The sequence below is a fragment of the Rhinoraja longicauda genome, chromosome 4 (genome assembly GCF_053455715.1).
Source record: "Rhinoraja longicauda isolate Sanriku21f chromosome 4, sRhiLon1.1, whole genome shotgun sequence".
Lineage (NCBI taxonomy): Eukaryota > Metazoa > Chordata > Chondrichthyes > Rajiformes > Arhynchobatidae > Rhinoraja > Rhinoraja longicauda.
Genome location: NC_135956.1, coordinates 9,865,927 through 10,003,426, shown reverse-complemented (window position 1 = coordinate 10,003,426; position 137,500 = coordinate 9,865,927). Strand labels below are relative to the sequence as shown.

General features: G+C 45.9%; 4 protein-coding genes across 7 annotated transcripts in view; 1 reads left to right on the top strand and 3 right to left on the bottom strand.

Moving 5' to 3' along the window:
• Positions 1-9,666, bottom strand: part of gdf6a (growth differentiation factor 6a) — a 22,654-nt gene extending 12,988 nt beyond the window's left edge. Inside the window, exon 1 of the mRNA XM_078398486.1 lies at positions 9,423-9,666. Within this exon, the coding sequence (XP_078254612.1) occupies positions 9,423-9,537 (115 nt within the window). The 5' untranslated portion in view covers positions 9,538-9,666. The remainder of the gene's footprint in view (positions 1-9,422) is intronic.
• A 36,103-nt stretch (positions 9,667-45,769) lies between these two features.
• On the bottom strand, positions 45,770-58,058 carry uqcrb (ubiquinol-cytochrome c reductase binding protein). 2 transcript variants are annotated; one of them, XM_078398485.1, is made up of 4 exons: positions 57,942-58,058; positions 54,190-54,261; positions 47,193-47,359; positions 45,770-46,265 (listed from the first exon to the last, which is right to left on the bottom strand). In XM_078398485.1, exons 1-4 carry the CDS (start codon positions 57,958-57,960, stop codon positions 46,188-46,190), a joined length of 336 nt encoding a protein of 111 aa, XP_078254611.1. In that variant the 5' UTR covers positions 57,961-58,058; the 3' UTR covers positions 45,770-46,187. The 2 variants fall into 2 exon arrangements, with proteins under 2 accessions (XP_078254611.1, XP_078254610.1); XM_078398484.1 differs by lacking the exon at positions 57,942-58,058 and having other exon boundaries at positions 54,190-54,283.
• A 2,172-nt stretch (positions 58,059-60,230) lies between these two features.
• mterf3 (mitochondrial transcription termination factor 3) lies at positions 60,231-83,639 on the bottom strand. 2 transcript variants are annotated; one of them, XM_078397154.1, is made up of 8 exons: positions 83,536-83,639; positions 81,813-82,160; positions 74,271-74,423; positions 71,803-71,992; positions 70,040-70,187; positions 69,211-69,282; positions 66,359-66,520; positions 60,231-63,526 (listed from the first exon to the last, which is right to left on the bottom strand). In XM_078397154.1, exons 2-8 carry the CDS (start codon positions 82,138-82,140, stop codon positions 63,332-63,334), a joined length of 1,248 nt encoding a protein of 415 aa, XP_078253280.1. In that variant the 5' UTR covers positions 82,141-82,160; positions 83,536-83,639; the 3' UTR covers positions 60,231-63,331. The 2 variants fall into 2 exon arrangements, with proteins under 2 accessions (XP_078253280.1, XP_078253279.1); XM_078397153.1 differs by having other exon boundaries at positions 83,515-83,622.
• Positions 83,640-85,805: 2,166 nt separating this feature from the next.
• Positions 85,806-125,589, top strand: LOC144592563 (phosphatidylserine synthase 1-like). 2 transcript variants are annotated; one of them, XM_078397150.1, is made up of 13 exons: positions 85,806-86,571; positions 87,315-87,406; positions 87,536-87,580; positions 92,195-92,319; positions 96,713-96,871; positions 102,659-102,810; positions 104,064-104,205; positions 109,331-109,443; positions 110,545-110,610; positions 114,112-114,211; positions 116,411-116,479; positions 121,380-121,458; positions 123,124-125,589. In XM_078397150.1, exons 1-13 carry the CDS (start codon positions 86,393-86,395, stop codon positions 123,231-123,233), a joined length of 1,431 nt encoding a protein of 476 aa, XP_078253276.1. In that variant the 5' UTR covers positions 85,806-86,392; the 3' UTR covers positions 123,234-125,589. The 2 variants fall into 2 exon arrangements, with proteins under 2 accessions (XP_078253276.1, XP_078253278.1); XM_078397152.1 differs by lacking the exon at positions 87,315-87,406 and having other exon boundaries at positions 86,441-86,571.
• Positions 125,590-137,500: the final 11,911 nt, after the last annotated feature.

Genomic DNA, 137,500 nt, shown 5'->3' with positions numbered 1-137,500 from the left:
AATGCGGTTTACTCGCATACCAACTTGGACCAAATGTGTGGGAAGGAACTGCAGATGCTGGTTTAAACCGAAGATAGACACGAAAAGCTGGAGAAACTCAGCGGGACAGGCAGCATCTCTGGAGAGAAGGAATGGGCGACGTTTCGGGACGAGACTCTTCTTTGGACCAAGTAAAACACGGCGTCGGAATGGTGAAAACGTGTTCATTGGCAGAAGATTTGGAACAAAAAGATGTCACACAATTCCACAGAATGAAACAAGTCGCCGGGTTATTGAACAAGATCAAACATTTGTGTTTTATTTTGCAAAAAATAATTAATACTAAAGCGTTTCTTTACTCCATTCCAGTAAGATATTGTTTTCAAAGTCCGAAGAAAGGTCCCGACCTGAAACATCGCCTCTGTCTATTTCCCTCCACAGATGCTGCCTGCCCCGCTGAGTTCCTCCGGCACTTTGTGCTTTCCTCGTTGTTTTGAAGTTGTTTTTTATTTTAAATTCCTGGATTTTCAGGTACTATTTGCTGGCGAATATTCCTTCGACTCATAGAAACATAGTAACATAGAAAATAGGTGCAGGAGTAGGCCATTCGGCCCTTCGAGCCTGCACCGCCATTCAATATGATCATGGCTGATCATCCAGCTCAGTATCCCGTACCTGCCTTCTCTCCATACCCCCTGATCCCTTTAGCCACAAGGGCCACATCCAACTCCCTCTTAAATATAGCCTATGAACTGGCCTCAACTACCTTCTGTGGCAGAGAATTCCACAGATTCACCACTCTCTGTGTGAAAAAAACCTTTCTCATCTCGGTCCTAAAAGACTTCCCCCTTATCCTTAAACTGTGACCCCTTGTTCTGGACTTCCCCAACATCGGGAACAATCTTCCTGCATCTAGCCTGTCCAACCCCTTAAGAATTTTGTAAGTTTCTATAAGAGTCTAAAAAAGACTCATAAGATCTTGTAGAAGTTTGAAGAAGACAATAGACAATAGGTGCAGGAGTAGGCCATTCGGCCCTTCGAGCCAGCACCGCCATTCAATGTGATCATGGCTGATCATTCTCAATCAGTACCCCGTTCCTGCTTTCTCCCCATACCCCCTGACTCCGCTATCATTAAGAGCTCTATCTAGCTCTCTCTTGAATGTATTCAGAGAATTGGCCTCCACTGCCCTCTGAGGCAGAGAATTCCACAGATTCACAACTCTCTGACTAAAAAACTTTTTCCTCATCTCTGTTCTAAATGGCCTACCCCTTATTCTTAAACTGTGGCCCCTGGTTCTAGACTCCCCCAACATTGGGAACATGTTTCCTGCCTCTAACATGTCCAACCCCTTAATAATCTTATACGTTTCGATAAGATCCCCTCTCATCCTTCTAAATTCCAGTGTATACAAGCCTAGTCGCTCCAGTCTTTCAACATATGACAGTCCCGCCATTCCGGGAATTAACCTAGTAAACCCACGCTGCACGCCCTCAATAGCAAGATCCACGGCGTTTGTGATGTGTCGACCACAATTTAATGCAGACTCAGACAAGTGTCTCGACCCGAAACGTCACCCATTCCTCCTCTCCAGAGATGCTGCCTGTCCCGCTGAGTTACTCCAGCATTTTGTATCTAAACCAGCATCTGCAGTTCCTTCCTACACATACCCTGATTACCGATTTGATTTGATTCGGTTTGCTGCTTGTTGTGTTCCTCGCTTTTTTTTAATGCTCATTCCAGCGTTATGTCAAATTTACGGGGTAGTTTAGTTTATTTAGCACGGAAACAAACCTTTCGGCCCACCGAGTCCGCACCAACCAGCGACCCCCGCACACTTACACTGTCCTGCACTCACCAGGGACAATTTACAATTATCCAAGCGTACAAACCCAAGCCAATTAACCTTTGGGGTGTGGGAGGAGACCGGAGATCTCGGAGAAAACCCGCGCGGGTCACGGAGAGAACGTACAAACTCCGTACAGACAGCGCCCGTAGAATCCGGCTCTCTGGCGCTGTAAGGCAGCAACTCCACCGCTACGCCGCATACAAAGCGTTACGTCGAGGGTATTCGAGTGTCCTGCTGCAAGATTCGCTAAAAGACAGCGTGCAGATCAGAAAACAATTGTGGAAAATGACAGAATATCGTCTCGTAATAAGAAAGGGTGGCAAAGTCTTACAAGCTCAGTTTTATGGGCTTGTATCAGCTCGAGTTTAGACTGTGGGGAGCTAACTTGACGCAAGCCTATTAGATCCTTAAAGTTCCTGGCCCAGAGGTCGTCGAGAGGAAGTTTCCTCTGGCAGGAGAATCTAGAATTAGGGTCACTGGATAAAAATAAAGAGTACCACGTTTAAAACAGTTGAGATTTTTTCTCTAATAATGATTCTTTTGAGCTGTGTTCCTCAATGGGCGGTGGAAGCAGTTTAAAAATATAACATTTGTAAAGCAGGGTTGGTGAGGTTATTGATGTAGAGGTGGCCATTACTGCGGCCGGGCGGCAACCCCGGGGCGAGGTCACCATCAGACTCGCCATCGGGAAGAAGGTACTGCAGCGTCTGGGTTCAGGAACAGCTTCTTCCCTACAGCCACCAGGCTATTAAACACCACAAGCTCCAAATAAGCTCTGAAGCACATGGAATGTTATTGTTCATATTGACTATTATTGTTTGTATGTTTTTGTATGAACCTGTGGGATTCGTTTTAAACCAGCATCTGCAGTATAAATATAAATATGTATATATTATCCAGGGGCAGATAATATATAGGAAGGAAATGCAGATGCTGGGTTAAGTGTTTATTATATATGTGTGTATGTGTGTATGTGTGTGTGTGTATGCGTGTATGTGTGTATGTGTGTGTGTATGTATGTGTGTATGTGTGTATGTGTGTGTGTATGTGTGTATGTGTGTGTATGTGTGTGTGAGAGAGAGAGAGAGAGAGAGAGAGAGAGAGAGAGAGAGAGAGAGAGAGAGAGAGAGAGAGAGAGAGAGAGAGAATATGTTTATACACATACACACATTGAACTATTTTTCTCGATTATTATATTGCTTACAGTGTACTATGTTTCCATATTCTGTTGTGTTGCTGCAAGTGAGAATTTCGATGGCCTATCTGGGGCGTATGACAATGAAACGCTCGTGACTCTCTGTCCTCTCTTGACCATTGAACAGAGGAACAGGTTCGAGGGGCCGAGTGGCCTGTTCTTGCCCCTTTGTCGCATGGTCTGGGTGAGTGTGGTCATTCTATTGCAGTGCCGCTCGATAGCACTCTCTCGCCGAGCGCGCCTGTAATTCCGATCATAAATTTCTACCCAGATGACAAATCGCTGTCCCTGGATATTTTATCCGGCCAGCCGGCGTCTTGTTTTGGAAGAATGAAAGCACCGAATTATAAATCACAGTGATACAAACGTTCTTCGCCACAAGCGCGGTACATGTCTTTATTGAGTTGATTTGCTACCGTCCTGCTGAACTGAAGGACGGCGTCGACTCTCACATTATGGGGCATTCAATTCTCTTGAAAACCCGCTGCTTTTCCCTGTAGCTAAAGCAACGACAAATGGTAAAATGATGGCGTGGGATGAACAGAACAGGAATATCTGTTTCTAATGGTTATGAGTATAACATATGATGGTGGCGTTTCACTTGGGACAACGCGAGGTTTAAACAGATATAGAAAAAAACACTGAGTTATTTCCCATAAACTCAGCTTTTACAATTGAGTCGAAAGTGTTTAGTTGTCATGTGCAACGACAACGGAACAATGAAAATTCTTGTTTGCAGCAGCACAACAGGCCTGGAAACACAACTATCCTACATGCAACATGTGACAGTCAGCACAGACCAATACCTGAACACTCTAACGCCAATACTAGTCCAGTGCACGCACAACAACAAAAACCATGTTCTCAGAGCAGTCAGAGACAAGAGAAACACACATGATATTGAATTGCAAACAGTGCGTGCAAGTTTGAAAGAAATTCAAAAGTATCAATCTTTCGCCGAGAATTAGATGCAACCAAAGCAAATCCGGCCGCATTTCCGCTCAATAAGCATAACGTGTAAAATACCTGCTGTACGTTTACAACCTTTCTTACCTAAAGTTCAAGTTTGGACTTGGTCAGGGAACGTGTCCTTCAGCGTATCCCACTAATCGTTTTGATATCCCTCTCCTTTCGCTCTCCCCTCGACAGAGTGTAATATTAAAGTTAGATTGGAACCTTCTGTTTTAGGGCAGTTACCTCCAGCGTCTGTTCCCCATTAGTGTTTTTATATGGGTCTCAAACAAATCGAATACAAGTTCACCAAATAATTAACAGTTTCCAATTCTCTCTTCATCCATTAAAATACTTCCCTGCTTATATTTCATTTCCCTTACGTCTTAGAGTGCTTAAAGACATCAGTTTCATGTTTTTTTCCGCGTGCAGTTATAAGGAGCCCAACGAGAGTCCGACAGAGAAAGAGATTCGCTCTTATGGTTAAAAGAAAGATCAGAAGTTATTAAAATGTATCCTATTTTCAACCTTCTAACCCTTCGCAACGTTGCATTTAAATTGGCATCGCTAAGTCGCACCGGAATGGAATTGCTGGCGCGGACAAAACATGGTTTAAATTGCACTAATAATTCCTTTCTTTTTTGGGTCAGGCGGGCAGGGTTCTTGAAACAAAGTTATTGCTTTTGGTTCCGAAACCCCAACGGAAGATTGTAGTCGTTAATGGTGCACATATATACAACACGGAGGTATCCGATGTAGTTGTCACGAGGTTACCACGCGTACTTGTAATGAGACTAAGTAAATCATCCATTTATTTTTAACTGTTTTTTTCTCTCTCTCTCTCTCTCCCCCCACCCCCTACTCCTCTCCCCTTTGCAGCTTTTAAACGGTGCCAGTAAAGCCGTCGCCTTTTCTTTAAATCCTCCCCCTAATTGTTATGTTTCCCTCTGCAAAAATCCTCTAATGTTCGGGGTTCCGCAGCCAATGTGCGCCATCTGCGTTTTAATGAGTTACTTCATGTGCCAAAAGTAATTTTGCTACATTCGGCTCGTTCTTGTCTGATCTTGCGACCGCAAGGAACGGCGAAACGCACATACTTTTCGCAAACTCTCTCTCGCTTTGCTGCGGGTGGTTTTTTTGGGGAGGTTTTTTTTTGGGGGGGTGGGGGTTGAAATATATAAATCCCTCTATCAATCTATCAATTGATGTTGTTTAAGAAAGACGAGCAAACGGTCGATTGGATATTGGACAGGAATTCCATCTTTTGTTGGGGGGTTTTTAAAGTAAAAACGGGCCCTTTGCTCAAAGTCTGCTAAGTTCTGAGGCAGCCGTATCGAGCAATTAATGCCTTGCAAAGTAGCGATCGCGGAGGGTGGTAAGTACTAAAAGAAACAAGCATTTCAGAAGAACGGAAGTGCTGTTGAGTTATTTTGTCGTGGTGTGCCATTGGTTTTGAACCAATTCATTACGGGAGAATTTTTGATATATTGTGACATGCACACTCAATGAGATCATTGAGTTCAAATACTCAAATCACTGTCTCTCTGCTAAACAACCCCTCAGAAGGTCCTACCCGGGTCAGAGCGGTGACACATTAAATCACATCAGCGAGTAGACTGAGCCCTGTGTGTGTGCAACCACAGGGCTGAACCGAAAACTTATTATCATCATGAACACCCCCCCTTCTGCATTAAAACAAGGCTGCTACTCTCTCCCCTTGACACGCCGACGCGGGGAACGTACTGCAAAATAAACCTGATATTTTTAAAGCTGATTACTAAATATAATTATTAACAAGCTGCCCAGCTCCGAGCGTTGCGCGAATCGTGGTTTGCAGTTCGCGGCGCATTTCTCAATATTGTCAAAACTTTTCCCCCCTGCTAGTCTATCTCCATTCCGATCAAGTTAATCGAGGTTTACTTGACCTTAATCTTTCAGCAATGTATTTAAAGAAATAAAAAAAAAAATATATATATATAAGCAACTCAGATGAGATAGAGCAAAGTTCGATTCAACTGGTGTCTTTTAAATAATACAAGACACAGAGTGGCTGAACGGGCCAGGCAGCATCTCTGGAGAACTGGGACAGGCGACGTTTCGGGTCGAGACCGCTCTTCCGTCATTTTAAAGAATTTTAAAGTAACACAGGTTTGCCTTCTAGTTTTCAAATCGCGATCATGCATCTGTTTTGATTCATTTATGGCTATATATTCGGATGCCGTTCGACCTCTGCGCAGTTTCTGGTTTTGATTAGTCAGCAGTTTAATGCACTGATCAACGTCGTTTTCGGTTCTTCGGGAGGGTTTGTTAACCAAACTGGGTTTTTTTCTTTTCCCCTGCCGCTTTTCATCACTTCTGTTAATCGCTCATTTTAATTATTGTTTTAAACCCCTCTCGGCTTGATTTGATCAAGGACGTTTGAAATTAAATCTATGGCATTAATGAAATGTGTCTTCGTAAATCTTAATAAAACTACGTTGTGATTTATGAACGGGGGATTGAAACTTCCGCTAGGTGCTCCTAGTGATCAACAAGCATTTCATTTCGAAGAGCCTGTTGTCTCGAATTGATTACCGTTACTCCCTGGTTTGGGTTTGTCTGATTGCGAAATGCTTCGTACAGCAAACCCACGCAGATACACACGCCGGTGTTCCCAAGTTCACAAGTTGACAAGTTCTAGGAGCAGAATTGGCCCGTTCGGCCCATCAAGTCTACTCCACCATTCAATCGTGGCTGATCTGTCTCTCCCTCTCAACCCCATTCTCCTGCCTTCTCCCCATAACCCCTGACTCCCGTTTCCACGCTGCATCACTCCATGACTCTAATCGGTGAACAACAGAAATTAAGTTGCAGGTAAAACCCAGGACAAATAACCCGAAGGGCCGTGTGTTTATTTCCCTCAAAACAGAGAAACAACCACCATCAATTTGAATAAGAAAATAACTGCAGATGCTGGTACAAATCGAAGGTATTTATTCACAAAATGCTGGAGTAACTCAGCAGGTCAGGCAGCATCTCAGGAGAGAAGGAATGGGTGACGTTTCGGGTCGAGACCCTTCTTCAGACCATCAATTTGAAATGTATTAAGGCCATTTTTATCATCCTCTTCAGCGACCTATCAGTTCTTACTGTTTTTTAATTACAGTTGGGAAGTTACCTGTGTGCTTGCTAGAATTTAGGTTTATTATTAAATCAGTCTTTCTTCACCAACGGGCTCTGGCTATCTTTAATCGGACTTTACCGTGCACTAAACGTTATTCACTTTATCCTCAAAGATAGATACAGAGATAGATCTCTGAGGAAGGGTCTCGACCCTAAAAGTCACCCACTCCTTCTCTCCAGAGATGCTGCCTGTCCCGCTGAGTTACTCCAGCATTTTGTCTCTATCTTCGGCGTAAACCACCATTTGCAGTTCCTCCCTACATTATATCCTTTATCCTGCATCTGTACACTGTGGCAGCTCGGTTGTAATCACGAATAGTCTTCAGGCTGACCGGACAGCGCGCAACAAAAAAAAGGCTTTTCACTGTACCTCGGCACACGTGACAATAAACTAAAGGAATTTATTCACAAAATGCTGGAGTAACTCAGCAGGTCAGGCAGCATCTCAGGAGAGAAGGAATGGGCGACGTTTCGGGTTGAGACCCTTCTTCAGACTGACAAGGGTCGAGACCCGAAACGTCGCACATTCCTTCTCTCCTGAAATGCTGCCTGGCCTGCTGAGTTACTCCAGCATTTTGTGAATAAATACCTTCAATTTGTACCAGCATCTGCAGTTCTTTTCTTACATAAACTAAAGGAAACTACACTACACACAGCGAGACTGAATTTGCAACCGTCATTAGGGCTGAATATCAATATCATGTCTTCAGTCCCAAATTAATGTCTCTGAGATTCTGTTTGATGAAACTAGTTGGGAATACATATACACTGCACAAGAAGTGTGGCTTATGGCAAAATAAGAAATACGCCGATAACTGTAACCCGGTTAAAACAAGCCAGCTCGGAATGACACCTTCCAATAGTTCTATCCAGTAATCAGCTTTGAAACGGGCGCGTTTACACACCTAGAGCTCGTACCTGTTGATTTTGATTCTGTTGATGCAAGTAGCTGTTCTCTTGGACTTCCTTGTGAAACGATCAATGTGCAGTTTTCAGATTGAAGTGGAGAATGAATGCCATTTTAACGAAAGCAGAGATCAAAGCGATCTTTCGGGGGTCACCATAATGGAAGTACATAATGTGGCCGACCGCCCGACCCGGAATCTTATGTTTTGCCAGGCATTCGCAGAATGCAGGAGGGAACCTTTCAGAAAAAGTACACCTACTTCCAGACATGGTGTAACAGGTAACACTGATAACGTAACTTCACTGATAGTCCTGGGTCCAACAAGAGTTGCGTCGAACTCCGCTTGTTTAAAGGCTCAAATATATCTCCCCAATACATTTGACACATGTTATGCGATACTAAATCAAACGTTTCATGGGCTTTTTGTGGATTGTTATTTTGGAAAACTGCTACTTTAAATTTTGCAACGTGCCCCCATCGTTTCAGAAGCAACCGCCCGACGACTTCATATTATTCTTATTAAACTTTGCAAAAATACCCCCGCCCCCCAACAAAAAAAAACGTCAGTGAATCCTTCTTTCACGAGAATAGCTATATTTGAGCACCCGTCTCAACAAGGTGACACCGATTGCTACCGGTAAAAATAATGAATAATGATTCCATCTAGACAGAACTTGGGCATCTGGAGTGGGAAAGAAATGAAGAGGGGACTCGGCAGAAAGTGTTAACATTTTACAAGGAGATACGGGGACGATGCGGATGCTGGAATCTTAAGCAGGAAACACAAAGCGCTGGAGGAACTGTAGAAAGTTGCAGAGGGACTTTAAGTTAATGGGGAGTTAAAGGGGACACGGATACACGGATCCTCGAATCTTGAGCAAAACTACACTCCAAACTGGAGAAACTATAGAAAGTTGGAGAGATAGTTGCTTGAGGAAAAAAAACACACGCGCAAAGTGCAGGAGGAACTGTGGAAAGTTGGAGATAGATGCTTGACAAAGAAATCTTGGAATCTGGAGCAAAACAATACCAAGTGCTGGAGGAACTATATGGGCAATTGGAACGATCTGAAAGACATGGAGACGCAATCTAAAAGAAAGATTTAAAAGACATGGATACGCAATCGTTGCAATCTTGAGCAAAATAAAATACCAAGTGCCGCAGGAAATATAGACAGTCGGAGAGGGATAAAAGACATTGAGACACAATTGCTGGAATGTTGAGCAAAATTACCAAGTACTGGAGGAACTCGGCGAGTCAGGCAGCATCTGCGGAGGCGAAATTCATCTTCCCGCCTTCTTTACAGCATTTTTTTTATCGGATCTTAATCTTAGCATTTTTTTTTAATATAAGGAAACGGATTTGTGGTCAGGACCAACCTTCTGCACCGTCCACGAAACTTGTGATCGTGTTGGCAGACTTGGTGGCTCGGAAGACGCTGGCGTTTAATCCCAGTTTGCCGGCTGCTGAGTAAGTCCTGTACATTGACATCATGAAGTGGTGAGGGACCGCGGCGTGGGCCCGCCGGCCCCGTCTGGCTCGCTGAGCCGCCTCTGGAGTCAGCAGTTGCCGGAGCGAGGTGGAGGGAGAGGAGGGGGAGATGGTGGAGAGGGTGGAGGTGGAAGAGACGTGGGAGAAGGTGGAGGGAGAGGTGGAGGGAGAGGTGGTGGAGAAGGTGGTTGAGAAGATGGGAGAGGAGGTGGAGGGAGAGGTGGTGGAGAAGGTGGTTGAGAAGATGGGAGAGGAGGTGGAGGAAGAGGTGGAGAAGGTGGTTGAGAAGATGGGAGATGAGGTTGAGGGGGAGGTGGAGAAGGTGGATGGGGAGATGGGGGAGATGGTGGAGGGAGAGGTGGTGGTTGAGGAGATGGGGGAGAAGGTGGAGGGAGGAGAAGAAGGAGCCGGGGACAGGGACAAGGCAGCGGGCTCCACGCACTGTAAATCCCACCAGCAGTTGACCGAGCAGAGGAGAAGGGCAGCGGCTCGGAGCGGACCCATCCCGAATGCGCCTCTGTGCAAGGGGTGCGTCCCGCTTAGGCAGCGCTCCGCCCTCCCTCCGTCCTCCCTCCGCCCGGCGTCTGACGTCACCCACCCCTCGGCTCACGTCAACGCGCCTGACCATTGGCCGAGCGCCCTGCACCCCGAGCGCCCCCCGGCGGCGAGGGAGGGGTGGCGCAGCGAGGGAGAGCACTGGAGGGTCCAGTCAAGAGAGTCTTGTTTTGTCATGTACTGAAACGAAACAATGCTATTCTTATTTGCAGCAGCATTGCAAATATGTAAACATAGTACTCTGTAAAAACCATGATCAACAAAAAAAGGCCGATTTATATATATATATATATATATATATATATATATATATATATATATATATATATATATATTTATAAGGTGGATGGGGAGATGGGGGAGATGGTGGAGGGAGAGGTGGTGGTTGAGGAGATGGGGGAGAAGGGAGAAGGAGAATATATATATAATCCGATTAATATATATATCCGATATATATATATACACATATATAAATATATATTCATATTTGTGTGTTTATATATATGTACATATTCACACATATGCATACATGTGCATACATCCGATACCTTCTCACCAGAGATGCTGCCTGTCCCGCTGAGTTACTCCAACATTTTATGTCTACCTTCAATTTAAACCAGCATCTGCAATACTTTCCTATACATCTATACACATATTTACATTAAATAAACATAAATATATAGGTATACATCCATACATATATATATATAGGGAAAAAACTGCAGATGCTGGTTTAAATCGAAGGTAGACACAAAATGCTGGAGTAACTCAGGCATCAGTCTGAAGAAGGGTCTCGACCCGAAACGTCACCATTCCTTCTCTCCTGAGATGCAGCCTGACCCGCTGATTTACTCCAGCATTTTGTGTCGACCATACATACATACAGACAGACACACACACACACATGGTGTGTGTATATATATATGTATATATGTGTGTGTGTGTGTGTGTGTGTGTGTGAGTGTGTGAGAGTGTGTGTGTGTGTGTGTGTGTGTGTGTCTGTGTGTCTGTGTCTGTGTATATATACTGTATGTATGTACATACACATATATACGTGTATTTGTGTGTGTGTGTGCTTGTGTGTATGTCTGTGTGTGTGTCTGTATGCATCTATATGTGTGTGTATGTGTGTGTGTGTGTGTGTGTGTGTGTGTGTGTGTGTGTGTGTGTGTGTGTGTGTGTATCCGTATGTGTATGTGTGTGTGTCTGTCTGTCTGTGTATATGTGTGTATGTGTGTGTGTGTGTGTGTGTGTGTCTTTGGCTGTGTGTATGTGTGTGTATGTAACAAACAGATAAACAAACAATAATAGTAACTCAGCTGGTCAGGCAGCATGCCTGGAGAACATTGATAGGCGACGTTGCGAATCGTGGCCGTTCTTCAAATTCAGATTGAGGGAGGGAGGGGTGGGCAAGCTGGAAGAGAGGTGGGGGAGGACAAAGGCTGGCTATTTGGATAAAGGTGGCAAGTCGAGCAAGGTGGTTCTGGTGGATACTGATGACAATCAAACATCCCCCTTCACCTGTATCCACCTATCACTCGCCAGAATTTGTCCTGCTCCCCACCCTCTCCAGATTTCCAACCCCCCTCCTTCATACCCACACACACGGTCAGTCGATGGAGGGCACGGATGCTGCCTGACCTGCTGAGTTACTCCAGCACTTTGTGTTTTTTTAATAAACTTTCAAGTGAAAATTAGATTTAGCTCTTAGGGCTAATCAGGGAATATGGGGGAAAAAGCAGGAAATGTGTACTGATTTTAGATGATTAGCCATGATCATATTGAATGGCAATGCTGGCTCGCAGGGCCGAATAGCCTACTCTTGCACCTATTTTTCTATGTTCCGTGTTTCTATGTTTCGACTTGGTTCCTTTTCCAGCTTTCTCTCCCATGTTGCAATCAGTCTGAAGAAACTGAAATGTTCCCTTGTTCTCCAGCGATGTTGCCTGACCCGCTGAATTGCTCCAGCACTTTGTGTGCTTGTTTGGTAAACCAGCATCTGCAGTTCCTTGCACCCACAGAATCGTTGCCTGGCCATCCCTTCCACAGATGCTGCCTCGCCCGCAGAGTTCCTCCAGCACTTTGTATTTTACTCGACCTTCCAACCTCTGCGGTTCCTTGAGTCGCCAATAAAAGTGGCTTTGCTCTTTTGTTCCCCAGGGAAATATTGTTACTACAGTAACAATAGGGTCCCTGGTGTTTAATTTTAATCAAAATTGCACTTTTAAGACACGATGGTGCAATAAATACGATGCAAAACAAAAAAAAGACGTGACTGTATCTATTTTCAAAGTAATATATATCTTTGATGTGTGGCTTAATGTGTGTGGAATCTCCAGAGGGAAATAACAAGCATGGGAAATATTCGATGACAGATTGTTCTGAAAGCAGGGCCACCGATTTAGTTTTACTTTTCCGCTCAGATGGATATTTGAGACTAATGCAAATATCAAACGATTTCTGATGCGTTAGCTTTAGAATTAAGATTTAAAGGCGCATTGTAAAATAATCCATTCGTCTTTGTCACTGAAGGATGGACACTGAATGAGGAGTGAAAATAAATTTCCCTCTGGAGGAACTCAACAGGATGAAAGGTCAGTACGACCCAAAACATCCCCCCTCCACAGATGCTGCCTGGCCCGCTGAGTTCCTCCAGCACTCTGTGATCCCCTGTTCCAGATTCCAGCATCCGCTGTTTCTTGTGTCACCGTTTTACTTTATATTTGGATGCACAACTACCGACAGTTTAAGGAAATTAAATATCCTAACTTCATACGGAGGATAGACACAGAATGCTGGAGTAACTCCGCGGGTCAGCCAGCATTTCTGGACATTTAAGGACCATCTCCTTAAGCATCTTATGCATCCGCTTAAACAGCAACTGCAGTTCCTTCCCACATATCATGTTCGTAAGTCAATAGGGGCAGAATTAGACCATTCGGCCCATCAAGCCTACTCTGCCATTCAATCATGGCTGTTCCCTCTCAATTCCATTCTCCTGCCTCCTCTCCATAACCTTTCAATATTCTATATATCCACGTCGTATATGTGTTATTAAGAGTGGTGTTTTTTTAGCTGTCATCTACCTGATTTGAAGACCCTCGGACTATATTTAATCCTATACTTTATAGGACTTTATTTTGCACTAAACGTTATTCACTTTACCGTGTATCGTCCCTTTATCGTACAGTGGTCGGCCTGATTGTAATCGTATCGCCTTTCCGCTGACTGGATAACACACAAAAAATAGGGTCTCAGTCTGACGAAGGATCCCGACCCGAAAGGTCACCTATTTGGTTACCCCAGAGATGCTGCCTGTCCCGCTGAGTTACTCAAGCATTTTGAGTCTATCGTCGGATAGCATCTGCTGTTCCTTCCTGCACAAAAAGCGTTTCACTGTACCTTGTACGTGCGATACATTAAATTAAACTAAACGTTTGAATCGTTGGCATTTCATATTAATGATTGGTTTGTGTGCGTCGGGCTAGTTGTGTTTGGAAATGTGTTTATAGAACAGTCCTAACATAAACTGTCTGTTTGGGTGGAGTTAAGGATCGCGAAGAATTATATAGACTTGGGGGCAATGGTTTTGTGTTTTTGCACTATTATTATTTATTCGTGTGTATGCGTGTGTGTGTGTGTGTGTGTGTGTGTGTGTGTGTGTGTGTGTGTGTGTGTGTGTGTGTGTGTACACAGCCACACACATACACACACAAACACACACACACAGAATATATATATATAATTTATATATATATAATTTATTTATATATGAACATAGACAATAGGTGCAGGAGTAGGCCATTTGGCCCTTCGGCCCTTCAAGCCAGCACCGCCATTTAATATGATCATGGCTGATCATCCAAAATCAGTAACCCTTTCCGCGAAATAATATATATATTCACTGAACTTTTTGTCTCGTTTACTATATTGTTTATAGTATACTATGTTTACATGGGAACTCCACTCGCGCCCCTGCACGAGGTGCAGATCCAGAGCCAGCAACATTATGGGGGGCCCCTACCACCCCAGCAACGGACTGTTCCAGCTGCTACGGTCAGGCAAACGCTTCCGCTGTCACGCTGTGAAAACGGAGAGGATGAGACGGAGTATCTTCCCACAGGCCATCAGGTCTGTTACCTCTCATATCATCAGGGACTAATTTAATTTACTGTATTAATTTTTTTTTGTGTTAAAAAAAATTCTATTCTGTTTTGTTGTTTTAGCACAACCCGCAGGCGTTGCCACCTTCATTTCACTGCACATCTTATATATGTATGTGACAAATAAACTTGACTTGACTTGATATACTGTTGTGCTGCTGCAAAGTAAGAAAGTGGACATATGACAATAAAACACTCTTGACTGACTCTCTCTCTCTCTCTCTCTCTCTCTCTCTCTCTCTCTCTCTCTCTCTCTCTCTCTCTCTCTCTCTCTCTCTCTCTCTCTCTCTCTCTCTCTCTCTCTCTCTCTCTCTCTCTCTCTCTCTCTCTCTCTCTCTCTCTCTCTCTCTCTCTCTCTCTCTCTCTCTCTCTCTCTCTCTCTCTCTCTCTCTCTCTCTCTCTCTCTCTCAATATTCGTACGGTGTCAGATCCACTATCACCAGGCTTAAGTTTCCTCTGATGTAACTCAACTGACCACTGCATCGTCAAGTCTCGGTTGGGCTGCAGTCTATTACAGGCGGACTCAACGCTGAAACTGCCGAAACATTAAACGATTCCCCCATCTGGTGGCAATAAGTGAGATGCAGAAAGGCATCCATGGTATTGCAAGTAGAAGCAACCAAAATTCAATTGCCAAGTTATGTCTTTTAAATTTGATTCTGGTGCTGACTTGAATCCTTTGACACCCTGTAAACCTGCCAGTGTTTGGCCCATCTCCCTCTAAACCTGTCCCATCCGTGTACCTGAATCTCTAAACTAAATTAACCGTAATCTGTAGGGAGGAACTGCAATGCTGGTTTGAACCAAAGATAGACACTAAAAGCTGGAGTGGGACAGGCAACTTCTCTGGATAGAAGGAATGGATGACGTTTCGGGTCGAGATACTTCTTCAGACCGATGCTGTCTGCCCCGTTGAGTTACTACAGCATTTTGTGTCTATCTTCGGTATAAGCCAGCATCTACCGTTCCTTCCCACACGATGAAACTCTTCTGTTCGTGGAAAGGCGCATTGTAACTAATTTCCATTAATTCTGGAGAACCTGACATCACGCCCAGAGTTATGAGAGTCGAGAGTGTTTTATTTTTACATGTCCCGAAATTATTGCTGCAGCGAAACAGATATGTAAGTCCGAAGAAGAAGGGTCTCGACCCGAAACGTCGCCTGTTCCTATTCTCCAGAGATGCTGCCTGACCCACTGAGTTACTCCAGCTTTTCGTGTCGAGAAGCGGTATAAGACAGCATCCGCAGTTCCTTTTGTGTCTATGTAAACCCAATGTTCTGTGAACACTGTAATAAACAGCAAAATAGATCAGTACAGAAAATAAACCAAACAATAATAGTTCCCCCACGCCGCTGCAATGTTTTCAAATAGTTCCACTTTCTCTTCGATGGACGTATAAATGCTGCAATGGCCTATTTAAAAGGATACTGCATTCCTTATTTAAAGACATAATTCCTTATTAATTCTGAATATTTATTTCAACATTAAAATCCCATTGTGGTATCCAATCTCTGTTATTTAATTTTTTTCTGCCCAATTATCGGGAAACAAATGCGCGTCTTCCTGCACTTAAAAAGCAAATGTTACTTTTTTTTAATCTCATTGTGATTAGCAAAAGAATATCTGTTGGAAGGAACTTCCTTTGTCCCGCCCCCCTGACATCAGTCTGAAGAAGGGTCTCGACCCGAAACGTCACCCATTCCTTCTCTTCCGACATGCTGCCTGACCGCTGAGTTACTCCAGCATTTTGTGAATAAATACCTTCGATCTGTTGGAAGGAACTGCAGATGCTGGTTTACACCGAATATAGACACAAAATGCTGGAGTAACTCCGGGACGGGCAGCATCTCTGGAGAGAAGGAATGGGTGACGTTTTTCGGGTAATTAAACAGATCAGATTTGAGATAATTTATAAGAAAATCACTGCAGATGCTGGTACAAATCGAAGGTATTTATTCACAAAATGCTGGAGTAACTCAGCAGGTCAGGCAGCATCTCAGGAGAGAAGGAATGGGCGACGTTTCGGGTCAAGACCCTTCTTCAGACTATTAGACAGATAATTAGTCCGCTGGATAGCATTTACAAAAGAAAACAGGGCTGGTTAATTTCAAAACATTTGTTTTTGTTTTTTAATACGAATGAATAAATACATTATAGGAAATTATGTTCTAAAAACCAAATTTATTTGGTGTACGCAAAACAGATAATGCGGATGTATAAAGATATTTTAATAATTATGCTTTGTACTGTGTTCATTCATGGGGTTTGTATCAGTGGACGAACCACCTATTTAGACTGCGTTGCATTGACTCATCTGGATGGGAATAAGTTGAAACCCAGTGCAGGTAAAGGGAAACAAACTTGTCACATCAGGATCCTATCTCGTAACGTCGCCTGTAGGTTAATTCCCGGAATGGCGGGACTGTCATATGTTGAAAGACTGGAGCGACTAGGCTTGTATACACTGGAATTTAGAAGGATGAGAGGGGATCTTATCGAAACGTATAAGATTATTAAGGGGTTGGACACGTTAGAGGCAGGAAACATGTTCCCAATGTTGGGGGAGTCCAGAACAAGGGGCCACAGTTTAAGAATAAGGGGTAGGTCATTTAGAACTGAGATGAGGAAAAACTTTTTCAGTCAGAGAGTTGTGAATCTGTGGAATTCTCTGCCTCAGAAGGCAGTGGAGGCCAATTCTCTGAATGCATTCAAGAGAGAGCTAGATAGAGTTCTTAAGGATAGCGGAGTCAGGGGGTATGGGGAGAAGGCTGGAACGGGGTACTGATTGAGAATGATCAGCCATGATCACATTGAATGGCGGTGCTGCTCGAAGGGCCGAATGGCCGCCTCCTGCACCTATTGTCTATTGTCTATTGTCCATTCTCTGCACAGATATACTGGAGTAACTCAGCAGGCCAGGCAGCATCTCTGGAGCACATGGACAGGCGACGTTTCGGGTTTTGACCCTTCTTCAGATTGAAAGTCAAGGCAAGCCTACTTTGAAGAAGTTTTCTTCCCTCCGACCGGAGTTCTACGCTTTCAGTCCCGACCCGAAACGTTCCCCATTACCTTTTTTCCAGAGATGCTGCCAGACCCGTTGAGGTGCCCCAGCTCTTTGTGTTTAACTTAAACAAAGTGGTAAACGCCTTGAGTTTATGATGTCATATTATACTTTTTTTTTTCTTATTTTCGCTCCTGCAAAATAAAATGTCAGTGCAAATTCACCAACTGCTCGATGCAAGTGATGCTGTGCATCTTTCCGTGCTGGCTTCAGGTGTGATGTTGCGTTGTGACAATTTTCCATCTTCGAGTTCTGGTCTGGATAGCGCGTCAGCGGTTTACACTTTATTTACATATGCATTTTTCGTCCAGCGTTTGGACTGAGATCTAGAACAGTTTGGGAAAAAATATATACAATTTTGATTGAACATAAACTTCAGTTTTCAAAAAACACCTCTTTGCTGAAATTGGACTGTTCAAAATTCAGTTGATCTTTTGCAGTGTTCAGGAGCCCGTTAGTTGTTGGGAAGAATCTATTCTTGAACATGGTGGTCTTTTTCAGGTCCCTGTTCCATCTCCCCGATGGCAGGGGTGAAATGAGAGTGTGGTCAGGGTGGTGTGGGTCTCTGGTGATGCTGGCTGCCTTTTTGAGGCAGCGACTATGTTTCTATGTCTCTATGACTCCTGTAGATCCATTCGATGTTGGGGAGTCCAATACCCGTGATGGACCGGGCAGTGTTCACCACGTTTTGTAATCTCCTTCGTTCCTGGACGTTCGTGCTGCCAAACCAGGCCGAGATGCAACCAGTCAATATATAAGAAAATAACTGCAGATGCTGGTACAAATCGATTTATTCACAAAATGCTGGAGTAACTCAGCAGGTCAGGCAGCATCTCGGGAGAGAAGGAATGGGTGACGTTTCGGGTCGAGACCCTTCTTCAGACCCTTCTCGACCCTTCTCGACCCGAAACGTCACCCATTCCTTCTCTCCCGAGATGCTGCCTGACCTGCTGAGTTACTCCAGCATTTTGTGAATAAATCAACCAGTCAATATGTTCTCTACTGTACACCTGTAGAAAATCAAGAGAGTATTCGCCGACACAACGAACCATTCAATCTTCTAAGGAGGTTGATGGCTACATTGGAAAAACAATAAACGTTGATCTATATGGCATGAGAGTAAGAAAGGCAAATGCAATGCTAGCATTTATTTTAAGAGGGCCTGAATATAAAAACAGGGATGTAATGCTGAGGCTCTATAAGGCGCTGGTCAGGCCGCATCTGGAATATTGTGAGCAGTTTTGGGCCACATATCTGAGGAAGGGTGTGCTGACTCTGGAGAGGGTCCAGAGGAGGTTTACAAGAATGATCCCAGGAATGAGTGGGTTAACCTATGATGAGCGTTTGTCGGCACTGGGCCTGTACTCGCTAGAGTTTAGAAGGATGAGGGGGGACCTCATTGAAACATACAGAATAATGAAAGGCTTGGATAGAGTGGATGTGGAGAGGATGTTTCCACTAGTGGGAGAGTCTAAGTCTATAGACAATAGGCAATAGACAATAGGTGCAGGAGGAGGCCATTCGGCCCCTCGAGCCAGCACCGCCATTCAATGTGATCATGGCTGATCATTCCCAATCAGTACCCCGTTCCTGCCTTCTCCCCATACCCCCTGACTCCGCAATCCTTAAGAGCTCTATCTAGCTCTCTCTTGAATGCATTCAGAGATTCTCAGAATAGCCTCAGAATTAAAGGACGTTTCTTTAGGAAGGAGATGGGGAGGAATGTATTTAGTCAGAGGGTGGTGAATCTGTGGAATTCTTTGCCACAGAAGGCTGTGGAGGCCAAATCAGTGGATATTTTTAAGGCAGAGATAGATAGATTCTTGATTAGTACGGGTGTCAGGGGTTATGGGGAGAAGGCAGGAGAATGGGGTTAGGAGGGAGAGATAGATCAGCCATGATTGCATGGCGGAGTAGACATGATAGGCCGAATGGCCTAATTCTGCTCCTATCACTAAGATGCAAAACAAAAACCGTGGGTTTCGGTGTATTTTCTGAAAAGAAAACGGAAGGGCAGCTGTTCCAGTTGTGATGGGCGGATGAGAATATATCCGGGGAGGAGTGGGGATGGGAAAAACTACAAGTGGCATGGAAGCGAACAAGGCTGCCGTGGACGGGATCTGTTCACAAGGTATTAACCCCAATAGCCGCTTTATCATGACAGAATGGGGCGGGCTAGATCTGGAGCCTTTACCACTCATTCACTGGCAGTCCTCGTTTTATTCAAGAAATGTATTCACGAGTGAGTTAGATACAGCTCGTAGGGCTAACGGAATCAGGGGGTATGGGGAGAAAGCAGGAACGGGGTACTGATTGAGGAATTGGGTACTGATTGAGGATGATCGGCTATGATCAAGTTGAATGGCGGGTGCTGGCTCGAAGGGCCGAATGGCCTACTCCTGCACCTATTTTCTATGTTTCTATGTTTCGATGTATTATCTGCCCTTTTTTAGGACTGTCCTGCCTTCATTTATCAGCCTCACAAAGAGTTTTTATTAAACCGTAAACATGCTGAAGACAGCGGTAGACTTGCTGCCTCACAGCGCCAGAGACCCCGGTTCGATCCTGACTACGGGTGCTGCCTGCACAAAATTTACCCCTGAGCTCGTGGGTTTTCTCCGGGTGCTCCGGTTTCCTCCCACATCCCAAAGACGTGCAGGTTTGTAGGCTATTCAGCCGCTGTAAATGGTAAATCGTCCCTCGTGTGTGTAGGATAGTTCTACTGTGCGGGGATCGCTGGTCAGGGCGGACTCGGTGGGCAGAAGGGCCTGTTTCCCTGCTATAAATCTCTAAACTGAACAAATCTAAACTAAACTAAAAGTGTCCCGACCCGAAATGCCACCTGTCTATGCTCTTCATAAATTATGGCTGACCCATTGTGTTACCCCAGCACTTTCTGTCTTTATTTTTGTATACTAGCACCTGCAGTTCTTTCTATGTAAACATCCTTTATTTTTCTTTGCAGATGCTATTGAACTTGTTATTTACTTGATGTGTTTCCCCAGGCCAGCTTTGAATTCCAATCAAACTCAAGCTTCCACTGCCTGCTATCTGCAATAATATGCACAATTTTAGATGGCGAAAAACCTCTGATTCGAAGTTTGTAGAAAGGAACTGCAGATGCTGGTTTACACCAAAGATAGACACAAAATGCTGGAGTAACTCAGCGGGACGGGCAGCATCTCTGGAGAGAAGGAACGGGTGGCGTTTCGAGACTCTGAGGAAGGGTCTCGACTCGAAACGTTACCCATTCCTTCTCTCCAGAGATGCTGCCCGTCCCGCTGAGTTTCTCCAGCATTTCGTGTTTATCCTCCGATTAGAAGACTTGGGTCAAACTGAAATACTTGGATTGCCATGCTGTGTGATTCTTTGTCTCCAAATGCTGCAGTCAATTTTACAAATCTCTCAGCGGCACTCTTTGTTTACTGTTGTTACCATGACTACCAATCTACCCACGAATGTAAACACATCTGATTTTAATTTGTGGGGTTTAATTCAAAGCTTCCTCCCACTGGAGGCAAAATGTTCTTTGCTTTTAGAACGAGGCAAATGAATCTCCTTTTAAAGGTGTCGGGGAAATTGAAAATCGCGATGCCGCTCTCAGAGTTTGTAGTGATTATGTTCCACGGAGTAATGCTGGTCAATTTTGAAACTTGGAAGTGTTGGAGTACAGAGCTAATTTAGTGAAAAGCCATTAAAATACATTCTATTTGGATGCAGATCAAACCTCATAATTCATTGCTGAATGTCCTTGTTGCTTATAACGTAGACTGAACAACAATGGATTAACTAGTTTATTATTATAAATATCTTTAGTTGTACAATATGTGGTTCATTTCTGGTCAACAGATTAAATCAATGTCACAGAGTGGGCCCTTCGGCCCAACTTGTCCATTCGGACCAAGGTCCCACATCCTGTGTTTGGCCCATATCCCTCTAAAACTTTCTTCTCCATGTATCTGTCCAAATTCTTCCAAAATCAGACACAAAAGATGGCACAACATTTAGAGCCTTACAGCATGGAAACAGGCCCTTCAGCCCAACTTGCCCAGGCCGATCAAGATGCCACATCTACACCAGTCCCACCTGCCCACGTTTGACCCAAGTCCCTTAAATCTTTCCTATTCATGCACCTGTCCAAATGTCCTAAATGTTATTCTAATACCTTCCTTAACTGCCTCCTTTGTCAGCTCGTTCCATACACCTGTGTGAACAAATTGCCAATCATGTTCCTATTAAATCTTTCCCCTCTCACCTTAAACCGATGTCCTCTGGTTCTTGATTTCCCTACCTTGGGTAAAAGACTTTGTGCATTCACTTATATATTTACCTCTTGATTGTATACACCTCTGTAAGATCACCCTTCAGGCCTCCTGTGCTCCAAGGAATAATGTCCTAGCCTGATCAACCTTTCCCTGTAGCTCAGCCTAGATTGCCTCTTAGTTTTTCTCCTTCATTAAGTTCATCATTAAAGCAACATGTGGAGTAATATTGTCACTCTCGTCTTTGGCCACATTACCACAGGCATTAGCAGCCCAGTATCCACAATACCTATTTAAGAAAATTGCAAGATGTAAAATAGTAAAATGATATTTTTGCCAATTCACAATGATAATGTTTGAGAAATGGAAATGGAAGTGTTATAAGTGGGTGGCTGGTAGAACTGCTACCTCACAGCACCACAGAGACACAGGTTCGATCCTGAGTGGATGTGGAGAGGATGCTTCCACAAGTGACAGAGTCTAGGGCTAGTCATACCCGCAAAATGAATGGACGTTCTTTTAGGAAGGAGATGAGGATAAATGTCTTTAGTCAGAGGGTGGTGAATCTGTGGAATTCTTTGCCACAGAAGGCTGTGGAGGCCAAGTCAGTGGATATTTCTAAGGCCGAGATAGATAGATTCCTGATTAATACAGGTGTCAGAGGTCATGGGGAGAAGGCAGGAGAATGGGGTTAGGAGAGAAAGATCAGCCATGATTGAATGGCGAAGTAGACCTGATGGGCCGAATGACCTAATTCTACTATCACTAACGACCTTACGACTAATGACCTTATTCAGAGATGCTGCCTGTCCCGATGAGCTACTCCAGCATTTTGTGTCTATCATGGATTGATAGTGATCTCATAATCAATTTGACTTAGAATAGATTGTACAGGTAAGATAATTACTCATGGTCAGTGGTATAAAATGCACCCAATTTATCCTCGTTATTCAAAGCACAATAAATGTTTCTGGAACGCAGCCTGCTGACATCTGATTAGAATCAGGCAATTGACTCTCTTGTTGGGAAACTAAAGACTAATGAATCTTTCAAAGGTGCTGTTCATTAAACTAATGAAAATAAATCCTTTTAATATATGGTGCCGACAACTCATTGTTAGGAATAAATAGAGATTAAACTTATTCAAAAGGGGAACGACTATTTGAAAGAAATGTAACAATGAATGTGGACACAAGAAGCTGCGGATGCATGAATGAAAGTGCTTGGTTGGTTTGGGAACAGCTCGGTACAAGACCGCAAGAAATTGCAGTGCATTGTGGCCGCGGCCCGAACCATCACACAAACAAGAGTCTGAAGAATGGTCTCGACCCGAAATTCTCCCTGTGGCCACGTAGGTTTTCCCCGGGTGCTCTGGTTTCCTCCCACATTCCAAAAACCTTCAGGCTTGTAGGTTAATTGGCTACGGTAAAAAATGTAAGTTGTCCCTCATGTGTTAGTGTGCGGGGACAATAGACAATAGACAATGGGTGCAGGAGGAGGCCATTCGGCCCTTCGAGCCAGCACCGCCATTCAATGTGATCATGGCTGATCATTCTCATTCAGTACCCCGTTCCTGCCTTCTCCCCATACCCCCTGACTCCGCTATCCTTAAGAGCTCTATCTAGCTCTCTCTTGAATGTATTCAGAGAATTGGCCTCCACTGCCCTCTGAGGCAGAGAATTCCACAGATTCACAACTCTCTGACTAAAAAAGTGTTTCCTCATCTCTGTTCTAAATGGCCTACCCCTTATTCTTAAACTGGCCCCTGGTTCTGGACTCCCCCAACATTGGGAACATGTTTCCTGCCTCTAACGTGTCCAACCCCTTAATAATCTTATACGTTTCGATAAGATCCCCTCTCATCCTTCTAAATTCCAGTATATACAAACCTAGTCACTCCAGTCTTGCAACATATGACAGTCCCACCATTCCTGGAATTAACCTAGTAAACCTACGCTGCACGCCCTCAATAGCAATGAGTCGATCACTGGTCGGCGCGGACTCAGTGGGCCGAAGGGCCTGTTTCCACGCTGTATCACTAAACTAAGCTAAACTGAATTATACTAAACTAAATTAAACTACACTAAACTAAAATAAACTGAGATAAACAAAAGGAGCCTGACCTGAAATGTTGCTTATCCACGGCTTTCAGAGATGCTACCTGACCTGCTGCGTTACTCCGGCACACATTGTGCTTTTCTTTAAAACCAGCATCTGCATTTCCTTGCGTCTACAATAACTCTCTTATTTCAGCATGTTCCAAAAACATTTTGCAGCCATTAAATGTCTTTTGAAGTGAACTGACTGAAAAAAAAAATTGTGGCACTACCCATTTCTCCTCATCTCTGTTACATACACTTTATGCCCACAAGACTCACCTGATCTCTTTCCCATTAGACTGCTGTACAGTCACCTTGTTTTACTGGCTGCTATGTTGACTGAAGCTGTCAGCAATCCCCCTTCTCCGTATCATTAAAAACTCTGGACACACTCAGTGGGTCATGCATCAACTGGAGAAAGTGAAAGGGGGTTTACTTTTCAGATCAAAGGCCCCTCATCAGAGGGTTTCCTCAGATATTGTTGCCTTCTCCCTTAATTGTTCCATTGTCACCAACCTCGTCGAAAAGCTGCAGATCTGACCTCCCATCTACCTCATTGGAGACCGCCAGACTTTCTTGAGGCAACTTACAGCCCAGTGGTATGAATATTGATTTCTCTAACTTCAGGTCGCCCCGGCATTCCCTCTCTCTCTATCCCTCCCCCACCCAAGTCGCACCAGCTTCTTGTGTTCACCCAACAAACAGCTTACAATGGCCTGTTTCCTTTATCATCGTTACTTTTTTGCATATCTTTCATTCATTGGTCTTTATCTCTCTAACATCACCGTCTATATCTCTCGTTTCCCTTATCCCAAACCAATCTGAAGAAGGGTCTTGACCCGAAATGTCACCCATTCCTTCTCTCCGGAGATGCTGCCTGTCCCCGCTGAGTTAGTCCAGCTTTTTGTGTTTAATCAGACTTTATTGGATTTCATAAGTTCATAAAGTCATGTGATAGGAGTAGAATTAGGCCATTCGGCCCATCAAGTCTACTCCGCCATTAAATCGTGGCTGATCTATCTTTCCCTCACAACCCCATTCTCCTGCCTTCACCCCATAACCCCTGATACCTGTACTAATCAAGAATCTGCCAATCTCCACCTTAGAAAATATCCACTGACTTGGAATGAATCCCACAGATTCACCACCCTCTGAGTAAAGAAATTCCTCCTCATTTTCCGAAAGATACATCCTTTTATTCTGAGGCTGTGGCCTCTGGTCCTAGACCCTCCCACTAGTGGAAACATCCTTTCCGCATCCACTCTATCCAGGCCTTTATCTTGCACTAAACATTATTCCCTTTATTCTATATCCATACAATGTTGACGGCTCGATTGTAATCTTGTACAGTCTTCCTCTAGTTAGCACGCAATAAAAGCTTTTCACTATACCTCGGCACATGTGACAATAAACTAAACTAAACTAAACTAAATCTTCTTGTCTCTGTCCTTACAGATTAGTGATCTATTTTACACTTCCCCTTTCTCTCCAAATTACTTAAATGGGTAATTTCCCCCACGATCCCACCCCATTTTTTCTTCCCAGTCACCTTCCACCTATATTCTTTCTTTAGCTTCACATTACCCTCATCTTATCCTGCACCCTTTTCTCTCCTTTTAAAACATCTCTAGCCTTTGTCTACCCATCTGCCCATCAACTCCCACTAACTTGTATCCACCTATCACTTGCCAGGTTTTGTCCCCACCCACCCAATTTTCTCCCCCGATTACAATCAGTCTCAAGAAGGGTCCCGAACCGAAATGTTGCCTATCCGTGTTCTCAGGGACCAGTCTCACCCCAGTCTCCCCTTTCCCATCGGGCAAGAGGTACAGAAGTGTGAAAACACACACCTCCAGATTCAAGGGCAGTTTCTGCCCAGCTTTTATCAGGCAACTGAACCATACTGTCAACAACTAGAGAGTGGCCCTGAGCTCCCATCTACTTCATTGGAGACCCTGAGAGATACAGGATAAAGGAAATAACGTTTAGTGCAAGATAAAGTCCAGTAAAGTCCGATTAAAGATAATCCAAGGTAGACGTGAGGTCTGGACCACTCTCTAGTTGGTGAAAGGATGGTTCAGTTGCCCGATAACAGCTGGGAAGAAACTGTCCCTGAATCTGGAGGTGTGCGTTTGCACACTTCTGTACATCTTGCCTGATGGGCGAGGGGAGAAGAGGGAGTGACTGGGGTGAGACTGGTCCTTGATTATGCTGATGGCCTTGCTGAGGCAGCGAGAAGTGTAAATGGGTCCATGGAAGGGAGGTTGATTTGTGTGATGGTCTGGGCTATGTCCATAATTCCGTACACGTTTTGATAGCTATTCTGTATCTGCACATTGTAAATAACTATAAATTACCCCCAAATGACTAAGTGTACCGTATCCAATGCTAAGCGATGCCAAGACTGCAACATATGTTACACAGGACCATAGAGTTGTATACCATAGAAACACACCCTTCAGCCCAACATGCTCATGCTGACCAGGATGCCCCATCTAAGCTAGTCCCATATTTTTCCGTTTAGTTTAGTTTATTTTTGTTTTAGTTTATTGTCACGTGTACCGAGGTACAGTGAGAAGCTTCTGTTACATGCTATCCAGTCAGCAGAAAGACAATATGTGATCACAATCGGACTATTTGCTGCATAACAGTGCCAGAGAGCCGGGTTCGATACTGCCAGTATGGAGTTTGCACGTTCTCCCTATGACCGCGTGGGATTTCTCCGGGTGCTCCGGTTTCCTCCCACACTCCAAAGACGTACAGGCTTATTGGTTTCTTGGCTTCTGTAAATCGTCCCTAGTATGTAGGATAGAACTAGTGAATGGGATGATCGCTGATCAGTGCGGACCCGGTGGACCAAAGGATCTGTTTTCACACTGCATCTTTAAACCAAACTAATGCCCAACAGATGTGGTATTTGGCAGATAGTTCAGTTTAGTTTATTGTCACGTGTACCGAGGCACAGTGGAAAGCTTTTGTTGCGTGCTATCCAGTCAGCGGAAAGATAACCCATGATTACAATTGAACCATTTACAGTGTACAGATACATGATGAGGGAATAACATTTAGTGCAAGGTAAAGTCAACAAAATCCGAACAAGGAAAGTCCGAGGGTCACCAATGAGGCAGACAGTAGTTCAGGACTGCCCGCGTTTGGCCCATATCCCTCAAAACCTCCGCTATCCATGAAAACACAGCACATTTTATATGAAATGCATGAGCAAACCATCCAAGTGGTGTAATAAGTTAGTCACACAAAGTATTCCACAGCTTTCATTAAAGCTGTGCTCCCTTAAAGATGTGTTGGAATGGTTTAGTAAATAGACAATAGACAATAGGTGCAGGAGGAGGCCATTCGGCCCTTCGATCCAGCACCACCATTCAATGTGATCATGGCTGATCATTCTCAATCAGTACCCCATTCCTGCCTTCTCCCCATACCCCCTGACTCCGCTATCCTTAAGAGCTCTATCTAGCTCTCTCTTGAATGCATTCAGAGAATTGGCCTCCACTGCCTTCTGAGGCAGAGAATTCCACAGATTCACAACTCTCTGACTGAAAAAGTTTTTCCTCATCTCAGTTCTAAATGGCCTACCCCTTATTCTTAAACTGTGGCCCCTTGTTCTGGACTCCCCCAACATTGGGAACATGTTTCCTGCCTCTAACGTGTCCAACCCCTTAATAATCTTATACGTTTCGATAAGATCTCCTCTCATCCTTCTAAATTCCAGTGTATACAAGCCTAGTCGCTCCAGTCTTTCAACATATGACAGTCCCGCCATTCCGGGAATTAACCTAGTAAACCTACGCTGCACGCCCTCAATAACAAGAATATCCTTCCTCAAATTTGGAGACCAAAACTGCACACAGTACCCCAGGTGTGGTCTCACTAGGCCCCTGTACAAATAATGTGTGATCTCATTTCTATAATATAGGTAACAACATTTTCTCAAAGACTCATATTGCTGGCCATTTGTTCAGCGGAAATACAATACCTGATTACAATCGAGGCACTTACAGTGTATAGAAAAGTGTGGAACAATTGTAATGTGTGGTTGTAGGTCTGCTTCTGTGGCTAGCAGGTAAATATTCACTTGGGCTGGACGCCATCTTGGAAACATACAACTGAGATAGTCTTAAAAAAATACACAAAGTTCTGGAGTAACTCAGCACGTAAGGAGCATCTCTGGAGAACATGGACCTTTCGGGTTGGGACCCCATTGAGATAAAGTCATACAGCATGGAAACAGGCCCATCTGCCCAACTTGCCCACACCAACCAACATGTCCCATCTACACTAGTCCCACCTGCCCATGTTTGGCCCATATCCCTCTTAACCCATCCAATCCATGTTCCTGTCTAATGTTTCATAAACATTGCCATAGTACCTGCCTCAACTACCTCCTCTGGCTGCTGGTTCCATACACCGACCACCCTCTGTGTCAGAAAGGTGCCTCTCAGGTTCCTATTAAATCATTCCCCTCCCCTCACCTTAAACCTCTGTTCTCTGGTTCTCGATTCCCCTACTCTGGGCAAGGGACTCCAGCACTTTGTGTCTATCTTAGTCTCTCTGTGCGTTAACCTGATCTATTCACTTGAGTTACTCCAGCATTTTGTGTCTATCTTCGGTGTCAACCAGCATCTGCGGTTCCTTCCTACACTATTCCTCCCATGAGTTTGTGCACCTCTGTAAGATCACCCCTCACCCTCCTGCGGTCCAAGGAATAGTCATAGAAAGAAAGAAACATAGAAAACAGGTGCACAAGTAGGCCATTCGGCCCTTCGAGCGAGCACCACCATTCAATATGATCATGGCTGATCATCCAAAATCAGTACCCCGTTCCTGCTTTTCTCCCCCATATTCCTTGATTCCGTTAGCCCTTGGAGCTAGCTATACCCAACTCTCTCTTGAATACATCCAGTAAATTGGCCTCCACTGCTTTCTGTGGCAGGGAATTCCACAGATTAACAGCTCTCTGAGTGAAAACGTTTTTCCTCATCTCAGTCCTAAATGGCCTACCCCTTAATTCTTAAACTGTGATCCCCTGGTTCTGGACTCCCCCAACATAGGGAACATTTTTCCTGCATCTAGCCTGTCCAAACCCTTAAGGGGTTTATATGTTTCTACAAGATCCCCTCTCGACCTTCTTAATTTCAGTGAATATTAGCCCAGTCGACCCATTCTTTCCAACCAGCCCTGGCCTGGTCAGCCTCTCCTAGATGTCCTACATAGATGCAGACCAAGCATCTCATCTGCAGATCATGCAGATCAGTCTGAAGAAGGGTCTCGACCCAAAACGTCACCCATTCCTTCTCTCCTGAGATGCTGCCTGACCTGCTGAGTTACTCCAGCATTTTGTGAAATAAATACCTTCGATTTGTACCAGCATCTGCAATTATTTTCTTATACCAGATGCAGACCAAACTCAGACATGGACATTGGATATTGAGAATGAGTCAGGCACCCGGTTAGGTTCCACCAGACACGAAGAGATTTACCGCTGGCAATTGTCCTTGAGAGACCCTGCCCGCCTTTCCTGGTCTCGGCGTTTATTATGGGCGCATTGACAGCTCCATCAATGGCCAGACATTCGACACACATGTCTGGATTCGGATCTTTGATAGGATTTGGGGGTGGGCGAGTTGGGCTCGGATACCTGAGACGGATGTGAATGCGAATCTCGCTCGGTCGTTACCTCCCACGAAGAAAGCTGGGAGTTAAGGACAGGTCTACCCGCGGAGATGTTGCGATATTGCAAGCATTTCACAGCTTAGTGTGCAAACCAGGGCAGGAACACAGAGCCGGCTCAGAAACAAACTTACAGCTGGTAAAAGTCAAAGCCCTTTCATTTTAATCGCGCCGCAACTAAATCCGTAATATGAAAGTTACGTTGAATGTTTCTGAATGAAATAGGAAATTAGTGGAGGGGAATGAATAAAACCAGCCTCAAACCACCCTAGTCTCCCACCGCGCGTTATTCGCTGTGATGTTACGCCTGCGTTTGTGCATTATACACGCCTTCTCGCCATAAAGGCAATTGCCTCGTATCCCCACCTTAACATCGGTTGGTCGATACGGGAACAGGAACAAAGCGAAGCTGTGGAAGTCTGAACACCGTTCAAGAATAACTCCGAGTCATAGTCAGAGTGATACGGTGTGGAAACAGGCCCCTCGGCCAGACTTGCCCACACCGACCAACATGTCCCAGCTACACTAGTCCCACCTGTCTGCGTTTGGCCCATATCCCTCCCAAACCTGTCCTATCCATGTGGCTGTCTAACTGTTTCCTAATCGTTTTGGTAGCTTCTTCCCAACAGCAAGGCGCTTGACTACCACACAGCACTGACCCTCAACAATGTTATCACCGTCTATACCTCTCTCGTTTCCCTCTCCCCTGACTCAGTCTGAAGAAGGGTCTCGACCCGAAACGTCACCCACCCCTTCTCTCCAGAGAAGCTGCCTGACCCGCTGAGTTACTCCAGCATTTTAGACAATAGACAATAGGTGCAGGAGGAGGCTATTCGGCATTTCGAGCCAGCACCGCCATTCAATGTGATCATGGCTAATCATTCTCAATCAGTACCCCGTTCCTGCCTTCTCCCCATATCCCCTGACTCCGCTATCCTTAAGAGCTCTATCTAGCTCTCTCTTGAATGCATTCAGAGAATTGCCCTCCACTGCCTTCTGAGGCAGAGAATTCCACAGATTCACAACTCTCTGACTGAAAAAGTTTTTCCTCATCTCCGTTCTAAATGGCCTACCCCTTATTCTTAAACCGTGGCCCCTGGTTCTGGACTCCCCCAACATTGGGAACATGTTTCCTGCCTCTAACGTGCCCAACTGCCTAGTGTTCGGCTAGAGTTTGACTTTGCGATTCTTGAAAGTTAATTAAACATATTTATAGAAAATAATTTTAAAAAAGGGGGGGGGGGTGTGAATCCTTGCATTCAAATAATGCATATTATTTTGCATCGATTCTGTCGAATAATTTAGACGCGGAGATAAACGTTGTAAATGTTGTATATTAGGAGGCTATTTGAAAGTTAGTGCCCCGGAGAGCTAAACAATGTAAGTACACAGACGCAAGGAACTCCAAATGTTGTGTCTGTAGTTTTAATGATGAAACACCCCGTGGAATTATCCACAGGTCAGGGAGTTTGTTTATATTTGTAAACACCAATACAATTGTAGCAGGTCGATTATTTTGTTCTCAGCTTTGAACCCAAGCGAGAGAGATTCTCAGACACAAATAAGATAAAGATGATAACAACAACAACAAATATTTAAGTGATATTAAAGTGCTCCTCAACTAATGGGCTGTTTAAAGTACAATCTGTTCGCTGCGGGGAATCGTGGTATGTAGTTTTTTGGTTTAGTTTATTGTCAGGTGTTACCGAGGCACCGTGAAAAACTTTTATGTTGAATGCTATCCAGCTAGCGGAAAGACTCGGCTTGTGCACGATTCAAATCGAGCCGTCCACAGTGTACAGATAAAGTAAGAATTGTTGGGTCTGAAGAAGGGTCTCGACCCGAAACGCCAACCATTCCTTCTCTCCAGAGATGCTGCCTGTCCCGCTGAGTTACTCCAGCACTTTGTGTTTGTCTCCGGTTTAAACCAGCACCTGCAGTTCCTTCCAGAACACGAGCGAGAAACGCTGCTGTTAGAGGTTTTCCCAATTGCGAACGTTGTAATTGTACAACTCATATGCGGCAATCAATTACAGGAATCGTTGCAGCGTTTGTTTTTTAAAATCGTTGCAAATATCTCAAGGGTCAAGAGCGTTTTATTGTCAAATGTGCCGAAACTGAGCAATTAAATTCTTACTTGCAGCAGCACGATGGGTCTGTAAACACAGTGCTCGATAAATAATATAATAAACAAAAAAAAGTCCAGAAAAAAAATAATATTAGCGCAAAACAGACCAACAGACCGACGTCCACCACTGCAAACGAGGCTTTGAGAGTGAGGTATTTATTTCACAAAATGCTGGAGTAACTCAGCAGGTCAGGCAACATCTCGACCCGAAATGTCACCCATCCCTTCTCTCCTGAGATGCTGCCTGACCCGCTGAGTTACTCCAGCATTTTGTGAAATAAATACCTTCGATTGCTACCAGCATCTGCAGTTATTTTCTTACACTTTGAGAGTGAGGTGGTCATTTTGCAGATTCTGTAACTACTGATTGTAGATCATCCAGCTCAGGTCAATATCCTCACCACATCTATTCACCAGGCGCCGTGAGGATTTTGTCCATAACTTATTTACTGGATAACCATGGTGTTTTTCGCGGATTCACAGAAGCACACGAGTGTGTGCCGATGTGTTCGGGATGTATTGTCTTCAGCGTCAAGCCAAACTTCTAAAACATTCTGAACTTTTTAAAAAATCAGTCTGAAGAAGCGTCCCGACTCGAAACGTCGCCGATCCATGTTCTGCTGCAGTCTGAAGAAGGGTCTCGACCCGAAACTTCACCCATCCCTTCTCTCCTGAGGTGCTGCCTGACCTGCTGAGTTACTCCAGCATTTTGTGAATAAATACCTTCGATTTGTACCAGCATCTGCAGTTATCTTCTTATTCTGCTGCAGCCTGGCCGACTGCGCTATTCCAGCACTTTGTATCTTTAATAAAAAAAACGTCCCCATTGCTCTGAAAGACACCTGGCCATTCATTGTATCGAGTTTAGGTTATAAAGCAAAGGGGCTAAATCCGGTTCGAATTCTAATGGTAGAATATACAAGATGAATTACATTTCTCACAGTGATTAGAAAAGGCGTTTTTTCCTGATTTTTTTGCCCCCAAATAGAATTTAGTTTGACATCAGCTGTAAGCTCGGGGGCAAAACATTACAAATGTACAGAAGACACACAAACAAGATCATATATGTTATCCGGCAGTAGATTTTACGTGTCAGAATGAACTGCAGATGCTGGTTTAAACCGAAGATAGACACAGATTGCTGGAGTAACTCAGCGGGACAGACGGCATCTCTGGAGAGAAGGGATGGGTGACGTTTCGCGTCAAGACCCTTTCTTCAGTAGATTTTATGTCTGTTTTATTGACTCTTCTTCAGACCGAGAGTCAGGGGAGAGGGGGCAACGAGAGGAGTGAAAATGTACAGAACGGCTGAGATTTGTTCTGCACCTTTTCACGTAGTTTCCCCATCCCCTGACTCTCAGTATGAAGAAGGGTCTCGACCCAAATCGTCACCTATTCCTTCTCTCCAGAGATGCTGCCTGACCCGCTGAGTTACTCCAGCGCTTTTGTGTCTACAGCGTAAAACAGCGTCTGCAGTTCCTTCCTACACGTTTTATTTTCTCGGTGGCTTGAAAATAGCTCCCATGTTTGCAAACGCGGTCCACCTTGCTTATTAATGGCAAGACAATAAATGGGTGGATCTCATCACGGTATGGTTCGCAATTCAAACGCCCAGGAACCAAAGAGACCACAAAGTGGTGAACGTCATGGTCCATCACGGGTACTGACCTCCCCACTACCGAACGGATCTACAGGAGTCGCTGCCTCAAAAAGGCAGCCAGCATCACCAGAGACCCACACCACCCTGGCCACGCTCTCATTCCACTCCTGCCATCGGGAAGAAGGTACAGGAGCCTGAAAACTGCAACGTCCAGGTTCAGGAACAACTTCTTCCCTGCAGCCATCAGGCTATTAAACACCACAACCTCAAATAAACTCCTTGGTTCTTGGCTCTTGGTCCTCCAAAATATTCCGGTTTGAATTTAAACTGGAGGTGGCGGAGTATGAACTTAAGCAAGAAGGGCTTCTTGGAGAAGAAGAGCTGCCTTAAATGTAGTTGCTTTATTCACAAAATGCTGGAGTAACTCAGCAGGTCAGGCAGCATCTCGAGAGAGAAGGAATGGGTGACGTTTGGGGTCGAGACCCTTCGTACCAGCATCTGCAGTTATTTTCTTATATTAAATGTAGTTGGGTCTGGTTGAGTAACTATAGTCGGGTGAAGACTATTCCATGCTTTGATTGTGTGAGGGAAGAATGAATTGCTGTACACATCTGTCTTGGTAGCTGGTATCTCAAATTGAATCGAATGCCCTCGTGTGCCCCTGATAGGGTTGTGTTTGGTGTAGATGTGGTCATCTATGTCGAGCTGACCATTTAACATTTTGTAAAAACAGGTCAAACGGTGGGCTTTATGTCTGTCTTGGAGAGTGTTCCACCCCAATTAATTTAGAAGTGCGGTAACACTCGCTTCTCTCTCATAGGTATTTGTAACAAAACGAGCTGCCTGTCTTTGGACACGCTCGATGGAAGAAATGTTTTTATTTGTGCATGGGTCCCATGATGCAACTGCCTTGATTACACTGGGGACTCTGGGGTTGTTTTTGCTTTTGCTTTTTAAATTTATTGAACTTCTTTTTGTTGCTTATTCATCCACAACTAGAGAGCAGTCCTGAACTACTATCTACCTCATTCGTGACTCTCGAAATATCTTTGATTGGAGATAGACACAAAAAGCTGGAGTAACTCAGCGGGACAGGCAGCATCTCTGGAGAGAAGGAATGGGTGACGTTTCGGGTTGAGACCCTTCTCTCCGGAGATGCTGCCTGTCTCGCTGAGTTACTCCAGCTTTTTGTGTCTACCTTCGGTTTAAACCAGCATCTGCAGTTCCTTTCTACACTATCTTTGATCGGACTTTACTGGCTTTACCTTGCACTAAAACGTTATTCCCTTATCTTGCATCTACACACTGTAAATGGCTCGATTGTAATCATGTATCGTCTTTCTGCTGACTGATTAGCACGCAACGAAAAGCTTTTCACTGTACCTCGGTACAGGTGACAATAAACTAAACTGAGCTGATTATGGTATCTGCCAAATACCACATCTCTTGGCCGTTAGTTTAGTTTAGTTTAGCGTGAAAACAGATCCTTGGTCCACTGAGTCCGCACCGATCAGCGATCACCCCATCGACTAGTTCTATCCTACATACTAGGGACGATTTACAGAAGCCAAGAAACCAACAAACCTGTACGTCTTGACTGAAACCGTGGTAAAATGCATCATGCCATCTAGTCTTGGCTGTATGAAACGCATCAATCAGCACTACATTCATCTGGCAATCACTTTAGTGCCTGTGTCCATATGCATGACCACGTTACCTTGCAACACCTCCAGCCCCAGCATGTAAACACACGCGTTCCCCACACTCTAACGAAACACTACTAACCTTGTTAATTTTCCAAACAGCAACTTTGGCCACTTTCACCACAAGGATTTCAAAAATAAACTAGAATACCATGAAATGGTTGACGATAATCTTAGTACTGTGCGTGCGGAAAGAAACTGTGCAGATGCTGGTTTATACCGAAGAGAGACACAAAGTGCTGGAATAACTCAGTGGGTCATATATGTTCCAATGTTCCAGTACAGAGGAGCAAGCATGGAAGACACGTTGGACTGATACAACAGAAATGAATCGTGACTGCTCCATATGGATGGGTCAATGACCATCATATGCCAATGTCCACTGACACCCAGTGAAGTTCATGAATATCTCAAGATCCTGACCTCCCCCCCCCCCCAAGTTGAGGTGGGACAGTCAAAGGCTTCAGCACTGTTACACGTTTACAGTCAGGACGTACGTGAACAAAGATGAGGAGGAATTTCTTGAGTCAGAGGGTGGTGAATCTGTGGAATTCATTGCTACAGAAGGCTGTCTGAAGAAGGGTCTCGACCTGAAACATTACCCAGGAACGGGGTACTGATTGAGAATGATCAGCCATGATCACATTGAATGGTGGTGCTGGCTCGAAGGGCCGAATGGCCTCCTCCTGCACCTATTGTCTATTGTCTATTTCTCCTCTCCAGATATGTTGCCTGTCTCGTTGAGTTTCTCCAGCATTTTGTGCCCAGGCCGTCAATGGATATTTGTAAGGTGGAGACTGATAGATTCTTGATTAGTACAGGCATCAGAGGTTATGGGGAGAAGGCAGGAGAATGGCATTGAGAGGGGAAGATAGGCCAGCCATGATCAAATGGCAGAAGAGACTCGATGGGCTGAATGGCCTAATTCTGCTCCAGTGTCTTATGATCTCATGATCTCAATGTCATCATAGGATGCTCAGCAAGGAGGCAAAATGGTAACTAATAGGGTTCGACACTGAAGTTAATATTGTGCAGAGGGATACGGTGGGGTCAGGAATAAGTGAGCCACTCTTTGGGTATCTGCAGTCACTCCATGAGATCATGGCTGCTCTGTAACGCAATCCCAGTGTCCTTGAGCAAAGCACAAAGTGCTGGAAGAAAGCGGGTCAAGCAGCATCCGTGGAGGGAATCGACAGGCAACGTTTCTGGTTGGGACCCTTCTTCAGTCCACAGATGCTGCCTGACCCGCTGAGCTTAGTTTGCTTTAGCTTAGAGATACACCGCGGAAACAGGCCATTCTGCCCATCGACCAGCAATCCCCGCACACTAACGCCACCCTACACACAGTAGGGACAATTTACGATTATACCAAGCCAATTAGTCTACAAACCTGTACGTCTTTGGAGATAGGGAGGAAACCGGAGCTCCCGGACAAAACCCACGCAGGTCACGGGGAGAACGTACAAACTCTGCACACACAGGATCAAACCCTGGTCTCTGGCGATGTAAGGCAGCAACTCTACCGCTGCACAACACTGCTGCCCAAAGTCCCTCCAGCACTTTGTGTGTTTTGCGCAAGATTCCAGCATCTGCAGTTAGTTCCTTGTCTCTCAATTATATAGTCATTGTTAATTTGTAAGAAGCCTGCATGTTCACAGAAGTCTTTCTTTCTCCCAAAAGGGTCGTATGTGTTTTATGTTGATTTTCATATTGTGTTTTTTTCAAACTCCATATTGTAGGTCTTAAATCTGTTTTATTGCCTTTCACTGCTCTTTGTAGCCTTCCCATTTATCAACATCAATGGGTCTTTGCATTCTGTAATACTTTAATGTTGCCTGTTACTTATTCACCCATCCATAAGGTGTTTTCTTTCCACAAAGGAATTCTTTCAATAACAACATAGGTGGGAAAGTGAACAGTGAAACAAGTTTAAAAATCTGTAAGGGGTTTACGCATGACTGGGAGATGGATTATATTGGCCTGAGCGCAAGAGAATGGGGGGGGGGGGGGGATCTTGCAGAAGGGTATAAGATCGTACAATGCGACACAATACGATAGAACTTTATTTAGCCCAGGAGGGAAATTGATCTGCCAACAGTCATAAAAACACAAAATACATGAAACACAAATAACAGGACACGTCTCGGGAATAAAGAGGACACGTCTCGGGAATTAACCTAGTTTACCTACGCTGTACTCCCTCAATAGCATCAATAGCACGAATGTTCTTCCACAAATTAGGTGTACAAAATCATGAGAGGAATAGATCGGGGAGAAGCACAGAGTCTCTTGCCCAGAGTAGGGGAATCTAGGACCAGAGGACATAGGTTTAAGGTGAAGGGGAAAAGATTTAATAGGATCTTCAGACTGAGAGTTAGGGTAGAGGGGAGTGAACATGTACAGAACGGCTGTGATTGTTCTGTACCTTTTCATGCCTCTAGTTCCCCCATCCCCGGACTCCTTGGCCAGAGTAGGGGAATCGAGGACCAGAGGACATAGGTTCAAAGTGAAGGGGAAAGGATTTAACAGGAATCTGAGGGCTAACGCATTCGCACAAAGGGTGGTGGGTGTATGGAACGAGCTGCCAGAGGAGGTAGCTGAGGCTGGGATTATCCCAACGTTTAAGAAACAGTTAGACAGGTACATGGATAGGACAGGTTTGGAGGGATATGGACCAAGTGTAGGCAGGTGGGACTAGCTGGGACATGTTGGCCGGTGTGGGCAATTTGGGCCGAAGGGCCTGTCACCTCGCTGTATCACTCTATGACACTATGACTCTAACGGTGTGGATCTGCAGTTTACCAGGGAGAACAAATACCTTGGAGTGCACCTGGACAGTAAACTGGACTGGTCCAGGAACGCTGAGGTCCTGTACAAGAAACATGGAAAATATGTGCAGGATTAGGCCATTCGGTCCTTCGAACCAGTACCGTCATTCAATATGATCATGGCTGATCATCCAGAATCAGTCCCCCGTTCCTGCTTTCTCCCCATATCCCTTCATTCCATTAGCCCTGAGATCTATATCTAACTCTCTTGAGTACATCCAGTGAATTGGCCTCCACTTCCTTCTGAGGCAGAGAAGTCCACAGATTCACAACTCTCTGGGTGAAAACGTTTTTCCTCATCTCAATCCTAAATGGCCTACCCCTTATTCTTGAACAATGACCCCTGGTTCTGGACTCCCACAACATCTGGAACATTTTTCCTGCATCTAGCCTGTCCAATCCCTTAAGGATTTTACATGCTTCAATAAAATCCCCCCTCATCCTTCTAAATTCCAGTGATATAAGCCCAGTCGATCCATTCTTTCATCATATGTCAGTCCCGCCATCCCGGGAATTAACCTAGTTTACCTATGCTGTACTCCCTCAATAGCATGAATGTTCTTCCACAAATTAGGTGACCAAAACTGCACACAATACTCCAGGTGCAGTCTCACCAGGGCCCTGTACAACTGCAGTTGGATTACCTTGCTCCTATACTCAAATCCTCTTGCTATGAAGGACAACATGCCACTTGCTTTCTTCACTGCCTGCTGTACCTGCATGCTTACTTTCAGTGCAGGTAAATGTACTGCACTGTACATGGACACCTAAGTCTCGTTGCACCTCCCATTTTCCTAATCTGACACCATTCAGATCAGTCTGATGAAGAGTCTCGACCCGAAATGTCACCCATTCCTTCGCTCCAGAGATGCTGCCTGTCCTGCTGAGTTACTCCAGCATTTTGTGTCTACCATTCAGATTATAACCTGTCTTCTTGTTCTTGCTATCAAAGTAGATAACCTCACATTTATCCACATTATACTGCATCTGCCATGCATCTGCCCACTCACCCAACCTGTCCAAGTCATCCTGCAGCCTCACAGCATCCTCCTCACAGATCACACTGCCACCCAGCTTTGTGTCATCTGCAAACTTGGAGATGTCACATTTAATTCCTTCGTCCTAAAGAAGGGACAGAGCCGGCTGTACTGTTTGAGAAAGCTCCGCTCCTTCAACATCTGCAGTAAGATGCTGCAGATGTTCTACCAGTCGGTCATGGCCAGTGCCATCTTCTTCGCTGCCGTGTGCCGGGGCAGCAGGGCGAAGGCCGCGGACGAGGGTCAACAAACTCAATGGGAAGGCTGGCTCCGTCCTGGGGGTGGAGTTGGATTCACGGGAGGTGGGTCTTGGAGGGGAGGATGCTCCTCAAACTGCGGAGCATCCTGGACAATACAGCTCACCCCCTCCATGACACACTGGTCAACCTGAGGAGCACCTTCAGCAACAGACTGGTTCCACCGAGATGCAGCACAGAACGCCACAGGAGATCCTTCTTCCCTGTGGCTGTCAAACTGTACAACTCCTCCCCCTTCTGTCGTGGGGTCGACTGAGACTGAGAATGACTCCCCTCCCACTTTCCCCCACCACCCCCCCCCTCCCCCCCCCTCCCCCCCCTCCAATCTTTGCACATCCCCAATCCTTTCCACTCGTCACTTCATGAAATGATCTCCGGATATTGTTGTGCTTAATGACACTAAATTAAACTGTACTGTAACTGTATGTAGAGACGCTAAGAATGTATGAAGAGTTTGTGCACGGTTTTGGTTTTATGCATGTCCTAGTTACAAATAAGGTTTATTTTTGAATTTTAGAATTACCAGGGTTCTGAGAAGAATCTGTAAAAATTGCAAGTTGGAGTTTTACATCCACTTGAGAGGGTGGCGTTAGAGTTGCTGCCTTACAGTGCCAGAGACCCGGGTTCAATCCTTACTATGGATGCTGTCTGTACTGAGTTTGCACGTTCTCCCTGTGACCACGTGGGTTTTCTCCGGGTGCTCCGGTTTCATCCGACAGAAGTAAAGGTTTGTTGATTAATTGGCTTCTGTAAATAGTCACTAGTGAGTAGGATAGAGCTGGTTTTAGGGTGGACTTGGTGAGCCTGCTTCCACTCAGTATGTCTGAAACTGAAGGACATCATGAACCTTGGTTTCACAATGCAACGGCTAACGACTCCAACTTGTGCAATCGCTAACGACTCCAACTTGTCCAACTGCAAATCCTCATTTTCAACGGGCCTCTTTATAATGGATTTTGGTGAAGCAGACTTCCCCGTGCTGCCTCCTGAAGCCCCGCCGCTGATGCCTCCACCTCCACAGCTCACCCGCACTCCAGCCGTCCGCGGAACACAACCAATGACCCCGCCAATCCTCGCCTCTCCCCCCAGCGCCAGCAGGCCAGGGCCGTCAACTCACGACCTGCCGAGTTACTCCAGCACTTTGTGTCCATTTGCCAGACTTTGTCCTGCTCCCCACCTCTCTTCCAGCTTCCCCCTTCCTCCTCTCCCCCAGTCCACCCCATCACCACAATCAGTCTGAAGAAGGGTCCCAACCCAAAAGGCCACCTATCCGTTCTCCAGAGATGCTTTGAAGCTGGTATGACTTGGTTGGGGAAGGGATGGATAAAGAAGGAATGTTGAGTCTCATTGTCTGTAACTGGTTTTCACCTAGCCCACAGCTAACAATGGCCTGTTTCCTTTATCATCGTTAATTTTTTGCATATCTTTCATTCGTGTGTTTTCTATCAATAACACTGGGTGGTGCCAGGAATTGCTGCCTCGCCAACAGTCTGTTTGTCCCTTCCTTTCTTCTTTTAATAGTATATGTTAAATCTATGTTTTAGAGTTCTTTAGCTTGTTTTGTATGGGGGGAATTGTGGAAAACCTTTTTAATCTCTTACCTCGACGGAGATGCGATGGCCTAACATCGAGGAGCTGGCGGCCTTTGCTGGAGACCGACTTCGGGAGACCGCAGGAGCTTCGATCGCCCCGACGCGGGAGCTTCGATCGCTGGCTACGGTATCTTTGACCGCCCTGACGGATGGTTCGACTGCCCCGACCGCTGAGAATAAAGAGGGAAGAGGATTGCCTTCCGTCACAGTGAGAATGTGGGGAATCTGCTGTGGTGGATGTTTATGTTAACTTCAATGTAGTTGTGTGTCTTGTTGCTTTTATTTTAGTACGGCTATATGGTAATTTGCATGTCACTCTACCTTAATTGGTACATGTGACAATAAAAGATTATATCTATCTACAACACTGTCTGTATCTCTCGTTTCCCTTTTCCCTGACCCTCAGTCTGAAGAAGGGTCTCGACCTGAAATGTCACCTATTCCTTTTCTCCAGAGATGCTGCCTGACCAGTTGAGTTACTCCAGCTTTTTGTATTCCTCATTCAAACTAAATCCTTTCATTGATTCTCAGGTTTGTGAAATTCCCAATCAAACTGCAAGTCTTTCAGACTTATATTCCCTATCAAACTGCAAGTATTTCTCTATTCTTCAGTGATCCGTTCATGTCCAATGATTCAATGGTTTAGTGTGTTTAACCAGGCTGCTTTTGTAAGTTTAAGGCACGTTGACCACAGAATCAAGAATTTTCTGCATGCTACTGGTGACACCTAGTGGATATGGAACATACAACAAGATAGACATAAAAAGCAGGAGTAACTCAGCGGGACAGGCAGCATCTCTGGAGAGAAGGAATGGGTGCCGTTTTGGGTCGAGACCCTTCTTCAAAGTGCTGGAGTAACTCATCAGGTCTGAATATATAGCAGGTCTCTCCACTTTAAGCTTGAGATAAGCTTGGATAAAGTGGACACATTGTTTTAAGTTTAGTTTAGAAAAACAGCGCAGAAACAGGCCCTTCGGCCCACCGAGTCCATGCCGACAAACGATCCCCGTACACTAGAACTATCCTACACACTAGGGACAATTTACAATCTTTACCGAAGCCAATTAACCTGCAAACCTGTATGTCCATGGAATGTAGCAGGAAACCGGAGCACCCAGAGGAAACCCACACAGTCATTGAGAGAATGTACAAACTCCGTACAGACAAGCACCTATAGTCAGGATTTAACCTGGGTCCCTAGCGCTGTAAGGCAGCAACTCTACTGCTGCGCCATCGTGCCGCCCCATGTATGTATTTGGATACATTGAATGTGTAGTAGAAATAAGGAACAGCAGATTCTGGTTTACACAAAAGGACACAAAGTGCTGGAGTAACTAAGTGGGTCAGTCAGCACCTCTGATGAACATGAATCTTGATTGCTCAACGCTGGAGAAAAAGACTGCATTCACCTGATCTGTTCACTATATGATTTTGTACACCTGCATAAGATCAGGCCTCAGCCTCCTGTACTCCAGCTTCAAGGCATCTTTCCTAAAGCAGGGTCACCAAAACTGAACATCGTGTAACACTGAAGTAAAATGGAATCATTTCAACTTGCACTGAAACAGACACACAGTGACGAGTTTCACTGTCATCCTGGTGTGTTTTAAAGTCTGTATAACTCGTTTTCACCCAGCCCACAGCTAACAATGGACTGTTTCCTTTATCATCGTTACTTTTTTGCATTTCTTTCATTCGTTTGTTCCATACCTCTCTGTATCACCGTCTATATCCCTCGTTTCCCTTTCACCTGACTCAGTCTGAAGAAGGGTCTTCAAAACGTCACCTATTCCTTTTCTCTAGAGATGCCGACTGACCCACTGAGTTACTCCAGATTTTTGTGTCTATCTTTGGTTTAGTTTTAGTTTAGTTTATAGATACAGCGCGACAAGTCCCTTCGGTTCACCAAGTCCGCACCGACCAGCGATCACCGCACATTAACACTATCCTACACACACTAGGGACAATTTTCACTCATACCAAAGCCAATTAACCCACAAACCTGTACGTCTTTGGAGTGTGGGAGGAAAGCGAAGTTCTCGGAGGAAACCCACGCAGTCATAGGGAGAATGTAAACTGCAAGCGCTGTAAAGCAGCAACTCTGCTGCTGCGCCACTGTGCCGTTTAAACCAGCATCTGCAGTTCCTTCCTACATAGTGACCCAGCCTGATTCTAACCTTTTCTTTAGAGAAGACCTGAAGGAAATATTTAAAACCCAACTTGGTCGACCTAATAGAACATATGACATAGGAAAATACAGCACATATCCCCTAATGTGTTGGAAGGAACTGTAGATGGTGGTTTACACAGAAGATGGACACAACATTTTGGAGTAACTCAGTGGGTCAGGCAGCATCTCTGGGGAAATAGGTGACGTTTCGGGTCAAGACCCTTCAGACTCTTCTCGGGTCTGAAGAAAGGTCTCAACCTAAAACGTCACCTATCCGTTGTCTCCAGAGATGCTGCCTGACCCGCCGAGTTATGCCAGCATTTTATCTATCTTCTGGAAATCCCTTTCCTCAGTCCTCTATCCCACTCGCTTTCTTTCCCCACAAATATTCTTGTCACGTACCAACCAGATTTTACTAACAGCAGCCATGACGGACTTTTGACTCGGTTTTTCATAGATGTGAAGGTTATTATTGTCTTGAACTTCATTGGCTCTGAACTTTCCCAGCCTGGTGCTGAATCTACCAACAAAACTTACAAGTGTAAAAGTCCCTGGATGCATCAGGGACTTGAAAAGCTTTCATCCAGGAAAGCCAGTTTCTTCATCTCGTTGGCTCTCATTGCATCTCCTTCATCTTTACGGCTGCAATGTATAAATTTGCTAGCATTACGGTGTTCCTAAATTAGAAAAACACAGAACAGGAACAGGCCCTTCTTCCCACAATGTTCGTGCCGAACACACGGCCAAGTTAAACTAATCTGCTCAACCTGCACGCGATTCATGCCCCTCTATTCCTGGCATATACATGTACCTATCTAAAATCCTTAAATGCCGATCAGACATAGGAGCAGAATTAGGCCATATGGCCCATCAAGTCAACTCTGCCATTGAATCACAGCTGATCTATCTTTCCCTCTCAACCCCATTCTCCTGCCCTCTCCCCAGAGCAAAGAGGTCCTTCTGCAGTTGTACAGGGCCCTAGTGAGACTGCACCTGGAGTAGTGTGTGCAGTTTTAGTCTCCAAATTTGAGGAAGGATATTCTTGCTATTGAGGGCGTGCAGCGTAGGTTCACTAAGTTAATTCCCGGAATGGCAGGACTCTCATATGTTGAAAGACTGGAGCAACTAGGCTTGTATACACTGGAATTTAGAAGTATGAGAGGGGATCTTATCGAAACATATAAGATTATTAAGGGGTTGGACACGTTAGAGGCAGGAAACATGTTACCCCTGTTGGGGGAGTCCAGAACAAGAGGCCACAGTTTAAAAATAAGGGGTAGGCCATTTAGAACGGAGATGAGGAAAAACGTTTTCAGTCAGAGAGTTGTAAATCTGTGGAATTCTCTGCCTCAGAAGGCAGTGGAGGCCAATTCTCTGATGCTTTCAAGAGAGCTAGATAGAGCTCTTAAGGATAGCGGAGTCAGGGGGTATGGGAAGAAGGCAGGAACGGGATACTGATTGAGAATGATCAGCCATGATCACATTGAATGGTGGTGCTGGTTCGAAGGGCCGAATGGCCTACTCCTGCATCTATTGTCTAACCCGTACTAATCAAGAACCTATCTATCTCTGCCTTAAAAATATCCATTGACGGCCTCAACAGCCATCTGTGGCAATGAACTGCAGATTCACCACCCTCTGACTAAAGAAATTCCTCCTCATCTCCTTTCTAAAGGTATGCACTTTTATTCAGTGTGTAAACGTGTAAGTGCTAAAACCTTTGACTGTGCCACCTCAACTCGAGGAAATAAGGATCTAGAGATATTCATGAACTTCACTAGCCCAACGCTGGGTGTCGGTGGACATTGGCATATGATGGCCATTGACCCATCCCCATGGAGCAATCACGATTCATTCCTGTTGTATCAGTCTGATGTATCGTCCATGCTTAGGCCACTATACTGGAAAAGGCTGCAACTTGAGTTATTTTTTTTAGTTTAGATACAGCACAGAAACAAGCTCTTCGGCCTACCGAGTCCATGCCGTCCAGCGATCCCCGCACACTAACACTATCCTACACATTAGGGACAATTTACAATTTTACCAAGCCAACTAACCTAACACGTCTTTGGAGTGTGGGAGGAAACCAGAGCACCCGGAGAAAACTCACGCAGGTCACAGGGAGAACGTACAAACTCCTTACAGACAGCACCCGTAGTCGGGATCGAACCCGGTTCCCTTGCGCTGTAAAGCAGCAAATCTGCCGCCCATTTGATGTTAATGTCTGTTCTTTGATTACCTGGCTCTTCACTCCAGTCCAACGTCTACACTGGAGAATGTTCCTACAACAAAAGCCATCCAATCATTCATAAAATAGTCTTTTATCCGGGATAAGAGAATCAAATACCAGAGGGCAAAGTTTAAGGTAAGAGGGGAAAGATTTAATAGGTACCCGAGAGGCAACTTTTTCACTCTGGAGGTGGTGTGTCCACAAAGACTCTTCACACCCCTGCAACAGTCTGTTCAACCTCCTTCCATCGGGCAGACGATACAAGGCCGTCTACGCCCGCCCTCCAGACTCCGGAACAGCTTCATCCCCAGGGCCATAGCTGCTATGAACCGGTCCTGCTGAGCCGGATGGTCACATCGCACAGTGATCCGGCACAGATCTACTTGCACTTTATTCTGTCTTAAAACTGTTACAATTTGTTGGGTTGTTGTTGTTTAAATTAATTAAATTATTGCATCGTATGAGGCGCATTCCCAATCTCGTTGTACCCCTGTACAAAGACAATAAAGATATATTGTATTGTATTGTATGAGCTGCCAGAGGAGGTAGTTGAGGTAGGTAGTATAACAACATTTAAAAAGAGCTTGGATCAGAAAGGTTTAGATGATCCAAAGGACACAAAGTGCTGGAGTAACATCTCTGGAGAACATGCATAATGAAGTTTCAGATCACGACTCTTCTTCAGACTGAAACGCTAGGTGTTTAATAAGAATCAAAATGTTATTCTAATTCATCCTGAACCAGACCAGTTTGTGTTGTGTTGTATTGCAATCTCGGTATGAAGTTTTCTGTTGGTCAATTTAGAAACCAAATGCAAAGTAAAAATAAACTTACAATCATTACCAAATAAGATGACAGAATAATCCTTAAATATTTATTTCAATCTCAGAGAAAAAATTAATGTAAGGGTGAATGTACAATGACACCATGCAATTTTGCATTATTCTTGACTGATTGAACAATACCAGATGAACAGAAACAAATAATGCAATTTAATAGAAATTTGATTTTTGATGTTATTTTAATCTGCCTGTCACACACATACTTGAGGGCCGATTTTTATTTACAATTGCTTAATAAAATAAATCACCCAAATTAAATTGGCCATGAAAGATTTAAAGAGCAAGTTTTAAGCTGATAATTCAATGCCGAAGCAAAAAAACAATTGCTTTCGTGCAATTTAAAAGTGGAATTTATTTTTACCAAGCTGCATTTCTGCTGCAAATGGTCTATACAACTGAATGCATAATATATTTGCAAACAAAACCAGAATCCAAATTATTTCCTATCCCATTCTTCTTTCTCCTTTCGTTCACAAATAACCTCTTTAAGGTATGGTTGAAGGTAGCGTTCATCCTATTAAACCAAAAGAAAGGTGATTTAGTTTAGTTTAGAGACACGGTATAGACAGGCCCTTCAGCACGCAGCACGGAGTGCACGCAGACCATCGATCACCTGTTCACACTAGTTCCACGTAATCCCACTTTCGCATCCACTCCCTACACACTGGGGGCCATTTACAGAGGTTAACCTACAGGGTTGTTTTTCGGACCAGAGGCCTGTGACTATGGGAGAAGGCAGGAGAATGAGGTTAGGAGGGAGAGGTAAATCAGCCATGATTGAATGGCGGAGTAGGCTTTATAGGCCCAATGACCTAATTCTACTCCTGTTCTTTGTGACTCGTGGAATGCCTCAGGGATAACGCTGGGCCCATTGCGGTTTACGATTTACAGCAACGATTTGGATGAGAATGCAAAAGGCATGAGTAGATAAGGCTGCAGGTGACACTAAAGTGGGTGGTATCATAGATAGCAAAGATGGTTATCAAAATTCACAGCTGGATCTAGATCAACTGGGCTGAGAAATAGATAATGGAGTTTAATGCAGACAAGTATGAAATATTGCAGTATGGAAAGTCAGATCAGGGCAGGACTTTCAGTGAATGGTAGGGTCCTGGAGCTTGTAGAGCTGAGGGATTTAGGAGTACAGCTGCATAGTTCCCTGGCAGTGGCATCACAGGTAAAAAAGCTGGTAAAGAAGGCTTTTGGCACATTGGCCTTCATCAGTCAAGTTATTGAGCATCGAGGGTCAAGATGGCATCCATCTCTTCATACCCGAGCGTCTGAAGAAGGGTCTCACCCCGAAATGTCACCCATTCCTTTTCTCCAGAGATGCTGCTTGTCCCGCTGAGTTACTCCAGCTGTTTGTGTCTATCCATATCCCTCTGTTCCCTGCACATCGAAGTGCCCATCTAATGGCCTCTTTAATGTCCTTTTAACTTACCTGTTCGTACTTTGTCCACATATCTTTCGGAAGGATATGCTGCTTCATACTCAAGTCCAGAGCTCGCTTTAGGCGGAAGTTTCTGTCATTGTAAAGGTTCTCAGGCAACCTCTTCAAAGCCTCCTTCACATCATCATTCTCATTCAATGTGTCATCCCGCAAAAGGCCTGGAAAGACATGCACGTGACACTGGTGGACATGGAAAATTCAGAAAATCGCAGAAGAGTTGTTGCTTCACAGCACCAGAGACCCGGGTTAGATTTTGACTACAGGTGCTGTCTGTACGGAGTTTGTACGTTCTCCCCGTGACCTGCGTGGGTTTTTCTACAAGTGCTCTGGTTTCCCACCACACTCCAAAAGAGGTACAGGTTTGTCAGTTAATCGGCTTCGGTAAAATCATAAATCACCCCTAGTGTGTAGGATAGTGCCAGTGTGCGGGGATCGCTGGTCGATGTGGACTCAGTGGGCTGAAGGGCCCATTTTCCACGCTGCATCTCAAAACTAAACTAATCTTTCCAAATGGAAACTAAACATGTTTAACAGATTTACCTTCAGGCTGGCAAACCAGCTCCAAAGTAGGCTTTGCTTTTGCTTTTTTTCCCCCAATAGATGTACAGTGAAATTCATATGGAAAAAACAAATAGTTACCCAATGGCTTCCAAGAGAAAGACTGCTAGATGCCTTCAGAATGGCAGGCAGTGACTAGTGGGGTACTGCAAGCCTCGGTGCTGGGACCGCAGCTATTTACAGCAATCAGCAGTAGCAGCAGCAATCAGCATTAGCAGCAGTAGCAGCAGCAGCAAGCAGCAGCAGTAGCAAGCAGCAGCAAGCATCACCAAGCTGTGTTGCTTGGGAAGTATTGTGTGGGGATTGTGTGGGGATAGTAAGGAGTAAGACCTGTGTGATCTCCCGGACTAGTTTCGATCGCCTAGCTTGGGGTCGGAGAGGAATTTCCCGGATTTTTTCCCAAATTGGCCTGGGTTTTTTATCCGGTTTTTCGCCTCTCCCAGGAGATCACTCAGTTCTTTTGGGTGGGCGGTTGGAGCGGTTGGAGTAGCGGCCGGGCGGTAGGTTTAGTAACCGAGCGCGGGGCTTTGTTTGGAGAGTATGACTGCCAGGGCAGTTTTTTGTTCTGGGTGTCGGATGTGGGGAATCTGGGAGTCTGATAGTCTTCCAGACATCCACATCTGCGCCAGGTGTGACAAGATGGGGCTCCTAAGGGACCGTATTAGGAACCTGGAGCGGCAGATTGATGACCTCCGTCTGATCAGGGAGAGTGAGGAGGTTATAGATAGGAGTTACAGAGAGGTGGTCACTCCTAGACTACGGGAGGTAGACAAGTGGGTCACTGTTAGGGGGGGCAAGGAACAGAGGCAGGGACTAGGGAGTACCCCGGTGGCTGTACCCCTTGGAAATAAGTACTCCTGTTTAAGTACTGTTGGGGGGGACAGCCTACCTGGGGGCAACGACGGTGCCTGGGCCTCTGGCAAGGAGTCCGGCCCTGTTGCTCAGAAGGGTAGGGAAAGGAAGAGGAGAGCAGTAGTAATAGGGGACTCTATAGTGAGGGGGTCAGATAGGCGTTTCTGTGGACGCAGTCGGGAGACCCGGATGGTGGTTTGCCTCCCTGGTGCCGGTGTCCGGGATGTGTCTGAGCGTGTCCAGGATATCCTGAAAGGGGAGGGAGAGGAGCCAGAGGTCGTGGTACATATAGGTACCAACAATATAGGTAGGATAAGGGAAGAGGTCCTGAAAGGAGAATTCAGGGGGCTAGGAAGAGAGTTAAAAAAAAAGGACTTCCAAAGTAATAATCTCAGGCTTACTGCCTGTGCCACGCGATAGTGAGAATAGGAATGGAGTGAGGTGGAGGATAAATACGTGGCTGAGGAACTGGTGCAGGGAGCAGGGTTTCAAGTTTCTGGATCATTGGGACCTCTTCTGGGGGAAGTATGACCTGTACAAAAAGGACGGGTTCCATCTGAACCCGAGGGGAACCAATATTCTGGCGGGGAGATTTGCTAAAATAACTGCGGAGACTTTAAACTAGTACGGTTGGGGGGAGGGACTCAAACACAGATAGCTAATAGGCAGTGTGTGAAGCAGGAGGCAGAAAAGGGAAACACTCAGACCCAATATGTAGGAGAGAAAGAAGGGAAAAGAAATAAACTGAGAATAAGAAATGATGGGTCCCTTAAATGTGTATATTTTAATGCTAGGAGCATTGTAAGAAAGGTGGATGAGCTTAGAGCCTGGATTGACATCTGGAAGTATGATGTTGTGGCGATCAGTGAAACATGGTTGCAGGAGGGTTGCGATTGGCAATTAAATATTCCAGGATTTCATTGTTTCAGATGTGATAGAATCGGAGGGGCAAGAGGTGGGGGTGTTGCATTGCTTGTCAGGGAGGATATCACAGCAGTGCTTTGGCAGGACAGACTAGAAGGCTCGATTAAGGAGGCTGTTTGGGTGGAACTCAGAAATGAGAAAGGTTTAGCAACACTTATAGGGGTGTATTATAGACCGCCAAATAGGGAACGAGAATTGGAAGAGCAAATATGTAAGGAGATAGCAGATATTAGTAGTAAGCACAGAGTGGTGATTGTGGGTGATTTCAATTTTCCGTATATAGACTGGGAATCACATTCTGTTAAAGGGCTGGATGGTTTGGAGTTTGTAAAATGTGTGCAGGATAGTTTTTTGCAGCAATACATAGAGGTGCCTACCAGAGAAGGGGCAGTGTTGGACCTCCTGTTAGGAAATGAGATGGGTCAGGTGACGGAGGTATGTGTTGAGGAGCACTTTGGGTCTAGTGATCATAATGCCATTAGTTTCAATATCATTATGGAGAAGGTCAAATCTGGACCAAGGGTTGAGATTTTGGATTGGAGAAAGGCTAATTTTGAGGAGATGAGAAAGGATTTAAAAGGAGTGAAATGGAAATTGTTGTTTTATGAAAAGGATATAATAGAGAAATGGAGGATATTTAAAGGTGAAATTTTGAGAGTACAGAGTCTTTATGTCCCTGTTCGGTGGAAAGGAAAGAATAATAATTTGAAAGAGCCGTGGTTTTCCAGGGAAATTGGACACTTGGTTCGGAAAAAGAGGGAGATATACAATAAATATAAGCGGCAGGGAGTAAATGAGGTTCTTGAGGAATATAAAGAATGTAAAAGGAATCTTAAAAAGGAAATTAGAAAAGCGAAAAAAAGATATGAGGCTGCTTTGGCAAGTAATGTAAAAGTAAACCCCAAGGGGTTCTACAGATATGTCAATAGCAAAAGGATAGTGAGGGATAAAATTGGTCCATTAGAGAGTCAGAGTGGACAGCTATGTGCTGAGCCGGAAGAAATGGGGGAGATATTAAACAATTTCTTTTCTTCGGTATTTACCGAGGAGAAGGATATTGAATTATGTGAGGTAAGCGAAACAAGTAGAGTAGTGATGGAAATTAGGAGGATTAAAGAAGAGGAGGTACGGACACTTTTGAAGAATATAAAAGTGGATAAGTCTCCAGGTCCTGATAGGATATTCCCTAGGACATTGAGGGAAGTTAGTGCAGAAATAGCAGGGGCTATGACGGAAATATTTCAAACGTCATTAGAAACAGGGATGGTGCCGGAAGATTGGCGCATTGCGCATGTTGTGCCTTTGTTTAAAAAAGGTTCTAAAAGTAAACCTAGCAATTATAGACCTATTAGTTTGACGTCTGTGGTGGGAAAATTAATGGAAAAGATACTTAGGGACAATATATATAATTATTTGGATAATCAAGGCCTGATTAGAAACAGTCAACATGGATTTGTGCCTGGAAGGTCATGTTTGACTAATCTTCTTGAATTTTTTGAAGAGGTTACCAGGGAAATTGGTAAGGGCAAGGCTGTGGATGTTGTCTATATGGACTTCAGTAAGGCATTTGACAAGGTTCCACATGGAAGGTTGATTAAGAAGTTTAAATCGTTGGGTATTAATAGTGAGGTTGCAAGATGGATTCAACAATGGCTGAATGGGAGATACCAGAGGGTAACGGTTGACAATTGTATGTCAGGTTGGAGGCCAGTGTCTAGTGGAGTGCCCCAAGGATCTGTGTTGGGTCCACTGTTGTTTGTCATTTACATTAATGATCTGGATGATGGTGTGGCAAATTGGATTAGTAAATATGCAGATGATACTAAGATAGGTGGAGTAGTTGATAGTGAGGTAGATTTTCAAAGTCTACAGAGAGACTTGGGCCTTTTGGAAGGGTGGGCTGAAAGATGGCAGATGGAGTTTAATGCTGATACGTGTGAGGTGCTGCATTTTGGTAGGACAAATCAAAATAGGACGTACAGGGTAAATGGTAGGGAATTGAGGAATGCAGTGGAACAGAGGGATCTGGGAATAACTGTGCATTGTTCCCTGAAGGTGGAATCTCATGTGGATAGGGTGGTGAAGAAGGCGTTTGGTATGCTTGCCTTTATAAATCAGAGCATCGAGTATAGAAGTTGGGATGTAATGTTGAAATTGTACAGGGCATTGGTGAGGCCGAATCTGGAGTATGGTGTGCAGTTCTGGTCGCCAAATTATAGGAAGGATGTCGACAAAATGGAGAGGGTACAGAGGAGATTTACTAGAATGTTGCCTGGGTTTCAGCACTTAGGCTACAGAGAGAGGTTGAACAGGTTGGGTCTTTATTCTTTGGAGCGTAGAAGGTTGAGGGGGGACTTGATAGAGGTTTTTTAAATTTTGAGAGGGACGGACAGAGTTGACGTGGGTAGGCTTTTCCCTTTGAGAGTGGGGAAGATTCCAACAAGGGGACATAGCTTCAGAATTGAGGGACAAAGGTTTAGGGGTAACATGAGGGGGAACTTCTTTACTCAGAGGGTTGTGGCTGTATGGAATGGGCTTCCGGTGGAAGTGGTGGAGGCTGGCTCGATTTTATTATTTAAGAGTAAATTGGATAGGTATATGGATAAGAGGGGATTAGAGGGTTATGGTCTGAGTGCAGGTAGATGAGACTAGGTCAGGGAGAATGGTCGGCGTGGACTGGTAGGGCCGGACAGGCCTGTTTCCATGCTGTAGTTGTTATATGTTATTGGTGTATGTTAGAGCAGCAAAAGTACAAAAAAATATATATATATATATATACATTAATGACTTGGATGAAGGGGTTAAAAGTACCATTAGCAAATTTGCAGATGATACAAAGCTGGGTGGTAGTGTGAGCTGTGAGGAAGGATGCTATGACGTTGCAGGGTGACTTGGACAGGTTGTGTGAGTGGGCAGATGCATGGCAGATGCAGTTTAATGTGGATAAGTGTGAGGTTATCCACTTTGGTGGTAAGAATAGGAAGGCAGAGTATTATCTGAATGGTGTCAAGTTAGGAAAAGGGGACGTACAACGAGATCTGGGTGTCCTAGTGCATCAGTCACTGAAAGGAAGCATGCAGATACAGCAGGCAGTGAAGAAAGCCAATGGAATGTTGGCCTTCATAACAAGAGGAGTTGAGTATAGGAGCAAAGAGGTCCTTCTGCAGTTGTACAGGGCCCTAGTGAGACCGCACCTGGAGTACTGTGTGCAAATTTGATCTCCAAATTTGAGGAAGGATATTCTTGCTATTGAGGGTGCGCAGCGTAGGTTTACTAGGTTAATTCCCGGAATGGCGGGACTGTCATATGTTGAAAGACTGGAGCGACTAGGCTTGTATACACTGGAATTTAGAAGGATGAGAGGGGATCTTATCGAAACGTATAAGATTATTAAGGGGTTGGACACGTTAGAGGCAGGAAACATGTTCCCAATATTGAGGGAGTCCAGAACCAGGGGCCACAGTTTAAGAATAAGGGGTAGGCCATTTAGAACGGAGATGAGGAAAAACTTTTTCAGTCAGAGAGTTGTGAATCTGTGGAATTCTCTTCCTCAGAAGGTAGTGGAGGCCAATTCTCTGAATGCATTCAAGAGAGAGCTAGATAGAGCTCTTAAGGATAGCGGAGTAAGGGGGTATGGGGAGAAGGCAGGAACGGGGTACTGATTGAGAATGATCAGCCATGATCACATTGAATGGCGGTGCTGGCTCGAAGGGCCGAATGGCCTACTCCTGCACCTATTGTCTATTGTATTGTCTATTGCCTTGAAGAGATTGCTATTTGAATTTACAGAGCACCGTTATGTGATTGTTTTAGTGATCCAAAGGAATACTCACAATAATAATTGTACCATAGATTAATACAACATAGAAACAGGCCCTTTGACCCAACGTGTACCTGCCTGCCAAGATGCCCCAGCTACACTGTCCCACCTGCCCACGCTTATCACATATCCCTCTAAACCTTTCCTATCCATGTACCTGTCCAAATGTCTTTTAAAGTGTTGTTATAGTGCCTGCCTCAACTACCTCCTATGGCAGCTTATTCCATATACCCACCACCATCTGTTTGAAAAGGTTTCCCCTCAAGTTCCTATAAAATATTTCCCTGTTCAATTTAAATGTACACCCTCTGGTTCTTAATTACCCTAGCCTGGGTAAAAGACTGTGTATTCACCCTATCAATTCCCCTCATGATTTTATACATGGTCCTATAAGTTAAAAGACATTTGGACAGGTACATGGATAGGTTTTGGAGGGGGAGATATGGGCCAAACACTGGCAGGTAGGACTCGAGTAGATGAGGCATCTTGATCAGCATGAGCAAGCTGGGCCGTGCGGTGCTGGCTCGAAGGGCTGAATGGCCTACTCCTGCACCTATTGTCTATTGCCTGTTTCCATGCTGCATGACTCTATAGGATCACCACTGCTTTCTGTGCTACGAGGAAATGTCTTAGGCTGCCCAACCTCTCCCTGCAGCTCAAGTCCTGGCAACACTCGTGTAAATCTTTTCTGTACTCATTACTGCATTGCATCAGTTGAAGGGAGCTAATTATGACCAGCATGTTGAAGACAACAAGGGATGATCCCTTTGTGAGCAACTTCTACATCCCGAATATTGGAAAAGAAAATGTGGAATAATTATAAATAAAACTTACCCAACTTGTTGAATCCTGCAGCATTAAAATACCATTTCTGAAACTTCAGATACAAACCAGCTGTTGCTTTGACTGAGGGAAGAATAGAGAACATGTTAGTCTGCGGCAGAGGAAAAAACTCCAAATTAGATACAGGAACTTAGAACAGAGCAGCACAGGAACAGGCCCTTCAGCCCACTGCGTTGATGCTGACCATGATGCCAATTTAAATTAATTCCATTTGCTTGCACATTGACTATATTTATGCTCAGGTTTATATTGTCATGTATTGTTATATTCCTGTAACAAGGAACAGTGAAAAGCTTTGTTTTGTACTTTATCAGATAAATGTACTCAAACCAAACTCAAAAACATTATGTAGAGCAAATGGAAAGATAGAATGCAGAGTATAGTTCTCAACATTGCAGTGCAACAGTTCCAGAGACAAAGCCCAATGTCCACAATGGGGTAGATGTGTAGTACCCTAGCTCATGTAAGGACCATTCAGAAGCCTGATAACAGAGGAGAAGAAGCTACTCCTGAGTCTGGTGTGAACTTTCAAGCTTCTATACTTACTACCCAACGTGAGCTGAGCAAAGAAGGAATGGCCGGCGTGGGACAAGTCTTTGATTATGTTGGTTGCTTTTCCGTGGCAGTGTGAAGTGCAGATGGAGTCAGTGGTCAGGAGTCTGGTCTGTGAGATGGACCGGGCTATGTCCACAACTCGGCAACTTCTGCTGGTCTTCGGCAGAGCGATTCCCAAACCAAGCTGTGATGCAACCAGACCATATGCTTTCTTCCCTCCATCCCTGCCTGTTCAAGTCCTTTCTAAATACTTCTTTGTTCTTTGCTATTATTTCTGTGATGTTTTCATAAGAGAGAGTTAGATATAGCTCTATGGGCTAACGGAATCAAGGGATATGGGGAGAAAGCACTGATTTTGGATGATCAGCCATGATCACATTGAATGGCAGTGCTGGCTCGAAGGACCAAATGGCCTATCCCTGCACCTATTTGCTATGGTTCTATCTGCTTCCACCACATTCCCTCCAGCCATGGTGTTCCAGACATCTTCCATTGCCTGTGTAAATCAAAATTAATTCAGAAATTTCCTTTAAACTTTCCCCCTCTCCCTTAAACTTATGCTCTCTAGCACTTGACATTTTCTTCCTGGGAAATAGATCAACCATCTACAGTATTTATGCCTCCAACTTTATATATGCCGGTGATACCCCTCATGCTCCAATGTCCCAGAGGAAACAATCCAACATCTCCTTATTGCTGATACTCTCCAGATTAGGCTGTATCCTAGTTAGCCTCTTCTGCACCCTCTCTAAAGCCTCCACGGCCTTCTCATAATGTGGCGATCTGAACTTCACACAATACTCCACACGTAGCTAACCAACGTTTTTATAGCTGAAACTTGATTTTCCAACTTTTACAAATTACAGCAAATATATTGCACACCTTCTTTACCACTTCAATGCTTGTGTTGCCACTCTCGGAGAGCTAGATAGATCAGCCATGATTGAAGGGCGGATTAGACTTGATGGGCGGATAAGACTTGATGGGCCTAATGGCCTAATTCTACTCCTATCACATGACCTTCTGACAACACTACAAATGCAGCCTCACCAACGTCTTGTACAATGTAACATAATCTTCACACTCAATACCCTGACTGGTGATGGCCAATGTACCGAAAACCTTTGTGACCACCCGATCTACTTGTCATATCATTCTCTAACACTCCCCAGGGCTTTGCCATTCCATATGTAGGCCCTGCCCTGATCTCACATTGCCAAAATGCAAAACCTCACTTACAGTGCATTCAGAAAGTATTCAGACCCCTTCACTTTTTCCACAATTTGTTATGTTACAGCCTTATTTTAAAGTCGATTAAATTCATTTTTGTTATCATCAATGTACACACGATACCCCATAATCAAAAAGCAAAAACAGCTGTTTAGAAATTTTTGCAAAGTAATTAAAACGAAATAACTGAAATATCACATTTACATAAGTATTCAGTGACCTCCAGACTGTGCGGCAGGTTTGCCCAGGATGAGGCAGCGCCGGGCAGGGCCTGACACTGACCCCCAGTGAGGAGAACAAACTCTCCATCTCTCTCTCTCTCTCTAGGATCAACGATCTCTCTGTACTTTCCAAGCGACATCAAGAGTCATCTTCAATCTGCAAATTCATCCAGACAACCAAAGACCAGGCAATTGGGGGTTTTCAAATACAACATCATCCCAACAATTAAAGACTGTTACGGCTATTCACTGCACCCAAAGACAATTCGCGAATGGAATCATCTCCACCATGACATTGGCACTGCACCCGACGTTAAGACCTTCAAGGCCAAGTTGGAAACAATTAATGGTCTTGAGACATTATTCACAAAATGCTGGAGTAACTCAGCAGGTCAGGCAGCATCTCGGGAGAGAAGGAATGGGTGACGTTTCGGGTCGAGACCCTTCTTCAGACTGATGTCGGGGGTGGGACAAAGGAAGGATATAGGTGGAGACAGGAAGATAGAGGGAGATCTGGGAAGGAGGAGGGGAAGGGAGGGACAGAGGAGCTATCTGAAGTTGGAGAAGTCGACGTTCATACCACCGGGCCGCAAACTGCCCAGGCGAAATATGAGGTGCTGCTCCTCCAATTTCCGGCGGGCCTCACTATGGCACTGGAGGAGGCCCATGACAGAGAGGTCAGACTGGGAATGGGAGGGGGAGTTGAAGTGCTGAGACGTTGACCTTTAAGGCCCACTTTAATATTTAAATGCTACTTAGCACATGACCCTCCTAACGTATGCAACAACCAGTGATGGTGAGTATATGTCGAGATACAGATTCAGATAGACAGACACCCCCACCCTGCCCCTGTCGTGTGGGACACATACACCCACACACCCACTCCCCCACATCACACCCACGCACACACACCCACTCCCCCACACACCCACGCACACTCCCACACACACACACACACCCTCACTCACACACACCTACCCTCACTCACACACACACCCTCACTCACACACACTCCCACACCCACACACACTCCCACACCCACCCTCACACACACACACTCCCACACACACACCCTCACTTACACACACCCACTCACACACACCCACACTCACACACTCCCACACACACACACTCCCACACACACTCCCACACCCACCCTCACACACACACACTCCCACACACACACACTCCCACACACACCCTCACTTACACACACCCACTCACACACACCCACACTCACACACTCCCACACACACACACTCCCACACACACACCCTCACTTACACACACCCACTCACACACACCCACACTCACACACTCCCACTCACACCCTCACACACCCACTCACTCCCACACACACACCCTCACTTACACACACCCACTCACACACACCCACACTCACACACACCCACACTCACACCCTCACACACCCACTCACTCCCACACACACACCCTCACTTACACACACCCACTCACACACACCCACACACTCCCACTCACACCCTCACACACCCACTCACTCACTCACACACACCCACTCACACCCACCCTCACTCACACACCCACCCTCTCACACAAACACTCCCACTCACCCACACTCCCACTCACACTCACACACTCACACACACCCTCACTCACGTACACATCGCACTCACCCCCACACCCACACACAGCCAGCCCCAGCTCTCCCGGCGGAGACCTCTCCCTCTACCCCTGTCCCGGGGCCCCGGCTCTGACCTGGAGCCCGCGCCGCCATCTTGTTCCGCCGCTGAGGCGCGACCCCGGCAACACAATGCCGTTCAAGGGCGGGTGGGGGTGGGGCGCGGTGGCGTCACCACACTGCCGTGCGTTCAGCAGTTACGTCACCACGCTGCCTCCGATCGTGCGTTCAGCAGTTACGTCACCACGCTGCCTCCGATCGTGCGTTCAGCAGGGACGTCACCGCGCTGCCTTGCTCCGGACCAGAGATACTAGAGGAGCAGGATGGACCACTCCGTCGAAATCGCGTATACTGAAGCAGAACGTCCGCCATTTTAGTAAGCAAACCCCGCCGTCCGCGCTGCCTCTCGCAGTGTGATCAGTGTTGTGGGGGAACAGTGTGTGTGTGATGATACCATTAAAATGCAGAATATACCTTATCTATCAACTTACATTTTTTTGTTTTAAAAAAAAAATTTTTTTTTTAACCCTGCTTAATTTCTCTGATTTTATTATTTCTTACTGTTTCTGCCCATTTCCCTCCCATCCTTCCTCCCCAGCCCCCTCTTTTGTGCAGTTTCCCTTGTATTGCTCAAGCACACACTCTGCACAAATTTAACATTATTGTTTGTGTGTGAGAGACAAGATAGAGAGAGATAAATAGATCTCAAAGTTCCTTTTCATGGATCAGAAGTAACTGATTTAAAGCAACGCTTTATTTCTCTTCATCTTATTTCTCACATGATGTACATAAACTATAAAGGCAATTTGACCTTTATGGTTTATGTATATGCACATATATATATATATATATATATACACATATACACACACACACACACATATATATATCTAGTGATTTTCTCCAATTATTTGTTTACCAAACCTTTTTCTTTCAATATCTCTCTCTATATATATATATATATCTATCTATATATATATGCATATAATCAGTCATGCACACTCTTCCCAGCACATGGTTCTCCCTATCATGATCACTATTCTCTCACATACATTTCATTAGGGCCTACCCATATACATTCGCAATCAGTGACAACAAACTGATTTCCAGAAATCCTAATATTGTGAATAAAATAATTATGAACACGTCAAGATATTTTTTCATTCTATATTAGTGTAATAAAATGTAATGCATACATACCTACACTTATACAGAAGTGCTAGCTTTAGACATGAATAATGAACATAACTACCATAGTTTAGTTTTGAATTTAACAAACAATTGAGGGGGTCAGATGCTGGGCAAGTTTGTATTCCCATTTACCTGCCCAGGCTCAGCGGCCAAATCAAACGGAGAGGACACTTCATCCTTGCTGGGCACAGTGAGATGGAACCACAGATGGAAAAAAAAACCCTCTCCAAGCAGGACAATGCCAAGCTGCACCATCATCTCTCACAGATGGACGGATGCCACTAACTATTTGGCCCTGTTAATTTCCTTTACTCCATCACTCAAGGTTTAAGTTTATTTGGTTTAGGAGGTTGTGTTAGGTTTATTAGTTTATTTGGTTTATCAAGTAATGTTAATTTGGTTCCATAATTCACTCAAGGTGTGTTTATGAGCTTGTATTGGGTTTATTAAGATATATTTAAAGGCACTTTACCACTCAAGGGTTAAGTTTATTATTCTCCCCATAACCTGTGACACTGTACTAATCATGAATCTATCTACTTAAGGTTTAGGATGTTGTATTGGGTTTAGCACGTTTATTTGGCCCTATCACCAATCAAGCTTTCGGTTAACTTCGAACATGATACGAAATGCTGAAGTTACTCGGTGGATCACACAGCATATACGGAGAAGATGAATAGGTTGCACTTTGAGTCGGGACCCTTCTTTAGATTTATTAGGTTTGGGAGGCTTTATTGGGTTTATGTGGCCTCTCCATCCCCCGCCACAGCTCGACATTTAGGTAACTCAGTGCAGGAATGGGGGATGAGTTAGAGTTGGTAAAAGTTAAATCCTCACATCAAAACTTTCAATGAACTCAAATGTATAAAGGGTGGCAGCCCAGACAAGAGGGCAGGGGCTAATCTAGAGGTAAAAGAGAATTTGCAAGGGTTTTAACAGCAGATGAGCTGAAGATGGGTAGAGAGTGATGCTATTGAGGTACTTGAGAAAGGATACATAGTAGTTTGGCTGCAGATCAAATATGACATCCAGATTGTAAACAGTCTACCTTAAGATAGACACAAAAAGCTGGAGTAACTCAGCGGGACAGGCAGCATCTCTGGAGAGAAGGAATGGGAAACATCACCCATCCCTTCTCTCCAGAGATGCTGCATGTCCCTCTGAGTTACTCCAGCTTTTTGTGTCTATCTTCAGTTTAAACCACCATCTGCAATTCCTTCCTACTAAACAGTCTAGCTCAATCAGACTGGCCAGAAAGAATAACTAGGGATTGGAATCTGTATAGAAAAGAACTGCAGATGCTGGTTTAAATCGAAGATAGACGCGAAATGCTGGAATAACTCAGCAGGACAGGCAGCGTCTCTGGAGAGAATGAATGGGTGATGTTTCGGGTCGAGATCCTTCTTCAGACATTGGAATCTGCAAAAGATGTGCAACTGAACTGGAAGTTCCTGTTAATTCCATACTGGATGTTGAATTAAGCACTGTGACAAATCAGAAACAGCGGAAGAGTTTGGATGGTGATATTAATAAACTTTCATCAATTTGTTATGAAGAAAATTGATTCTAAAGCAAACGGTAAATGGAAAACACATTTTTATCACAATCGCTGTACTGAAGCTCAAAAGCACTTGCCAAATTTTCAAGAAAGTAATTCTTTAATTCACCTGGATTTTATTGAATGTATGTGTGATGATGTTTTGCCCAAGGGTTTAAATTTTCTAAAACAGACAAAAAAGGGGCCAGTTTTTTTAGTTGGCCACATGGAACTGCAGATGTTGGATTACCAAAAAAAACAACCAGTCTATTGGATGTTACGTTTCGGGTCGGGTCCCTATTTTTAGTTATCTGAAGAATTGTCCCAGCATGAAACGTTGTCCATTTCCCTCCACAGATGCTGCCTGACCTGCTGAGTTCCTCCAAAAATTTGTTTATTGCTCAACGTTTTAGTAAATAGTGAAAAATGAGTCAAAGGAAGATTAAATTCATTCTGCAGCAAATAATGATTCACAATGTACAAACTACAGCAAAAGTCTACAATCACAGAAAACTTTTTTTCCCCTTCGCCACTGTGGTTCATCAAATATGTTTGACATTGTAGGCACACAAACCAAGCTTGGAAGATGGAGTGCTGGAGTAACTCAGCAGGTCAAGAAGCATCTTAGAGAACATGGATAGGTGACATTTCGGGTCGGGACCCTTCTTCAGACCTGATAGAGGGTATCTCAGCAGGTCAGGCAGTATCTCAGGAGAACTTGGATAGGTCGTGTTTTGGGTCGGGACTCTTCTTCAGACTCTGTAGAGTGCTGGAGTAGCTCAGCAGGTCAGGCAGCATCGCGGGAGAAATGGATAATTTACTGTTGGAGTAGCTCAGCAGAAATAGTTTATAGAATTTGATGGTAGAACAATATTTTCAGACCACAACGTTGCAGGTGGTAGAGCTGCTGCCTTATAGCTCCAGTAACCCGGTTCAATACTGATCTCCAATTCAGCCTGTATGGTATTTGCACATTTCCCCTAATTACCCGACTAGTTTTCCATCACATCCCAAACACCTGCACGTTGGTAGATTAGTACGGGTGTCAGAGGTTATGGGGAGAAGGCAGGAGAATGGGTTTAAGAGGGAGAGATAGATCAGCCATGATTGAATGGCGGAGTAGACTTGATGGGCTGAATGGCCTAATTCTACTATTCCTTATGACCTTATGATGAACTAACCACTGTAACGTGCTGTTGGTCTGCGGGTGGATTCCAGAACTTGTGGTTGGTGCCGATGAGGGAGGGACGAGAATGAGAGAATCCAGGGATATGGGGGAATGATGGAATGGGATTATCTGCGGGTCGTCTTAGTCTCGATAGTCCAAAATAACCTCCTCTGTCGTAAGGAAATATGGAGAGGTAGATCGTTCTCTAATAGTCAACATAGAAAATAGGTGGAGGAGGCCATTCAGCCCTTTGAGCCAGCACCGCCATTCAATATGATCACGGCTCTTAGATGATCAGCCATGATCACAGTGAATGGCGGTGCTGACTCGAAGGGCTGAATGGCCGACTCCTGCACCTATTTACTATGTTTCCTATTAGAAGCTTCGATTGGGTAGACAGACGGTACCTCTTTCCCAAGGTGGAAATGTCAAAGGCCGGAGGGTCAACTGTCAGGTGAGAGGGCAATGTTTCAAGGAGGTGTGAAAGGGCAGTTTTTACAGAGAAAAGGGTTGGGTACCTGGAATACAGAGCCAGAGGTGGTGGTGGAGGCAGATAGGATAGTGTCTTACAGCCTGCAGCTGCATAGTGCGGTGAAGCACTTACCAACTGGGACTTGAAATTGGTACAGACTCTGAATGTCGTCTTGGTGTAATTAGTTTACACTTGCACTGTATCCGAGATACTTATCTAAGATGTTTTTTTAGAGATACAGCACGGAAACCAGGCCCTTTCGGCCCACCAGGTCCGCGCCGACCAGCGATCCCCGTTTATTAACACTATCCTACACACACCAGGGACAATTTTTACATTTACACCAAGCCAATTAACCTACAAACCTGTACGTCTTTGGAGTGTGGGAGGAAACCAAAGATCTCGGAGAAAACCCTCGCAGGTCACGGGGAGAACGTACAAACTCCGTACAGACAGCACCCGTAGTTGGGATCGAACCCGGGTCTCCAGTGCTGCATACGCTGTAAGGCAGCAACTCTACCGCTGCGCCACCGTGCCTGGGTACAGTGCTACCTGTACTGAACTCTATACAAAATGAATTTCACTGTACCTCAAATTCCTTTGGCAAACTACAATTGAACCATTGCATTGAAGAGGCCTTTAGATAGGTGCATGGATAAGCAGGGATATGGATCACATGCAGACAGATAAGATTAGTTTATCTTGGCATCAAGTCCAGCATGGACATTGTGGGTCGAAGGGCCTGCTCCTGTGCTGTACTGTTCTTTAGTTTTTAGTTTAGTTCAGAGATACAGTGTGGAAACAAGCCCTTTGGCCCACCGAGTCCCTGCCGACCAGCAATCACCCAATACACTAGTTCTATCCGACACTCTAGGGGGAATTTACAGAAGCCAATTAACCTACAAACCTGTATGTCTTTGGAATGTGGGAGGAAACTGGAGCATCAGGAGAAAACCCATGTGGTCACGGGGAGAAGTTACAAACCCCGCACAGACAGCACCCGTAGTCGGGATCGAACCCGGGTCACTGGCGCTGTGAGGCAGCAACTCCACCTGCTGTGCCACCGTGCCACCCAGTCTCTGAAACCACGTAAAGTAATTTAGAGCGTCTTTTGGAACGTCTCAAAGTCTGACAACGTGGCTTTTGCTAGCGTTGTACAAAAGACATCATCGGGCGTTGCCACCAGCTTATCGAGGGAGACGTAGTTCGGCTGAGATGGGTCATACTGGGCCCGGCCCAAGTGCTGAAGAAACAGGTGTCGATCTTTTATCCTCAGAAACTTTGCGTTGAAAACCTAGGACAATAACAAGAATCTCGTATCAGGGGTCAGATTTCCCAATCATTAGATATTAACATTAGAAAATATACAAAAGATTTTTGAAATGTACTTGACAAAATAAAATGTGTAGGAAGGAACTGCAGACGCTGGTTTAAACCGAAGACAGACACAAAACGCTTGAGTAACTCAGCATCTCTCCAGAGATGCTGCCTGTCCTGCTGAGTTACTCCAGCTTTTTGTGACTAAATAAAATAGTACCCACTCAGAAAAATACTCAACTGGTAAGTTTCTAATATGTAAAAACCTCCATATGTAATGAACCTACATTAAATTACCTACGAAAAACTTTTGTATATATTTCTAATATATTTGGCAAAATAAAATAGTATCCACTGAGAATAATACTTAACAGCTGGACAATTTCTAATATGTAAAGAAAAGTAACCTACATTAAATTGACAACTATGCAAACAGTGCCCTGATATTAATACCGGAGGTGTAATGTCCCTTCAACATGGATTCTTGTTCTTCCCCTTCTAAACCCTTAAGGAAACTTGAGGTTGAACTGAAAGCTTACACTAAAGGGATATGTTAAATTTGCGATTTATAACTTTCTGATAGTTTAGTGTAGAGATACAATGTGGAAACAGGCTCTTCGGCCCACCGAGTCCACGCCGACCAATGATCACACATGCACTAGTTCTATCCTACGTACTAGGGACAATTTACAGAAGCCAACTAAGCTACAAACCCGCACGTCTTTGGAGCGTGGGAGAAAACCGGAGCACCCGGAGAAACCCCACACGGTCACAGAGAGAACGTACAAATTCCGTATAGACAGCGCACCATAGTGATTTTGAGACTTCATTGTTTGTCTTCTGTGGTAACTCTAGATTATTCGAATGAAGATTAGTTTCCTCTTCCTAAACACCATCACTCCAATTACAATGATTTATAAAATGTAATTAAACAGGATAAGTTTCCAAGGACATTTTGAACACCTTTTCTTCAAATGTTATTACGGTAATTAATTTCTAAGATTGTAACTCGCTTCTAAGATTTTTATTTATTTTGGTAGAACCCAAAGCTGGCATGTGTAAAAAGCATTTTAATTATGAAATCATCTGTCACCACACTGCGACCCTTGTGGGTTTCCTCCAGGTTTCTTTTCACATCCTAAGGACAATAGACAATAGGTGCAGGAGGAGGCCATTCGGCCCTTCGAGCCAGCACCACCATTCAATGTGATCATGGCTGATCATTCTCAATCAGTACCCGGTTCCAGCCTTCTCCCCATACCCCCTGACTCCGCTATCCTTAAGAGCTCTATCTAGCACTCTCTTGAATGCATTCAGAGAATTGGCCTCTACTGCCTTCTGAGGCAGAGAATTCCACAGATTTACAACTCTCTGACTGAAAATGTTTTTCCTCATCTCCGTTCTAAATGGCCTACCCCTTATTCTTAAACTGTGGCCCCTGGTTGTGGACTCCCCCAACATTGGGAATATGTTTCCTGCCTCTAACGTGTCCAACCCCTTAATAATCTTATATGTTTTGATAAGGTCCCCTCTCATCCTTCTAAATTCCAGTGTATACAAGCCTATACGAGCGGGTTTGTATGTTAATTGTACGGGGTGATCGCTGGTCGGCGTGGACTCTGTGGACAGATATAATGCACACTATAGATACTATGTTACCAGTTTTAAATTTGTTTATTTAGTGTGGTGAATCTGTGGAATTCTTTGCCACAGGAGGCCAAGTCAGTGGATCATTTTTTCAGGCAGAGATAGATTCTTGATTAGTAAAGGTGTCAGAGGTTACGGGGAGAAGGCAGGAGAATGGGGTTGGGAGGGAGAGATAGATCAGCCATGATTGAATGCCGTAGACTTGATGGGCCGAATGGCCTAATTCCACTCCTATTCCTTATGATGATTGGCCCATTTTCACGCTGCATCTCTAAAAAAAACAACGGGGCTCTTTAAATTGGCCCAAGCATGTGGGGAGTGGATGAAATAGTGTGATAACATAGAACTAGTGTGAATGGGTGATTGCTGGTCGGCATGGACTCGGTGGGCTGAAGGTCCTGTTTCCATGCTGTATCTCTGAACCAAACAAATTTCTAATATATACTATTAGATATAATGTATACCATAGATACCATGTTATTAGTTTAAATTTTGTTTATTTTGGTAGAATCCAATGCTGATACGTGAAAAGGGCATTATAATTATGAAAAAACAAGGAACTGCAGATGCTGGTTTGCCATGAAAGAGACAAAGTGCTGGTGTAACTCAGCGGGTCAGGCAGCATCCCTGGAGAACATGGATGGATAGGTGACGTTTCAGGTCAAGACCCTTTTATAGTTATGAAATTATCTTTAACCATCCAAAGTGAGCTAATGAAGTTAAAGAAACACAGCAAAGAGCGGTTCTATTATGGTCCCATAACTGAATGCATGGTGTAGGAATGAACTACAGTCTAAACATAGAAAATAGGTGCAGGAGTAGGCCATTCGGCCCTTCGAGCCTGCACCGCCATTCATTATGATCATGGCTGATCATCCAACTCAGTATCCTGTACCTGCCTTCTCTCCATACCCCCTGATCCCTTTAGCCACAAGGGCCAACCGTAGATAGACACAAAAAGCTGGAGTAACTCGGGGGGGTCAGACAGCAACTCTGGAGAAAAGGAATGGGTGACGTTTCGTCTCGACCCAATATGTCAACTATTGCTTTTCTCCAGAGACGCTGTCTGACCCGCTGAGTTACTCCAGCTTTTTATGTTTGAATGTGCTGTTTCCCAGTCTTGATATTTACTATAATAAATGTAGTAAACACGTATATTTACCTGAGGAAACTTTGTGATCAGATGGTGAGGAATGCCCATTGTATTGTGCAGGTAATCGAACGACCTAGTCACTTTACTCTTGCTGGCCAGGAGTAGCTTAGGTACACAAGTGACCATGTGCTGGATTTCATTATCACGAAAGCCCAACTCAATCCGACAAACCTGGAAAGCAAGAAAACTGCCCGAGTGAGAGGTTTGCAACAATATTGATTGAATACGATTGAATATATTGTCCAATCAATGGACAATGGGGACCCAGCTTGGGGGGGACAGACATGAGGGAGGGGGAACAATGGAGGACCCATCATGGGGGGGGGGGGCACCATGGGGGAGGGGGGAGGAACAAAGGGGGACCTGGCAGGAGTGGGGATGGGGGGATTTGTAACTTTGTAAGGGCCCTTTATCGGCTGCTATTTGCATACCTCTTACCAAGCAAAGAATTTCACTGTGTCTTGTCATATGTGACAATAAAGTATTCAATTCATTTCAATAGAACTGGTACATGTGCTGCTCCCAAGATGGCGCCCAAACCAGGCGTCTATTTGCGTGCCAGCCAGAGAAGCAGATCTGCAATCACATATTACAACGTTCCACACTCTCAAATCTCTACTCCTACTGCAACATTTCCTGTACACTTTAAATGGCTCGATTGTAATCATGTATTAGAAACACAGAAAATAGGTGCAGGAGTAGGCCATTCAGCCCTTCGAGCCAGATCCACCATCCAATATGATCATGGCTGATCATCCAGAATCAGTGCCCCGTTCCTGCTTTCTCCCCATATCCCTTGATTCTGTTAGCCCCAAGAGCTAAATCTAACTCTCTCTTGAATACATCCAGTGAAATGGCCTCCACTGCCTTCTGTGGCAGAGAATTCCACAGATTCACAACTCTCTGGGTAAAAACGTTTTTCCTCATCTCAGTCCTAAATGGCCTACCCTTTATTCCTAAACTGTGACCCCTGGTTCTGTCTTTCCGCTGACTGGATCACACGCAACAAAAGCTTTTCACTGTACCTTGGAACACATGACAATAAACTAAACTAAATTGCCATCACCGGATAGTAAACCCGCTTCTGCAGCCACTATATAGAAGTCATAACTAACACTGGGTGTATGGAACGAGCTGCCAGAGGAGGTAGTTGAGGCAAGTCCTATAACAGCATTTAAAATGGGCATCACAGTAGTGCAACAGCAGAGTTGCTGCCTTACTGCCCCAGAGACCAGGTTCAATCCCGACTAAGGGTGCTGTTTGTATGGAGTTTGTACGTTTTCCCCGAGACCACGTGGGTTTTCTCCACGTGCTCCGGTTTCCTCCCACAACCCAAACACGTGTGGGTTTGTAGGTTAATTGGCTTCTATCAATTGTGTGTAGGATGTACCTGGTGTGTAGGATAGAACTGCTGTAAGGGTAATCGCTGGTCACCGCAGACTCGTTGAAGGTCCTGTTTTCATGCTGCATCTCCAAACTAAACTAAGGCTCTTGGATGGGTACATGAATAGAAAATGTTTAGAGGGATATGAGCCAAACACAGTCAAATGGGACTAGCTTAGATGGGCCATCTTGGTCAGCATGGATGAGTTGGGTCAAAGGGCCTGTTTCCATGCTTACCATTCTCTATATAACAAATAATGTTGTAACTGAATATAGACACAAAAAGCTGGAGTAACTCAGCGGGACTGGCAGCATCTCTGGAGAGAAGGAATGGGTGACGTTTCGGATCGAGAACCTTCTTCAGTCTGGTCTCGACCCGAAACGTCAGTCTGAAGAAGGATCTCGACCCGAAATGTCACCCATTCCTTCTCTCCAGCAATGCTGCCTGTCCCGCTGAGTTACACCAGCATTTTGTGTCTATCTTCAGTTTAAACCAGCATCCGCAGTTCCTTCCCACGAGTAATGTTGTGATGCAGGCAGGTGGGACTAGTGTGGATGGGGTATCTTGGTTGGAATGAGCATGTTGGGCCAAAGCACTTGTTTATGTGGGGTACACTATGACTCGAAATAATCTTGGAAAAATTGACACAATGCAAAACAATTAAAACATTTCCTGCTTTGATACTTATTACAGTTTTCATTATAAACTTCAATGCACACTTTAAAATGAAATTCCTTATAAATAGGGTTTATAATGTTTTAAGAGCATCGTACAGGAGGAAAGTGAGACAGAGAAGTATTTGAAGGAATAGCAACATGTGCGGGCATAGCTGCTGAAGGGCCATGAAGAATGGAGCACCTATATTCACGGATGAGCAAAATACTCATTAGTAGGGGATAATACTCACGGAGTATTAATACTCAGGGGCATGCAGAGGATGAGGGGTGATCTTATGGAGGTGTCAACTGTACAACTGAAGAGGGGTCTCGCCCGAAACGTCACCCATTCCTCCTCTCCAGAGATGCTGCCTGACCCGCTGAGTTACTCCAGCTTTTAGTGTCGATCTTCGGTTTAAACCGGCATCTGAAGTTCCTTCCTACACAATTCCTCCCCTTTCAGCCGTGGGGTAGACTGACACCCCCCCCTCCCCCCCTCCCCCCCCATATCTTTGCACATCCCTAATCCTTTCCACTCGTTCCTTTAATTCCATGTATATTGTGTTTTATGACTGTTGGCAGATCAATTTCCCTCCTGGGATAAATAAAGTCTCTATCGTATCGTGAAGGAGCATGCAAGGCTCCCTGGCTTCTGCAGTTCCTTCCTACAGCTAAAAGCTTTTGTTTGCTCGCTATTAAATCAGATAACACTATACATGAATACAATCAAGCCAAACTCAAGTACACAAAGGTGCCACAAAGGGAATTTGAAACGAAGAAACATGACACTGCTCGGAGAAGGTTATTGTCGTTCCACTTACTTTAAGATTTTCCTTTACTGGCTCCAAGCTACCAGTTAACAATTTGGGGAGTCGGGTGACCAAATCTCGAGTCTAGGAGAGAAAGAATAAACGGCACATTCACTGAAAATCACTCACGATATAAAGGTAGACAAAACAAATATATAACATCAAAAGCAGGAATTGCCGGAATTCAAAAATAGCCTCACTGAAGTTATCAGCACAGCCTAGTTTAGTTATTGTCTGGTGCACCGAGATACAGTCAGCAAGACTATACACGATTACAATCATCCTTCTAAACTCCAGCAAGTACAGGCCCAGTGCCATCAAACGCTCACACTCACAGGAGTTTAGAAGGATGAGGGGGGGACCTCATTGAAACTTACCGAACAGTGAAAGGCCAAGATAGAGTGGATGTGGAGAGGATGTTTCCACTAGTGGGAGAGTCTAGGACCAGAGGCCATAGCCTCAGACTAAAAAGACGTACCTTTAGAAAGGAGATGAGAAGGAATTTCTTTAGTCAGAGGGTGGTGAATCTGTGGAAATCATTGCCACAGACGGCTTTGGAGGCCAAGCCAGTGGATATTTTTAAAGCGGAGATTGACAGATTCTTGATCAGTACGGGTGTCAGGAGTTATAGGGAGAAGGCAGGAGAATGGGGTTGAGAGGGAAAGATAGATCAGCATTATTGAATTGCGGAGTAGAGTTGATGGGCCGAATGGCCTAATTCTGCTCCTGGAACTTACGAACTTACATGAAGTCTCTTCAGGCGAAAATGTCAAGTCTCCCCTCAAGCATTTGCGGGGTTCTCCTGATGGGACTTCCACATTGAGGGAATTCAATTACTTACCTTCTGCATACTTAGTCCCAGTTCTTTCTGGTAGAATCCCAATCTGTTGTCCAGTCTTTCCACACTGAAATTTAATAAATACGGAGCTCCTGACACCATCCGAGCAATGGCTCCTGTGCTGAATGTCTTCGATTGCAGATATTGTACCCTAAGATGAAGCAAAAACATATTTTCTTAAAATATTTAAAACATCCACATTACCAAATTTACTACATTTTAACCCACATTTGAATTTTAGAAAACTTCCAACACATAATGGAATATACTACACCTAATGCAATAAAAGAGTCATAGAACACAAATTACTGGAGTAACTCAAGAGGGTCAGCCAGCATCTCTGGAGAAAAGGAATAGGTAACGTTTCAGGTCGAGACCCTTCTTCAGACTGGAGAAATCTGAAGAAGGGCCTCGACCCAAAACATCATCCGTTCAATGAGAGGTGTGAAATAGAGATATGGAAGGTAAAGGTGTGAAAACAAGATAAAAGCAGTCGATGATAAAGGAAATGTAGAATTGGTGAAGGTGACGAGGAGGCATTCAATCAGTAAAATTAATCAGAAGGACAGTGAAACTAGTCAGAGAACTAGGGTGCGGGAGGGATGGAGAGAAAGAGAGAGAGAAGGAAAGCAAGGGTTACTTGAAGTTAGAGAAATCAATATTCATACCGCTGGATTGTAAGCTGCCCAAACGAAATATGTTCAAGAGAAATACAAGAGAAAAAAGAGCTTAACAGGGAGGTGTCACAGAATAAGGTCGGAGGTAGTGGAGGCAGGGAAAACAACAACATTTAAAAGACACTTGAACAGGTACATGGATAAGAAAGGCTCAGTGGGATAGTTCCCAATGTTGGGGGAGTCCAGAACAAGGGGCCACAGTTTAAGAATAGGGGGTAGGCCATTTAGAACTGAGATGAGGAAAAACTTTTTCAGTCAGAGAGTTGTGAATCTGTGGAATTCTCTGCCTCAGAAGGCAGTGGAGGCCAATTCTCCGAATGCATTCAAGAGAGAGCTAGATAGAGCTCTTAAGGATAGCGGAGTCAGGGGGTATGGGGAGAAGGCAGGAACGGGGTACTGATTGAGAATGATCAGCCATGATCACATTGAATGGTGGTGCTGGCTCGAAGCGCCGAATGGCCTCCTCCTGCACCTATTGTCTATTGATAGGGCAGGTGGGATTAGCTTAGATGGGGTATCTTGTTCAGCATGGACATGTTGTGCCGAAGGGCCTGTTCCTGTGCAATATGGCTAGGACCTCTCTCACTCCTCTAATAGCAAGACAGAGAAGGCCAACAAAATAATTAACATTAAGATTACATTCCTTTATGGTCTATTTTTTCTGTATATCTACCAATAAATAATCATTTTAAAATAGAAGTAGGCGGCCATGGTGGCGCAGCGGTAGAGTTGCTGCCTTACAGCGCTTGCAGCACCGGACACCCGGGTTCCATCCCGACTACGGTTGCTGTGTACAGTTTGTAGGTTCTCCCCATGACCGCTTGGGTTTCCTCCGAGATCTTCGGTTTCCTCCCACATTCCAAAGACGCACAGGCTTGTAGGTTAACTGGCTTGGCGTATGTGTAAAATTGTCCCTAGTGTGTGTAGGATAGCGTTGGTGTGCGGGGATCGCTGGTCGGTGCGGACCCAGTGGGCCGAAAGGCCTGTTTCCACACTGTATCTCTAAACTAAATTAAACAATAAATCTGCCTGCAGTCTCATCAGGCCCAAATGCAATTTGGAATTTAATCTCCCAATCCTGTTCTTTACCTCTTTTGTAAATTCTCCAAATCTTCAGTGAGGATGAAGGGGTTTCTCGTGAGGAATGCTCCGAGCAAATCTTCTTCTACTCCCACATCTTTCAGGAACAGAAGTCGATCTTTTACGTCTCGGTCAAAATCCAGTCGCAACAGCATGTTGGCCACGTTTGGTCGCCTTTGTAGCTTGGACAGGTCCACACCTATAATTATGCAATCAATCCCATAGCAGTAAAATGCATTTGTTATTGTGTCAATTATTCCCAAAAAAGCCACTCGTTCCAGCTGCCGAACAGTGATAAACACATACAAGGTCATAAGGAATAGGAGTAGAATTAGGCCATTCGGCCCATCAAGTCTGATCAATCCCTCCCTCCTAACCCCATTCTCCTGCCTTCTCCCCATAACTCCATGACACCTGTACTCATTAAGAATCTAACTCTCTCTGCCTTAAAAATATCCACTGACTTGGCCTCCACAGCACTTCTGTGGCAAAGAATTCCAGATTCACCACCCTCTGACTAAAGAAATTTCCCCTCATCTCCTTTCTAAAAGAACGTCCTTTAATTCTGAGGCTATGATCCCTCGTCCTAGACTCTCCCATTAGTGGAAATATCCTCTCCACATCCACTCTATCCAAGCCTTTCACTATTCTGTATGTTTGTATGAGGTCCCCCCTCATTCTTCTAAACTCCAGCGAGTACAGGCCCAGTGCCGACAAATGCTCATCACAGGTTAACCCACTCATTCCTGGGATCATTCTTGTCATATAGGATCGTATATGGAGTACAACCTTATCACGTATCGGTACACTGTGAATGGCTCGATTGTAATCATGTATTGTCTCTCCGATGACAGGCTAGTTCGCGATAAAAGCTTTTCACTGTACCGATACATGATAAGGTTGTACTCCATCACAATATACTAAACTGAAACAGAAACAAAGTGCTAGAGAAACTCCGCAAGTCAGGCAGCATCTGTGGAAAGGAATGGACAGGCAAGTCGGGACCCTTCTTAAGACGGGTCCATTCCTTCTATCGACGCTGCCTGACCCACTCCACCAGCACGGTGTTTTACCCCAGATGCCAGCAGCACGCACGCACGCGCGCATGCACGAGCCTGAGCTATAGGGAGAGCTTGAACAGGCTAGGACTTTATTCCTTGGAGCATAGGAGGATGAGGGGTGATCTCATGGAGGTCTACAAAATCATGAGTGATTGGGTAAACGCATAGGAGTCTTTGGCCCAGAGTAGGGGAATCGAGAACCAGAGGACCTAGGTTTGAGGTAAGGGGGGAAAGATTTGTTAGGAACTTGAGGGGTAATTTTTTTTTCCTCACAAAGGGTGGTGGGTGTATGGATCAAGCTGCTGGAGGAGGTAGTTTAGGCACGTACAATAACAGCATTTATAAGATATTTGGACAGGTACATAGATAGAAAAGGTTGAGAGGGATATGGGTCAAACACAAGTAGGAGGGACTAGTGTAGATGGGGCCTGTTGGGCGTGGGCGTTGGGCTGAAGGGCTTGTTTCCACACTGTCTGACTCTTTGAGTTAGCAACTATTTCAACTATTTTACAGTCAATGATAGATGCTGCCAGATTTTTGTAAAGACAAGTTGACACTCACATACAATTGTACCAATGACCTGACAAGTAATATAATTGACTGTAATATTCTTAAAAAGGGCTGTGGGCAAGTTACATCTCGAAGTCAAAGGATCTCGACCCGAAACGTCACCCATTCCTTCTCTCCAGAGAGGCTGCCTGTCCCGCTGAGTTACTCCAGCATTTTGTAAACCAGCATCTACAGTTCCTAGTGTCTACTATTAAAATAATAGCTTGTTTAAAAGATACAAGTTGCCAGGATGGAGAGCACTATTTTTAAAATTTGTTTAGTGACACAGGCAGCATCATTGGAGAACATTGATATCGATGTTTTTGAAGAAGGGTCCCGATCAGAAACGTCACCTATCCACGTTCTCCAGAAATGCTGCCTGACCCGCTGAGTCACTTCAGCACTCAGTGTTGGGTTTAGTTTAGAGTTTAGAGACACAGCGCAGAAACAAGCCCTAAGGCCCACTGAGCCCGCACCGACCAGCAACCTCCGCACATTAACACGCTATCCTGCACGAGGGACAATTTAGAGAGGAGGCAGGAATGGGGTACTGATTGAGAATGATCAGCCATGATCACATTGAATGGCAGTGCTGGCTCGAAGGGCCGAATGGCCTCCTGCTGCACCTATTGTCTATTATACTTATACCAAGTAGACAAACCCAAGCCAATTAACCTACAAACCTGTACGTCTTTGGAGCGTGGGAGGAAACCAAAGATCTCAGAGAAAACCAAGGTGCACCCTTAGTCGGGATGGAACCCGGGTCTCTGGAGCTGCAAGGCAGCAACTCTACCGCTGTGCCACCGTGCCGCCCTAACGGTGCTGTCCTGTTCAATGTTCGATGTTCTACGTTCAGTTAGTACTCACCCAGAAATACCAGCTTGGTTAGAGTCTCAGACTGGTCCACATAGTCACGAAGCGTGAAAGAGGTCGGAGGGAGTGGTGGACTCGCGTCAATACGCAACGCTTCCTCGTCAGATATTTCCTCAAATAACGACTGGGGTGTGGGATCATCAAATACTGGAATTTTAATGGAAAAATCAACACATTAACCAAAGACTATTATGTGCGCCACAATGCTGAGAACTATAGTCTACACTCTGTATCTTCCCCCTTTGCTATTGTACTTCAAGTTTACTCGATTGCATTTATGTACAGTATTATAGTTAAGTTTAAAAATGCAGCATGCAAACGGGCCCTTCGATCCACCGAGTCAACGCCGACCATCGTTCACGAGTTCTATCTGACACACTAGGCTCAATTTACAGAAGCCAATTCATCGCCAAACTTTCACGTCTTTGGAGTGTGGGAGGAAACCGGAGAAAACCCACGCGGTCACCGGGAGAACGTACAAATGAAAGAGTTTTAGAACTGCAGAGGAATGACCCGGGCAAGAATTATGTGGAAACAAGATAAAATGCTGTGATTAGCTGAAATTGAGATGTTGTGCATGACAAAAGAAACAGATCCAAGGTGTGACAAAATAATGAGGTGCCCGAATATTAAGTAAAACCACACAGGAAGACAAGTCTGATCCAGACAGGTACTGGTGCTTGAAACGATAAAGAGTATAAGTGCAGAGGAGCATGTCTGAGTATGTCCTAACACGAGGGGCTTTGTTTCAAGGGTGCTGGTGGTGTCAAAGTATGTGACCTCCCCCCCCTGTATAAGTAAGCAAGGCTTTGGATCGAACCTTTGTGTGAGAACACGAGGGACAGTGAATATGTAATTCATACTCAGGTTTGCTCACCCACACGCGTGAATAAAAAGGCATTGTTTCATTCTTAAGGTGTCTAATGTGGTTTGTTGTCTGAAAGCCCGGAAATCGAACTTTAACATTAGCGTGGTCTTCAGGATCTCGCTGGCACCATCTCCAATGACTGAGTAAGCGGCTGCAGTCTGACCGGGACCTCGAAGGGAGTAAAAGGGCACTATCGGATCCATTGAGTCTGAACGCCTGAGCAAGTTCCCGGGAACACAGTGGTCCCCCAACTGAGGTAGATCTGGTTCCCTGCCGAGATGCGCATTAAAGACAATACCGGGTAAGAAAGTTTTATGAATGAATTGGAGAGTTCAAATTGTGTAACCAGTCTCAGGGAGGCTGGGGTCTGAGATTATTATAGAAGTACAGTCTCAGGGATGCTGGAGTCAGTTTATTATAGAAGTACAGTCTCAGGGAGGCTGGGGTATTAGAGAAGTAAGTTTTATGAATTGGAGAGTTCAAATTGTGTAACCAGTCTCAGGGAGGCTGGGTTCTGAGTCAATTAGAGAAGTAAGTTTTGTGAATTGGTTAGTGCAGACTATATTAAACTAGTTTCCCGAAGAGGTGAGTGGGGATCTGTGGTAAATTAGTAGTAATGAGGGCTGAAAATGGGACAAGCCCTGGATAAGAGTGATGGTGGAGCTCCAGTACAGCACGTGTGTTACTTAGACCCAGAAAAAACGTAAAGATTTAAAAAAAGGAAAAGAATACGGTTGGCCAACAGAATAATAAACAATTGAGGCAGGGAAAAGCTGAAAAAAGAGGAAGAGAAAGGGGTGTCTAGGGGGCATTGCCCCCTGGTGGGGTTCCAAGGGGCAACACCCCTGGCGGGGGTGAAGGGGGCAGCAGCCCCTTTGCGCAGAAAGTTTTTGATAATTATACCTTGAAATTACACCATTTCCTTGCTTGTTTATCCTTAATTTATCCTGTTTTAAAAAAATTATACCTTACAATAATGCATTTAACCTGATTGAATCAGGTAAAAAAAAGAACATTGCAGTGTCCATGACATACAGACTCTTGAGTGCTTTTGTTTTTCAAATAAGACAGTTCTTATATTTTAACACCATAACAAGTCAACTTAAGCAGGTTATATATTAGATGGATGCAATGTATTTCCATTATCTTTCATGGGTTTGCAAAGTTTTGATCCAGACTCCCTTTTTTGTGCAACATGTGCTTCTAACATAAGCGCACTTACATAGAAACATAGAAAATAGGTGCAGGAGGAGGCCATTCAGCCCTTCGAGCCAGCACCGCCATTCATCGTGATCATGGCTGATCATCCCCAATCAATAACCCGTGCCTGCCTTCTCCCCATATCCCTTGATTCCACTAGCCCCTAGAGCTCTATCTAACTCTCTCTTAAATCCATCCAGTGATTTGGCTTCCACTGCCCTCTGTGGCAGAGAATTCCACAAATTCACAACTGTCTGAGTGAAAAAGTTTTTCTCACCTCAGTTTTAAATGGCCTCCCCTTTATTCTAAGACTGTGGCCCCCTGGTTCTGGACTCGCCCAACATTGGGAACATTTTTCCTGCATCTAGCATGTCCAGTCCTTTTGTAATATTATATGTTTCTATAAGATCCCCTCTCATCCTTCTAAACTCCAGTGAATACCTTTATGAATGAATGAATATAACTCTATTGACATTCAAAACTATACACCAGACGAGTGCATATTTGAACGAAAATCCGTTGCACCTGGCTCACAATGTAACACCCAATAATAAAAATTGATTAAAAAAAACAAGTAACTCGCACATAAAATAATGGCGGTGGATTATTGCGAATTCAAGAGTTTGATGGCTCGGGGAAAGAACCTGGCTGTTCTGCTCCGTGTGCTGCAGTACCTTTGACTAGAAGGCAGCAGGGTCAACAGTCCATGATGGAGATTGGTGGGGTCTTTAATAATGTTGTTGGCCTTGGTCACGCAGAGTTTGTGTGCAATGTCATGGATGGAGGGAAGTGAAGTCCTTTATTTCTGATGATGATGAATGAGAATCAGCTGCATGGATAGTAAATTTGTACTGTCAGCCCCGCAGAGTCCGGCTGGATGGAGCACGCACGTACCAAGGCCGTACAGTGACAGTACCAGCGTTGTGTACGTAACTCCGTGCTTCCTTAACCCTGGTACGGTAGGCCTAGGGGTGAAAGTAAAACCGCCACTGCGTCGCACATGTGTGGAGCCGAGCGCAAGCCATAGAGATGCACATGCCAAAGTCATACACAGAACTCTGTGGCCCGCGCCCGCTACTGTGTCGCACATGTGCGGAGCCAAGCGCCAGCCATGGAGATGCACATGCCATAGTCATACACAGAACTCTATGGCCCGCGCCCGCACACGCCTTCTGTTAAAATCGACTCCGCGGTCTAGTCAGTGGCATGGCGTTGTTCTGCCGGGATAATTACCTGTTAGGGTTATTACATAGCAACAAAAAAACAAAACAGATTTAAAGTGCGGTTCTCTGAAATACTCCAGCACTAAAACATCCCAAACAAAACACACAACTAGATAGCCAATTGAACTGATGCTCGCATAAAGGAAAGATTTACAAGGGGGAGAATGCAGCAGTGGAAGTACTTTAATACAGAGACACATCAAAACAAAGCACTGGAGGAACTCGGCTGTGGAGGGAATTTCCATGCCCATTTCCCTTACAGAAGGTTAATTGGTTTCTGTAAGTTGCCCCTAGTGTGTGTCGGATTGAACTAGTCGTCGGCACGGACTCAGTGGGCCGAAGGGCCTGTTTAATGCTGTATCGCTAAACTAAATCAAAACCATTACAGTGTTTTCTGTGTGGAGGTTACCCACTCACTTTGAGATCTCTGGGGTTACCCTGGGCAATCCAGCTTCCCCCTCTATCACAGGGACGTGATGGTGGGGCGAATGGTTACCCAAATCAAGGTTAATAGCAAGGAAACCAAGAGGGCAGGTGATAGGCACAAGAGAGAACAAGTCGGAGAAGTTTAGGGAGAGTCCAATGTTATTGCTCACGGGGAGCAGTGTGGACCCGGGGGGCCAAATGGCCTCGTGTACGGTAACAAGCAACAAATACAAAGTTGCATTACAAAGTACTTGTGGGAAACGTTAGCACACTTGGTGACACCGCTGCAAATTGTTAAAGAGCATTGAAACAATGTAATCGTCCAGAGAGAGAGAGGGAAAAAATCAGTGCGTTGGTACAACATGCAAACATTTAAGAATATTCCTTTGCAGGTCAAATGTATCCATTTTGTAACTCGAGTTCCTACATGTGAAAGCTTGTTATTGGAGATATCACAAAATGCTGGAGTAACTCAGCAGGTCAGGCAGCATCTAGGAGAGAGGGAATGGGTGACGTTTCGGGTCGAGACCCTTCTTCAGACGGGTCTTTGGAGATTATCTTTGTTGTTATTGGAAATATATTTAGCAAGGAGATAGAAAGTATTATATATGTGAACTTTCCACGCACAAACGGAGCTGGGAATTTTACCAGTGGTGATTGTAAAGGGGAGGGTAGGAAAATGTCCCACAAGTCACGACTGATCGTTAAGTATTGGTTGTGTAAGAAAATAACTGCAGATGCTGGTACAAATCGAAGGTATTTATTTCACAAAATGCTGGAGTAACTCAGCAGGTCAGGCAGCATCTCAGGAGAGAAGGAATTCCTTCTCTCCTGAGATGCTGCCTGACCTGCTGAGTTACTCCAGCATTTTGTGAAATAAAAAGTTAAGTATTGGTTAGTAATTATAGATTTGTTTCGTCGGTGGATTGAAGCCTTGCCGACTACAAATGCAACACTCGGGCATATTGTTGTATTGTTTAGCCATCATAGATTTGTTTCATCAGTGGACTGAAGCCTTGCTGACTACAAATGCGTCAGCTGAGACTACGGTAACACTTATTTTAAAAGAGATTATACCTCGCTTTGGGCTATCTAGAGTTATTAGTTCCGATAACGGCCCCACTTTATCGCAACGATTGATGAAGAATTGTGTCAGCGTTTTAACATTCAACAGCAGTTCTACTGTATAAGAAAATAACTGCAGATGCTGGTACAAATCGAAGGTATTTATTCACAAAATGCTGGAGTAACTCAGCAGGTCAGGCAGCATCTCAGGAGAGAAGGAATCGGTGACGTTTCGGGTCGAGACCCTTCTTCAGACTGATGTCAGGGGAGCGGGACAAAGGAAGGATATAGGTGGAGACAGGAAGATAGAGGGAGATCTGGGAAGGAGGAGGGGAAGAGAGGGACAGAGGAACCATCTAAAGTTGGAGAAGTCGATGTTCATACCACTGGGCTGCAAGCTGCCCAGGCGAAATATGAGGCGCTGTTCCTCCAATTTCCGGTGGGCCTCACTATGGCACTGGAGGAGGCCCATGACAGAAAGGTCAGACTGGGAGTGGGAGGGGGAGTTGAAGTGCTCGGCCACCGGGAGATCAGTTTGGCCAACATGGACCGAGCGCAGGTGTTGAGCGAAGCGATCGCTCAACAGCGAACGCAGTTCTACTGTGTTCATCAGCCACGGGGCGCCAGAGTGGCCGAGAGGGCAAGTGGAGCCCTAAAGACTACATTGGCTGAATTAACAGCGGAAACCAGGCAGAGTTGGGTTAAGGTCCTTCCCTCGGACCCCCTGGGGTGCGACAAAGAGTGTGGAAGCTAGTTTTGACCTACATGCACTCAGCGATGAATTAATTACCTACGCACAGCAATTAACCCATGCCTTGTCAGTCCTGCATTTACAGGTACCAGTGGCACAGAAGCCACTACCAGTTAAACACAGGGCCGAGTTCCTATACCAGGAGACTACGGGCTGGTAAGGAACTGGGGGATCGGAAGAAATTGGGACCATGCTGGGAGGGACCATACCAAGTGTTACTAACAACACCCACCGCTGTGAAGGTTGAAGACCACCCCCGTTGGATACATCTGACTGACTGCAAACGGATCGGAAAACCAAGAAAGGACAATGGGGCTACTGACCCTCCATTTTGTCCTGGGGCTGGCCCGGACCTGGGGAAATAATCTGGTATATCAGGTGCGACAAAGTTCTCAACATGTCCATGTGGGACGAGCCGTGAGAAGATAAAGTCACTGTCCCCTCGACCTCTGTGTTTGGTGAAATATTCTGATCTCAGGAAGATTGTGACTGTTTTCGATTAATATTTGTAATACCATGTATCCGACCACCCTGTGCTTCGAGGGGACTTTAACTGTTATCATACAATGATAAAAGGAGGGAATGAAAGAGTTTTAGAACTGCCAGAGGAATGACTCGGGCAAGAAGTATGTGGAAACAAGTTAAAATGCTGTGATTAGCTGAAATTTCAATGTTGTGCATGTCAAAAGAAACAGATCCAAGGTGCGACAAAATAATGTCCAAGGTGTGACAAAATTATGAAGTGCCCAATTATTAAGTAAAACCACACAGGAAGACAAGTCTGATGCAGACAGGATTAAGAGTATAGGTGCAGAGGAGCATGTCCTAACACGAGGCGCTTTGTTTCAAGGGTGCTGGTGATGTAAAAGTATGGGACCTCCCCCCCAGTATAAGTAAGCACAACTTAGGATCAAACCTTTGTGTGGGAACACGAGGGACAGTGAGTATGTAGTTCACACTCAAGTTTGCTCATGTGTGAATAAAAAGGCGTTGTTTCATTCTTACGGTGTCTAATAGGGTTTGTGGTCTGAAAGTGCGGAAATCGAACTTTAACGCAAACTCCGTACAGAATATGGTACAGCTGCTAATCATATTTAATCTTATTGGATAGCAAAGCGTTTCACTCTACCCGAACATACGAATTACAAGGAAATACAAAAATTATTTAAATTGAGTAGAACAAGTCGACATACATATTAGTACATCGGTAGTTTGACAGATTTCCAAATGCATGCTTCTTAATAACCTATCAACACGGTACTTCAGGATGTTCCAAAGCTGATTTCCAGTGGGCAGCACAGTGGTGCAGCTGGCAGACCTGATGCCTCACGGTGCTGGACACCCAGGTTTGTTCCTGACCACAGGTGCCGTCTGTACGGAGTTTGCACGCTCTCCCCGTGACCTGTGCGGGTTTTCAGAGGGAGCTCCAGTTTCCTCCCACATTCCAAAGACGTGCAGGTTTGTAGGTTCATTGGCTTCTGTAAATTGCCAGCTAATGTGCAGGGGAGAATTAGCACACGAGTGATCACTGGTCAGCATGGACACTGCATCTCCAAACTACACTCGTGCCTGCGTAGATAGACACAAAATGCAGGAGTAACTCAACAGGACAGGCAGCATCTGTGGAGAGAAGGAATGGGTGACGTTTCGGGGCGAGACACTTCTTCAGAGTCTGAAGAAGGGTCTCCATCCGAAACGTCGCACGTGAGTCCCGCTGAGTTACTCCAGCATTTGGTGTTTATCTTCGGTTTAAGCCAGCATCTGCAGTTCCTTCCCACGCTTAGTGTCTGCGTAGACTCGGCAGGCCGAAGGGCCCATTTTCATGCTGTATCTCTCAACTGATGAACTGGCATGGACTAAAGAATTTAAACACCTGAAGAAGGGTCTCGGCCCAAAACGTCACCCATTCCTTCTTCTCTCCAGAGACACTGCCTGGCCTGCTGAGTTACTCCAGCATTTTGTGTCTATATTTAAAAAAAGATACTGCATCTCTCCCAGCTTACCTGCAGGTAGTAAGCTGTCATCTGGTCCGGACAGTTCTGCCTTGTCATGGTTGTGCTTTGTATTTTGCAATGGACTGTCTTCCACCAACTGCAGAGTGTCAGCTTCTTCGCTGGGTGGTGAGCCAGTTACTGAAGAGCTGAAGCTAAAATGTCTCAACCTCCCGCGGTTCTGAAGGAGGAAACACCGATGCCCGCCTGCCCCAGTCCGAGAGTGAAGGCTGGATGACGCTGCACGCATCACCTCCATCTCTGGGTTTGAAGAGAAAACGAGACCAGAAACTCTCAGCGAAGTCCATCGGTTGTAAACTCGGCGACACAGTGAAGACATTTTCAATTCCAATCAAGATTCTGTGAATGAGAAATTTGGTCGATAAGTATTCTTTACAGAGTCATAGAGTCAAACAGTGTGGAAACAGGCCCTTCAGCCCAACTCGCCCATGCCGGCCAACATATCCCATCTACACTAGTCCCACCTGCCTGCGCTTGGTCCATATCCTTCCAAACCTGTCCAATCCATGTACCTGTCTAACTGTTTCTTAAAAGATGGTATAGTCCCAGCCTCAACTACCTCCTCTGGCAGCTTGTTCCATACACCCACCAACCATTGTGTGAGTTATCCTTCGGATTCCTATGAAATGTCTTCCCCTCAACTTAAACCTATGTCCTCTGGTCCTTGATTCACCTACTCTCTGCAAGAGACTCTGTGCATCTACCCGATCTACTCCTCTCATGATTGTATACACCTCTATAAGATCACCCCTCAACCTCCTGCGCTCTAAGGAATAGAGTCCCAGCCTACTCAACCTTTCACTGTAGCTCAGACCCTCGAGTCCTGTCTACTTCAAAAAAGTAACATCTTTGCTTTAATAAAATTTAAAAAGTCAATAATAATATTCTAAATATTTGTTTTAATTGTTAGATATTTCCAGGCAGTGCATGCATGATTTCTGATATGTTCCAAAGTTTAAACAAATTCCTTGAATATACAAACTATTAATATCTGTGACTGCTAGTACAAATCTCCCCATCTCCGTTATAACACTATCGTGGACAAGCAGTGTGGCGCGGTGGTAGAGCCACTGCCTCACAGTGCCAGAGACCCGGTTTCGGCGGGCTACAGACTGACTCCGGGTGCTGTCTGTGCGGAGTTTGTCCCTTCTCCCTGTGACCATGTGGGTCTTCGCCGGTTTCTTCCCACGTCCCAAGGACATGCCTGTTTTTAGGTTAATTGACTTCTGTAAATTGTCCCTAGTGTCTTGTATAGAACTAGTGTGCAGATGATCGCTGGTCGGTGCAGATTCGGTGGGCCAAGGGGCCAGTTTCCACGCTGGATCTCCAAACTAAACTAAAACTATAATCAGTGTACTGAAATATTTCATAATAAAAGAACAGAATACATAGAACAGTACAGATAGACACAAAGTGCAGGACAGGGAGCGTGTCTGGAGAGAAGAAATGGGTGACGTTTCGGGTCGAGACTCTTCTTCAGTCTTCGATTTAAACCAGCATCTGCAGTTCCTTCCTACATAGAACAGTACAGCACAGGGACACGCCTTTCAGTTCACAATGCCTGTGCCAAACATAATGCCAAGAAAAGCTAATCTCATCTGCCTGCATGTGATTCATATCCGTACATTTCCTGTCATTTGCAAAGCATCTTAAACACCACTTTCGTTTCTGCCTCCTCCACCCCCACCCTCACCAGTGCTTTCCAGGTACCTACTGCTCACTGGGGTGGGGGAGAGGGGGGAAGACAGAGACACCCCTGCACTGGGGGAGAGGGGAGGCAGAGACACCCCTGTAGTTAGTGGGGAGGAGGCAACAGCAGCAGGGGGGGTGGGATGGTGGGAGTAGTAGGGGGAGCAACTCCGGGGGGGGGGCAGTAGCAGCAGCGGCGGGGGAGCAGGAGGGGAGGGAGCCGGAGAGCGGGGGTGCGAGCAGGAGTGGGGGGTAGAGCAGGAGTGGGGAGGAGGGTGCGAGCAGGAGTGGGGGGCGAAGAGCAGGAGTGGGGGGGGGGGAGAGCAGGAGTGGGGGGGAGCAGGAGAGGGGGGGGGAGCAGGAGAGGGGGGGAGCAGGAGCGGTGTGTGGGGGGAGCAGGAAAGTGGGGGGAGCAGGAGATGGGGGGAGCAGGAGTGGGGGGGTTAAGCAGGAGCGGTGTGTGGGGGAAGAGCAGGAGTGGGGGAGAGCAGGAGTGGGGGGGAAGAGCAGGAGTGGGGGGGAGAGCAGGAGTGGGGGGAAGAGCAGGAATGGGGGAAGAGCAGGTGTGGGGGGGAGAGCAGGAGTGGGGGGGGGAAGAACAGGAGAGGGGGGGAAGAGCAGGAGAGGGGGGGGAAGAGCAGGAGAGGGGGGGAAGAGCAGGAGAGGGGGGGAAGAGCAGGAGAGGGGGAAGAGCAGGAGAGGGGGAAGAGCAGGAGAGGGGGAAGAGCAGGAGAGGGGGAAGAGCAGGAGAGGGGGAAGAGCAGGAGAGGGGGAAGAGCAGGAGAGGGGGAAGAGCAGGAGAGGGGGAAGAGCAGGAGAGGGGGAAGAGCAGGAGAGGGGGAAGAGCAGGAGAGGGGGATAGAGCAGGAGTGGGGGGGAAGAGCAGGAGTGGGGGGGAAGAGCAGGAGTGGGGGGGAAGAGCAGGAGTGGGGGGGAAGAGCAGGAGAGGGGGGAAGAGCAGGAGAGGGGGAAGAGCAGGAGTGGGGGGGAGAGCAGGAGTGGGGGGGGAGAGCAGGAGTGGGGGGGGAGAGCGGGAGTGGGGGGGAGAGCGGGAGTGGGGGGGGAGAGCGGGAGTGGGGGGGGAGAGCGGGAGTGGGGGGGGAGAGCGGGAGTGGGGGGGAGAGCGGGAGTGGGGGGGAGAGCAGGAGTGGGGGGGAGAGCAGGAGTGGGGGGAGAGCAGGAGTGGGGGGGGAGAGCAGGAGTGGGGGGGAGAGCAGGAGAGGGGGGGAGAGCAGGAGAGGGGGGGAGAGCAGGAGTGGGGGGGGAGAGCAGGAGTGGGGGGGGAGAGCAGGAGTGGGGGGGAGAGCAGGAGTGGGGGGGAGAGCAGGAGTGGGGGGGAGAGCAGGAGTGGGGGGGAGAGCAGGAGTGGGGGGAGAGCAGGAGTGGGGGGGAGAGCAGGAGTGAGGGGGGGAGAGCAGGAGTGAGGGGGGGAGAGCAGGAGTGGGGGGAGAGCAGGAGTGGGGGGGAGCAAGAGTGGGGGGGAGCAAGAGTGGGGGGGAAGAGCAGGAGTGGGGGGGAAAAGCAGGAGTGGGGGGGGAAGAGCAGGAGTGGGGGGGGGAGAGCAGGAGTGGGGGGGAGAGCAGGAGTGGGGGGGGAGAGCAGGAGAGGGGGGAAGAGCAGGAGAGGGGGGGAAGAGCAGGAGTGGGGGGAGAGCAGGAGTGGGGGGAGAGCAGGAGTGGGGGGTAAGAGCAGGAGTGGGGAGTGGGAGCAGGAGTGGGGGGAAGAGCAGGAGTGAGGGGAGAAGAGCAGGAGTGGGGGGTGGGAGCAGGAGTGGGGGGAAGAGCAGGAGTGGGGGGAAGAGCAGGAGTGGGGGGAAGAGCAGGAGTGGGGGGGGAGAGCAGGAGTGGGGGGGGAGAGCAGGAGTGGGGGGGGAGAGCAGGAGTGGGGGGGAGAGCAGGAGTGGGGGGGGAAGAGCAGGAGTGGGGGGGGAAGAGCAGGAGTGGGGGGGGAAGAGCAGGAGTGGGGGGGGAAGAGCAGGAGTGGGGGGGGAAGAGCAGGAGTGGGGGGGGAAGAGCAGGAGTGGGGGGGGAAGAGCAGGAGTGGGGGGGGTGGGAGCAGGAGTGGGGGGGGGTGGGAGCAGGAGTGGGGGGGGGTGGGAGCAGGAGTGGGGGGGGGTGGGAGCAGGAGTGGGGGGGGGTGGGAGCAGGAGTGGGGGGGGGGGTGGGAGCAGGAGTGGGGGTGGGGGGTGGGGGTAGGAGCGGTGGGAGTAGGAGCGGTGTGGGGAGAGGAGCGGTGTTGTGGGGGGGGGGGGGGGGGGAAGGGGGCACCCACGTGCGCTGCTCGGATACACTCCTCGCTGTCACCGGTAATGTATCAGTGTGGCGGCCGCAGCCAATGAGCGCCAGTGTGGGCCGCGCGGGGACTCCGGGCCGAGTTGCAAAGTGTTGCACACAGACACACACACACACAGAGCGGGGGGGGGGGATCCGGGCCGCGTTCCACGGTGTTGCAGACAGACGGACACAGCGCGGGGACTCCGGGCCGTGTTGCAGACACACACATTCAGCGCGCGGGGATCCGGGCCGCGTTCCACAGTGTTACACACAGACACACACACACAGACACACGAGGCGTGGCGCGGCTGCACGCCTCTCTTCACCCACGCCCCATGCTAACGGGGGAACACAGCTGGTGAAGGAGGGAGGCTCACGGCGATGCCTGGTGTGTGATGAAGGGTGGTTCACGACCCGTTGCTTCTCTCCTAACACGCTGAGGGACTTGTCTTCACGCATTGTGTGTGTGTGTGTGTGTCTAATTGTTGGGACGCGGGTTATACTCACCCTCCCACCCCACCCTAGCCCAGCCCGCTGCTCTCGGCTTTACTCGGCTCGGCTCGGCCCGCTCGTCGTGCTCCGTCCCGTCCCGGCCCAGCGGTTGCAGCCATGGCGTTGGGCGAGGGCAGCCGGACAATCAGCAAGAACGACGTGAACTACAAGCTGCACTTCCGCATGATCAACGAGCAGCAGGTGGAGGACATTACCATCGACTTCTTCTACAAACCCCACACCATCACCCTGCTCACCTTCGCCATCATCGGCGTCATGTACTTCGCCTTCACCAGGTACTAGCCCCTTAGCCCCCCACTCCCCTTAGCCCCCCCCCTCCCCCTTAGCTCCCCTAGCTCCCTCCCCCTCCTCCCTTCCCCTATTACCCACCCCTACCTCCCTCCCCTACAGCCCCCCTCCCCCTTAGCCCCCCTCCCCCTTAGCCCCCCCTCCCCCTTAGCCCCCCTCCCCCTAGCTCCCTTCCCCTACCTCCTTCCCTTTCCCCTATTACCCACCCCTACCTCCCTCTCCTACACCCCCCTCCCCTACACCCCCTCCCCTACAACCCCCCCTCCCCTACACCCCCCCTCCCCTACACACCTCCCTCCCCTACACCCCCCCCTCCCCTACACCCCCCCCTCCCCTACACCCCCCCCTCCCCTACAGCCCCCCTAGCGCCCCTCCCCCTAGCTCCCTTCCCCTACCCCCCTTCCCCTATTACCCACCCCTACCTCCCTCCCTCCCCTATTACCCACCCCTACCTCCCTCCCCTAAACCCCCCTCCCCTGCACCCCCAACCCCTACACCCCCCCAACCCCCCCTTTCTCCTCCCCCATCTCTTATTTAGTTGGAGACAAGGACTAAGCGAGGGAGGATTTCATTAGTTAGAGGCTGGCAACTAAATAAAATATTTCCACGTTGTCCCCAAATGCCGTCCCCTCCCCCCTCCTTTAATATTAATGTTTGAGTTTCTGCGATGTTGACGGATTGCAAAGTGTGTGGCCGGGCGTTTTCTACCCTAATGTGTGTCGTTGTCTAGGGATGATTCCACTCTAGAAGACAATATATGGAGGGGCATGCTCTCTGTGGTGTTCTTTTTTCTAATTGTAAGTGTTTTGACATTTCCTAATGGTAAGTTGTTGACAGTTATTATTGGGAATTGTGATTAAATCACATTTCTTGCTTTATAATTTTCACATTCTTCATTGTTTCCCCCCCCCCTCATCTATACGACCCAATGGCGTTATTTTCATTTTTCAGGTCCTTTCACCCGACCGCATCCAGCGATATGGAGGATGGTTTTTGGTAAGACCAATTTGTTTGTTGTATCTATGTTACTATAGCAAAGGTATAACAAAGGTAGCAATAGCATAGTATATGTTACTATACAATGTTATCTATGTTTGTTGTATCTATGTTACTATAGCAAAGGTAGACACAAAATGCAGGAGTAACTCAGCGGGTCAGGCAGCATCTCAGGAGAGAAGGAATGAGTGACGTTTTGGGTCGAGACCCTTCTTCAGGCACTTCGTCTCGACCCGAAACGTCGCCCATTCCTTCTCTCCAGAGATGCTGCCTGACCCGCTGAGTTACTCCAGCATTTTGTGTCTACCTTCGATTTAAACCAGCATCTGCAGTTTTTTTCCTGCATGTACTGCTATAGCATTTGATCCTTCTTTATTCCTTTCACACTACAATTGTTTTTCCCTTCTGCATCGTCCCAAATATTGGCCTTTGTTTAGTTTAGAGATACAGCGTAGAAACAGGCCCTTCGTCCCCCCCTGCCCCAGTAACTGTGCCGACCAGCGATCACCCCACACACTAACACTATCCTCCACACTAGGGACAGTTTACAATTTTACCAGGCCATTTAACCTACAAACTTGCACGTCCTTCCATTGTGAGAAGAAACGGAAAATGCACAAACTCCAGTCTCCCTGCAACCGCTGGTGTTCCAGAGAAAGCAATCCAAATCTGTCCAACCTCTCTCTGTTGCAGCTATTACCTCCTAATCCTGACATTTCCACTGGTGGGAGAGTCTAGGACCAGAAGCCATAGCTTCAGACTAAAAGGACGTTCCTTTAGGAAGGAGATGAGGAATTTCTTTCGTCAGATGGTGGTGAATCTGTGGAGTTCATTGCCACAGAAGGCTGTGGAGGCCAAGTCGATAGATATTTTTAAGGCAGAGATAGATAGATTCTTGATTAGTACGGGTGTCAGGAGTTATGGGGAGAAGGCAGGAGAATGGGGTTGCGAGGGAAAGATAGATCGGCCATGATTAAATGGCAGAGTAGACTTGATGGGCCAAATGGCCTAATTCTCCTACAACTTATTACAGGAAAATAGCACGTTTCGTACTGTGTACATTGCAAAATTGTGTCATGGTGCTGGCTCAAGGCGTCTGCTGGGGGGGTGGGGGGGGGGCTGGATGGACACTGTGGAGCAGTTACCTGTAATACATGTCATAAAGCCAGACAGCATGGAAACACGCCCTGCAGTCGAACACATCCAAGCTGACCAAGGTGCTCTATCTAGACTTGTTCCATTTGCCTGTATTTGACCCAAATCCCCAAAAAAACCTTTCCTATCCTTGAACCTGTCCAAATGTCTTTTAAATGCCTGAAGAAGGGTCTCGACCCAAAACATCACTCATTCCTTCTCTCCAGTGTCTGAAGAAGGGTCTCGACCCCAAACGTCACCCATTCCTTCTCTCCAGAGATGCTGCCTGTCCCACTGAGTTACCCCAAAAATTTTTGTCTACCTTTTAAATGTTACTAGACGACCCATGAAACCGTTGGGTCCCGTTGGAATGGATGACGTTTCGGGTCGAGACTCTTCTTCAGACACTCTGGAGAGAAGGAATGAGTGATGTTTTGGGTCGAGACCGTTCCATACACCCACCACCCTTTGTGTAAAAAGGTTACCCCTCAGATTCCGATTAAATCTTTTTCCCCTTTAACTTAACCCTATGTCATAGAAACAGAAAAAAATAGGTGCAGGAGTCGGGCATTCGGCCCTTCGAGCCATCACCCCAATTCAATATGATCATGGCTGATCATCTAAAATCAATGCCCCATTCCTCCTTTCTCTTCGTATCCCTTGATTCCTTTAACCCTAAGATCTAAATCTATCTCTTGGAAACATCCAGTGAATTGGCCACCACTCCACTTGGTAATATATGTTTCTATAAGATTCCCTCTCATCCTTCTAAATTCCAGTGAATACAAGCCCAGTCGACCCATTCTTTAATCATATGTCAGAATTACCCTGGTGAACCTACGCTGTACTCCCTCAAAAGCAATAATGTCCTTCCTCAAACTAGGAGACCAAAATTGCACAATACTCCAAGTGTGGTCCCACCAAGGCCCTGTACAACTACAGTAGGACCTCCTTGCTCCTAAACTCAAATCCTCTCGCAATGAAGGCCAACATACCATTAGCTTTCTTCACTGCCTGCTGCACCAGCATGCTTATTTTCAGTGACTGATGTACAAGCACACCCAGGTCTCGTTGCACCTCCCCTTTTCCTAATCTGACACCATTCAGGTAATAATTTGCCTTCCTGTTCTTGCCACCAAAGTGGATAACCTCACATTTATCCACATTGTACTGTATCTGCCCACTCACCCAACCTATCCAAGTCACCCTGCAGCCTCATAGCATCCTCATCACAGCTCACACTGCCACCCAGCTTTGTGACATCTGCAAACTTGGAGATGTTACATTTCATTACCTTGTCAAAATTGCTATTGTAAATAACAGGGGTCCCAGCACTGAGCCTTGCGGCACCCCACTAGTCACTGCCTGCCATTCTGAAAAGGACCCGTTAATTCCTACTCTTTGCTTCCTGTCTGCCAACCAGTTCTCTATCCATGTCAATACCCTACCCCCAATACCATGTGCTCTAATTTTCCATACTAGTCTCTTGTGTGGGACGTTGTGAAAGGCTTTTTGAAAGTCCAGATACACCACATCCACTGGCTCTCCCTTATCCATTCTACTTGTTACATCCGCAAAAAATTCCAGAAGATTAGTGAAGCATGATTTCCCCTTCATAAATCCATGCAGACTTTGACAGATCCTGTCACTGCCTTCCAAATGCGCTGCTATAACATCTTTAATAATCGACTCCAGCATCTTCCCCACTACCGATGTCAGGCAAACTGGTCTATAATTCTCTCTCCCTCTCTTAAAAAGTGGAGTTATATTACCTACCCTCCAGTCCACAGGAACTAATCCAGAGTCTATGGAACATTGGAAAATGATCACCAATGCATCCACGATATCTCGGGCCACCTCCTTGAATACTCTGGGATGCAGATCATCAGACCCTGGGGATTTATCTGCCTTCAGTCCCAACAGTTTACCTAACACCATTTTCTGACTAATGTGATTCCCTTCAGTTCCTCCCTCCCACTAGATACTCGGTCCTCTAGTATTTCCGGGAGATTGTTTGTGTCTTCCTTAGTGAAGATAGAACCAAAGTACTTGTTTAACTGTTCTGCCATTTCCTTGTTTCCCATTATAAATTCACCTGTCTCTGATTGTAAGGGACCTACATTTATCTTCACTAATATTTTCCTCTTTACATATTTAAAGGAGCTTTTAGAGTTACTTTTTATATCCCCCAAAGCTTTCTTTCATGCTCTTTTTCCCCCCTCTTAATTAACCCCTTTGTCCCCTTCTGTTGTTCTAAACCTCTCCCAGTCCTCTGGTTCTTCTGGCCAATTTATATGCCTCTTCCTTGGCTTTAACACTATCCTTGACTTCCCTCGTCAGCCACGGTTGAGCCGCCTTCCCAGTTTTATTTTTTCGCCAGACAGGGATGAACAATATTTGGAGTTCATCCATGCGCTCTATAAATCTTTGCCATTGCATCTCCACTGTCAACCCTTTACGTATAATTTGCCAGTCTATCCTAGCCAATTCCAGTCTCATACCTTCAAAGTCTCCTTTATTCAAGTTCAGGACCCTCGTCCCTGAATTAACCGTGTCACTCTCCATCCTAATGCAGAATTCCACCATATTATGGTCACTGTTGCCCAAGGGGCCTTGCACAACACGATCGCTAACTAATCCTTCCTCATTAGTCAATGCCCAGTCTAGGATGGCCTGCCCTCTAGTCGGTTCCTCTACATATTGGTTTAAAAACACATCCCGTATACATTCCAGGAAATCCTCCTCCTCCTCCTCACACATGATAACTGTCCTCTGGTCCTCGATTCCCCTACTCTGGGCAATAGACTGTGCATCTACACGACCTATTCCTCTCATGATTTGATATACCACCATATAGTGGTGAGGCGGGGAAGACAATGAGGACCCAGCGTGGGGAGAACAGAGGAGGAGCCAGCGTGCTTTGTAACTTTGTCAGCGCCGTAGGTGGCCGCTATTTGTATACCTTGGGCATGCAAGCACAGAATCTCACTGTGCCTAGTCACACGTGACAATAAAGCATTCCATTCCAAGATCACCCCTCATCCTGCACAGGGAAGAACTCTGGTAGGTAAATCGAAGATAGACACAAAATACTGGAGTAACTCAGCGGGGGCAGGCAGCATCTCTGGAGAGAAGGAATGGGTGACTTCAGGTTCTTCAGACTGACCTGAAGAAGGGTCTCGACCCGAAACGTCGCCAATTCCGTCACCCCTCATCCTCCTGCACTCCAAGGAATAGAATCCCAGCCTGCTCAACCTCTCCCGGTAGCTCAGACCCTTGAGTCCTGGCAATACCTGGTACAAATCGTCTCTGTACCCTTTCCAGCTTGACAACGTCTTTCCTATAACACGGTGCTCAGAACTGAATATATAGAGTGTGTTTTTAAAATGAGCATTTGGAGACCCTTGTATTGGCATGCCTGACCTGAGGCTTGGGTGAAGGTGACGTTTACTCGATGTTTTATTTTGTATTATACTCCAGGTTTCAGCGTGTTATATTTTCTTTTCCTGGTCTTCCTGCTGTTCCTGAATTTTGAGCAAGTCAAATCGGTCATGTATTGGCTGGACCCTAATCTGCGCTATGCCACGCGTGAAGCAGATATCATGGTAGGTGTTTGTATGAAATGACTGAAGTCGCAGAGTCGGGCTGCACAGTTAACGTTTCCATAAGACTCCCCAACTTCTCCAGGTGCGCCGTACAAAAGCATTTTATCGGGACGCTTCACAGCACGGTTTGGGAGCCGCTCCATCCAAGACCGCGAGAAATTGCAGGGAGTTGTGGACGCAGCCCAGACCAGCATGCGAACCAACCTCCCTTTACAAAGCCCGGCAGTCACAGGGAGAACGTGTGAACTCCGCACGGACAGCACCCGAGGCCGGGATGGAACCCGGGTCTCTGGCGCTGAGGCTGCAGCTCTACCAGCTGCGCCACCGTGCCACTCAGACGTAATCACAAAGAAGATATGCCAGCACCTCTGCTTTTTAGAAGTTTTAATAAGATTTGGTGTGTTAACCCACACCACCCTGGCCATGTTCCCATTTCATTCTTGGAAGGCTTAGGAAGTTCGGCATGTCCCCGACAACTCTCACCAACTTCTACAGATGCGCATTTTATCGGGATGCATCACAGCCTGGTTTGGGAACAGCTCCATCCAAGATCCGCAATAAATTGCAGAGAATTGCAGACCATCACACAAACCAACCTCCCTTCCATTGACTCCATTTATACCTCACGCCTGAGGTAGTACCGAGGTACAGTGAAAAGCTTTTGTTGCGTGCTAACCAGTCAGCGGATAGACAATATATGATTATAATCAAGCCATTTACAGTGCATAGATACATGATAAGGGAATAACGTTTAGTGCAAGGGAAAGCCAGCAAAGTCCGATAAAGGATAGTCCGAGGGTCACCAATGAGGTAGATAGTAGTTCAGCACTGCTCTCTGGTTGTGGTAGGATTTCGATTTTTTAGATTTTAGATTTAGAGATACAGCGCTAAAAACAGGCCCACCGAGTCCGCGCCGCCCAGCGATCCCCGCACATTAACACTATCCTACACACACTAGGGACAATTTTTACATTTACCCAGTCAATTAACCTACATACCTGTAGGATGGTTCAGTTGCCTGATAACAGTTGGGAAGAAACTGTCCCTGAATCTGGAGGTGTGCGTTTTCACACTTCTGTACCTTTTGCCTGATGGGAGAGGGGAGAAGAGGGAGTGGCCGGGGTGCAACTCGTCCTTGATTATGTTGCTGGACGAGACGAATATTCATACCGCAGGGTGGAAAAACATCTGGACATTTCACTCAGTCAATCAAAACGTCAGTGAAGAGGGAGCCCCAGCATGGGACACTCAGTAAATGCCTCCCTCCACAACAGACTGACGCCCTGAATGGCCACATATCACTTGCCAGACATTCGTCCTCCCCACCCCCACTAAAATCAGCCTGAAGAAGGTTCCCGACCCGAAACGCCATCTATTTATCTCCTTTGCAGATGCTATCTGACCCGCTGAGTTCCTTCTGCGCTTTGTGTTTTGTAAGTTCATGCGTTCTAGGAGCCATTCGGCCCATCGTCTACTCCGCCATTCAATCATGGCTGATCTATCTTTCCCTCTCAACCCCATTCTCCTGCCTTCTCCCCTGACACCCTTCCTAATCGAGAATCTGTCAGTCTCCGCCTTAAAAATATCCATTGATTTGGCTTCCACAGCCGTCTGTGGCAATGAATTCCACAGATTCGCCACCCTCTGGCTAAAGTAATTCTTTCTCGTCTCCTTTCTAAAGGTATGTTTTTTTAATTCTGAGGCTGTGCCCTCTGGCCCTAGACTCTCCCACTGGTGGAAGCATCCTCTCCACAACCACTCTATCCAGGCCTTCACTATTCGGTACGTTTCAATGAGGTCCCCCCTCCTCCTTCTTAACTCCAGCGAGTGCACAACCCAGAGAGTTGTGAATCTGTGGAATTCTCTGCCACAGAAGGCAGTGGAGGCCAATTCACTGGATGTTTTCAAGAGATTATTCATTTAAGTGTAACGTCAAGAAATGGCTTATTGAGAATCAACAATGTCAACACTGATGTTAGTTTTATCCAACTTGAACGTGACTTTTAAAACTTAAACTTAAAAAATAGTACTCCAGCGGGTTAATATATGATGAGCATTTGACGGCACTGAGCCTGGAGTTTAGAAGGATGATTGTAATCATGTACAGCCTTGCTGACTGGACAGCACGCAACAATAAAAGCTTTTCACGTACCTCGGTACAAGTGACAATAACTAAACTACTAGTCATGTTTCCTTGCTTTGCATTGAACCGTGAATAATCTTTGTAAACATCAGGTGTGCCTCGGCCTCTCTAGATGCAAACTTCAATCCTCCAGTGATCGTTGTAATACTCCAAGCATGAGCAGAGACAATATTGTTTTGCAGTATTTAAAATCCATGGCACATTAGAAAATTGGAAAATAGATGCAGGAGTAGGCCATTCCACCCTTTGAGCCAGCACCACCATTCAATATGATCATGGCTGATCATCCACAATCAGTACCCCCGTTCATGCTTTCTCCCCTTGATCCCGTTAGCTATTTAAAAAAATAATTATTTAATAATTTATTTGAAAAAGGGGCAATGTACATTAATTGACATTTAAGCAAATGTACATGTACTTGAGTTAGCCGAGAGGCTAGTTTTCATCGACAGTCCCTTAGCTTGATGTTGTTAGGCATCCTAGAAAAGAAATACAATACAACATGTACAATAGTTAAAAACATAGTACATTACCATACAAAGCAATATTGTTAATTATAATGAGCAGAAAAAACCCAAATAGCAGATGTAAAAATACAGGGTGAGTACAGTCTTAATTTAAAGTTTACATTTTTTAAGTTTAAGTTTTAAAAGTCACGTTCAAGTTGGATACTTAAATGAATAATCTCTTGAAAACATCCAGTGAATTGGCAGAGAATTCCACAGATTCACAAATCTCTGGGTGAAAAGGCTTTTCCTCATCTCAGTCCTGAATGGCCTACCCCTTATTCTTAATCGGTGACCCCTGGTTCTGAACTCCCCAAACATCGGGAACATTTTTCCTGCATTTGGCGTGTCCAATCCCAAGATTTTTATATGTTTCTATAAGATCACCTCTCATCCTTCTAAATTCCAGTGAATAAGACTGGGAATATAAATTACACATTGCAAAGAACTCCCTTTGCATTACACATGTTTAGTCAGAGGGTGGTGAATCTGTGGAACTCATTGCCACAGAAGACGAGGCCAAGTCAATGGATTTTTTTTAAAGCCAGAGAAAGATAATTTCTTGATTAGTATGTGTGTCAGGAGTTATGGGGAGAAGGGAGGAGAATGGGGTTAGGAGGGGAAGATAGATCAGCCATGACTAAATGGCGGAGTAGACTTGAGGGCTGAATGGCCTAAATTCTGCTCCTATCACTTTTGAACATGAACTTGTATTACAGTTTAGTTTATTGTCACGTGTACCGAGGTACAGTGAAAAGCTTTTGGTGCTTGTTAACAAGTCAACGGAAAGACAATACATGATTACAACCGAGCCATCCACAATGTTTAGATACATGATAAGGGAATAACGTTTAGTGCAAGGTAATGCTAGCAAAGTCCGATCAAAGATAGTCCATGGGGTCACCAAGGAGGTAGATGGTATTTCAGGACTGCTCTCTGGTTGTGTGGTAGGATGGTTCAGTTGTCTGATGACAGCGGGGAAGTAATGTGACGAGGTGTGTGCTTTCACACCTTTTGCTTGATGGGAGAGGGGAGAAGAGGGAGTGGCCAGGGTGTGACTGGTCCTTGATAATGCTGCTGTCCTTGCCGAAGCAGCGTGAGGTGTAAGGAGTCGATGGGGGGGAGGTTGGTTTGTGTGATGGTCTGGGCTGCGTCCACAATTCGCTACATTTTCCTGTGGTCTTGGATGGAGCCGTTCTCAAACCATGCTAGTCATGGCTATCAATCCTCCATATAGATGGATGAATTCAGTGTTTTGGAGAACTGTTCTTTCTTTTACTGATCTACTCATTATTAGTTAAAACAAAAAAGCACTTTAATGTCATAAATCTCCTGGGGCGCAACAGGGGTGTAGTGGTAGAGTTGCTGCCTTATAGCGCCAGAGACCTGCGTTCGATCCTGACCACAGGTGCTGTCTGTACAGAGTCTGTACGTTCTCCTTGTGACTGCGTGGGTTTTCTCCGGGTGCTCTGATTTCCTCCCACACACCAAAGATGTACAGGTTTGTAGATTCAATGACTTTGGTAAAACTTGTAAATTGTCCCTAGTGCATAGGATAATGCTGGTGGGCCCGGACTCGGTGGGCCGAAGTGCCTGTTTCCACGCTATATTCCTAAAGTCTGAAGTCCTATATTAGAACTGTTGAAAGAATGCTGAAAAAACTAATTGCTTTGGCTGATCTCGTAGCCGGGCTGACTTCAGATACAAAACTATTTTGCTTGTGTGTGTGTTTTGTCTTTGACAGGAATATGCAGTGAACTGTCACGACATAACTTGGGAAAGGATTCTCAGCCATTTTGACATCTTTGCCTTTGGACACTTCTGGGGCTGGGCGATGAAAGCCTTGCTTATACGCAGCTATGGCCTGTGCTGGACGATCAGCATCACCTGGGAGTTGACAGAGGTACGGCCTTAACAAATGTAGACCAAGTTTTACTCCTCAACATGTGCGGCTCTCTTGGCACAGTGATTTAATATCCAAATGTCAGGAAGTGTTGGAAGGAACTGCAGATGCTGGTTTAAATCGAAGATGAGAAAGTGTAAGGTGCGGAAACGAGACACTCCCTGTTCCTTGATCTCCATTCCCTTTGTCCTGTTTTCACACCATATGCTTCCTTATCTGTGTATCTCCCTCTCCCCTGACATCAGTCTGAAGAAGGGTCTCGACCCGAAACGTCACCCATTCCTTCTCTCCAGAGATGCTGCCTGACCCGCTGAGATACTCCAGCATTTTGTGTCTACCTTCGATTGAAACCGGCATCTGCAGTTCTTTCTTACACATTTAGACGGGTACATGGATAGGGCAGTTTGAGAAGAATATGGGCCACACGCAGGTGGGACTAGTGTAGATGAGGCATGATGGTCAGAGTGGGCAAGTTGGGCCAAAGGGCCTGTTTCCACACTGTATCACTCTATGACATTACCCTGATCTCATCTGCTGATACATGATCAACATTCCTCTAACTCTTACTCCTTAACTCTGCTTCTTCCAAAAAAGTTTATCTTCGTGTCATAGAGTCATACAGAACGGAAAGAGGCCCATTGATTAACATATGATAAGCGTTTGATGGCTCTGGGCCTGTACTCGTTAGAGTTTAGGATGAAGGGGTACCACATTGAAACTTACCGAATAGTAAAAGGACTGGATGTGGGAGAGTCTAAGACCAGAGGTCATAGCCTCAGAATTAAAGGACGTTCCTTTAGGAAGGAGATGAGGAGGAGTTTCTTTTGTCAGGGTGGTGAATTCTGTGGAATTCTTTGCCGCAGAAGGCTGTGGAGGCCGTCAGTGGATATTATTGAGGCAGAGATAGATAGATTCTTGATTAGTACGGGTGTCATGGGATATGGGGAGAAGGCAGGAGAATGGGATGAGGGGGGAGAGATAGATCAGCCATGATAGAATGGAGTAGACATGATGGCCTGAATAGCCTAATTCTATCACTTATGACCCAACTCCTCCATGCCGACCAAGATGCCCCATCTAAGCTAATCCCATTTGCCTATGTTTGGCCCATATCTTTCTAAACCTTTCCTATCCATGTACATGCGCAAATATCTTTTAAATTCTATTATAGCACCTGTCTCAACTACCTCCTCTGGCAGCTTGTTCCATGGACCCACATCCCTCTGATAGGAAAAAGTTGCCCCTCGGTTAAATCTTGCCCCTCTTGTGCTTTGATTCTTGATTCCCCTACCTTTAACACTATCCGATTTCTTGTTGAAACAGGCCCTTCGGCCCACCGAGTCCGCACCGACCAGCGATCCCCGCACACTAACACTATCCCACACACACTGGGGACAATTTATAATTTTACCGAAGCCAATTAACCTACAAACCTATACGTCATTGGAGTGTGGGCGGAAACCTGAGCACCCAGAGAAAACCCACGGGGTCACAGGGAGAACGTACAAACTCCGTACAGACAGCACCCGTCATCGGGATCAAACGTGGGTCTCTGGCGCCGTGTGGCAGCAGCTCTACCGCTGCGCCATAGTTAGATTTGACAAAACTGAGATTCCCCTTGCAATTATCTAATGATGCCTAATCTAGAGAGTTTTAATAATATCTCTCTGGCAAAACTTCTGAAACCTAGGAGCAATCAGACCATGGAAGCAATAACAATTTATGCATCAGTTAAAATATAATATTTAATATGTGCAAAGAAATAGGAAATTGGTACACGTTCAAAATTGTTTCAAGTTTTCAAAGCACCATGAATTGGCCTTCATCTTCATGCAACATTTCCAAATTCCCATGTTATGGCGCCCAACCCAGGCGACTATTTGCGTGCGTGCCACAGAAGCAGATCTACAATCCCACATTACAATCGCTCCGCACTCTTACATCTACTTCTACAACAACGTTTCTTATGTTATTCCCTTGTCATGTATCCCTACACTCTGAACGGCTCGATTGTAATCATGTGTTGTCTTTCCGCTGACTGGTTAGCACGCAACAAAAGCTTTTCACTGTACCCCGGTACACGTGACATTAAACTAAACTGAACTAGATTGAAAGATTGCTTGAAAGATACAGCATGGAAACAGGCCCTTTGTCCCACTGGGTCCACGCTGACCAGCGATCGATCATCCATTCACTCCATGTCTATGTTATACCACTTTCACTTTCGCTCCCTACACACTAGGGGCAATTTAGTGACCAATTAACCTACAGACCTTGTGTAGAAACAAAGAATTGTACATGCTTGCGCTCACATTAGACAATAGGTGCAGGAGGAGGCCATTCGGCCCTTCGAGCCAGCACCGCCATTCAATGTGATCATGGCTGATCATTCTCAATCAGTACCCCGTTCCTGCCTTCTCCCCGTATCCCCTGACTCCGCTACCCTTAAGAGCTCTATCTAGCTCTCTCTTGAATGCATTCAGAGAATTGGCCTCCACTGCCTTCTGAGGCAGAGAATTCCACAGATTTACAACTCTCTGACTGAAAAAGTTTTTCCTCATCTCAGTTCTAAATGGCCTACCCCTTATTCTTAAACTGTGGCCCCTTGTTCTGGACTCCCCCAACATTGGGAACGTGTTTCCTGCCTCTAACGTGTCCAACCCCTTAATAATCTTATATGTTTCGATAAGATCCCCTCTCATCCTTCTAAATTCCAGTGTATACAAGCCTAGTCGCTCCAGTCTTTCAACATATGACAGTCCCGCCATTCCGGGAATTAACCTAGTAAACCTATGCTGCATGCCCTCGTTATTTTTGTTTATGCTTTGTTTAGTTTAATTTAGAGATTAAACCAGCATCTGCGGTTCCTTCCTACACATTAAAGGCTGTAGATAGACACAAAATGCTGGAGTAACTCAGCGGGACAGGCAGCATCTCTGGAGAGAAGGAATGGGGTGTTGCGTCTATCTTCGGTTTAAACCAGCATCTGCGGTTCCTTCCTACACATCAAAGCCTGTGGCTGCCGTCGCCTCCATCCCCCAAACCAGGACGAAGAAAGGACACAGAGTGCTGGAGTAACTCAGCGGGTCAGGCAGCATCTCTGGAGAAAAAGGACGGGTGAGGTTTCGGTTCTGGACCCTAAGGAATTTCTTTTGTCAGGGTGGTGAATCTGTGGAATTCTTTGCCACAGAAGGCTGTGGAGGCCACAAGTCAGTGGATATTTTGACGGCAGAGAGAGATAGATTCTTGATTCTTGATAGAGTCTGTCCCTTTTCTCCAGAGATGCTGCCTGGCCCACTGAGTTACTCCAGCACTTTCTGCCTAACTCACCTATAAAGCTTAGTCCAGCTTGCTGTTTTACATCTTTTGCCTTAGTTACTGCTTGGAGGCATGTGAAGTAAGCGAAGCTTTAGTGTAGACTCGCAAATGTTGAGTTTGGAAGTTAGTCAAAATAAACAGCTGCTGAGAAGTTGATACGGTGTGGGGGAGCCAAAAACTATTGGCTGGAGCACATTGTGACTTAGATTTGCAGGTTTAATTATTGCACATTGCTTCGAGAGCTTCAAGTTTGCATCGGTCGCAGTGAAGAATTCAGTTTTTCAATTGGTATCAGACGTTCTAATTGGAGCAGAATTAGGCCATTCACTTCTACTCCGCCATTCAATCGTGGCTGATCTATCTTTCCCTCTCAACCACATCCTCCTGCCTTCTCCCCATAACCCCATGACAATTGAGGAAGTAGCAGTGTTATTTTCATGCACATCAGTTTTCTCAAGCTGGTTCTCTACGTGCAGATAGCATCGCACAACTCTTGTTTGCCTGCATTGTTTCCATGCCTCAGCTGTGTCACAAGTACGTTTTCAGTGAGAGACAGAGAAAGCAAGCAATTCCCTGAAGGCACGCCTCCTCCAACCTCATCTGCTGTATCCACTGTTCCAGGTGCGCACTCCGTCCGGTATAGCGGCGAAACCAAGCACAGGCTCGGCAATCGTCTCACTGAACACCTCCGCTCAGTCCGCCGAGACCTACTTGATCTCCCAGTTGCTAAACACTTTAACTCCCCCTCCCATTCCCACACTGACCTTTCTGTCCTGGGCCTCCTCCACTGTCAGAGAGAAACCCAGTACAATTTGGAGGAACAGCACCTCATATACCCAGCAGTATGAATATTGACTTCAAGTAACCTTTGTTGTCGCGCTCTCTCCTTCCTTCCCTCATCCTAAGTTCTCCAACTAGTCTGACTGTCCTGATTAAATTTTATCTTTGTATGCTTCATTGTCACCTTCCCCTTGCTAGCAATGATCTTTAGTTTGGAGATACAGCGCGGAAACGGGCCCTTCGACCCACCGAGTCCGCGCCGAACAACGATCCCCGCACATTACATTAACACTATCCTGCACGATAGAGACAATTTACATTTATACCAAGCCAATTAACTTACAAACCTGCACGTCTTTGGAGTGTGGGAGGAAACCGGAGATCTCGGAGAAGGGAGAACGTACAAACTCCGTACAGACAGCGCCAGTAGTCAGGATTGAACACGGGTCTCTGGCGCTGTAAAGCAGTAGCTCTACTGCTATGCCACCGTGCCGCCCTATTCTACATTTTCCTTGAACTTCGTCCCCTTTGATGTCTCGTTTTCACATCTTACTCTCCATATCTGTGTCTTGCTCTCCCCTGACTCCGTCTGAAGAAGGGTCTCAACCCCAAACGTCACCGTCCCTTCTCTCCAGAGATGCTGCCGGTCCCGCCGAGTTACTCCAGCATTTTGTGTCTTATCTTCTGAATGCCTTCATGGCAGCTTTCACTCTATTCCAATTTGAATCTGTCAATATAAACGGGAGAGAACTTTTGCATACTTTTGCAAAACCCTTTGACTGTTGTGGAATTAAACCATGATCGTGCTGTTTTTCTAAATTCTTTACATGGTTCAATGGTACCTTATCGTCACGTGTACCTACGAACAGGGTGGTATGGTGGCGCTGCTGTAGAGTTGCTGCCTTCCAGTGCCAGAAATCAGTGTTCGATCCTGACTATGGGTGCTGTCTGTACGGTGTTTGTACGTTCTACCCATTACCTGGGTGGGTTTTCTCCGAGATCTCCGGTTTCCTCCCACATCCCAAAGACAAACAGATTTGAAATCAGTCTGAAGAAGGGTCTCGACCCGAAACGTCTCCCCTTCCTTCTCTCCTGAGATGCTGCCTGACCTGCTGAGTTACTCCAGCATTTTGTGAATAAATACCTTCGATTTGTACCAGCATCTGCAGTTATTTTCTTATACAGATTTGTAAGATAATTGGCTTGGTAAAATTGTAAATTGCCCCTAGTGAGTGTAGTAGGATAGTGTTAGTGTCATGAGGTCATAAGTGACAGGGGTAGAATTAGGCCATTTGGCCCATCAAGACATACAGGTTTGTAGGTTAATTGGCTTGGTAAATGTAAAAATTGTCCCTAGTGGGTATAGGATCGTGTTAATCGCTGGTCGGCACGGACCCGGTGGGCTGAAAGGGCCTGTTTCCGTGCTGTATCTCTAAAATAAACAAGTCTACTCTGCCATTCAATCGTGGCTGATCTATCTCTCCCTCCTAACCCCATTCTCCTGCCTCCTCCCCATAACCTCTGACACCCGTACTAATCAAGAATCTATCAATGTCAAAACATATCTCTCTGAGCGTACGGACCCGGTGGGCTTAAGGGCCTGTTTCCACGCTGTTTCTCTAAACTAAACTTCGGTGAAAATCTTCGTGGTAAGTGTATTCAATATTCCAACTTTTTGTTTTCTTTTAGCTGTTATTTATGCATCTGTTGCCGAACTTTGCGGAATGCTGGTGGGATCAGGTCATTCTTGACATCTTGCTGTGCAATGGTGGTGGCATCTGGCTGGGAATGGTGGTCTGTCGTTTTCTAGAGATGAGAACCTATCACTGGGGAAGTTTCAAGTATGTGTCCTTAAATTCTCTCTTTTATTTAACAAGACAATGTTTTTATGGCACCTGGAGTCACATAGCGCGTGGAAACAGGCCCTTCGGTCCGACTCGTCTGTGCCGACCAAAATGCCCCATGTGACCTAGTCCCAGTTGGTCAATATCGCTCTAAACCTTTGGTATCCATATACTCAATCATCGTCTGCTTTGATCTGTTTTTTCACTCCTTGCCCGTCCACATGTCTCTAGTCTCCCTCTCCCCTGACTGTCTGAAGAAGGGTCTCGACCCAAAACATCACCCATTCCTTCTCTCCAGAGATGCTGCCTGTCCCGCTGAGTTGCTCCAGCATTTTGTGCCTATCTTCGGTGTAAACCAGCATCTGCAGTGATTGTTCCTTCGTACATTCCGCTTTCTCATCCACTCCCAACACACCAGGGACAATTAACCTTCTTACCCGCACGTCTTTGGGATGTGGGAGGAAACGCACGCGATCATGGGAGAACGTGCAAACTCCACACACGCAGCACCCGAGGTCAGGTTCGAACCTGCGTCTCTGGTGCTCTGAGGCAGCAGCTCTTGTAGCACAGGGGGTCATGGCTTGATCCATGGTGCTCACGCCAGTCTTTTTATCGCTGCCCCTGCAGATTATCACATTTTATATCAATGGTTTTCAGTTTAGTTTATTGTCACGTGTACCGAGGTACAGTGAAAAGCTTTTGTTGCGTGCTATCCAGTCAGCAGAAAGACAACGCACGATTACAATCGAGCCACTTGCAGTGTATAGATACATGACAAGGGAATAACGTTTAGTGCAAGGTAAAGGCCGCAATTTTTATGCAGCAAATCTATGGGCAGCGGTAGAGTTGCTGCCTTACAGCGAATGCAGCGCCGGAGACTCAGGTTCGATCCCGACTACGGGTGCTGTCTGTGCGGAGTTGGTACGTTCTCCCCGTGACCTGCGTGGGTTTTCTCCGAGATCTTCGGTTTCCTCCCACACTCCAAAGACGTACAGGTTTGTAGGTTAATTGGCCTGGTGCATGTGTAAATTGTCCCTAGTGTGCGTAGGATAGTGTTAATATGCGTGGATCGCAGGTCGGCGTGGACCTGGTGGGTTGACGAGCCTGTTTCCATGCTGTGTCTCTAAACTAAACTAAACCATAAGATGCTATTTCGAATGATTTGGAGTTCTGGTGTATATTTTCTTTGAGGATTGCAGGAAATTCATCGTTCAAGTGTACATTCTCAGTAATAACCTGCTTTATTCCAGGGCCATTCACAGCACGAGTGGAAAGCTGAAGCGAGCAGTGTTGCAGTTTACTCCAGCCAGCTGGACATACGTCCGCTGGTTTGACCCCAAATCCTCCATTCAGAGAGTCGCTGGAATTTACCTGTTTCTAATTATCTGGCAGGTAAGTGTCTGAACAAGGGTCTCGATCTGAAACGTCGCCCATTCCTTCTCCCTAGAGATGCTGCCTGTCCCGCTGAGTTACTCCAGCATTTTGTGTCTTATCTTCGGTGTATACCAGCATCTGCAGTTCCTTCCTATACAAACCTAACTGCAGATAGTTTCCTATGAGGTAGATGGGAGGTCAGGACCGGAGGTGTGCGTTTTCACACTTCTATATCTCTTGCCTGATGGGAGAGGGGAGACGAGGGAGTGACCGGGGTGAGACCGATCCTTGATTATGCTGCTGGCCTTGCCGAGGCAGCGCGAAGTTAGATGGAGTTAACGGAAGGGATTATGGGGAGGAAGGAACAACAGATGCTGGTTCACACCGAAGATGGAGACAAAATGCTGGAATAACTCTGTGGGTCAGGCAGCATCTCTGGAGACAAAGGATGAGTGATGTTTTGGGTCGAGACCCTTCACCAGACTGAGAGTCAAGGGAAAGGGAAACTAGTGGTATGAAAGGGGACAGCACAATCAGACCTGGCACCGATTACCAAGGAAAGGCGAAGCCCACAATGGTCCATTGTTGGCTGTGGAAGAGGTGAAAATAAAGGGATATATGGATGCGAACAGTGAAACCATTAGGACCACCGGGGTGGGGAGGGACGGAGAGAGAGGGAATGCAAGGGTTACTTGAAATTAGAGAAATCAATATTCGTGCTGTTGGGTTGTAAGCTGCCCAAGCGAAATATCAGGTGCTGTTCCTCCAATTTGCGTTGGGCCTCACTCTGACAATGGAGGAAGCCCCGGACAGAAAGGTCAGTGTGGGAACGGGAAGGAGAGTTGAAATGTTTGGCAACAGGTAGATCAATGGCTTCTTTATTGCCACGGTACACAGAGACTTTATTTTTGCATGCAGAACAGTGAGATTATTGTCATACAATACCCGTTTAATGCGTAACGCAAAGAAACTGCCCACTGAGTCTATATGCAAGAGTCGCCAGGTTTTGGCGGCATTACCGAATCCTAGCTGCAGCTGGTCATCAACGCCATTGCTATTGAGGGAGTGCAGCGTAGGTTCACCAGGTTAATTCCCGCCCGGGTTGGCGGGACTGACGTATAATGATGAGTCAGCTGGGCTTGTATTCGCTGGAATTTTGAAGGATGAGAGGGGATCATAGAAACATATACAATTCTTAAAGGATTGGACAGACTAGATGCAGGAAAAATGTTCCCGATGTTGGGGGAGTCCAGAGCCAGGGGTCACAGTTTAAGAATAAGGGGTAGGCCATTTAGGACTGAGATGAGGAAAAACATTTTCACCCAGAGAGTTGTGAATCTGTGGAATTCTTTGCCACAGAAGGCAGTGGAGGCCAATTCACTGGATGTTTTCAAGAGAGAGTTGGATTTACCTCTTAGGGCTAAATGAATCAAGGGATATTGGGAGAAAGCAGGAATGGGGTGCTGATTTTAAATGATCAGCCATGATCGTATTGAATGGTGGTGCTGGCTCAAAAGGCCGAATGGCCTACTCCTGCACCTATTTTCTATGTTTCTAAGCCTTGATAGACACAAAATGCAGCAGTAACTTAGCGGGACAGGCAGCGTTCTCTGTAAGGTCATAAGTGATAGGAGTAGAATTAGGCTATTCAGCCCATCAAGTCTACGCTGTCATTCAATCATGGATGATCTATGTCTCCCTCCGAACTCCATTCTCCTGCCTTCTCCCCATAACCCCTGACAGCTGTACTGTTCATGAAGGATAAATCAAGTAGAGAAGGAATTGGTGACCTTTCGGGTCGAGACCCTTCTTCAGACTGAAAGTCAGGAGAGAGGGAAACGAGAGATATGGAAGTGGACGAAGATCAAGAAAAATGTAGAATAGATCAATGTTGGCTGGGGGAAGGTGACGGCGAGGCATTACAAAGTCTTGACCTGAAACGTCACCCATTCCTTCCCTCTGGAGACGCTGCCTGGCCCGCTGAGTCACTTCAGCATTGTGTGTCTGTCGTCCAAATATAGCAGTGACTGGTTATGATATGAAACCAAATGTGAATCATGAATGAGTTAAGGAGGGGGCGTCTGAAAGCAAAGAGCATAACATCAGATGACAAGCAGTTGGGCAAAATTAATCTGACCATGAATACCCACGTTTGTGCAAGGAAATCATGAATTTGCAGAATCAACAGCAACGTACAGACATTAGATCTCTTGCGCTCACGTTAATTTTTTAATGCATTGTTTAGGGATTGAAACCAACATCTGCAGTACCTTCCTACACATCAAAGCCTGTAGATAGACACACAAAGCTGGAGTAACTCAGCGGGACAGGCAGCATCTCTGGAGAGAAGGAATGGGGTTTTGTGTCTTTCGGTTTAAACCAGCATCTGCAGTTCCTTCCTACACATCAAAGCCTGTCGCCCCCATCCCCCAAAACCACCACGGAGAAAGGACACAAAGCGCTGGAGTAGCTCAGCGGGTCAGGCAGCATCTCTGGAGAACATGGAGAGGTGACGTCTTGGCTTGGGACCATTCTTCAGCGCTCATAGAATTCTATCGAGTGAAAGGAAGTCTTTGAAATTGATTTGTTCCCTGTCACACAGTTCCCTGAAAACTGTCCCTTGTTTTCTTGTGTCTGTTCCAACTGGGGCAGCCTGCAGTGAAAATACAAATATGTTTTGGATCAAGAACCTTCTTCAGACTGATTTCAGTGGGGGGAGAAAGCTGGAAGGTGGGTAGGGGGTGGGTTTTCTCCTGGTGCTCTGGTTTCCTCCCACATCCCATCTCGACGCTTTTTGTCTTTGCATCTCTGGCCTTTGTCCAACCATCTTCCCTCACCTGCATCCACCTATCAATTGCCAGGCTGCAATCAGTCTGAAGCAAAGATACTAGAGGAGCAAGATGGACCACTCCGTTGAAATCGCCTTTACTGAAGTGTAGTACGCAGAGGAGCATAACGTCTGCCATTTTATTCGGCAAAACCCGCCGTTCGCTATGCCTCTCGCAGTGTAATCAGTGTTGTGGGGGAACAGTATGTGTGATGATACCATTAAAATGCAGAATATATCTCATCTATCAATTCACAGATTTTTGTTATTTAAAAAAAATAAATGTTTCTGCAAGTTTCTGCCTACTAAAATGGCGCCTTGACATACTACGGTTTTTAGGGTCAAGTGATCTATCTTGCTCCTCTAGTATCTTTGGTCTGAAGAAGGGTCCTGACCCGAAACGTCACCTATCTGTGTTCTCCAGAGATGCAGCCTAATACTGTGTCACTTTGTTTTGTAACCCTTGAGTCTCAAACAAACCTAGAAAACGTCGATTATATTACAAAGCAATAAAGATTCTGTTTGATTAATTGGGTCCAAAATGGTTGATAGCTGAAGTACCATTGCGTACCCTATTTCGTTCTGCATTTGGGTGTACAACAGGTAGCTCACGAAACAAGAATGTTTAATTGTCGTACATACCGACAACGGAACAGTTAAATTCTTCCTCGCAGCACAACAGGCCTGGAAGCAACATTCTCGTTGAATAAACGTTTAATAAACCCCAAAAAATCAATGAATTAATAACCCCAATGGCAGTGTGACGAAGTACTGCAAAGAGCTGATTCATACTGCCCAATATGAGATGATATGTTGATGAACGACTTACAACTCCACCACCAACATGCAGTTTTATGATATGTCTCATCAAGGATTGTAATAGATGTGGAAAAATGAACGCACATGTTTAAACTCTTGCATTAATTTGTTCAACTCTTTCAGTCTGCCAATTTTACATCAGTGTCATGATTTCCAATGCATCCAGCTACATTTAATTTGAAATCTTTGTGGGGGCGCTATATACACATGTGCACACACTATATATAAACAGTACACCCGCACACCTACACATGCACACAGATTTTTCAATGGAAGACCTTGAATTCCATAGCATTGAGTAATAGAAGAGAGATAGATCAGCCATGATTGAATGGCGGAATAGACTTGATGGGCCGAATGGCCTAATTCTCCCATCCACGTGACCTTATTTTTATAATTTCATATCTTAAATAATCCAAGGTGGTCCTGATCTCCCAACCTACTTTATTGTAGCCCTTGCACTTTTCTTTTATCTGCACTTTCTTTCTCGCTGTAACACTATGTTAATCACTCTGTAAGAAAATAACTGCAGATGCTGGTACAAATCGAAGGTGTTTATTCACAAAATGCTGGAGACTGTAGATAGACACACAGACTGTTTATTTGTCAGATGTAAGAAAATAACTGCAGATGCTGGTACAAATCGAAGGTATTTATTCACAAAATGCTGGAGTAACAGCAGGTCAGGCAGCATCTCAGAAAAGAAGGAATGGGTGACATTTCGGGTCGAGACCCTTCTTCAGACTGAAGAAGGGTCTCGACCCGAAACGTCACCCATTCCTTCTCTCCCGAGATGCTGCCTGACCTGCTGAGTTACTCCAGCATGATGTTAATCACTCTGGTTATTTGTCTCTGTACTACTTGCTGTACTTGTGTGTGGCTTGCTAGTCTTCACGTTTGGTCTGATTTGACTGGATGGCACGCTGCGATTGTTTCCACTGTGCCTCGATACGCACGACAACAATAAACCAGTGTCGAGGTGTGGCACTTTCAAGTACATTTTTGTTGTGAAACATTTTTTCTCTTTTGGAATGGCTGAACAGTACGGCAAAATTCCTAATGCAGGGCCACCGCCGATTTTCCAGCAACTAGTGTCCCGGCGCCACCTTTAATCCAGGCTAAATTACAAGAGCGCACTTGAAACCCCCCTAACGTGTGGCGCCTCGGTCGGGTGAGACGGTCGATCTTGACCCCGTCTGGACTTCCGCGACCACTCGGCAGGCCGAATTTGCCCTCCCTGCGGCCGGGGCTCTGGAACTCCAGCCCAGCCGGAGCCGGCAGATCCGTTCCCATCGCCGACTTTGCGGGACGGTATCTCGGCGCCCCCCCCACAAAGGCCGTGACCTCTGTTGGAGCGGCAAAACGGATAATCCAGAAAGGCTCTGGAACCAAGGGTGCGGGAAAATCAGTGGTGCACCTGTAACTTTAGTTAATGTTCAGTAAAGCTAAAGGGTTGTTTCAAAGCCTGTTGTTGACATCTCTGTTCTCTTTTTTTAGCTGACTGAGCTCAATACGTTTTTCTTGAAACATATCTTTGTGTTTCATGCAAGCCACGCCCTGAGTTACGGCCGAATCCTCTTCATTGGTGTGATCACAGCGCCAACCGTACGGTAAAGCAACTTCACATTTTGCATTTTTGTCTCCTGTGATAATTGCTTATGCATGAAAATGAACATGGTTTATTTTCTATTTTTCATCGACTGCAGTCTACTTTTCTTTTCCATTATCTTTCAACCTTGAGTTCTTTCTTGAGCTCTATCTACAAGGAGTGTGGTTATTACACACTTCAATACTAGTCTCCTTTTCTATCCCAATTTCCTGTTGCTCTTAATAGATTGTTGAACCCATGGACTGATTCTAAACCACTTTTCATCACTGAACCAACCGTCTGAAGACTTTATTAATAGTTTAATCACAAGTATTCAACTGAACTCCTGTGATACGCATGAGCTTTTTGTGATCTGAATGGCAGATTACTGAATAAAGAAATTAATATTGAATCAGACAGCACCGAAGCAGGCCCTTCAGCCCAACACGTCCATGCTGACCAAGATGGCGCATCTAAGGTCGAAACAGAAAATAGGTGCAGGAGTAGGCTATTCGGCCCTTCGAGCCAGCACCGCCATTCAACATGATCTTGGCTGGTCATCCAAAATCAGTACCCCTGTTCCTGCTTTCTCCCCATATCCCCTGATTCCTTTAAACCTAAGAGCTATATCGAACTCTCTTGAAAAGGTAGTCCCACTTACCAGCGTGTGGTCCACATCCCTCTAAATCTTTCCTGTAGTCACATCAGTTTATTTTGAAGATACAGCACGGAAACGGGCCCTTCGGCCCACCGAGTCCATGCCGACCAGTGATCACCCCGTACACAAGCACTATCCTACACCCACTAGGGACAATTTACAATTTTACTAAGCCAATTAACCTACAAAACTGTACGTCTTTGGTGTGTGGGAGAAACCTGATTTCATGGAGAAAACCCATGCAGGTCTCGGGGAGATCGTACAAACTCCTCACAGACGGCACCTACAGTCAGGATTGAACCCAGGTCTCTGGTGCTGTAAGGCAGCAACTCTACCGCTGCGCCACCGTGCCGCCTGACATGCAATATTAACTTTCCAAAATGGCCCTGACCTGCATTTTGATTTGTTGACATTGTTTGCAAGCAACTTATTCATTCAGTGTTCTTCTTTAATGTTTTCTTACAGGCAGTATTACGTATATCTTACTGACAGTCAGTGCAAAAGAGTGGGAACACAGTGCTGGGTGTTTGGGTAAGTGTGCTTATTTCTAAACCTTTTCCACAACGGCATTAAATTCACTTTAGTTAACCTTGCCCCGTGTGTTTTCTGTCTCTGAAACTGATGCGCTACAATGCTGAGAACCATATTCTGCACTCTGTATCTTCCCCTTTGCTCCACCTATTCCTCACTGTATTTCTAAACTAAACTAATGCCTCCATGATAGACACCTATCATAGATTAGGCAGAATTGTTCCCAAACCAGGCTGTGATGCAATGCTGTAAGCTTTCTATTTAGTTTCCGTTCATTTAAGGCAGAGATAGATAGATAGATAGATAGATAGACAGATAGATAGATAGACAGACAGACAGACAGACAGACAGACTCTTGATCAGTACGGATGTCAGGGGATATGGGGAGAAGGCAGGAGAATGGGGCTAGGAGGGAGCGATAGATCAGCCATGATTGAATGGTGGAATAGACTTGATGGGCCAAATGGCCTAATTCTGCTCCTGTCACTAATGAACTTGTTGGGGAGAGTGAGCGATTCCTTCTCTCCAGAGATGCTGCCTGTCCTGCTGTGTTACTCCAGTATTTTGTATCTATCTTCAGTGTAAGCTGGCATCTACACACTAAATCAAAAGAGTTAACTTGGCCACGTTAAATAAAAATCAAGTTTAAAGATGACAGGCTGGGAAAGATAGATCAGCCATGATTGAATGGCAGAGTAGACTTGAGGGGCCCAATGACCTAATTCTGCTCCTATCACTTATGAGCTTATTATCTGATGGCCAAATGCAAAAGCAGGCCTTCTTGCCTAATAAGTGTCTATGGATGGTGTGGAGCATTTATGGTCATAAGATCTAGGAGCAGAATTAGGCCATTCGGCCCTCAAGTCTCCGCCATTCAATCGTGCTGATCTATCTCTCCCTCAACCCCATTCTTCTGCCTTCTCCCTCTAACCCCTGACACCCTTACTAATCAAGAATCCCTGACACCCTTATTAATCAAGAATCCGTCAATCTCTGCCTTAAACATATCTATTGACTTGGCCTCCACAGCCTTATGAATGTTAGGTGTGTGTGTTTGATAGCAATAGTGGTTACTGTGGGGATGGTGAATTGTATTGCACCTGAGGTTATTGTGCATCTGTAGCACCTGAGGACGCTCTTTTAGAAGTGAGCTGAGGAGGAACTTCTTCAGTCAGAGGCAAAGATACTAGAGGAGCAAGATAGACCACTCGACCCTAAAAAACGTAGTACGTCAAGGCGCCATTTTAGTAGGCAGAAACTTGCAGAAACATTTAAAAAGAAAAATAACAAAAATCTGTGAATTGATAGATGAGATATATTCTGCATTTTAATGGTATAATCACACATACTGTTCTCCCAAAACACTGATTACACTGCGAGAGGCATAACGAACGGCGGGTTTTGCTTACTAAAATGGCTCCTTTGCGTACTATACTTCAGTATAGGCGATTTCAACGGAGTGGTCCATCTTGTTCCTCTAGTATCTTTAATCAGAGGGTAGTTAATCTGTGGAACTCATTGACACAGAGGGCAGTGGGGGCCAAGTCAGTGGATATTTTTAAGGCAGAGATCGACAAATTCTTGATTAGAACAGGTGTCAAGGGTTATGGGGAGAAGGCAGGAAAATGGGATTAGTAGGCAGAGATCAGCCATGTGACGGAGTGGACTCGATGGGCCGAATGGCCTACTTCTCCTGTCACTTATGAACTTATGGGGGAAAGTGAGAGAGAATCCTTCTCTCCAGAAGATTCTTACTGAAGCCAATTAACCTACAAACCTGGACGTCTTTGGATTGTGGGAGGAAACCCACACGGTCACAGGGAGAACGTACAAACTCCACCCGTACAAACAGCACCCATAGTCAGAATCGAACCCAGTCTCTGGCACTGTGAGGTAGCAACTCAACCTCTGCGCCACCATGCCACCCCTATCTATGATAGTCTTTAGTTTAGAAATACAGTGCAAAATAGGTAGAGCAAAGGGGAAGATACAGAGTGCAGAATATAGTTCTCAGCATTGTAGCGCACCAGTTCCACAGACAAAGTCCAATGTCCGCAATGGGGTAGAGGTGAATCCGACAGTGCCCTAGCTTATGGAGGGACCGTTCAGAAGCTTGATAACAGAGGGGAAGAAGCTGTTCCTGAGTCTGGTGGTGCGCGCTTTCAAGCTTCTGTACCTTCTGCCGGATGGGAGTGGGGAAAAGAAGGAAATGACCGGGGTGGGACAAGTCTTTGATAATGTTGGCTGCTTTCCAGAGGCAGTGTTGTGCACGTAGAGTCAATGGTGGGGAGTTTGATCTGTGTAATGGACTGGGCTACATCCACAAGTCTTGCATTCTTGGGCAGAGCTGTTCCCAAACTGAGTCGTGATGCAACCAGACAGTTTGCTTTCTATTTTAATTTTTGTTTCTGTTGGGGGCCTTCCAAACATTATAGTCAGCCGTTTGTAATGTTCGCCCCCCCTCCTGTTTGCATCCAATTTTGTCATGAATGCTATTTGCACCTACTGGTTACATATCAAAATGTGTTTATAATGTAAACATAACTTGCACATTCTTGTTCTCTTAACTTCCAGACCTTCTGAATTTTGACCTTGTTATGCAAACCCTCTTAAATACATTTGCATCCCCCAATGGAAAAAAAATCTAATTTCTAATTCAACATAAACCGCACGGTGGCACAGCAGTAGAGTTGCTGCCTCACAGCGCCAGAGACCCAGGCATGTTCTCCCTATGACTGCATGAGCTTTCTCCGGGTGCTCCAGTTTCCTCACACATTCCAAAGACGTGTGTTTGTAGGTTAATTGGCTTCTGCATATTGTCCCTAGTTTGCAAAATAGAGCTCGTGTATGGGGGTGATCACTGGACAACATGTACTTGGTGGGCCGAATGGCCTGCTTCCACACTATCTCTAAAACTATATAAATGCTTTATGGTTAACCTTTAATGTAGAGATACAGCTTGGAAGCTGGCCCTTTGGCCCACTGATTCCACGCCAACCATCGATCACCCATTCACACTAGTTCTATGTGATCCCACTTTCTCATCAACATGCTGGGGGCAATTTACAGAAGGCCAATTGACCAACCAACTCGCACTTCTTTGGGACGTGGGAGAAAACAGGCAGTGACTCTCGTATACACAGGGAGAACCCACAAACTCCACACAGACAGCACCTGAGGTCAGGATTGAACCCGGGTCTCTGGCGCTGTGAGGCAGCAGCTCCACCACCACTGTGCCGCCTCTGAATTTCAATTACTTAAATTATTGCATCGTATGGGAGGCGCATTCCCAATCTCGTTGTACCCCTGGGTACAATGACAATAAAGATATATTGTATTGTATTGTATTGTATCTATTGTTGGAGGCTGAAGTAATTTATTTTATTAAATGTATTATTAAATGCATTTTGTGATATTAGAAACCTTTATCTCAAATCCTGGCTGTGACTCAGTCTGCATTGATGACATTTGTCTAACTTTCTTTTTAAAAAATGTTAACAGTGCCATTTCCTTTCTGGAAGCAATAGTGTGCATCAAGTCTGGTCAAGATCTGTTTTCTAAAACCGTGGGATTGTATGTCATCCTTTGGCTTCTTTGCATGGTAAGATAATTCGTACAGAGATGCAACAATGTCACAAGGGCCATTCTTAGTCATGTGTGTGACCACAATTGTGGAATACATCTCTTCTAACTCTGAAAGCATTACCGGTAATTAATATTTTGTACTGTATATATGACTTATATATGTTGAAGTTTATCAAGTTAAGATTTTATATGTTGTGCTGACAATGTTTGTTTAGGGTCAGAGGTCAAATATGACTGGTCACGTGTGTGACCTCACACGGTCAGCATGAATTATAAAAATTTCACTTGGTAAACTTCGACATATATAAGTCATATATACAGTACAAAACAATATACCTATAATGCTTTCAGAATTAGAAGAGATGTATTCCACAATTTTTCACCGTTTTTGGTCACGCACACGTGACTAAGATTGGCCCATTAAGTCAGAAGTGACAGGAGCAGAATTAGGCCATTTGGCCCATCGAGTCTACTCCGCCATTTAATCATGGCTGATCTATCTCTCCCTCCTAACCCCGTTCTCTTGCCTTCTCTTCATAACCCCTGATACCCGTACTAATCAAGAATATCTATCTCTGCCTTAAAAATATCCACTGACTTGCCCTCCACAGCCTTCTGTGGCAAAGAATTCCACCGATTCACCACCCTCTGACTAATGAAATTCCTCCTTCCTAAAGGAACGTCCTTTAATTCTGAGGCTATGACCTCTGGTCCGAGACTCTGCCATGAGTGGAAATATGTGACATGTTGCAGTGAAACTCTTTTGTTCTGCATTCCATACACAATGTATGCAAAGAATCGCCGTGTCTCGAGGGCCAACAAAAATGACCAAGTAGTCCCCAATAGTCCCTCTTCATTGTCGGCCAGGTCCCCCTTTGTTCTTTGCAGAGCCCCTCCCACGCCAGGCCCCCCTTAGTTCTAACAATGCTCCACCTACACTATTTTGTTTATGATATTGTGGTTGGTATCATTTTATGACATGACATTTCTTTTTAATATATTTCCAAACGATTTATCCCGGGAGTGAATTTATTATTACTGGAAAAACCATTAATTTTATCTTGGTTGCTGTAATCCATCTACCCAGTAAGAAAACAAGCATCTCTTTTAAGGTTCAATGTCCATTGGGTGAATAACTTGGGTGATGAGACTTTTATTACTTTAATATCCTTGGAACAAAACAGCCAGCAATGGTTGTGTCGTACAGTCTAGGCCATGTCTTACTCGGTTATCTTTTCAATGTTGCATCCAATTGTTCTCTGGTTCAAAGCACAAGTTCATCAGTTCATAAAGGCCATGAAAAGTACACGTTCACTCACAGTATCTTCTTGTGAACCACGGTAGCAAGGCCTGTATGTACTATTCCTCTGCCTTGCTATCTCCAAGCAAACTAAAGGGGTGGCACAGCGGTAGAGTTGTTCCCTCACAGCGCTTGCAGCGCCAGAGACCCGGGTTCGATCCTGACCACGGGTGCCGTCTGTACGGAGTTTGTACGTTCTCCCCGTGACCGCGTGGGTTTTCTCCAAGATCTTTGGTTTCCTCCCACACTCCAAAGACGTACAGGTTTGTAGGTAAATTGGCTGGTATATCTGTGTAAATTGTCCCTAGTGTGTGTAGGATAGTGCTAATGTGCGGGGATCACTGGTTAGTGTGGACTTGGTGGGCCGAAGGTCCTATTTCCACGCTGTATCTCTAAATTAAACTATTAGTACAGATATACCTCAAATTATCAGAATTTTAATGTTTGCTTTCTGGGGTGGATGGTGATTGTTTTAGTTATAGAGTCATACATAGATGGAAACAAGTCCTAATGCCCAACATGCCCATGCTGACCAACATGACCCATCTACACTAGTCCCACCTGCCTGCGTCTGGCCCATATCCCTCTAAACCTGTCCTATCCATGTACATGTCCAAATGCTTTTTAAACGTTGCAAAAGTACCTGCGTCAACTATCTCCTCTGGCAGCTCGTTCCATACACCTACCACCCTTTGCGTGAAAAAGTTACCCCTCAGATTCCAATTAAATCTTTCCCCCTTCACCTTAAACCCATGTCCTCGATTCTGGTCCTCGATTCCCCTATTCTGGCCAAGACACTCTCCCCGAACTATTCTCCTCATTTCATGCAGCATTGACCATTTTTACTACGTTTTTTGTAATTTGCGCCCAGAAACGGCATGAAGACTACTTACTTGAATTTCTTATTCATTACAGGCTTTGATTACCTTCCTTTGTCTTGCGGGAATGGTGTGGTACGCTGAGCACACAGATCAATACGATAAGGTGAGTTTGTATAAAAGGAGGTGATTCAATTATTCCTTATTATCATGGTATATATTCACTGATTGTTGCCATACATTTTTACGTTTTTAGTATCCGTTTTTAGTTTTAGAGATACAGCCCACCGGGTCCACGCCGACCAGCAATCTTACCCACATATTAACGCTATCCTACACACATTAGGGACAAATTTTACATTTGCCCAGCCAATTAACCTACATACCTGGACGTCTTTGGAGTGTGGGAGGAAAACGAAGATCTTGGAGAAAACCCACGCAGGTCACGGGGAGAACGTACAAACTCCGTACAGACAGCACCCGTAGTCAGGATCGAACCCGGGTCTCTGGCGCTGCATTCGCTGTAAGGCAGCAACTCTACCACTGCGCCACCGTCTCCAGAAGGGACAGTTTCTTCCCAGCTGTTATCAGGCAACTGAATCACAAAGAAGCGTCTCGACCAAAAACATCACCCATTCCTTCTCTCCAGAGATGCTGCCTGGCCCGCTGAGTCACTCCAGCTTATTGTGTCTGTCATTCTTTAGTTTAGTTCATTGTCACGAGTACCGCGGTATGGTGAAAAGCTTTTGTTGCGTGGTATCCAGTCAGCAGAAAGACCTGCCACAACTGGAGAGCAGTCCTGAACTATTAACAACCTCAAGGGTGACCCTCAGACATCACACAAACCAACCTCCCTTCCATTGACTCCATTTACACCTCACGCTGCCTCGGCAAGGCCAGCAGCATAATCAAGGACCTGTCGCACCCCGGCCACTCCCTCTTCTCCCCTCTCCCATCGGGCAAGAGGCACAGAAGTGTGAAAACGCACACCTCCAGATTCGGGGACATTTTCTTCCCAGCTGTTAACAGGCAACTGAACCATCCTACCACAACCAGAGAGCAGTGCTGAACTACTATCTCATTGGTGACCCTCGGACTATCCGTGATCGGACCTTGCTGGCTTTACCTCACACTAAACATTATTCCCTTATCATTTAGCTATACACTGTAAATGGTTCGATTATAATCATGTATTGTCTTTCCGCTGACTGGTTATCATGCGACAAAAGCTTTTCGCTGTACCTCTGTACACGTGGCACTAAACTAAACTGTAAACTAAGGTACAGAATATATAGAAACAGCCTGCAGAGTCCATATGCAAGAATCTCCAGGTTTCTCTTTGTGTGTTAAAACAGTTCCTGTGCAGTTGGAGCAGTTGATGACATTTCTAAGAGACTTCAACAGTATATATGCGGTGTAGGAAGGAAGTGCAGATGCTGGTTTACACCGAAGATAGACACAAAATGCTGGAGTAACTCAGCGGGACAGGCAGCATCTCTGGAGAGAAGGAATGGGTGACGTTTCAGGTCGATACCCTTCTTCAGACTGAGAGTCACGGGAGAGGGAGATATAGAGATATGGAAGGGTAACACAGATCAAAGGGAACGATGAACAAGGAAATGTAAAATGGTTATAGACAATAGGTGCAGGAGAAGGCCAATTGGCCCTTCGAGCCAGCACTGACATTCACTATGATCATGGCTGAACATCCACAATCAGTATCCCGTTCCTGCCTTCTCCCCATATCCCTTGACTCCGCTATCTTTCAGAGTATCTATCTCTTGAAACCATCCAGAGAATTGACCTCCACTGCCTTCTGAGGCAGAGAATTCCACAGATTCACAACTCTCTGGGTGAAAACGTTTTTCCTTATCTCAGTCCTAAATGGTCTACCCCTTATTCTTAAACTGTGACCCCTGGTTCTGGACTCCCCCAACATCAGGAACATGTTTCCTGCCTCTAGCGTGTCCAATCCCTTAAATGGTTCATTGTTGGCTGAGGGGAAGGTGAGAACGAGGCGTACGGTCAGTAATATTTAATCAGGAGGAAAGTGAAACTAGTTGGAGAACTATATATGCAGTGTTAGAAAAGAGCATCAGATCTTTGGTTCAGTCCCTTGCTCATTCAGTCACATCCAGGACTGCAGGAAAAGCACCAAGTCAAGTCAAGTTTATTTGTCACATGCACATACACGATGTGCAGTGAAATGAAAGTGGCAATGCCTGCGGATTGTGCAAAAAAAAGAATTACAGTTACAGCATATAAATAAAAGTTAATACAGAGAAGACAAAATTTAGTCCCTGGGGTTATAAAAGTTAACAGTCCTGATGCCCTGTGGGAAGAAACTCCGTCTCATCCTCTCCGTTTTTACAGCGTGACAGCGGAGGCGTTTGCCTGATCGTAGCATCTGGAACAGTCCGTTGCTGGGATGGCAGGGGTTCCTCATGATCTTGCTTGCTCTGGATCTGCACCTCCTGATGTATAGGTCCTGATGTATAGGTTCCCATGGTGCGTTCTGCCGAACGCACTACTCTCTGCAGGGCCTTCCTGTCCTGGGCAGAGCTGTTCCCAAACCAGACTGTGATGTTGCCGGACAGGATGCTCTCTACAGCCCCAGAGTAGAAGCAATGAAGGATCCTCAGAGACACTCTGAATTTCCTCAGCTGTCTAAGGTGGTAAAGGCGCTGCTTTGCCTTACCCACCAGTGCGGCAATGTGCGTTGCCCATGTCAGATCCTCTTTGATGTGGACTCCCAAGTATTTAAAACTGCTCACCCTATCCACAATAGACCCATTTATTTCCTGTGGCGTGTACGTCCTTGGATGTTGAGCCCTTCTAAAGTCCACAATCAGCTCCTTAGTTCTTTGACATTCAAGAGGAGGCTATTGTCCCGACACCAGAGTGCCAGATCAGCCACCTCCTCCCGGTAGGCCTTCTCATCGTTGTCGGAGATCCGGCCCACCACCACAGTGTCATCAGCAAACTTGATGATGGAGTTTGAGCTGAACCTGGCCCCACAGTCATGTGTGTACAGGGAGTTCAGCAGGGGGCTAAGGACGCAACCCTGGGGGGATCCTATGATCATCAGGGAATCAATCTTGATTCCAGACTACAATGGGAAATGTCACCAGAGCTTCCGGTCCTGAACCAAGTCACTTACCGGTGCTAGACACAAAATGCTGGAGTAACTCAGCAGGTCAGACAGCACGTCTGGGGAAAGAAAGGAATAGGTGACGTTTCAGGTGGAGGCCCTTCTTCAGTCTTAGAGTCAGGGGAGAGGGAAACCAGAGGTATGAAAAAGTACAGAACAAATCAGAGCCGGCACCGAAGGCCAAGGAGCCCACAATGGCCCATTGTTGGCTGTAGAGGAGATGATAATGAAGGGATGCAAACAGTGAAACTAGTACGACCACTAGGGTGGGGGAGGGACAGTGTGAGCGGGAATGCAAGGGTTAATTGAAATTGGAAAGATCAATATTCATGCCGCTGGGGTGTCAGCTGCCCAAGCGAAATATGAGGCGCTGTTCCTCCAATTTGCGCTGGGCCTCACTCTGACAGTGGAGGGGGCCCAGGACAGAAAGGTCAGTGTGGGAATGGGAAAGTGTAGGCCTAGGTGTACTGAGCACGGCCCATTGTTCACATAGCACGTAGCACAGTACAGCACTAACACATATGTCATGTCCTACATGATGCCATATCATTTAACTAATCTTCTCTGCCTGCACGCCATCCATATCCCTCTGTTCCCTGCACATCCACGTGCTTATCTAAAAACCTCTAAATGCCTCTGTCGTATCTGCCTCCACCACCACTCCTTCCAGTGTTCAGGCATGTGAATTTTCCGCGGATTTCCGTGTTTTTAAAATCCATTTTCCGCGCTTTTTGACTTTGCCAAATAAACGGAGAAATCGGATCGAAAAAAAGAAAATAAATAAATAAACGGTGTTTCGACGTAATGAACACTATGGTTCTGCTAGAGGTCGCTAGCGGTTTCGCGAGAAATTCCACCACCCTCCCCCACGCACCCAGGAAGTCTCCCTGAAAATGTGGCACCTAGGCTGGACAAGGCAGCCAATCTCTACCTCATTGGGACTTCCATGGCCGATCGGTGGGTTGAATTTGCAACCCGCGGCTGGGGCTCTGGAACTCCAGCCCAGCTGGAGCCAGCAAATCTATCCCCACAGCCGACTTCCTTGGCCTGCTGGATAAACCAGCAAAGCTCTGGAACCAAGAGTGCCAGAAAATCAGTGGTGGAACTGTAATGAGTAATTACAGTTCGTTGCCCTTGCGCATCGATGAGCCTTGGGCGCTCAACACCCTGTTGCCGGTTTGTGGTTTGTCCCTCCTCGGACCATTGTCGGTAGGTACTCACCACTGCTGACCAGGAGCACCCCACAAGCCTTGCCGTTTCAGAGATGCTCTGACCCAGATGTCTGGCCATAACAATTTGGCCCTTGTCAAAGTCACTCAGGTCTTTACTCCTGCCCATTTCTCCTGCATCCAACACATCAACTTCAAGAACTGACTGGTCACTTGCTGCCTAATATATCCCACCTCTTGACAGGTGCCATTGTAACAAGATAATCAATGTTATTCACTTTGCCTGTCAGTGGTCATAATGTTTTGGCTGATCGGTGTATAAAATCATGAGAGGAATAGATGGAGTAGATGTACAGAATCTCTTTCCCAGAGTTGGGGAATCTAGCACCAGAGGACATAGGTTCAAGGTGAGGGGGAAAAGATTTATTAGGAATCTAAGGTGCAACTATTACACACAAAGGGTGGTGGGTGTATGGAACAAGCTGCCAGAGGAGGTAGTTGAGGCTGGGACTATCCCTGCATTTAAGAAACAGTTAGACAGGTACATGGATAGGACAGGTTTGTAGGGATATGGACCAAGCACAGGTAGGTGGGACTAGTGTAGTTGGTATATGTTGGCCGGTGTGGGCAAGTTGGGCCGAAGGGCCTGTTTCCACACTATATCACTCCATGACTATGTCAGTGGATCAGGCAGCATCTGTGGAGAGAATGGATTGTATAACTGTTCAATGTTTTTTGTGTTTCAGACTCTCTCAGAATCTGATTCTGAGGAGATGGCTAACAGCAGTGATTTCTCACCACTGCCTTACGACACATACGCTAAAGGTTTGTGCGTACAACTACACTTTGAAATGAACAGGAAAACAATTCAAAATTTTAAGAAAGATTGTTAAATTTTCTTGCATTGCAACATAACTCAGGCCTTCTCCAATCCATCCCCTCCCCCTTCCCAGTTCTCCCACTGGTCTTACTGTCTCCAACTACATTCTACCCCTGTCCTGCCCCCTCCCCTGAAGAAGGGTCTCGACCTGAAACGTCACCCATTCCTTCTCTCCTGAGATGCTGCCTGACCCGCTGAGTTACTCCAGCATTTTGTGTCGATCTTTGATTTAAACCAGCATCTGCAGTTCCTTTCGTACACACCTTCTCCAATCTTTTTCTCTCGCAATGCTTTACTATCCAAACGTTTAAGAAACATTTAGACAGGTTTATGGGTAGGACAGGTTTAGAGGGATATATGGGCCAAGCGCAGGCAGGTGGGACTGGTGTCGATGGGACATGCTGATCGGAGTGGGCAAGTTAGGCCGAAGGGCCTGTTTCCACGCTGTATCACTCTATGACTTCAGTTGATCCTTATTTGCTTGTATTCATCTCTGTCCTTAGCATTGCAAAAGATATCTTAATATTTTTCATTGTATTTGAAACCACAAGTTGCTTTGAGTACAGTTGTTTAGAGATTCTGTGCTCTGCACGGTGGCGCAGCGGTAGAGTTGCTGCCTCACAGCGCCAGGTCACATCCTGACCTTGGGTGCTGACTGTATGGAGTTTGCACGTTCTCCCTGTGACCGCGTGGGCTTCCTCCGGGTGCTCTGGTTTTCTCCCACTTCCCAAAGACGTACAGATTTGTAGGTCAATTGGCCTTCGATAATATTGCCCTTAGTGTGTAGGGAGTGGATAAGAAAGTGGGACAACATAGAATTAGTTTGGTCACAAGGAAATGCATATGCTGGAACCAATAAAGCACAAAGTGCAGGAGTATCTCAGTGGGTCAAGCAACATCTTTGGAGAAGATAGACACAAAAAGTTGGAGTATCTCAACAAGTCAGACAGCATCTCTGGAGAAAAGGAATAGGTGACATTTCAGGTCGAGACCCTTCTCCTAAACCAATCTCTTTGAGAACATGGGCTGCAGGGCCTGTTTCCATGCTGTTTGACTATAAACGACGACTAATAAATAAAATTGTCCCCGTGACCTACGTGGGTTTTCTCCAAGATCCTCCCACACTCCAAAGACGTGCGGGTTTGTAGGTTAATTGGTTTGGCATAGATGTAAAATTGCCCCTAGTGTGTGTACTATGGCGTTAATGTGCGGGGATCGCTGGTCGGCATGGACTCGGTGGGCCGAAGGGCCTATTTCTGCGCTGTATCTCGAAATTAAACTGAAATGAGAGTGAAATGAGTGAGAGAGTGAAATGGGCGCACTAAATGCTGCATTCCTGAGCAGCACTCCCTCTCCCCTGACTCTCAGTCTGAAGAAGGGTCTCGATACGAAACGTCACCCATTCCTTCTCTCCAGAGACGCTGCCTGTCCCGCTGAGTTACTCCAGCATTTTGTGCGCATGGTTTAAAAGTTCCTTCCTATACACTCCTTTTAATCAAAAAAAAAAATCCTGGATAAATGAGATGATGAACACATCGGGCTGAAGAGACTTGGTGGGATTTTGCCTCCTGTAAAGTTTCATTCACCAACTGAATTTTGTTTTTAACCAGGTGATGGAAACTGTGAGGTGACGAGCTTGAATACAGTAGACAAGAGTGCAACAAGGCGTAAAAAACACTCTGCCAGAAGTAAGACTACCAATGGCTTTGGCAGGAAGTAAGGAGAGATGGAGTCTACCTTCCATGGGAAAATTGGGAGCTGGATGTGATGCCAGAGAACAGAAGAAAAGCTATTGGAATAATAGTTGTTATTTCAGTGGCTTGATGCCTGGTGCTTGAAGACGAAGCAGTTTTGTTGTTTTGCAGTGGATTGTAATCCATAGGCTTAAAATGGTCGTACATTAATTCTTGCAGGTTTTTTTTAAAGGTGCAAAGAAGAGAAGAAATTCTGGAAGCCTCTATATTTATTTTTATTTCAAGAAGATGGACACAAAATGCTGGGGTAACTCGGGCAGCGCCTCTGGAGAGAAGGAACGGGTGACGTTTCAGGTCGAGACCCTTCTTCAGACTGAAAGTCATAGGAGAGGGAGACGAGAGATATGGAAGGGGGCGGTGTGAAAACGAGAGATCGAAGGGGATGAAGGTCAAGGAGAATGTAGAATAGATCATTGCTAGCAACAAAGTCTCGACCCAAAACATCACCCATTTCCTCCTATCCAGAGATGCTGCCTGTCCTGCTGGGTTACTATCTCTAGCATTTTGTGTCTATCTTCGGTGTAAACCAGCATCTGCAGTTCCGCCTTGCATATATTTTTATTTAAAACATTTTAGTTTTTGTTTTCTTTGCAGGCAGTTTTGTTATTGAGTTATTAAGCCAATCGCTGTGTTAACAAGCCATTGAACTGTCCTGTCCCTGGGTTAGTGAGGTGTTGTTAACAAGCTAAGCAGATGCTTTTTTTTTTGCACTTTCTGACTAGTTTCAGCTGCAACGTCATCATCCTGAACAATCACTCCGTTAAAAGCTTGTGTAAAAGCATATTGTTTGTGCCAAATGCTGAAGTAAATAATTTCACTTTGCATTGGTCTGAAATTGCTTAGCACAGCTTGATTTATAAAGGCACAGGCCTTGTGACAACTGTGTTTAAATGGTTTTGTAACTTTGATTCCAGGTGAAGTTTTTTATTTTTGTGTGAATTTTCTTTCAATTTTTGAACATTTCACCTATTTTTATGTGATAGATTACATATGTATATGCGCACGATGAAATCAAATGAGGGACACGATGAAAATTCTTTGCTGCTGTGCATTTCGATCCACTCTAAAGAGGAAGAGATAAAGTAGTTCTGTGTGCTTCAATGTCAGATTGTTGACATAAGCTATTGATCGCATAACGTGTCGTTCAGTTTGGTTTGCGGTCCTTTTATAAGAGCAAGCCTTGAGTGCAGGTACCTAACCATCCCTGTTACGATGAAAATATGAGGTGAAAATTGTGATTTTTGCTTTCAGGTCAATACTGTTGCACATTTGTAATGCTCTTAAATGCAGAGAATATTCCTTCAGACGATCTTTATGTCGCTAAACGCTGGACAATGAGACTGATGCTTTGGCAGCACTCTGAAAAAGGCAGACGCAAAGTGCTGGAGTAACTCAGCAGGGCGGGCAGCATCTCTGGAGAGAAGGAATGGGTGGCGCTTGGGGTCGAGGCCCTTCTTCATACTGAGTCAGGGGAGTGGGTTGTGTAGACTTATGGAAAGGTAAGATGTGAAAACGAGAGAGCAAAGCAGACGATGATAAGGAAAAAGTAGAATGGGTCAATGTTGGCCGAGAGGAAGGTAGCAAGGAGGCATACAATCAGTAAAATTAATCAGAAAGACAGTGAAACTAGTCGGAGAACTGAAGCGGGGGAGGGGTGGAGAGGGAAACCCCTGTCCTAGTTCTCCAACTAGCTTCACTGTCCTGGTTAATTTTACGGATTTATGCCTCGTTGTCACCTTCGCCTCAGGTGACAACTAACCATTCTACATTTCTTTGAACATTGTCTGCTTTGATCTGTCGTTTTCACGCCTTACCCTTCCATATCTCTATGTCTCCCTCTCCCCTGACTCTCATTTTGAAGAAGGGTCTCAACCCGAAACGTCGCCCATTCCTTCTCTCCAGTGATGCTGCCTGTCCCGCTGAGTTACTCCAGCATTTTGTGTCTTAACTTCGGTGTAAGTTCATTCCCACACTCTGAAAAAGATATGTTGATTTTAATTGTTGTCTGAAACTAGTCTTTTTTGAACTTGTGGTACAATATTCATCTCGACTGTGGCAAATGAACAGTGTTTGATACACAAATGAACACCCAATCCTAACATGACATTTCTTGTGAAAACTGCCTGCTATCTCTCAGGAAAATGTTAAATTTGTGATACTAACAGACAGTGGTTGCAAATAAAACACTTGAGGAATAAATGGTGTGTGAGATGTCTTTTGCATTCAGCTGAATGAAAGTTTAAAGATGCCCTTAAAGCATAGTAAAGCATAGATAGACATTTAAAAAAACTGGAGTAACTCAGCGGGACAGGCCGTTCCTTTGGAGAGAAGGAATGGGTGACATTTCAGGTCGAGACCCTTTAGACATGTTTGGCTATGCTGAGCACAAGCCGGGATGTAAAGGAATGGAATAAAACAAAGCATTTATGTTCCGTGTCCATGATATGTGTTTTGATATGTGTTTTATTATCTGGATCAAAGCGATAATCTGACATTGGCGATGAGGATGGGATAACATAAAAGTCATAAGGAATAGTAGAATTCGGCCATTCGGCCCATCGACTACTCCACCATTCAATCATGGCTGATCTATCTCTCCCTCCTCACTCCATCCTCCTGCCTTCTCCCCATAACCCCTGACTCCCGTACAAATCAAGAATGTATCTGCTTTAAAAATACCCATTGACTTGACCTCCACAGCCTTCTGTGGCAAAGAATTCCACAGATTCACCACCCTCTACTAAAGAAATTTCTCCTTATCTCCTTCCAAAAAGAACGTCCTTTAATTCTAAAAGTATGATCATCATACCATGGTATGGAGATTTTTTATTCTGCCATTCCTTTGCACCCTGGTAACGTGTCAGATCAGCACCTTGATCTGAATATAATTAACACACTCCAAGGGCACTGAACACAGAACGTTTTGTCTTTATTCTCCATTCATTTACATCCCGACAAGATTTGTCCTCTGACTCGTAACAAGTTTAGTTCAGAGATATAGCTTGGAAATGGGCCCTTCAGCCCACCGAGTCTGCACCAACATAGAAAATAGGTGCAGGAGTAGGCATTCAGCCCTTCGAGCCAGCACCACCATTCAATATTACCTGGGTTCGATCCTGACTACAGGTGCTCTCAGTGTGGAGTTTGTACGTTCTCCCCGTGACCCGCATAGGTTTCCTTTGGGTGTTCCGGTTTCCTCCCACATTCCAAAGAAGTACAAGTTTTTAGGTTAATTGGCTTAGTATAAATGTAAATTGTCCCCAGTGTGTGTTGGATAGCGTTGGTGAACGGGGATCGCTGGTCGGTGCGGACTCAGTAGACCAAAGGGCCTGTTTCCGTGCAGTATCTCCAAACTCGACGGGGAAGGAAGAGGCATAGATGTGCAGGCAGATATGCGGTTTAAATTGGCATCGTAGTAAACACAGACAATGTGGGCCGAAAGGCCTATTCCTGTGCTGTACTGTTGCATGTCATGTGATCGGAGTTGAATTAGGCCATTTGGCCCATCAAGTCCACCCCGCCATTCAATCATGGCTGATCTATCTCTCCCTCCTAACCCAATTCTCCTGCCTTCTCCTCACAACCTCTGACACCCGTACTAATCAAGAATCTATCTCTGCCTTAAAAATATCCACTGACTTGACCTCTGCAGTCTTCTGTGACATAATGTCCTCTTTCCACAAAACTAACTGGAGACACAAACATGAATGTCAGATGTAGGAACTGGAGAACAGAACGAAGCAGGGATTCGCACAAGGTTCCTTGCTGTCGGTAATACATCTCAACGTGTATGATACCACAATGATATCTCTGTGCTAATTTCATAGATGCTCTCATTACCAAGGGATGCTAATGTATTTTAACCGCATTTTAAAACTTGTAATATTATTGACAACCAGTTTATGTATCTTTTACCTGATGCATTTAGATTCTATTTTCACTTTCTATCCTGTATATTTGATGATACTTTTATGTTGTGAAATCAGACCCATACAATGGAATACAACTCATAGTTTTATTGCAGCACAAGCAGAAGAAACATTACATGCTATCGTCTCTGGCCAGCAGCTACTGTGCTGTGAGACAGAGTAAGACAGCTTACATAGTCTTGGTAGGGATGAAGATCCGGACTGGATCACATATGGAATGTGCAGCATGCATAATAAGTGAGGTTGTCTACATTTTACACTTTATCGATACAACGCAGGAACAGGCCCTTCAGCCCCCCGAGTCCGCGCCGACCAGCGATCACCCTGTACACTAACTAGCACTATCCTACACACGAGGGACAATTTAACTTTTTTTTACCAAAGCCAATTAAGCTACAAACCTGTACGTCTTTGGAGTGTGGGAGGAAACCAGAGCACCCGGAGAAAACCCACGGGGAGAACGTACCAACTCCGTACAGACAGCACCTGCAGTCAGGATCAGACCCGGGTCTTTGCCGCGCGCGGTAAGGCAGCAACTCTACCGCAACTAGAGAGCTGTCCTGAACTACTAGCTTCTTCATTGGTGACCCTCGGACCCGACTCCACCTTAATATTTTTAAGGATATTTTGGATAGTATCTTATAATGAGATGAGAAGGGTTTTTTTCACACAGAGAGTGGTGAATCTGTGGAATTCTCTGCCACAGAAGGTAGTTGAGGCCAGTTCATTGGCTATATTTAAGAGGGAGTTAGATGTGGCCCTTGTGGCTAAAGGGATCAGGGGGTATGGAGAGAAGGCAGGCAAGTTGGATGATCAGCCATGATCATATTGAATGGCGGTGCAGGCTCGAAGGGCCGAATGGCCTACTCCTGCACATATTTTCTATGTTTCTATAAATCTAGTATTGTTATTAACTTCTCTAGTTGGGCCCAGATTTTGCACTTTTCCTGTGCAATTTGCTTTGAATTTGGAATTCATTAATAACTGAATAAATTATTGAAAAAAGTTCCATTGCCATCATATCCGATGATAGAAAACCAAGTGGAATGATAATGATGATTATACTTTATTGTTACATATACTTTATTGTTACAATGGCACCATGAAGTTCTTAGTTTTGTATACAATCCAGCAAAATCAGGGGCGGCACAGTGGCACAGTGGTAGACTTGTTGCCTTGCAGTGCTTACAGCGACAGATCCGGGTTCGATCCCAACTACGGGTGCCGTCTGTACGGAATTTGTACGTTTTCCCTGTGACCCGCGTGGGTTTTCTCCGAGATCTTCGGTTTCCTCCCACACTCCAAAGACGTACAGGTTTGTAGGTTAATTGGCTTGTTAGTGATAACGTGCTGGTCGGTGTGGACTCGGTGGGTCTAACGGCCTGTTTCCGCGCTGTATCTCTAAACTAAACTAAAAAGATGAGCACAATCATAGATAAGTACAAAAGTGCAATGGTTGTGGTGTAATAGTAGACTTCACCGACACAGTACACAAAGAGTCTGGCACCCACAAAATTTTACATTTCTTAAGAGTGCAGGCTTTTCTTGGCCTTAAAGGCCCGTTGCCATGGCAACACCGATCCTCTCCTCCATCCGCCGCCATCTTGGAAACGGCCCTCTGTCCAGTGTCTGCTGCTGTTGCCCCAACTCCCTCCACCCCCCCCTCCTCCCTGGTTCCCGGTCGAGCGGGAGACAAGGCTCGGATGACTGGGTGGTTTCCCGGTTCCACGGCGAGCGAGCCGGGCGTGCTGTCAGGGTGTGACCGCACTGAAGAAACTCCTGGCCTGCTGCTCCTTGTGGTGGGGAGGTCAATACCTGTGATGGACCGGGCAGTGTCCACCACTTTTTGTCATCTCCGACTTTCAAGGACGACTTTTGCACCCTGGCCACTCCCTCTTCTCCCCTCTCTCATCAGGCAAAAGGTACAGAAGTGTGAAAACGCACACCTCCAGATTCAGGGACAGTTTCTTCCCAGCTGTTACCAGGCAACTGAAACGTCTTACCAGAGAGCAGTCCTGAAATACTATCTACCTCATCGGAGTATCTTTGATCGGACTTTGTGTGTATGAAAGAACGGCAGATGTTGGTTTAAATCGAAGATAGACACAAAGTGGTGGAGTAACGCAGTGGGTCAGGCAGCATGGGTGATGTTTCGGGTCGAGACCCATCTGAGATCAGTCTGAAGAAGGGTCTCGACATGAAATGTCATACATTCCTTCTCTCCAGAGATGCTGCCTGCAGGGTTGCCAACTTCCTCACTCCCAAACTTCCTCACCCAGCCAGCGGACACGTGCCCCCGCTCCACCAATGGCGGCCGCCCGGGCCGGGAGGTTGTGTTGCTACACTGTCCCGGAGGTAGACACAAAATGCCAGAGTAACTCAGCGGGTCACGCAGCATCTCTGGAGATGTTTCGGGTTGAGACCCTTCCTCAGTCTGAAGAAGGGTCTCGACCCGAAAAGTCACCGTCTTCTGCTGGACCTCCATGAGGCGGCCGGCGAAGACTTTGCCATGGACGAAGAAAGTGTCCACAAACTGAAGGAGAAGGCGAAGAAGAGGAAGGGGCGAGGATTTGACTCTGAGGAAGGCGCTTGGTTCAAGGCTGCGAGAAGACCACAAAGCCGTAAGATGGCGACGAGCCAAGCCCTCAACGCTCGGTGGAGGGGTGGATCCTGCTTGTGACCGGGGTCCATGAGGAAGAATGACATCCACGACAAGTTTGCCGAGTACGGTGAGACCAAGAACCTGTACCTCAACCTGGACCGGGGCACCGGCTACCACAAGGACAACGCTCTGGTGGAGTACGAGACCTGCAAACAGGCACAGGCGGCCATGGAAGGTTTGAACAGGTCTCAGCTGGCCGGGCAGCCCATCGGCGTGGACTGGGGCTTCGACAGGGGGCCCTCTAGGAGGAGGTGGAGTGGCCGCAGGAGAGGGCCGGGGCCGGGACCGGATGCGTCACTGAGCTGGGACGGAGTGTGGAGCGGCGAAGACTGAGACGCGCCCGCAGAACGCCGTGCCCAAAATGAGCCGTGCGTTACAGGGGCTGTTTCATCTCAGTCGGGACTGTCGGGCTGGGGAGAGGGTTGGCTTGTGCAAAACAACACTCAGAAATAAAGTATTTTAGTTCCAAAAAAAAATCTTCAGTCTAAAGAAACGTCGCCCATCCCTTCCTCCAGAGATGCTGCCTGACCCGCTGAGTTACTCCAGCATTTTGTGTCTGCCTTCGATTTTAACCAGCATCTGCTGTTTTTCTCCTACAGTGCCCCCCCCCCCCCCCCCCCCGGGCCTAATTTGGGACAAGGGCAATCCCGTATGGGACAAACCAAGTTAGCTCAAAATACAGGCTATCCCGGCTAATACGGGACAGTTGGCAACCCTAGCTGCCTGTCCCGCTGAGTTACTCCAGCATTTTGTGTCTATGATCTTTTTTCTTTACTGGCTTCACCTTGCACTGAACATTAATCCCTTATCATGAATCTGTATACTGCGAATGGCTCGATTGTAACCATGTATTGTCTTTCCGCTGACTGGTTAGCACGCAACAAAAGCTTTTCACTGTACCTCGCTCGGTACACGTGACATTAAACTAAACTGAAACTGAACAGAACGGTTCCTGGGCATTCAAGTTGCTGATCCAGGCCATGATGCGACCAGTCAACATGCCCTCTACTGTAAGCCTGTAGAACTGCAGGAGTATATTCATTTTCTCCCATATCCCAAAGAAACACTATATGACAGATTATTGGCTACTGCATATTTCTCCGGATGTGAATGGGTGGAATTTGATGGGTATGAAGGAGAAAACAGATTGTGGAGAAAAATTGGGAGTATAGAACTTTTCTGTATTGGTAGGAAGGAACTGAGATGCTGGATTGAACCAAAGATAGGGACAAAATGCTGGAGTAACTCAGCGGGACAGGCAACATCTCTGGAGAGAAGGAATGGATGAAGTTTCGGGTGGAGACCCTTCTTCAGACCTTTCCTCAGATACTTGAGCCAAAACGCCACCCATTCCTTCTCTCCGCAGATGCTGCCTGTCCCGCTGAGTTACTCCTGCATTTTGTGTCTATCTACGCAGGCACGAGTGTAGTTTGGAGATGCAGTGTGCACGCCGACCAGTGATCACTCATGTGCTCTCCGTAACTCCCTGGTCCACTCGTCCCTTCCTACTCAAACCACCCCATCCCCGGGCACTTTCCCCTGCAACCGCACGAGATGCAACACCTGTCTCTTCACCTCCCCCCTCAACTCCATCCAAGGACCCAAACAGTCTTTCCAGGTGAGACAGAGGTTCACCTGCACCTTCTCCAACCTCATCTATTGTATCCGCTGCTCTAGATGTCAACTTCTCTACATCGGCGAAACCAAACGCAGGCTCGGCGATCGTTTCGCTCAACACCTTCGCTCAGTCCGCCTTAACCAACCTGATCTCCCGGTGGCTGAGCACTTCCACTCCCACTCCCAGTCTGACCTTTCTGTCATGGGCCTCCTCCAGTGCCATAGTGAGGCCCACCGGAAATTGGAGGAACAACACCTCATATTTCGCTTGGGCAGCTTGCAGCCCAGCGGTATGAACATCGACTTCTCCAACTTTAGATAGTTCCTCTGTCCCTCTCTTCCCCTCCACCTTCCCAGTTCTCCCTCTATCTTCCTGTCTCCACCTGTATCCTTCCTTTGTCCCGCCCCCCTGACATCAGTCTGAAGAAGGGTCTCAACCCGAAACGTCACCCATTCCCTCTCTCCTGAGATGCTGCCTGACCTGCTGAGTTACTCCAGCATTTTGTAAAATAAAAACCTTCGATTTGTACCAGCATCTGCAGTTATTTTCATACACTCATGTGCTAATTCCTACACATTCGGGACAATTTTTGCAGAAGCCAATGAACCTACAAACCTGCACGTCTTTGGAACGTGGGAGGAAACTGGAGCTCCCTGAGAAAACCCGCACAGGTCACGGGGAGAGCGTGCAAACTCCGTACAGACGGCAGGAACAAACCTGGGTGTCCAGCACTGTGAGGCATCAGGTCTACCAGCTGTACCACTGTGCTGCCCACTGGAAATCAGCTTTGGAACATCCTGAAGTACCATGTTGATAGGTTATTAACAAGAATGCATTTGGAAATCTGTCAAACTACCAATGTCGACTTGTTCGTACTCAATTTAAATAATTTTTGTATTTCAATAGACAATAGACAATAGGTGCAGGAGGAGGCCATTTGGCCCCTCGAGCCAGCACCATCAGTCAATATGATCATGGCTGACCATTCTCAATCAGTACCCCGTTCCTGCCTTCTCCCCATACTCCCTGACTCCGCTATCCTTAAGAGCTCTATCTAGCTCTCTCTATCTATCGAGCTCTTTCCTTATAATTCATATGTTCGGGTAGAGTGAAACGCTTTGCTATCCAATAAGATCAAATAAGATTAGCAGCTGTACCACTGCCTTAGTGCCTGAGACCCTTCTTCACACTGAGTCAGGGGAGAGGGAGATACAGAGATAAGGAAGTGTAAGGTGTGAAAACAAGACATCAAAGGGGATGCATATCAAGGAGAATGTAGAATATGATCACCGTTAGCTAGGAGAAGGTAACAACAAAGCAAACAGAGATTAAATGTAATATGAGACGGTCAGACTGGTCAGAGAACTGGGAAGGAAGGGGGGTGGAGAGAGAGAGGGAAAGCAAGGGTTACTTGAAGTTAGAGAAGTCAATGTTCATACCGCTGGGGTGTAGCTGCCCAAGCAAAATTTGAGGTGCTGTTCCTCCAATTTGTGCTGGGCCTCACTCTGACAATGGACGAGGCCCAGGATAGAAAGGTCAGGGTGGGAATGGGAGGGGGAGTAAAAGTGTTTGGCAACCTGGACATCATGTAGGTTTAGATGGACTGAGCGGAGGTGTTCAGCGAAACAATCGGCGAGCCTGCGCTTGGTCTCGCCGAGAGCAGTCCACACCTGGAACAGTGGATACAGTAAATGAGTTTGGAGGAGGTGCAAGTGAACCTCTGCCTCACCTGAAAGGACTGTTGGGGTCCTTGGACGTAGTCCAGGGGGGAGGTATTCTGTGTTGGTATAGGTTTTTATGAACACGTTTAGTTTAGTCTAGTTTAGAGATACAGCACGGAAACAGGACCTTTGGCCCAACGAGTCAGCACTGACCAATGACCCCGCACATTAACACTATCCTATACACATTAGGGACAATTTTCAAATATACCAAGCCAATATACCAAGGCCCTGGGTGTCCTTGTACACCAGTCACTGAAAGTAAACATGCAGGTACAGCAGGCAGTGAAGAAAGCTAATGACATGTTGGCCTTCATAACAAGAGGAGTTGAGTACAGGAGTAAAGAGGTCCTTCTGCAGTTGTAGAGGGCCTTGGTGAGACCGCATCTGGAGTATTGTGTGCAGTTTTGGTCTCCTAATTTGAGGAAGGACGTCCTTGCTATTGAGGGAGTGCAGCGTAGGTTCACCAGGTTAATTCCTGGGATGGTGGGACTGACAAATGATGAAAGAATGGGTCGACTGGGCTTGTATTCTGGAGTTTAGAAGGATGAGAGGGGATCTTATAGAGACGTATAAAATTATGAAAGGACTGGACAAGCTAGATGCAGGAAAAAAAATCCAAATGTTGGGGGAGTCCAGAACCAGGGGCCACAGTCCAAGAATAAAGGGGAGGCCATTTAAAACTGAGGTGAGAAAAATCTTTTTCACCCAGAGAGTTGTGAATTTGTGGAGTTCTTGCCACAGAAGGCAGTGGGGGCCAATTCATTGGATGAATTTAAAAGAGAGTTAGATGGAGTTCGAGGGGGTTGTGGAATCAAGGGATATGGGGAGAAGGCAGGCACAGGTTACTGATTGTGGATGATCAGCCATGATCCCAAAGAATGGCGGTGCTGGCTCGAGGGCCAAATGGCCTCCTCCTGCTCCTATTTTCTATGTTTTCTATGCAATTAACCTACAAACCAATACGTCTTTGGAGTGCGGGAGGAGGTGCCAGTGAACCTCTGCCTCATCTGAAAAGACTATCAGGGTCCTTGGGCGGAGTCGAGGGTGGAGGTATTCTGTATTGATATAGGTTATTATTGACCGAATTATTATTAACCGAAGATCACGGAGAAAACCCACGCTGGTCACGGGGAGAGCACACAAACTCTGTGCAGACAGAACCCCTAGTCGGGATGGAACCCGGGTCTCTGGCGCTGTAAGGCAGCAACTCTACCGCTGCGCCACCGTGCCGCCCTGTTACACAGAGAGATCATACCGTACATGAGTGCACAGTTGCTGCAAAAGAGAAAAGAGTATAAACATCACAGCTATAGAGAAGTGCAGATGTAAAATTAAAATGGCGACGGTTGCAATGGAGTAGATTGAAAGATCAGGAATATATTCATAAATTCATGTTCATAAGTGATAGGAGCAGAATTAGGCCATTCAGCCCATCAAGTCTCCTCCGAAATTCAATCATGGCTGATCTATCTCTCCCTCCTAACCCCATTCTCCTGCCTTCTCCCCATAACCCCTGACACCCGTACTAATCGAGGATCTATCTATCTCTGACGTAAAAAATATCCATTGACTTGGCCTCCACAGCCTTCGGTGGCAATGAATTCCCCAGATTCACCACCCTCTGACCAAAGAAATTCCTCCTCATCTCCTTCCTAAAGGAACATCCTTTAATTCTGAGGCTGTGACCTCTGGTCCTAGACTCTCCCACTAGTGGAAACATCCTCTCCACATCCACTCTGTCCAAGCCTTTCACTACGTTTCAATGTTCCCCCCTTATCCTTCTAAACTCCAGTGAGTAGAGGCTGGAGTTTGATACAATTAATTGAATTTTATTAAATTCTTGGTAAAATTAATCAGTGAGGCACAGAAAAATTGCAAAATTACCAAAAATAATTCTCAATGCGTAAATATTGAACAGATATCCAAAACTACATTTTTAAACTGTTGAAACAAGGAACTGCGGGTTTACACACAAAAAAAGAGTCAAAGTGCCGGAGTAACTCAGCGGGCCAGGCAGCATCTCTGGAGACCGTGGATAGGTGACATTTCTAGACGGGACCCATCTTCAGCCTCACAAAAGAGGGTCTCGACCCAAAATGTCACCTGTCCATGGTCTCCAGAGATGCTGCCTGTCCCGCTGAGTTATTTCAGCACCTTGTGTCTTTATTTAGAACTGATGCACTTTGATATACCTTGAGCTGCCTTTAGGGGGCAGTATAGTATTTACAATGGCTTTAAAATTACCTTGCATTAAGAGACAAAAACAATATGGTGAGGACTATGGTTTAACAATGATGGTAACATATTTTAACCATGACCAGGGGAACTTGAAGGACACCATTTTTACTCAAACAGTTGATGTTGGTCTAAGACATCCAGTGATAAGGCGGCAGGCTGCATTGATGGCTGGATCAATCTTCTTAGCGTGGGCTAAGTATGGGCTATCTCCAACTTTAGATGGTTCCTCTGTCCCTCTCTTCCCCTCCCCCTTCCCAGATCTCCCTCTATCTTCCTGTCTCCACCTATATCCTTCCTTTGACCCGCTCCCCCGACATCAGTCTGAAGAAGGGTCTCGACCCGAAATGTTGCCCATTCCTTCTCTCCCGAGATGCTGCCTGACCTGCTGAGTTACTCCAGCATTTTGTGAATAAACACCTTCGATTTGTACCAGCATCTGCAGTTATTTTCTTATATATTCTTAGCATGGGCTGATCTCTCCCAGACTGGGCATGCGTACTCTGCTGTGGAGTAGCAAAGGGCCAAGGCAGTTGATCGGGGAGTGTCAGGAATTGCTCCTCATCTTGTTCCAGTAAGTTTGCTGACAATGTTGTTTCTTGCACAGACTTTAGCTCTTTCCTTCTCAACATGGGTCTTGAAGGAGAGGCAACGATCTAAGGTGACTCCTAGATATACTGGGTGATCGCAGTTGTCAAGGGGGTACCAGACCAGGTGACGTTCAGTTGGCGTTTGGCTTCTCGGTTATGCAGATGGAATGCGCACACCTGTGTCTGTGATGGATTGGCTCGGAGGTGGTTCTCTTCGTAGTATGGTGTTAGTGTGTTGAGGGCATTTGAGAGTCATTCTTCAACAGCACTGAAGTCATGTCTCGGGCAGCTACACCAAGGCCATCTGTATAGATAAAGCAACATGTACCTTCACTTCTAGGTTGGTCGTTAGTGCAGATGTTGAAGAGTATTGGTGCAAGCACACTTCCCTGCGGCAGTCCGTTCTTGAGTTTCTGCCATCTGCTCTTCTTACTACCCAATTCGACAAAGAAGTACCTGTTCTCGAGCATCCTTTCAATCTATTCTGTTAGACAGATGCCCTTGGTAAGGTCCAGGATCTTGTGGAGAAGGCATGATTTTTAGATTTAGATTTTAGATTTAGAGATACAGCGCGGAAACAGGCCCTTCGGCCCACCTAGTCCGCGCCGCCCAGCGATCCCCGCACATTAACACTATCCTACACACACTAGGGACAATTTTTACATATTACCCAGTCAATTAACCTACATACCTGTACATCTTTGGAGTGTGGGAGGAAACGAAGATCTTGGAGAAAATCCACGCAGGTCATGGGGAAAACGTACAAACTCCGTACAGACGGTGCCCGTAGTCAGGATCGAACCTGAGTCTCCGGCGCTGCATTCGCTGTAAGGCAGCAACTCTACCGCTGCGCCACCGTGCCGCATCTATGGTTAACAGTGTCGTAAGCAGCTGAGAGGTCGCCAAATACAAGATCGGTACTTTCCCTTCCTCGAAACCATCTTCAATGACCGCCTATACATATTATTTGGTGTAGCACCACCAGAGATTGGTCGCAGTGCAGCAAGCAGTAGAGAACGCCATCACCAGACCACAGATGTACCACATCCCCTATTCGGCCATGAACCCGCAAAGAGTCGGCTAAAGTCCAGGAAAAGCTTCCTCAACGAAGTTGAACCAAATGCTGAAGCTGAAGGTACTAGAGCTGCATTATGGGAAGGGAGACGAGCCAATCTCCCATCAACGACATCCATGTCCACAAGTGCCAATGAAGAACTTCCTCTTGGGGCCGAATCAAGCTGGGCTGGATGGAAATGCCTCAGCAGATTGAGAGCTGGTACTGGTCGTTGTAAAGCCACTCTCAAGAAGTGGGGTTGTATAGACAATGAAGACATCACCTCCATATGTGGCACTGAACCACAAACTATGGAGCGCCTATTGAGATGTCCTCTGTTGGAGCAAAGCAAAGCTGAGCAACTCACAGGGAGGAGGAGGAGGAGGAGGAGGAGGAGGAGGAGGAGGAGGAGGAGGAGGAG

Excerpts from the sequence above, each read along its gene's own strand:
- uqcrb (XM_078398484.1), bottom strand. The coding sequence starts at position 54,283 with ATGTTCTCTATTCTTCCCTCAGTCAAAGCAACAGCTGGTTTGTATCTG. Across the intron at positions 47,360-54,189 it reads TGCAGGATTCAACAAGTTGG|GCCTTTTGCGGGATGACACA; the intron begins GTAAGTTTTATT and ends ATGTCTTTCCAG. Across the intron at positions 46,266-47,192 it reads TGTGGACAAAGTACGAACAG|GATGAACGCTACCTTCAACC; the intron begins GTAAGTTAAAAG and ends TTGGTTTAATAG.
- mterf3 (XM_078397154.1), bottom strand. The coding sequence starts at position 82,140 with ATGTCTTCACTGTGTCGCCGAGTTTACAACCGATGGACTTCGCTGAGA. Across the intron at positions 69,283-70,039 it reads TGGGACTAAGTATGCAGAAG|ACTCGAGATTTGGTCACCCG; the intron begins GTAAGTAATTGA and ends TTTCTCTCCTAG. Across the intron at positions 66,521-69,210 it reads CAGTAAAGGAAAATCTTAAA|GTTTGTCGGATTGAGTTGGG; the intron begins GTAAGTGGAACG and ends CTTGCTTTCCAG.
- LOC144592563 (XM_078397150.1), top strand. The coding sequence starts at position 86,393 with ATGGCGTTGGGCGAGGGCAGCCGGACAATCAGCAAGAACGACGTGAAC. Across the intron at positions 87,581-92,194 it reads GATATGGAGGATGGTTTTTG|GTTTCAGCGTGTTATATTTT; the intron begins GTAAGACCAATT and ends ATTATACTCCAG. Across the intron at positions 121,459-123,123 it reads TTACGACACATACGCTAAAG|GTGATGGAAACTGTGAGGTG; the intron begins GTTTGTGCGTAC and ends GTTTTTAACCAG.